The sequence below is a fragment of the Oncorhynchus mykiss genome, chromosome 19 (assembly GCF_013265735.2).
Source record: "Oncorhynchus mykiss isolate Arlee chromosome 19, USDA_OmykA_1.1, whole genome shotgun sequence".
Classification (NCBI taxonomy): Eukaryota; Metazoa; Chordata; class Actinopteri; order Salmoniformes; family Salmonidae; genus Oncorhynchus; species Oncorhynchus mykiss.
This window is the reverse complement of record NC_048583.1, coordinates 26447169-26577916: the sequence shown is the minus strand read 5'-3', so window position 1 is coordinate 26577916 and position 130748 is coordinate 26447169. Positions and strand designations below refer to the sequence as shown.

Sequence of the window (130748 nt, the reverse complement as noted above, 5' to 3'; positions counted from 1 at the left end):
GTCATACAAGCATAGAGCATTTATGGACAAGCGACTGCCCAGAGAGTGACCCCTTAACAAAACTAGCCCCAAAACACAAGATTAAAATTAACACAAGTGATCTGACCCCATGGACAAAATTTACAGTTGAAGGTCAGAGAATGATGGAATGTTGAAGGTCAGAGAATGATGGAATGCTACCAAACATTGGAAAGATACTTCACTTCAGCTGAATACTTAACCTATTTAAAAGATCCCCAAAAAATAAAAAACCTTGACCAAATGCAGAATTAATGATCATAGCCTGGCAACAAAAAACATGTTTGGCCAGTGAGGATGTCCTCACTGTGGGCTAAGGAGAAATAGAAAGCGAAGGTAACTGCCAAAATAAAGGAAACACCAACATAAAGTGTCTTCATAGGGCGTTGAGCCACCACGAGCCAGAACAGCTTCAATGCACCTTGACATAGATTCTACAAGTGTCTGGAACTCTATGGGAGGGATACGACACCAGTCTTCCACAAGAAATTCCATAATTTTGTGTTTTGTTTGATGGTAGTTGAACACGCTGTCTCAGGCACTGCTCCAGAGTCTCCCATAAGTGTCCAATTGGGTTGAGATCTGGTGACTGAGACAACCATGGCATATGGATTACATCGTTTTCATGTGGGTCAGGGCATTGTCATCCTGGGTCCATAGCATGGTAGCCAAAATAATGGCCAAAATAATGGCCTGCCCAGAATTTTTATACAGTACATGACCTTAAGGATGATGGGATGCAAATAATTGCCTGATTAACTCAGGAACCACACCTGTGTGGAAGCACCTGCTTTCAATAGTCTTTGTATCCCTCATTAACTCAAGTGTTTCCATTATTTTGAATTTATAATTGATTAAATGTACCTTTTTTTATTTTAATTTTATTATTATTAAAAATGAAAAGCTGAAATGACTTGAGACAATAATCACTCAAAATTAAATGTTAGGCAAAAAGGTAAACTCTACTCTATCATTCATTGAATCAGATTGGTCATTCATCACAAAAGTAACTGATATTGCCAACTACTTTAATGATTTTTTCATTGGCAAGATTAGCAAACTTAAACATGACATGCCAGCAACAAACGCTGACATTACACAGCCAAGTATATCTAACCAAATTATGAAAGACAAGCATTGTAATTTTGAATTCTGTAAAGTAAGTGTGGAAGAGGTGAACACAATTGTTATTGTCTATCAACAATGACAAGCCACCGGGGTCTGCCAACTTGGATGGAAAATTACTGAGGATAATAGCAAACGATATTGCCACTCCTTTTTGCCATATCTTCAATTTAAGCCTACTAGAAAGTGTGTGCCCTCAGGCCTGGAGGGAAGCAAACGTTATTCCCCTACCTAAGAATAGTCAAGCCCCTTTACTGGCTCAAATAGTCGACCAATCAACCTGTTACCAGCCCTTAGTAAACTTTTGGAATAAATTGTGTTCAACCAGATACAATGCTATTTTGCAATAAACAAATTGACAACAGACTTTCAGCACGCTTATAGGGAAGGACATTCAACAAGCACAGCACTTACACAAATGACTGATGATTAGCTGAGAGAAATTGATGATAAAAAGATTGTGGGGTCTGTTTTGTTAGACTTCAGGGTGGCTTTTGACATTATTGATCATAGTCTGTTGCTGGAAAAACGTATGTGGCTTTACACCTCCTACTATATTGTGGATTAAGAGTTACCCGTCTAACAGAACACAGAGGGTGTTCTCTAATGGAAGCCTCTAAAACAAAGAATCAGGACTTCCCCAGGGCAGCTGTCTAGGCCCCTTACATTTTCCAATCTTTCAAACAATGTGCTACTGGCTTTGAGTAAAGCACTATACACGCCAGCTACCACAGCTACTGAAGTGACAGCAACACTTAACAAAGAGCTGCAGTTAGTTTCAGAATGGGTGGCAAGGAATAAGTTAGTCCTAAATATTTCAAAAACTAAAAGCATTTTATTTGGGACCAATCATTCTCTAAACACCAAACCTCAACTAAATCTTGTAATGGATAATGTGGAAATTGAGCAAGTTGAGAAAACTAAACTACTTGGAGTAACCCTGGATTGTAACTGTCATGATAAAAACATATTGTTACAACATTAGCTAGGATAGGGAGAAGTCTGTCTATAATAAAGTGCTGATCTGCATTCTTAACAGCACTATCAACAAGGCAGGTCCTACAGGCAATATTTTTGTCAGTCGTGTGGTCATGTGCCACAAAGAGGGACTTACAATTGGCTCAGAACAGGGCAACACGGCTGGCACACAGCTCAGACATCCATGCATACCCCACAAGACATGCCACCAGAGGTCTCTTCACAGTCCCCAAGTCCAGAACAGACGATGGGAGGCGCACAGTACTAAATAGAGCCCTGACTACATGGAACTCTATTCCACATCAAGTAACTCATGCCAGCAGTGAAATTAGATTTAAAAAACAGATCAAAATACAGAGATAGATGTGGTAGTAGAGTAGAGGCCTGAAGGTACACACTCAATATGCTGTGAAATCTGTTATGAATGTATTGTAATGTTTTTAAAATGTATAACTGCCATGTTTTTTTATTTTTTTTTGCCTGAACCCCAGGAAGAGTAGCTGCCTTAGCAGCAGCTAATGGGAATCCATAATAAATCAAATACAAATATTTTGTTATGGCAAATCTAAATAAGTTCACAATTAAACATTTGCTTAACAAGTCACATAATAAGATGCAGGGACACTGTGTGCAATAATAGTGTTTAACATTCTTCTTTAATGACTACCTCATCTCTGTACCCCACACATATAATTATCTGTAAGGTCCCTTAGTCGAGCAGCGCATTTCAAACAGAGATTCAACCACAAAGACCAGAGAGGTTTTCCAATTTCTCTCATAGAAGGGCACCTATTGGTAAAAATAAAGGAGACGATGAAATATCTCTTTGAGCATTAATTACACTTTGGATGGTGTAACTCACTACAAAGATACAGGTGTCCTTCCTAACTCAGTCACCGGAGAGGAAGGAAACCGCTCAGAGATTTAACCTTGAGGCCAAATTAAAACAGAGTTTAATGGCTGTGATAGGATAAAACTGAGAATGGCTCAACAACATTTTTGTTAATCCGCAATCCTAACCTAATTGACAGAGTGAAAAGAAGGAAGCCTGTACAGAAGAAAAAATAATCCAAAACATGCATCCTGTTTGGAACAAGGTACTAAAATAATAACACTAAAAAATGTGGCAAAACAATTAACTTTTTGTTCTGAATACAAGTACAGTGGTGGCTGCATCATGTTATGGGGATGCGTAATCGTTAAGGACTGGGGAGTTTTTCAGGATAAAAAAATAAATGAAATGGAGCTAATCACAGGCAAAATCCTAGAGGAAAATCTGTTTCAGTCTGCTTTACACCAGACACTGGGAGATGAATTCACCTTTCAGCAGGACAATAACCTAAAACACAAGGCCAAATCTACACTGGAGTTGCTTACCAAGAAGACAGTGAATGCTCATAAGTGGCCTAGTTACAGTTCTGACTTAAATCTACTTGAAAATCCATGGCAAGACCTGAAAATGGTTGTCAAGCAGTGATCAACAACCAATTTGACAGAGGCCAGCGAGCATCTGGCCTCCCTTGACAAAAACAGTGTAAAACATTTTCCAATCACCGTTGATCTAAACTGAGCGAGCTCTACTGTGAATGGTCGGGGTTAATGGAAGCCAGCTTGGATTTGGTGTCACTCCTATCAAATCCCATTGAGAGCATACGTCATTGACAGAAACACTTGAATTGTTTCATCTTGTAGTGTTGTTTTCCTCCACTGGCTAGCTAGCTAAAATTAGCCCTTTCCTAAATTAGTCATGGATGGAGATAGCGATTTGGACTTGTGGTTTTACTTAATTCTTCATTATGGGCAATGATTATAACGGCGATTCTGATCCATTCATTAATTTGTACATTGTTGTGCCCCTGGCCTGAGAGGATTGAAGTTCAACATGTAGCTAGATGTAGAAGGGTATTGTTAACTAGCTAACGTTGCCCATGATTGGAAGTTAAGCTAGTGAGCAAGCATTTTAGCCAGGTAGCCTAGGACAACAAAAAAATAAGAGTGTACTGTATGACAGAGTGATATACTGTTTCGTCAAGGAGGAAGGCATTGGCGTTTCTCTACAAGTAGGGAAGGTCAACATGCGAGCGCACACACACACACACACACACACACACACACACACACACACACACACACACACACACACACACACACACACACACACACACACACACACACACACACACAGAAATCAGAACCATAGACAGCCACATCATATTTAACGTACGTTGATTGGACTAAATAGTTTTTGGTATCTTTTAGTTGTCACTGTATTAGACTAAGTATAGGTGATTTGATAATGTTGGGATGTTAAAGTTGAAATGATGCTGGAATAGTGAAGGCAGCTCCTGTTTTCTTTGCCTCATGAGGCACAGCGGTCTACGGCACCACATCTCAGTGCAAGAGGCATCACTACAGTCCCCGGTTCGGATCCAGGTTATATCACATCCGGCCGTGATTGGGAGTCCCATAGGGTGGCGCACAATTGGCCCAGCACCGTCCGGGTTTGGCTGGAGTAGGCGGTCATTGTAAATAAGAATTTGTTCTTACTGTGACTGACTATCCTAGTTCAATAAAGGCTAAATTAAATTATTATTTTTTTTTACAAAAAACTCTCTGTGGTTCTAAATCAATAGTTTAGATATAGGTCCGAAAATGTCAGAAAAATTAACTTGCATGACCATTATGTAGGTCATGCAACTGTTCATTACTGTACATGCAAAAGTCTTAGTGGACTTCACTGGACAGAGGTTGCTATCCGGTTTTGTGATAAAACAAAGATGTGGTTGAATTTATTCTGCCACTGTGTCTTCTTATTGTCTTGGCCTTTTGGCCTATATATATATATATATATATATATATATATATATAGAGGCCATTCCTGAAACATATATATATACATATATATATATATACAGTGCATTGCAAAAGTATTCGGCCCCCTTGAACTTTGCGACCTTTTGCCACATTTCAGGCTTCAAACATAAAGATATAAAACTGTATTTTTTTGTGAAGAATCAACAACAAGTAGGACACAATCATGAAGTGGAACGACATTTATTGGATATTTCAAATTGGGCGTGCAAAATTATTCAGCCCCTTTACTTTCAGTGCAGCAAACTCTCTCCAGAAGTTCAGTGAGGATCTCTGAATGATCCAATGTTGACCTAAATGACTAATGATGATAAATACAATCCACCTGTGTGTAATCAAGTCTCCGTATAAATGCACCTGCACTGTGATAGTCTCAGAGGTCCGTTAAAAGCGCAGAGAGCATCATGAAGAACAAGGAACAACACCAGGCATGGCCGAGATACTGTTGTGAAGAAGTTTAAAGCCGGATTTGGATACAAAAAGATTTCCCAAGCTTTAAACATCCCAAGGAGCACTGTGCAAGCGATAATATTGAAATGGAAGGAGTATCAGACCACTGCAAATCTACCAAGACCTGGCCGTCCCTCTAAACTTTCAGCTCATACAAGGAGAAGACTGATCAGAGATGCAGCCAAGAGGCCCATGATCACTCTGGATGAACTGCAGAGATCTACAGCTGAGGTGGGAGACTCTGTCCATAGGACAACAATCAGTCGTATATTGCACAAATCTGGCCTTTATGGAAGAGTGGCAAGAAGAAAGCCATTTCTTAAAGATATCCATAAAAAGTGTTGTTTAAAGTTTGCCACAAGCCACCTAGGAGACACACCAAACATGTGGAAGAAGGTGCTCAGATGAAACCAAAAACTGAACTTTTTGGCAACAATGCAAGACGTTATGTTTGGCGTAAAAGCAACACAGCTGAACACACCATCCCCACTGTCAAACATGGTGGTGGCAGCATCATGGTTTGGGCCTGCTTTTCTTCAGCAGGGACAGGGAAGATGGTTAAAATTGATGGGAAGATGGATGGAGCCAAATACAGGACCATTCTGGAAGAAAACCTGATGGAGTCTGCAAAAGACCTGAGACTGGGACGGAGATTTGTCTTCCAACAAGACAATGATCCAAAACATAAAGCAACATTTACAATGGAATGGTTCAAAAATAAACATATCCAGGTGTTAGAATGACCAAGTCAAAGTCCAGACCTGAATCCAATCGAGAATATGTGGAAAAAACTGAAAACTGCTGTTCACAAATGCTCTCCATCCAACCTCACTGAGCTCGAGCTGTTTTGCATGGAGGAATGTGAAAAAATTTCAGTCTCTCGATGTGCAAAACTGATAGAGACATACCCCAAGCGACTTACAGCTGTAATCGCAGCAAAAGGTGGCGCTACAAAGTATTAACTTAAGGGGGCTGAATCATTTTGCACGCCCAATTTTTCATTTTTTTTCAAACTTTTAAAAAAAGTTTGAAATATCCAATAAATGTCGTTCCACTTCATGATTGTGTCCCACTTGTTGTTGATTCTTCACAAAAAAATGCAGTTTTATATCTTTATGTTTGAAGCCTGAAATGTGGCAAAAGGTCGCAAAGTTCAAGGGGGCCGAATACTTTCGCAAGGCACTGTATATACAAATAAAATTATGAAAACAACAGTGACAACATAATCTTCATTGTTGTGTGTATCACTTCACTTTGGCAACATTGACCTTGTCATTCATGCCATTAAACCATATTGGATTTGAGAGTGGGGGGGGGGGGGGACACACAGAAAGAGAGAGAGATTTTTATTAAAGTGTAGGCTATTCTTTTTATATATTTATCGGACACATTTTATTTAGCCTAAATGTGTGTATTCTTATTACATATTTGCATATGCATTATTAAAATATTGCTGTTCCTGCAGCAGAAGAGACAGGAGTACTAGGGGAGTACTAGGGGAGACCAGAGAGTATTTTTGGTAGCTAGCAGGGTTGGAGTTGATTCCATTTTGATTCAGTCAATAAACTGAATATTTTCCTCAATGCTTTTCAGTGACAGAAACTGGAATTAGAATCAGAATCAACTGAATTGAAATGGACCTGACCCCAAACCGGGCGAGGTGGTGTGTAATTCACTCAGTAGTGAGTGAAGAGGCCTCTGGAAGAGGGATGGTTTAAAGCCAGGCTGCGTCCCAAATGGCATCCTATGCCTATTCTATATGTAGTGCACTGCTTAAAAAAAAAGCCAAAAGTAGTACACTACAGAGAGAAATAGGGTGTCATAAGGGACACAACCCCAGAGAGAAACATCAAAGTTATAGCCCACAACCTCCACGGAATACAACAAGATAAAGAATTTGTAATCTGATTATCATGTTTTATTATCGGCTCATGGGATCATCTCTGAACCCTGTTTCGGTGTCACTGAGGCTGTTTTAGTTAATGAGCTAGTTTAATAAGCACTGGATTACTAATCCCTCGGATAGAGGACTCTCTCTCAGATATGGCTACTACAATTATACATTGGTATAGTGAGGGTAGGCTAGTGTTTGTGACAGAGGAGGGAGAGGGGAGAAGAGGAGCAGAAACAGTTCCTCCTTCCCAGATATACTACAGGCTTCTGTTTTATTTTCAGAATTATTAGGATACTACAATTATAAATTGGTATGGGGTGGTAGGCTAGTGTTTATGGCAGAGGAGTGAGAGGGGAGACAAGCAGCAGAAACAGACATTCCTGAAACATAAAAAACTCAAATAAGAAGAAGCTTTGACAGAAAAAAAACGCTATCCGAATTCTAAGAGATAATAAGAGGATGTATGATTGAATGGGTCTCCCGATGAAGAGTGTGAGTGTGTGGGCAACAGGCCATGGGGTGGGGTTGGTTTGGTTGGCATCAGGGCGGGGGTAAAGAGGGTTGGGGGATTTCAAATCTGCTTCGTGACCATCTGGCCCCAGCAGCAGCTGTTGTCCAGGGCAGGGGAGAACGGTCCTGCCCTGATGCCCCATGGGATTAATGAGAGGTCAGTCAGCACGGTTGGACTGGAGACACTACTGTCACCTAAACACACAGACATGCACACACACACACACACACACACACACACACACACACACACACACACACACACACACACACACACACACACACACACACACACACACACACACACACACACACACACACACACACACACACACACACACACACACACACACACACACACACACACACACACACACACACGTCTCTAATGATCTGCCAGCAGCCTTTGGGCATAATTTTGGAATCATCCTGCTTCGCGTAATAATATAAAAAGAATATGCATGTTTAGTAAGAATTACATATTATTTGGTGAGACAAAAGACTGAGAAAAGAAGAGAGCGAGAAAGTAATCGAGACATGGGGAGAGAGAGCGAAAGAGAGAGAGAAAAGGAAAGAGGCTGATAAAAATTGATTTCCCTGTCTGTGTTGCCGTGGCGACAGTGGTGGATGGTGGATGACTGATTTCCTGTACAGCTGTGTAGCTGGGGGGGGAAAGGGGGGAGCGAAGGATGAGGAGGGGTGAAGAGAGAGAGGGACACTATTGACGTCATAGGCTGGGGGAGGAGTTTAGATGTCCATGTTTCCTGTAGATTTGAAACCACATCTGATCTCTCTACTCCTCTGTGTTTTTACATGGAAAGATTGGCTTCTTGAATTGACAGTTATTACAATTCACGACAGAATTTGTAGGGTACAATAGTAAATATACAAACAATTGGGAGATGAGGTTGAAGATGATGTTGAATGGAAGGTTATGATGTTCCAACCATCATACTGAGAGAGGGAGAGAGAGAGAGGAGGGGTGTCCCTATTGTGTACAATGTTATTAATGTTCTCTTTAACCTAGCCACCCACACACAGCATCTCTCTCCACGAGAAACACTCATCCAAAGCACAACACAACTCTCCATCCCACTCAAGTACTGTAGTGTAGAGCAAAACTCAACAATTGGGAACACTTACTCATGTACTCTTACGCACAAAGCGTACCGTACACAGTTCCCTCATATACACATGCTTATAGCTATAAGAAACCACTGTAACTTTTTGTCACACTCAAGTAAATAGTATACTGTACAGAAAAGCCAATCACTCTCGTACACTCACATATGTATACATTATTCCCTCTTAGCCAGAGGAGCCAGAGCACATCGGGAGGGAATAGAGAGAGACAGGCATGTTACATTTATGTGCAATGTGTGTGTGTGTGTGTGTGATGATGATGATGTTGCCTCATGATCCCTCATCTCTATTCGACCCTTCTGCAGACCTCACGGCTCTGGCTTGGTGTTGTAGGAACACAGCCAACATTGGCACCTGGAGGCTAACTAGGGTATGACGAGGTAGAAAAACTGCTGAGGAAAGATGTTCTCCGTGGGCAGCAGAGGGCAGCATGTCTTCATGGATACAGCATCCTGGCTTTCTCCAGTGTTCTCAGAATGTCAATCAGAGAGCAGAGGACTCAGTTTGAATCCTTTAAAATTCCCCACTTAAAGTAATTCATGATCTAAACATGATTTGGACAGGTGACTGACTCTACTACAGAGCTTTGCTTTGATAAACCAACTGTTAGATCCGTGAATACTTCACGGAAGGGTTAAAGTATTCACTCGTCTAACAGTTTGTTTACATTTGAGTCATTTGGCAGACACTCTTGTCCAGAGCAACTTACAGTCATTGCACTCAGCCAAGTTAATTAAGTAGCGGAAAACAAACGGAAATCACAGTCACTGCAAGTAGATCCATCTTCGAAATAGCCGCTATCGGAATTGGTTTCAGGAAGAGAATAAGTACAATGTTTTAAAGTATTCGAACAGGGCCAGTGTGTTTGACTGTCGGATGTTTTTATTGCTCTGTCTGTTATATAATAATGGCTTCCACAAGATTGACCAAACATCAGAGAGGACAGGACAGCTCGATTTTGGCAAATAAATGTACCTTTTTATTGAATATTGTTATGGGTATTATTACCAAGGCGGCACGCCCCAGACTTCATATTAACAAAACATTTTCACTACTACAGGGTTTGACCCCAAAAAATGTTTTTCCTGAAGGGAGATCCTTTCACAGAAAGGACTATGGATACTTAGTGCAGACATACAGACACTTACTCGGTGTCAGTATGGCCGTGTATATACAGTGCATATCATAAGCATTCACCCCCACCACCCCCTTGGATTTTTTTTCACATTTTGTTGAGTTAACAAAGTGGGATTGAACTGGATATAATTGTGATTTGTTGGTACATTTTTATCACTACCCCACACACACAATTATGTGTAAGGTCTCTCAGTCGAGTAGTGTATTTCAAGCACAGATTCAAACACAAAGACAAGGGGGCTTTTCCAATGACTCACAAAGAATGACACAGATTGGTAGATGGGTAAAAAGCAGACACAGAATATCCCTTTGAGCATGGTAAAGTTATTAATTAAGCTTTAGATGGTGAACCAATACACCCAAGACACAGGTGTCCTTCCTAATAACGGAGTTGCCAGCAGAGGAAGGAAACAGCTCAGGGATTTCACCATGAGGCCATTTAAAAAAAAGTAACAACGTTTAAAGGCTGTGATGGGAGAAAACTGAAGCTAGATCAACAATATTGTAGTAACTCCACAATACTACCCTAAATGACAGAGTGAAAAGGCTCTAAACAATTCATACTGCAACAAATGTGCCAAAGGACTTTTTGCTCTGAATAAGTTTTATGTTTGGGGCAAATTCAATGCAACACATCGCCAAGTACTATGCTCCATATTTTCAAGCATGGTGGTGGCTGCATCATGTTATGGGTATTCTTGTCATTGGCAAGGATTAGGGAGTTTTTCCAGGATAAAAATAAACAGAATGGAGTTAGCCACAGGCAAAATCCTAGAGAGGAACCTGGTTCAGTCTTCTTTCCACCAGACACTGAGAGACAAATGCATCTTTCAGCAGGAAAATAACCTAAAACACAAGGCCAAATCTACACTGCAGTTACTTACCAAGATGTTCCTGAGTGGCCTAGTTACAGTTTTGACTTAAACCTGCTTGAAAAGCTAATGGCAAGACTTGAAAATGGCTGTCTAGCAATGATCAACAACCAACTTGACAGAGCTTGAAGAAGTTTGAAAGAATAATGTGAAAATATTGCACAATCCAGGTGTGCAAAGGTCTAAGAGACTTACCCAAAAAGTCTCACAGCTGCAATCGCTGCCAAAGGTGTTTCTAACATGTATTGTTAGAAGTTACATATTTATCTAATCAAGACACACTGTCCATGACATAGACTGACCAGTTGAAAGCTATGATCCCTTAGTGATGTTGCCTGGTAAACCCACATCAATCAGTGTAGATGAAGGGGAGGAGACATGTTAAAGAACGATTTGAGACAATTGAGTCATGGATTGTGAACTTGTGCAATTCAGAGGGTGAATGGGCAAGACAAAAGAGCCTTTGAATGGGGCATGGTAGTAGGTGCCAGGCGCACTGGTTTGAGTGTGTCATCATGAACTGCAACGCTGCCGAGTTTTTCACACAACAGTTTCCCATGTGTATCAAGAATGGTCCACAACCCAAAGGACATCCAGCCAACTTGACAGCACTATGGGAAGCATTGGAGTCAACATGGGCCAACATCCCTGTGGAACGCTTTTGACACCTTGTAGAGTCCATGCCCAAAAAATTGAGGCTGTTCTGAAGGGGAAAAAACAGGGTGAAACTCAATTTTAGGAAGGTGCTCTGTTTTGTACACTCAGCGTATATGTGTGTCCTATTTTCCATGAATTCAAATGTACATGAGTATTTTGTGTAGATCATTGACAACAATAAATTTTGAAGAAATCCATGGGGGCTGAATACTTATGATATGCACTGAAGCCTAAGTCACCAGAGTAGAGAGTTTATCCGAATGCAAAAGTTTTCAGGTTGTGATTCTGTTTTTATGGCTATGTACCTGGACACACACTGGGTTAATATATCACCAATAATCTACCAGAAAACGATTCATTTCAACATGTGAACAACCTTCTTTCTGTTTCTCAGATACCCAATATTAATGAGTTGGAATATAAACTGTTACAGCGTTAATTTTTGCTTTGAAATCAGACAATGATATCAAATTCATAAGTGAATTAATTATTACACATTTCTTTCCAACAATTGTTTCTTGCTGCCTTGGCCTGATCTGTGTTTCTAGGCCAAGATGCTTTGCTCTGTGGTTCTAGGCCAAGATGCCATGCTCAGTATTCTAGGCCAACGTGTCCAGCTGATGAGACCAGCTGTGAAGAGAAGTGAAAATGTCAGGTCTCTCCACTGTACCACAGCAGAGCTGCTTCTGAAACATTCTAAAGGTTCCAGAAGTGTTTTAGAGGGCTCTAGAATGTTCTAGAATAAAGATCTCTGGAGCAGCAATGGAAAAGCTCAGCTAGAATGTTGATCCACACTGACAAATTATTGCTTAACTGAGGCACACAGTAGTTTTGAATTCCAAGTACATATTGAAGTAGTAATTTTTTGTTCATTACTCTAGCGATATTAAACCATGTGAATGAGGTTTGGAATTCAACTGTACATGCCTACTGTACTATCACTACACATAAAACGAGGAGGTCACTGAAACGGTCTTCTCAATAAGGTTTACTGACTGGGGTAGAAATGCAAAAGTACTGAATGTAAAACAAATTTGGAAGACAAACGCTAGATTCAATTTACATTGAGTAGGTACGGTTCGGAGATTTAAGAGTAAGAAATCTCTATGACGATAGCGAATAAAAGAGGCAAGAGAGGGCAGTCTTGTCTGTTTCTACACTTTAACAGAAAGTAATGTATAAGAAATCTAACTTTATATTTGTGAAGTGTTGGGTTTCACACCTTGCCTCTTGGCCAATTAAACGGATTGTTATCAATGTTCTTCAGCTACTGTACGTTGAAATCACGACTATACCTGGGTAAAAAAGGGCCCAATATTGAAAATAAGTGAATTTGGTGTCACAGGGTTGTAACACTGTCACATACACTCCTCGGACAGTTCATTAGGTACATCACAGCGTCTAGGGTTTACATCCAGTCAGCGGAGGTCCTGTGGGCGAAAACAGCTCGGTGACGACGGAGGTCAAAGGAGAAAGAAGAATCGTGCAAGCTAACAGGCGGGCCACAAACAGATAAATAACAGTACAACAACAGTGGTGTGCAGACCGGCACAACGGAATGCACAACTCGTCGATCCTTGTCACGGATGAGTTGGAACGGGCTGTTTGCAGCATAAATGTACCACCATCCGATCTGCAGCAACAGGCGTGATGCCATTGCGAGGACCAACATCCCTGTGGAATGTTTCCGACACCCAAAGTATTTGGGCTCTTCTGGAGGCAAAGGGGGGGGTCTGACCCGGTATTAGATGGGTGTACCTAATAAACTCTCCGGTGAGTGTACTTTGCTTATAATACTGACACACACCAACTGCACACAAAGAATACCTTTTCAACATATACAACGAATCTCACTGTTCTAAAACACCCCATACAAAAAATATTACACTTTCTACTTCCAATCAGCTAAAATGATCAAATGAAAGAAACAAATGTAACAAGTTCCAATTTAAAATAGTTATCGAGACAAAACAAACAAAAGACAGTTTTAAGGACTAACAAAGACAGCCGAGTGAAAAAAACAATAAACTACCAACATATAGAAAGAACAAAGTGAAAATGTCAGTTTCATAGCTGGCCTAAAGCCAACCCAGCTCCATTGTGTGTGTGTGTGTGTGTGTGTGTGTGTGTGTGTGTGTGTGTGTGTGTGTGTGTGTGTGTGTGTGTGTGATTACATCTTACAGCTTTCCTCAGCTCTGTACACAGACAGACAGGTGAGGGCATGTAGAAACTCATCCTGCCCCAAGCATCAGACCTGGCACAGCCAATGATGTAGTCAGGAAGTCTTGAACCAGCTCATGACGTCATCTGGGCTACTTTTCACATGACAGGAACCTAACTACCACAGATTTAAATAAGTGCCACGTTTAACATAAAGCTAGGCTAGGGATGGTAGATGACATTAGGGTAATCCCCTTCATTGATTATTGGTTAATCTGCTAAAACTGTTTGAATAATGATGTTTAAACTCTGAAGTCAATGATTAAAAGTCCAATGTATTTTTATCTCAATATCAAATCATTTCTGGGTAACAGTTAAGTAGCTTACTGTTTTCAGTTAAAATGGTGAAAAACAATAACTTTGCTAGGACTGTCTGTGAGTGTTCTGAGTGGGGAGGGGAAAACTAACTGTTATTGGCAGAGGTTTGGTACTCTTTCTTATTGGTCTGTTAACTAATTTACCGCCTGGTGATGTCACCAGGCAGGCTAAAACTCCATCACACCAAAACAGGCTAAAATATCAGGCATTCATTTCAAATAGCTTACACTAAAAGGGCATTTTTACAGTATTTCATCAGTATATCATCAGTATATCATCATAGTGTGGCAATGTATAGAAAAACACAGAACAATCATGTTTTTTTGACTGCACTGGGCCTTTAAATACCAATGTACTGCTGACCAAGAATAAAGTTACAGATGAAGAGCTTAAAATTGACCTTATGACTTAAAACTGATCTCTGTGACTCATGTGGGAGTGTTGCATTGCTTAGTGAGAAGCTGTGATTGATTGTCAAGGCATGGTTGTGGTTCAGGGCCTGCATAGGTGATGAAGGCACGTTGGGTGTATTCATAATATCAGTCTAGTCGCTACACTAGGACACAACTCTACAGGGGAACTGTTGACACATTGCACTTCCTTGTAAAGAGAGGAGCGGAGGCGCGTCACTTCTAATCTCTTGTGACAGACTAGCGCACGCTGGATTTGGTTCTGGGCTCCCAGATTATGTCACATCATACATACTTCATACTAGAGACAGAGGGATGGAAGGGAGAAACGTGAGAACAAGGACATCATTAGCGTTCCTTGTTCTAAAAATACTCTGAGACCAATCCAAATTCCCTCCTCTGGATCAACCTCTAGATTCTGAAACGATACAGAACCTGCGCATGGTGATATCATATCCTGTCATGGATTCAGGAGGCTGTATCATTTCATTGGTTGGTTGGATGCACACTAAAATAATAATCATGTGGACATGAGGGCTTGGAGCCAAGTGGCTTTTCTTTTCGTGCTTAGTGTAACTTGTCTTTGGTTCATTGCACATCTAGCTTGACTATCAATGAGAGTTCCCTTCTTTCTGTAGGGAAAGGAGAGTGGGATCTACTCTCCATGGTAGAATATTTTGATATCTTCGCTGTGTGTGTGTTTGTTTGTTTGCACTGCATTAGTAAAGTCGAAGTAGGCACACGCAAGTGTGTTAACATCAGAACGTTTGTTTTTGTTTTCTGTGCGAATTAAGTATTATTTATCTTCGCAAGCACAAGAATCAGATCCAGAAAACATCTGGAGAGAATACATGCTTTGGAAACGCAGACAGTCAGAGGTTGTTTGAATAAAAAAGTGATGGTGAGATATTTCGACATTCCCTTACTTTTCCTTTTACACTCCATTCCCAACCAGCATCGGTCCAATTAAAAGGCGCAGATAGGTTTTCTTGAAACCCAGCAAATGTTGATCCTTTTTTATTTATTGCCATTTTGGCAACACAAAAAATACCTCAAAGGGCTTTCACTGTCAGTTATTTGTCTCTGTAGTGTGTTACATATGTCATCTCAGGTGGTTACATGGTTATGTTGACTGGTGATGTCAGTCTGGTGGATGTAGGGCTTTTACAGTCCATCTGACTCTTCACAAGTCTGGTGCTGACAGGTTATGGCTGACAGGTTATGGCTGACAGGTTATGGCTGAAAGGTTAGGGCAATAGAAAGACAACCAAGTATCACCTCTCCAAAACTCCAACCCTCTTCTCTCGTCCCATTCAGTTTCCTGAGGCCCCTCCAAATCTGAGATGTGGAGGCAGGGGAGCAGGGGTCTCCTCATCCCCGTCTCCCCCTGATCAGCCATCACACCACGAACTCTGGGACCTCTTCGCTGGTCAGGTCCAGGGAAAAGTACTTGCTGGTCCTCTTGATGGGGAAGCAGTCAAGCTGGTCACCGCGGATACCAGCGCACTGCTCGGCCAGGTTGCCCTGGTAACCGCTGCTGTCGCTCAGCTCCTGGGCGCAGCCGAAGGTGTAGCTGTGGGCGGTGTCCTGGCATAGCTCCGCCCAATGGAGACAGCCCTTCTGGTAGAGACGCACGTCATCAAGGGATTGGCTGTGGCGGTCAGTTGACGTCTGAGGCTTCCTGCACATGGAGGTCTGGGGAATGGAACAGAAGCAGAACAATCAGTAAAATTATTGACTTAAATGACGTAAAAACTGCTGTTCTGTTCTGCTGTACCTTTTCCTTTATTCTTACTAGCAAAGATTATGCAGATTTTCAGTTCTGCCCACTAATTTGCTATAGGATTGAGGTCAGGGCTTTGTGATGGCCACTCCGATACCTTGAATTTGTTGTCCTTAAGCCATTTTGCCACAACTTTGGAAGTGTGCTTGGGGTCATTGTCCATTTGTAAGACCCATTTGCGACCAATCTTTAACTTCCTGACTGATGTCTTGAGATGTTGCTTCAATATATCCACATAATTTTCCTACCTCATGATGCCATCTATTTTGCGAAGTGCACCAGTCCTTCCTGCAGCAACATGATGCTGCCACCCCCGTGCTTGACGGTTGGGATGGTGATCTTCGGCTTGCAAGCCTCCCCCTTTTCCCTCCAAACATAATGGTCATTATGGCCAAACAGTTCTATTTTTGTTTCATCAGACCAGAGGACATTCCTCCCAAAAGTTTGATCTTTGTCCCCATGTGCAGTTGCAAACCGTAGTCTGGCTTTTTTATGGCGGTTTTGGAGCAGTGGCTTCTTCCTTGCTGAGCAGCCTTTCAGGTTATGTCAATATAGGACTCGTTTTTACTGTGGATACAGATACTTTTGTACCTGTTTCCTCCAGCATCTTCACAAGGTTCTTTGCTGTTGTTCTGGGATTGATTTGCACTTTACTACACCAAAGTATGTTAATCTCTAGGAGACAGAACGTGTCTCCTTCCTGAGCGGTATGACAGCTGCGTGGTCCCATGGTGTTTATACTTATGTACTATTTTTTGTACAGGCGTTTGGAAATTGCTCCCAAGGATGAACCAGACTTGTGGAGGTCTACGTTTTCTTTTCTGAGGTCTTGGCTGATTTATTTTGATGTCAAGCAAAGAGGCACTGAGTTTGAAGGTAGGCCTTGGAATACATCTACAGGTACACCTCCAATTGACTCAAATTATGTAAATTAGCCTATCAGAAGCTTCTAAAGCCATGACATCGTTTTCTGGAATTTTCCAAGCTCCAGGCACAGTCAGTTTAGTTTAGTTTATGTAAACTTCTGACCCACTAGAATTGTGATACAGTGAATTACAAGTGAAATAATCTGTCTGTAAACAATTGTTGGAAAAATGACTTGTGTCATTCACAAAGTAGATGTCCTAACCGACTTGCCAAAACTATAGTTTGTTTAACAAGACATTTGTGGAGAGGTTGAAAAACAAGTTTTAATGACTCCAAGCTAAGTGTATGTAAACTTCTGACTTCAACTGTATGTTTTATGAAGGTTTTACTTGATGAATCAATGATCATGATTGTTTTATCTACTTTAGTTGAATGCACTCATTGTAAGTTGTTCTGGATAAGAGTATCTACTAAATAACTAAAACGTAAGTGCCAAACAGGAAATGCCGTCACTGTCACTGACCTGAGGGAGAGACACAATGCTCTGGCCTCTCATCTTGACCACGGTCTCAGAGGAACTGGAGGTGGATGAGCCGACGTCCTTCACTATGAGCCCTACGGTACAGACAGAGAGGATGACATTTAGTACTACTACTTCTTACTACTATTTCTTACTACTACTTTTTCTTATTACTACTACTACTACTACTTCTTACTACTACTACTTACCACTACTACTACTTCTTACTACTACTTCTTCTTACTACTACTACTACTTCTTACTACTACTACTACTACTTCTTACTACTACTACTACTTCTTACTACTACTACTACTACTACTTCTTACTACCACTACTACTTTTTACTACCAGCCAAATTACAATTCAACCAGTCTCAACGCACTGAGATAGGAGGCTAAGACAGGCGGAATGAATACAGTGAGGAAGTGATTGTATACCTGAGTATCCATTGGTCTGGTCAGGGGTCATGGTCAGCATGTCCTCAGTGATGTGGATGCACAGGTCCTGGTTCAACTCTAGGGCCAGCTCATGGAGCTCCTCATAGTCTTTAGGGTCGTCCACTAACATCTCAATCTCTGGAGAGAGAGAGAGAGAGAGAGAGAGAGAGAGAGAGAGAGAGAGAGAGAGAGACAGACAGACAGACAGACAGACAGACAGACAGACAGACAGACAGACAGACAGACAGACAGACACTACTATTATTCTCTGGAGGGACAGACACCTAGAGGGTCAGTGATGACCACTAGTTGAGCAGGCGAGCAGGCATGACCAACAGAAGAACAATGCCATGAACAAGAGCAGAATATACTTTTCTAAAGGGAGGAGATAGATTCAGTCTTGCTCTCAGTGTGTGTCTGCATGTGTTTGTGTTCAATGTGTAATTGTGAAATAGTTTGCCTTACCATCATCGTCCAACATGCGCTCCTTTCCCCCACTCTCCACCCCTGAGGTGTGTGAGCTCCCATGGCTAATCGTTGAGGAGCTGCAAGTCCTTAGGGCTCGGTGTGGGGTCCCTCCGGGGGCCCGGAAACTGTCTGTCTCGATGCCCGAGGTGTGTGAGCTACCGTGGCTGGCGGTAGAGTGGCGAGACAGGTGTTTGAGGTGAGACACAGTGCTGCCGGCACTGCTACCGCTGGCCCGGGAACGCTTGTCCAGCCCGTCCATATCCAGCTCCAACGCATCGCTGATGTACGACTCACGGTACTGCTTCTTCTCTGGAGAGGAGGGATAGACACACACAGAGGGTTAGATACAGCAGTACCAAAGCTGTTGTTGGTCAGAGAGACCCACACATAACACATACACCATTACAATCGGCAAAGTTGAGGTAAGCTGAAAAACACAGAGAAGCAGAGAGACAGGATATAAGAGCCAGTCTGATCTAGTATGGAAGCATGGCCACGTAGGTAGCCAGAATGCTCCAGTATGAAGGATGGCCAGGTAGGTAGGTACTAGGTACAGGTTATGCCCAGGTATGACGAGGCAGGTGAGTACCAGGTGTGTCCAGGTAGTTTACCTTCGTTTTCCTCCAGCCTGCGGACCTGTTTGAGGACAGGCTGCAGGTTCATGTAGAGGCGATGGCTGTTACTGAGCAGCTGCAGGAGGTGGCGGGAACGCAGGGGACAACCGGTGTAGTAGATCAGCTTACGGGCCGACGGAAGACCATCAGGCAGGATCTCAAACTTCTTCCCCTGAAACACAGACAGACAGACAGACAGACAGACAGACAGACAGACAGACAGACATTATAGGATATATTCATGCTATATGTCATCCAGATGACGTTCATCCAGCCGTTTTAACTCTGCAACAAATTGATTGCTTTATTTATTGAAATCATTGATTGATTGATGTTTAACTTTATGATTATAGAATAGTTTTGAGCCTGAGAAACAACCCTGTCTGATTCCAGTGTGAGTGTTGCATCTTTGTTAATTTTCATAGTCTTTGTTCATTTTCTGAATCTTTGTTCAGTAGCAGAGGGGATGCATGAGAAGATTCAGACACTTTGCTAGAGTGCCAGATACATAGCCCACACGCAAACAACACAATAGGAGGGAGAGCAATGAGAGAATGGTCTCTTCTTGAAAACTACTTCTGTTGTACTTCTTTACAACCAAAACACGCTCTGGAGAAGTATTTATAATATAGATAAGAGCGTAGTCTACTGATTGAGGGACACAAACAAAACTGCATTAACATTTCAAAATGTTCTTATTTTATAACCAGAGAGCAAATTCCAAAGGCTATGTCTCAATGGCACCGTATTCCCGAAATAGTGCACTACAACATAGAGCCCTATGGGCCATGGTCAAAAGTAGTGCACTATATAGGGGACTAGGGTGCTATTTTGGCAAAACCAAAGAGTCAGAGCTTTGAGAAACCCTGACTAAAACAGTGGCCAAATAATTTCTCTATGGACCTTGGCAGAAGTTTAACACAATAACAGCAGTCTGTAGTGACAGCAACAGTTGTATTTTCTATACCACCATATAAAATATTTCTGCTGGGGTTTGTACTTTGAAAATACAAGAGGTGGTTTGAAGCAGTGTACGAATGCACAAGAGTTGCAGAATTTTTCAATCTAGAATTGAATTTCCATCTACACTGAGTGTACAAAACATTAGGAACACCTGCTATTTTCATGACATAGACTGAATAGGTGAATCCAGGTGAAAGCTACAATATGATCCCTTATTGATGTCACCTATTAAATCTACTTTAATCAATGTAGATGAAGGGGAGAAGGCAGGTTAAATAAGTATTTTTACTTATGAGACAATTGAGACATGGATTGTGTATGTGTGCCATTCAGAGAGTGAATGGGCAAGACACATGTTTTAAGTGCCTTTGAACGAGGTATGGTAGTAGGTGCCAGGCACACCGCTTTGAGTGTGTCAAGAACTGTCACGCTGCTGGGTTTCTCATGCTCAACAGTTTCCCGTGTGTATCAACAATTGTCCATCACCCAAATGACATCCAGCCAACAGCAGGCCAGTGGTCGAAAACGGGTCATTGATGAAAGAGGATAAAGGAGGCTGACACAATTTGGGCAGCGCAATAAACGGGCTACAGTTAGTCAACTGACAGTCCAGTACAACATTGGTGCCCAAAGACCAATAACAGATTGCACAACTCATCGTACTTTGACACGAATGGGGTATGGCAGCCGATAACCTTACAGAGTTCCACTTCTTTCAGCAAAAAAATAAGAAACTGCGATTGCAGTGGGCTAAGGAACGAAGACACTGGACGCTGGAGAATTGGAAAAACATTGCCTGGTCTGATGAATCCTGGTTCCTGCTGTTTCACTCTGATAGGACGACTAGGGTATGGAGAAAACCACATGAGTACATCCATCCATCATGCCTCATCTCAACATTGCAGGCTAGTGATGATGGTGTGGGGTGTGTTTTCCTTCCATACATTGCGTCTCTTGATAAAAGCGGAGTAACGTTTACCACAGGATATCTGAACATCATTGACAATCAGGTGCATACCTTCATGGCAGTGTACCTATCTGCAAATTGAGTTTTCAGCAGGATAATGTCCCATGGCACAAGGCTAGGATTGTCCAGGGATGGTTCCACGGACATGACAGTGAATTCAGCTTACTGCAGTGGCCTGCCTAGCCACCAGATCTCAATCTGATTGAGCATCTGTGGGATGAGACGGAACGACCTATTTGGAGTAGAGATCCACTACCAGCCAACTTGTCACAACTGTGGGAAGCATTGGAGTCAACATAGGCCAGCATCCTTGTTGAACGCTTTTGACACCTTGTAGAGTCCATGCCATGACGAATTGAGGCTGTCCTGAGGGCAACAGTGGGCGCAACTCAATATTAGGAAGGTGTTCATAATGTTTTGTACACTCAGTGTATTGCGGTCTAGCTACCCATAGAGAGAAAAGGAAAAGCACAGTGGTTGTATAACCAAGCATGGAAAAGCTAAATTAGGACCTTCTGGATAGTAAACGGATGACGACGATCCCACATGAATACACTCTGGGGCTGCAAAGTCGAAGCCGGTATTTTGTGAAGTGCACCAGTCCCTCCTGCAGCAAAGTACACCCACAACATGATGCTGCCACCTCCGTGCTTCATCGTTGGGATGGTGATCTTCGGCTTGCGAGCCTCCCCCCTTTTCCAACAAACATAATGATGGTCATTATGGCTAAACAGTTCTATTTTTGTTTCATCAGACCAGAGGACATTTCTCCAGAAAGTACGATCTTTGTCCCCATGTTCAGTTGCAAACCGTAGTCTGGCTTTTTTATGGCGGTGTTGGAGCAGTGGATTCTTCCTCGCTGAGCGGCCTTTCAGGTTATGTCAATATAGGACTCGTTTTACTGTGGATATAGATACTTTTGTACCTGTTCCCTCCAGCATCTTCACAAGGTCCTTTGCTGTTGTTCTGGGATTGATTCACACTTTTTTGCACCAAAGTACGTTCATCTCTAGAAGACAGAACACGTCTCCTTCCTGAGCGGTATGAAGGCTGCGTAGTCCCATGGTGTTTATACTTGCGTACTATTGTTTGTACAGATGAACGGGGTACCTTCAGGCATTTGGAAATTGCTCCCAAGGCTGAACCAGACTTGTGGAGGTCAATATTTTTTTTTCTGAGGTCTTGATTGATTTCTTTTAATTTTTCCAAGATGTCAAGCAAAGAGGCACTGAGTTTGAAGGTAGGCCTTGAAATACACACACAGGTACACCTCCAATTTACTAAAATTATGTCAATTAGCCTATCAAGAGCTTCTACAGCCATGACATCATTTTCTGGAATTTTCCGAGCTGTTTAACGGCAAAGTCAACTTTGTGTATGTAACCTTCTGACCCACTGGAATTGTGATACAGTGAATTACAAGTGTCTTTAAACAATTGTTGGAAAAAATGACTTGTGTCATTCACAAAGTAGATGTCCTAACCGACTTGCAAAAACTGTAAACTTCCGACTTCAACTGTAGGTAGTTGGATGGGCTATTTACAGATGGGCTATGTACAGCTGCAGCGATCGGTAAGCTGCTCAGATAGCTGATGCATAAAGTTAGTGAGGGAGATATAAGGCTCCAAATTCAGCGATTTTTGCAATTTGTTCCAGTAATTGGCAGCAGAGAACTGTAAGGAAAGGCAGCCAAAGGAGGTGTTGGCTTTGGGGATGACCAGTGCGATATACCTACTGGAGCACGTTGTTATCGTGACCAGTGAGCTGAGATAAGGCAGAGCTTTACCTAGCGTAGACTTATAGATGACATGGAGCCAGTGGGTCTGGCGACGAATATGTAGCAACGGCCAGCCAACGAGAGCATACAGGTCGCAGTGGTGGGTAGTATATGGGGCTTTGGTGACAAAACGGATAGCACTGTGATAGACTGCATCCAGTTTGCTTAGTAGAGTGTTGGAGGCTATTTTGTAAATGGCATCGCCGAAGTCGAGGATCGGTAGGATGGTCAGTTTTACGAGGGTATGTTTGGAAGGAGGCTTTGTTGTGAAATAGGAAGCCGAATCTAGATTTAAATTTGGATTGGAGATGCTTAATATGAGTCTGTAAGGAGAGTTAACAGTCTAGCCAGACACGTAGGTGTTTGTAGTTGTCCACATATTTTAAGTTAGAACCGTCCAGAATAGTGATGCTAGTCGGGCGGGTGCGGGCAGCGATCGGTTGAAGAGCATGCATTTCGTTTTACTAGCGTTTAAGAGAAATTGGAGGCCACGTAAGGAGTGTTGTATGGCATTGAAGCTTGTTTGTAGGTTTGTCAACACAGTGTCCAAAGAAGGGCCAGATGTATACAGAACGGTGTCGTCTGCTTAGAGGTGGATCAAGGAATCACCCGCAGCAAGAGCGACATCATTGATACAGAGAAAAGAGTCGGCCCGAGAATTGAACCCTGTGGTACCCCCATTGATCTATCATTCCGACCAGCTCATTTGAGATAAATAACTATAACAGTTCCCTGGTCCAAACCAAAGCCACACAAAGAGTGGAGCAGTGTCAGATATCAGTTTATTAAAAGGTTAGCCTGGCACTCCTTAAGTGGCTCTCTCTCATGCTGTCCATCTGCACGATCAAGACCATTTGATCTCTCAAGAGTCTGACAGTTGTCAGAAAAAATGTCTTCCTCTCCCCTTTCTGGACCTCCCAGACTGAGCCCACACACAGTGGAGCAGGACATACCCTGCTAATGACTGTAGGGCCATACCCCCGAGGCTCTGCCCTAGCCTGAGCCTGTCCCGTCCTATTCTACTCGGACACCTTGTCCATCCAACCCTGGGATCTCCAGAGACCAGACCTGGGGCCAGGCCCAGAAACCTCCTCTCTGTCCATCAGATTCATACCCCCTGCCAATGGAACAAGCCCTGGCCCCCCTTAACCATCAAAACTCAGACCCTGCCAATAAAACAAAGCTTATCCACCCGCTAACCATGACAACATCTGGTGGTATTTATTGACACGTCCCTCCACCCTTCCCTCCCTCCGCTCCCGCCCACTGCTGCGCTGGGCCGGCTGACGTGCTCAGGGTGGAGCAGCAGTGGAGTGAGAGAGAGAGTCTGTTATTCAGAAGAAGGGTGTGACTGACGGTCCCTGCTGTAAGAGGCCCCTCTAGTCCCTATACAAACCACATCCACCACTACTCCATGCTTTCGTAAGTCTTAATATATGAATAGAAAGGCTATACAGGGACATAGACAGAACAAAACAGGGTCTCTTATCGTAAGTGGCAAAGCATTGCGGTGGCATTGATGACTGTACCACTAGATGAAATGATAGGGTATAATTCATAATTACACAAAGCTTTACTAGAGGAACCAATTCACTGAGACATCCTGACATTTACAGTGTGATAGTTGTAAGAAGGGGGCTGTTACATTTTGGACACACCGCATCAACGAACAGTTCAAATATTATTATAATAACTTGGTGGGTGCGTATATTTGTCCTATTTCACACATGTACAAGTGTGTATTGGGAATGTGTTTTTTTGCATATCCCAACTCCCCCTGAGACACCCTCAGTGGTTGCGATCAAGGCCAGGGTCTGCCATTATCAACGGCGATCCTGGAGCAATTAGGGTTTGATGCCTTGCTCAATTGCACTTTAACAAACTTTTCATCTTGTCGGCTGGGGGATTCAAACTAGCAACCTTTCGATAACAGGCCCTACGCTCTAATCGCTACGCTACTTGTCGCCACGCTAAAAGCCGCGGCTTGGTGGCGGTTTGAGCCGATTCAACATGTAGAATAGCTGAAACATGTTGGCCAATATTCTGATCAGAGGCACTCAGTTGCACTTGGCTAGTTCCTCATTGTGGTGTGTGTTCTGCTTAAGACTGAAAAATGGAGACATGGTAAGCTGCTCTCTCTGATAACAGAGACCCTATGGTAAGAAGACTAACTAGCTTCCGTCAAGGAAAAATACACACATATAAATCTGGTCTGTTAACTTCTTTGGGATAGGGGGCAGCATTTTCACTTTTGGATGAAAAGCATGCCCAGGGTAAACTGACTCCTACTCTGTCCCAGATGCTAATATATGCAGTATATTATTAGTACTGGATAGAAAACACTCTAGTTTCTAAAACTGTTTGAATGATGTCTGTGAGTATAACAGAACTCACATGGCAGGCAAAAACCTGAGAAAAAATCCAAACAGGAAGTGGGAAATCTGAGGTTTGTAGTTTTTGAACTCAGCCCCTATCAAATACACAGTAGGATATGGATCATTTTGCACTTCCTAAGGCTTCCACTAGATGTCAACTGTCTTTAGAAACTTGTTTCAGGCTTCTACTATAAAGGAGGGGGGAATGAGGGCTCTTTGAGTCAGTGGTCTGGCAGCAGCCTTAATCTCAGTCATGCGCATTTCACATGAGAGGTAGCTCTCTCCATTGCTTTTCTACAGACAATGGAATTCTCTGGTTGGAATATTATTGAACGTTTATGATAAAAACATCCTAAAGATTGATTCTATACTTAGTTTGACAAGTTTCTACGACCTGTAATATAACTGTTTGAACTTTTCGTCCGACGTTCGGTTGGACCTGAACGCGTGTTTGGATTTGTTTACCAAACGCCCTAACAAAAGAAGCTATTTGGACATAAATGATGGACTTTATCGAACAAATCAAACATTTTTTGTCAAACTGGGATTCCTGGGAGTGCATTCTGATGAAGATCATTAAAGGTAAGTGAATATTTATAATGCTATTTCTGACTAATGTTGACTGCGCAACTTGGCGGATATTTCTTTTGGCTGTTTTGGGCTCTGAGCGCCGTACTCAGATTATGCTTTTTCCGTAAAGTTTTTAAAAAATCTGACACAGCGGTTGCATTAAGGAGAGGTTTATCTATATTTCCATGTATAACACATGTATTTTCATCAACATTTATAATGTATTTCTGTAAATTGATGTGGCTCTCTGCAAAATCACTGCATGTTTTGGAACTACTGAACATAACACACCAATGTAAAATGAGATTTTTGGATATAAATATGAACTTTACCGAACAAAACATACATGTATTGTGTAACATGAAGTCCTATGAGTGTCATCTGATGAAGATCATTAAAGGTTAGTGATTAATTTTATCTCTATTTGTGCTTTTTGTGTCTCCTCTCTTTGGCTGGAAAAATGGCTGGGTTTTTCTTAACGAGAATTTTATCTTTAAAATGGTGCCTAATACTTGTATGTTTGAGAAATTTGATTTATGAGATTTCTGTTGATTTGTATTTGGCGCCCTGCCATTTCATTGGCTGTTGGTGAGGGATTCCCCGTTCCCAGACAGGTTAAGAATTAAACGGAGAAAAGAGAGAAGACTAAACGAGACAGAAAAAGGAATTGAGATAATGCTACTGATTTTGTGTGTGTGTGTTTCCTGGCCAAGGGGAGTTTTCCTAAAGCCCTAATTAGTTCCAGGGGGCCATGGTAGCATGCCGAATGGCACCCTATACCCTTTGTAGTGCACTACTTTTGACCAGGGCCCATAGGGGACGCATTCCTAGCTGTAGCTGTTGAAGGGGTAAGAAGACCCAACTGTAATACGGACAAGAGGAGATCTGCGTCACTATTTCCACAATTGTAGTCTGCGTAAGAGCTGAACTAACCACTGCCATAAGCCAGAACTGGCTCCAAGCTCCAAAGACGTCACCAACTCTGAAATCACGAGTGAAAAAACAACAGATCTTCCAGAGAGAGGGATTCCCCTGAGCCTTCTAAGTGCCAAATGACATCCAACGTCTGACATTTCTGAACAAGGGACACAGGGAATGAGAAGATGTTCTACTTATAGAAAAGTTATTAAAACACTATATATCAGTGTTGTAGGACTTGAACTCGAATCTGACTCAAGTCACAATTTTCATGACTCATATATTCAATATGTATTATCTCTATGGCTCTACTCACCACAAATACCAGTTTGCCCACGTTGCTCCAGGGAAAATCATACAAGAGCTGTCTCACTGTCCCCATGTTCTAAAAGAAACACAGAAACATACAGTACGTGATATTAATCACCATCTAAACCATATACATGAACTGTGTATTCCAAGACACAAGCCATCACAACCACTTCATTCTTACTCTCGTACCTGGAATATTTGGATTCCACGCAGGGTCAGTCCTAAGGTAAGAGAAGCCTCCACTTCCTTTTTGTCCTGTGGAAGAGATAGAAGTTTACTGGTAAGTTTATCATGTGTGTGTGTGTGTGTGTGTGTGTGTGTGTGTGTGTGTTTGCGTGTGTTCAGGTTGACTGCTGACCTTATAGAGTCTGTAGTAGTGGACTGTGACATCATCCAGAAGGGAACACTCCTTGATGTATTTGAGATAAGCCTCGGAGGCGGTGAGGGCAAACTGGTCTTTGTGCATGTTGGGGATGTGTCTCAGGATGTAGTCCCGGCCTCGCTTGGCTATCACCTGGAAGAGAGCGGCAGAGACAGAGGCTGAAAATAAATTCTCTCTTAAAAGCATCTCGGTGGAGTGTGATTACTGGCTAATGGCTCTAATTTCAGCTCAATGACAGAAGACAGGAAGGAAGGCTTGCCAGCGGGGTTAATGGAGGTAGATGAAGCCCCCCAACCAGGGGAGGAAAGATGTCTCACATACTGAGATTACGTCCCAAAAGGCATCATCCAGCTGGGCACGAAAGGCATCGTCCACCCTATTCCCTATATAGTGCACCACTTTTGACCCAAGCCCTATCGTCAAAATTGTGCACTATATAGAGAATGGGGTGCAATTAGGGAGGGGCCCCCAATCCCACTGGAATCTAGAAAGCGGTCAGTGTCAGGTCTGGATTTGGGGTGCTTCTCCTGAACCAGTCACTCATTCAGATCCAGTTAGAGAACATCCTAAGAGGAGGTATTTATGTACCATTCGTGATCGTACAACTATTTCCGTCCCTGTGGCTTCAAAATGGAGATTGGATGGCAACAGGCTAATCACAGGACGTGGTTGGTAAACAGAGGGGTGGACCACCGTTGTGTCTGGGAGGGGGAGGGGGTCAAGTCGAGCAGGGGAGTAGCCGGATCGCATTCAGATCCTTTCTCAAAAGAGTAAATCGTGCTGCGTGCCACTTCCAGGGACCAACATAAAACTAGTGTTCTAGATCCAGCTATCCCAGCATGCTCCAATGAGGGAGCATGTCAAAGTGTTGGAGCACAGTGATTAATAAAACAGGCTACAGACCTACATTTGGGCTGTGTGTTAGACTACACTCAGTTTGTCCTAATTCGCACCCTACTCCTTCCTCTCGGCCCTAACCCTTCCATGTTTGCAGATCTGTAGCAATATGTTGGATACTTCACCACTACTCTGATTATACCTATCCCGCCAAGGGGCAGGGGAAGGGGGGGAGAGTGAATTGGAACAGTCTGAATACTGCCTGGGAAACCACGTGGTACCAGTTAGGTTAGAACAGTGGTATTCAAACTTTTTCAGCGGGGGCCCCATTGTTTCCAGTATAATTTATTGCGACCCCACCGCACCCCAAATCTAATGACACAACCTTAAATTCGGCACATTTCGATTTTTACATCAACAAATAACCTTCAATTCTTTGCATTTTCATCTCATCAAAATAAAAAGAAACCAATAAACACATTTGATCAATAAAATTGAATTGTTCTAATTATCTTTCATTTTATTTTGGCGACAACACCGCAGTTCCCTAAGGGTCGCGACCCCGACTACGAATACCACTGGGTTAAAAGGTTAGATCTACTCACCCATGGGGGGAAGTAGGCCTCAGGTTCAAAGTACTTCCCAAAGTGCTTGTTGCGTTTGAAGTTGCCCATATCGGCTTGGAGGGCGAAGGCTGCCAGCAGAAAGTAAGCCTCCTCTCTCTGGATACACTGAGACAGCAACACCTGCTTCCTCAGGTGCCAGTAGTAGTAGTACCTGGCCGAGCGGTCACTATGGGGGAGAGAGGAGAATAACCTTTAGACACATATAGCTATGTAGTAGTAGATCTACATAACTAACGTAGTAGTAGTACCAGGTGCCAGTAGTAGTACCTAGTAAACCTGGGACGATAAACCCAAAAATTATCGACACCGACTATACCAATCACTTATCGCAGGCATTTTGCTGATATACTAGAGAAAGGTCAAGTTTGAAACAAGGTAAATGAGCTAATATGGATGAAGGGACAATTGATGGCTACAACCATCTACAGTGCCTTGCGAAAGTATTCGGCCCCCTTGAACTTTGCGACCTTTTGCCACATTTCAGGCTTCAAACATAAAGATATAAAACTGTATTTTTTTGTGAAGAATCAACAACAAGTGGGACACAATCATGAAGTGGAACGACATTTATTGAATATTTCAAACTTTTTTAACAAATCAAAAACTGAAAAATTGGGCGTGCAAAATTCTTCAGCCCCTTTACTTTCAGTGCAGCAAACTATCTCCAGAAGTTCAGTGAGGATCTCTGAATGATCCAATGTTGACCTAAATGACTAATGATGATAAATACAATCCACCTGTGTGTAATCAAGTCTCCGTATAAATGCACCTGCACTGTGATAGTCTCAGAGGTCTGTTAAAAGCGCAAAGAGCATCATGAAGAACAAGGAACACACCAGGCAGGTCCGAGATACTGTTGTGAAGAAGTTTAAAGCCGGATTTGGATACAAAAAGATTTCCCAAGCTTTAAACATCCCAAGGAGCACTGTGCAAGCAATAATATTGAAATGGAAGGAGTATCAGACCACTGCAAATCTACCAAGACCTGGCCGTCCCTCTAAACTTTCAGCTCATACAAGGAGAAGACTGATCAGAGATGCAGCCAATAGGCCCATGATCACTCTGGATGAACTGCAGAGATCTACAGCTGAGGTGGGAGACTCTGTCCATAGGACAACAATCAGTCGTATATTGCACAAATCTGGCCTTTATGGAAGAGTGGCAAGAAAGCCATTTCTTAAAGATATCCATAAAAAGTGTTGTTTAAAGTTTGCCACAAGCCACCTGGGAGACACACCAAACATGTGGAAGAAGGTGCTCTGGTCAGATGAAACCAAAATTGAACGTTTTGGCAACAATGCAAAACATTATGTTTGGCGTAAAAGCAACACAGCTCATCACACTGAACACACCATCCCCACTGTCAAACATGGTGGTGGCAGCATCATGGTTTGGGCCTGCTTTTCTTCAGCAGGGACAGGGAAGATGGTTAAAATTGATGGGAAGATGGATGGAGCCAAATACAGGACCATTCTGGAAGAAAACCTGATGGAGTCTGCAAAAGACCTGAGACTGGGATGGAGATTTGTCTTCCAACAAGACAATGATCCAAAACGTAAAGCAAAATCTACAATGGAATGGTTCAAAAATAAACATATCCAGGTGTTAGAATGGCCAAGTCAAAGTCCAGACCTGAATCCAATCGAGAATCTGTGGAAAGAACTGAAAACTGCTGTTCACAAATGCTCTCCATCCAACCTCACTGAGCTCGAGCTGTTTTGGAAGGAGGAATGGGAAAAAATGTCAGTCTCTCGATGTGCAAAACTGATAGAGACATACCCCAAGCGACTTACAGCTGTAATCGCAGCAAAAGGTGGCGCTACAAAGTATTGACTTAAGGGGGCTGAATAATTTTGCACGCCCAATTTTTCAGTTTTTGATTTGTTAAAAAAGTTTGAAATATCCAATAAATGTTGTTCCACTTCATGATTGTGTCCCACTTGTTGTTGATTCTTCACAAAAAAATACAGTTTTATATCTTTATGTTTGAAGCCTGAAATGTGGCAAAAGGTCGCAAAGTTCAAGGGGGCCGAATACTTTCGCAAGGCACTGTAACTAGTAGTAGTAGTAGTTTAAAGGATCATAAAATAAAACATTTAAAAAAAAAGTAAAGCTGTGGCGCACATTCATGTTATAAACTTATGTTCTATTTATTGTTATTGCATCAACTCAGGAAATGTATTGCAATGTGGATTTTCATCCATATTGCCCAGCTCTAGTACCTAGCAGAGGCTCTAGTACCTAGCAGAGGCTCTAGTACCTAGCAGAGGCTCTAGCACCTAGCAGAGGCTCTAGCACCTAGCAGAGCAGTCACTAAAGGGGAGTAGAGAGAATATTATGCTACTGATCTTTACACTGTATTAAAGTAGTAGTAATACCTGGCAGAACAGTCACTGTGGGGTGCAACATAATGGACATTATATTAGTACTACTATTTATATACTACAGTAGTGGAGGTACTAGTACCTGGCTGAATGGTCACTGATAACAACCTTTAGAGACACAGTCCAGCATACTAGGGCTGGGATTCAATCCGTAGAGAGCTGTTTAAATGAGATGGCATTCACGGTGAACGCTGCAGATGTCGGCTCAATCGGAAATGACCTTTAAATGACAAGCCATGCTACAACAGTCTTGGATTGAATCCCGGCTTAGGTCTTCACTCTATTCGTGTTACAGTCTCAGCATCTATCAGAATCAAATAGTACATTTCTATTGCTAATAGTAATTTCTAGGACCTCTGTCGGATTACTTGCCTTATTAATCTCCCATTCTCAACGTAATACTGAGCCCTGAAGTGGATAATCATGGGAGGCCCAAACTGGTCGATGCCCTGAAAAAATCAAGATACCTTGGTTATTTTCGAGCCAATCAAACCATCAAGACAGTGTATTCATTCTATCAATATAATATCAAAACTACCATCCTGACAGTGAAATCAAAAGCAGATGCTGACATCAAATTTAATTGTACTATGTATGTTGCGTTAATCTTGGAAACCTTGAAACCCTGATGAAGACAGCTTAGCTGTCGACATGTTGGTTAAATAAATTATTGCATCGGAGCCCTTAGTGTGCGGCTTTTCCTTTTCTTTTCTAAAGGGCTAATCTTGCAAGCCATATTCCACGTCTCTAGAGAGATATTACTGTTGTCTTTTACTGTAGACCAGTGCTTTACAACCTTTTTGGTTACTGTACCGCAAACTGATTTTTGCTCTGCCCGGAGTACCCCTGAAGTGTGCATTCTCAAGTACCCCCTGTGGATAGGCCAAGTATCCCCAGGGGTCCTAGTATCCCTGGTTGGGAACCACTGCTGTAGATTGACTCACCTTGCTGGCCTCTCTCTTCCACTCCTTGGGACAGTACTTGGACAGCTTCTGGCCCAGCTCCATGTAGATATGCTCATTGTCTGGAGGGGGAAACAAACAAACCAGAGTTACATACAGAAAGCAGCTGTGTTAGAGAGCATTAAATATGCGATGCATTGGTGCGTAAATTGCGACTGACTAATCAATAAAAAATAATGAGTAGTGAGTATGATGCAAGGTAATTTGTAGATCAGTCTGTTGGCAGTCGACTGTAACGTCTAACAATGGGTGCGTTCCTCTGCCCAGGTGTTGCTGACCCATGCCAGATCTTACAACACCTGGATAGATATTATACGTATCGGCAAACCACATGTGGATCAAGCCCATGGACGTTTAATGATCTACAAATCACTTGGCATCATGAATAACTACTCAATATTATTTGTAGATTAGTCAGTCACAAGCCACCCATAATACATCACGGTTTTGATGTTTTCGATCATGGCCCAAGATTAGTCTAAGTTGCTTTTGATGACACAGAGAAGGGTTAGATGGAGATATCACAGAGATAGATAAATAAGATTTACTTTATATATACAGTGGGGCAAAAAAGTATTTAGTCAGCCACCAATTGTGCAAGTTCTCCCACTTAAAAAGATGAGAGAGGTCTGTAATTTTCATCATAGGTACACTTCAACTATGACAGACAAAATGAGAGAAAAAAAATCAAGAAAATCACATTGTAGGATTTTTTATGAATTTATTTGCAAATTAGGGTGGAAAATAAGTATTTGGTCACCTACAAACAAGCAAGATTTCTGGCTCTCACAGACCTGTAACTTCTTCTTTAAGAGGCTCCTCTGTCCTCCACTCTTTACCTGTATTAATGGCACCTGTTTGAACTTGTTATCAGTATAAAAGACACCTGTCCACAACCTCAAACAGTCACACTCCAAACTCCACTATGGCCAAGACCAAAGAGCTGTCAAAGGACACCAGAAACAAAGACCTGCACCAGGCTGGGAAGACTGAATCTGCAATAGGTAAGCAGCCTGGTTTGAAGAAATCAACTGTGGGAGCAATTATTAGGAAATGGAAGACATACAAGACCACTGATAATCTCCCTCGATCTGGGGCTCCACGCAAGATCTCACCCCGTGGGGTCAAAATGATCACAAGAACGGTGAGCAAAAATCCCAGAACAACACAGGGGGACCTAGTGAATAACCTGCAGAGATCTGGGACCAAAGTAACAAAGCCTACCATCAGTAACACACTGCAGTGCCAGATGTGTCCCCCTGCTAAGCCAGTACATGTCCAGGCCCGTCTGAAGTTAGCTAGAGAGCATTTGGATGATCCAGAAGAAGATTGGGAGAATGTCATATGGTCAGATGAAACCAAAATATAACTTTTTGGTAAAAACTCAACTCGTCGTGTTTGGAGAACAAAGAATGCTGAGTTGCATCCAAAGAACACCATACCTACTGTGAAGTATGGGGGTGGAAACATCATGCTTTGGGGCTGTTTTTCTGCAAAGGGACCAGGACGACTGATCCGTGTAAAGGAAAGAATGAATGGGGCCATGTATATTTTGAGTGAAAACCTCCTTCTATCAGCAAGGGCATTGAAGTTGAAACGTGGCTGGGTCTTTCAGCATGACAATGATCCCAAACACACTGCTCGGGCAACAAAGGAGTGGAGGGAGTTGAAAGTCCGTGTTGCCCAGCAACAGCCCCAAAACATCACTGCTCTAGAGGAGATCTGCATGGAAGAATGGGCCAAAATACCAGCAACAGTGTGTGAAAACCTTGTGAAGACTTACAGAAAACGTTTGACCTCTGTCATTGCCAACAAAGGGTATATAACAAAGTATTGAGATAAACTTTTGTTATTGACTAAATACTTATTTTCCACCATATTTTGCAAATAAATTCATTAAAAATCTTACAATGTGATTTTCTGGATTTATTTTCTAATTTTGTCTGTCATAGTTGAAGTGTACCTATGATGAAAATTACAGGCCTCTCTCATCTTTTTAAGTGGAACAACTTGCGCAATTGGTGGCTGACTAAATACTTTTTTGCCAAACTGTATGTCCCATTAAGGTGTATGTGAGTGCACAGGCAGCGCCACTGAGACAATCTCCATTTTGATGTAGTCAATTTTCTTCTTCTACTACTTTGATGAGTTGGAAAACAAACTGAAAGGGTGCATACTGTCACCTAGTGTTTGCTCACAAATATAATTAATTGGCTGATCCCTCCTGATGACCCAGATGGAATCACGTGATCCTTATTTAACCCATAGGATGTCCCACCGAGTTGACTACTTTAAAATGTTGTAAGCCCTCAATGGCAATGTCCATGCCAAAATGGGTTTACTCCATCTAGAGTCCTCTATATAACTCTATGGGGTTAATGATTTTATGATGACAGAGTGGTCGTATGCATGGAATGAATGATTCCCTGTTCAAAACAACTGTGAACTCGGAACTGGGAAAACTGACATTCCCGAGCGTTCAAGACAACTGAGAACTTGGGGAATATTTTTTTGTTGTTGCTCAAACTGGGAAAATTCATTTTGAATGGTCAACCAAGTCGGAATTCCAAGTCAGGAACTTTCTGACCTGAAGATCTTTCCATTTGTTATTTTTGGCCACCTGTGAGAGTGAATGTCCTTTCAGGTAATGTGTTCTGTTTTCGTGTGATTACATGCTCACTGCCAGCACGGAATCTTACATTATATATGTGTAGGTACTGTGATACTAAACAGCCTGGAAATGTTTTCGTTGATGAGATGGTCACCATTTAGTTACAATATTGTAACCAGTTAATGTGAAAGTCTTACGTAAAGAAGGTGTTTGGAGTCATTATTTCATGTTATGGAACCAACTTCATATCTTGATTAACAGGAAATGTATTTAACTGCTTTTAATACAATTGAACAAATGGGTTGTGTATATATATTTATTTGTTTGTATTTATGTTATTTATTAGGTTTAATCAAAGGGGAAAAGTAAGTTGACTGTTGAAAGAAGTCAGCTGCAACTTGAAATATAGGGTTGTTCATAATAATCAAATATAACAGCTGGCATTGAATCATGTATTTGTTTTCAACAAATGTAGTTTATTTTTTTCAATTAAGAAAACTTAACTTATTTACTTGTAACAATGCAATTGTTTTAGGTTGATCCAAAGAGTAATATTTTTATAGTGTGGAAACAACTACAAAGGAAAGCACATCGCAGCAGTGCCAGTCAGACAGATGGCCACCAGATGAGATGAGCCACCAGATGACATGAGCCAATGTTAAGTCTACAGGACAGGTCTCTGAGCCAATGGCATGCCTGCATGTCTTCAGTATGAGCCAATCACGTGCCCTGCAGGACAAGTCTATTGACCAGTCTAGTGGGGCTGATTTAGGGACATTCCTGAGCTGCTTGTCTGAACAGCATGAAATCACAAGGCAAACAGTGACTATCCATCCCCACTCTAACCCATACCCCGACCCCGACCCCCAGCCCTACCAACCACCCCCAGCCCCAGCTCCAACCCCCTCAGCCTCTGTGTCCCTCGCACTGACCAATCATCACTCCGTCCCCATGCCTCTGTCACCCCACTCCACCTCTCTCCAGCACAACTAGGGAGCAGACCAGTCAGTTAGCTAAGCTCTGATTTACCAGTCATCATCATTCCTTTTTCTCCCTCCCTCTCTCTCTCTCTAGTCAGTCTGCCTGGTGAAATGTGCAGTTAATCATCTGTCATCTGTACTGCGGGGCTTAGAGTCAGTAGAGTCTCTATACTGGCAGACTCGCCTGTCAGACCTTTTCCTCCTTTCTTTTCTGATCCTTGACTTTTCCACTCCAATGGCTTTTAAAGAAGAGCCAAACCTGTTGGTTCAGCAGGGAAATGCTCAGCTCATAACACGTACGACTAACAGAGAAGATTAAGATGACAGAGAGAGAGAGAGAGAGAGAGTGAGAGAGTGATAAAGAGAAAAAGAAAGAGACAGAGAGAGGCGCGCACCAGAGGGACTGGTTCAGCCCAGTCAGTAGAATGTCTGACATAATGATTGCTCAAAGGCTGCCTCAGAGAGTCTAACTCTCTGTTCTAATTATTCATCCTTCTGTCCCAAGTGTGCACTTGTTCACTTGCCTTAATTGATTTATAAGGAAAGGACTGGTATGAGACAGACGGAAACCACAGGAGGCTGCTGGGGGGAGGACGGCTCATAATAATGGCTGGAATGGAGAGAATGGCATCAAACCCCTGGAAACCGTGGGTTTGATGTGATTCGATACCATTCCATTTATTCTGCTCCAGCTATTACTAAGAGCCCGTCTTCCCTAATTAAGGTGCCACCGGCGCCTGTGGTGGAAACTCCCACTAGCCCATGTATACACACCAATCCAATGCTTTTAAATGTGTGGGGTGAAGTACACAAGTGCATAACTCCGGAGAATTGAGGCGTAACTCATTGGGACCTTACTGTACAGAGGAAGGCTCATGCCTTTGATATGACACACACTAAGCTATGCGGCTACTTTAACCACATAGACAAATGGGCTGATCTGGGCGAGATATGTCACATAGCCATGGACGATGGACACGTGAAAACACACACACAGACAGACATGCACACAGCGACAACGGTAAACCATTCTTACTCTGAATGACACTGAGTCCAAACAGGTGACAGTCCTTCAGTCGGAGCAGGTCACACACCTGGATGAGCAGCTCCTGGCACAAAGTCTTCACCTGAGCAGAGAGAGAGAACACATAGCAAGAGGTTTAATGTCAGGATGTGCAGGGGGAGATCAGAGGTATTTAGACTAGGTCTGACCCCGGTTATTCAACTGGTCAATTGTTTGGTCGTTAGGCTGTTGGCCGACCTAAATGGTTTTAGTCCATTTACGTCTTCACTGTTGACGTTGAGACTGGTGTTTTGCGTGTACTATTTAATGAAGCTGCAAGTTGAGGACTTTGTCTGTTTCTCAAACTAGATATTCTATGTCCTCTTGCTCAGTTGTGCACCGGGGCCTCCCACTTCTCTTTCTATTCTGGTTAGGGCCAGTTTGCGCTGTTCTGTGAAGGGAGTAGTACACAGCGTTGTACGAGATCTTCAGTTTCTTGGCAATTTTCCGTATGGAATAGCCTTCATTTCTCAGAACAGGAATAGACTGACGAGTTTCAGAAGAAAGGTATTTGTTTCTGGTCATTTTGAGCCTGTAATCAAACCCACAAATTGCTGATGCTCCAGATACTCAACTAGTCTAAAGAAGGACAGTTTTATTGCTTCTTTAATCAGAACAACAGTTTTCAGCTGTGCAAACATAATTGCAAAATGGTTTTCTAATGATTAATTAGCCTTTTAAAATTATAAACTTGGATTGGCTAACACAAAGTGCCATTGGAACACAAGAGTGATGGTTGCTGATAATGGGCCTCTGTACGCCTATGTAGATATTCCATTCAAAATCAGCCATTTCCAGCTACAATAGTCATTTAAAACATTAACAATGTCTACACTGTATTTCTGATCACCATGCGCCTCCCAAATGTTTTAACAATGCGGAGGGCTCTGTATAGCTGTATAGCTGATCGTTGACGGTAGTTGGGGGCAGTGCATCCTGTATAAACACAAATTCACTTCCTTGACAACAGCTCTACACTGCTCTGTGAAGTATGAATGTCCTGACTTCTGAGGGCATATAAATGTAAATTCTGCATGGCCAATGCAGCGGTCGGATTGACCATTCACCCAGATGCACAATGCACTTTCTCCCGCCAATTCGTGCACATTCATTGTTTCTTAACTTCATTGTGTGAATTGTTTGCGTTTGATTGTTAGTATATCAATCCCAATTACATATATCACCAGTACTACATTTACTGTTAATTCCTATAATGTCTCATCTACAATGTTTGTTCCTTTGGTTATGGTAATTATTTTAATGCATTCAATATTATTATTCCAGTCGTTCCGTTGTCATTGTCTTGTCATGACTTCCGCCGAAGTCGGCTCCTCTCCTTGTTCGGTGGTCGACGTCGCCGGCATTCTAGCCATCGCTGCTCCATTTTTTCATCCCTGCACACCTAGTTCACATTCCCTAATCACACTGCATGCATTTATTCCTCTGTCCCCCCCCCCCCCCCCCCCCCCCATGTTACGCAGCAGGTTTTTCCCCTGTATTCCCCTGTAATTCCGTGGGATGTTTAATTGTTAAACATTTGCTTATTTTTGTGGCTGTTTCGCGCCTTGCACTTTTTACCTTTGGCTGGAGGTTTTGACGCAGTGGCGTCTGTCTGTTTTAATGCCTCTTCATAAATAAAGTGTGCGCCTATTCACAACTCTCTGCTCTCCTGCACCTGACTTCTCCACCAGTAGCGCACAACCCTGACATGTCTGAGTGGACACATTGTTTGCAGAGTGCACAACCTATGCTACACTTGTGACAAACACATTTGGGTTAATTTCAGTCCTTTTACAAGTTGTAAATGTAGTTATTGTCTTTTGTTTGGAGCGCTCCAGTCAATGTTGAGTAAGGATGCACACACACAGAAGTAGGCCTATAGGCTACCTGAAAAAATCTTCCATCTCTCTCCCTTTCTATAACCACTCAGTGTGAAAGCAAAAAATGTCATGCTTTGATCCAGTGGAAACGCCATAAAATAGGCCTGATTACTGCTTATTACTGCTGACTTGGACGGAAATAGGTTCCAGTACTCATTTTTGGGTGGTGGTACTGTTTATATTTAGGTGCAGGAGCTCCACAATACTTTTGAGCTAATATTCTATAAGAAGAACAGGAGCTCAAGCAGTAGAACATTTGAGGTGCAGGTACTTCGCTCCAGTGAGCTCCTGCCCAAGTCATACACTGCTTCTTTTTCCTTTGCGCAAATAGCCCACAGCTGTGTCTGTCCCGAGCTCACTGGCTAAACTCTGAGGGCCTAGAATATTTTCGCTAGCACTAACTTTGGGGCTGGACCCAACTTAATAGTTGATATAATGTTTTAAATTCGTTGCAGACAGGCCATGTGTAGCCAATGGGATTTTTTTTTATCAGGATATTTTCGACTTCCTGGCTGCAATGTTTTTATTTGTTAGCTTTATGTAGGATATTTGTACATAGTTGGCAATGGCAATAGAAGTTCATTTTTAGGTTTGTATAATTTTCATCTAGATTTGGATAGAATATTTTGATTATAACCACATGACAATGATTTTGAGATACGAATACGTTATTATAAATGAAATTAAACTGTTTCACGAAAATATGCAAATGAAACCCATAACTGGCACGCAGATCGGTATAAATGTTAAGATAAATTGGCATTCGACATGAGAAAGGTTGCTGACTCCTCGTGTAGCCTATTGTCAGCAACTTCAGGAGAGTAATGGCAGAATCTGCGAAAGCCAGCGAGAGCGGGAGGAGGATGGCCGGGTCAGGTAAAAAAAAAATGCTCTGGTTATCTTGATCTCTGGCGCTCTCGTGAGGCATTTGTCTTATTTCCTCAAAGCTTTAAGCATCAGACAAGCGCAATGCATACAGTTTATTTTATTAAAACACATAGGGTGTGTCTATATACGGAAAGATACACGCTTAATATTTATGAGCAATCGATTTGTCGAAAGAACAGATGACTTTCGGTCAGCGACAGCCCTAAATAAGATACACTGTGATACAAGGATGAATGGAATTGCCAGTTTGAAAGTAAAATACAACAATTACTGCAATTCCTGACCCTTGCTTTTGGATAATACACTTTGTCTTAATCACAAATATAATCCCAATTTAGTGAGAACAGTTCCACTACACTCTTGATACCAGTAGTCTCACCTTATATACACCTGAATAGTACTGAGATCCTATATACATGTATATTTATATTATAATCAATCATCAGATGCTCTTATCCAGAGCAACTTACAGTTAGAGCATTCATTTTAAGGTAGCTAGGTGAGACGCAGTACTCACATTGACGATGACGTTAAGCGTGTCGTCGTTGGGGAGAAAGACACAGACACAGCGGCGGTCCTGCATAGCTTTGTTATTGTGGAAGCCGGTCAGTTTGTTCATCTTCGTGTGGCTGGGAGGTCGACAGGGCTCCTCCAGGCCCCCGGGTTGGGACACCCACCACCACCAGTACAATTAGCGGTACCAGTACCAGCAGCAGTAGTACCAGCAGCAGCCCTGGTTCAGCTATTGCCCAGGCCCAGTGAGGAGACACGAGGCTTAGCAGGCCAGGACATGGGAGGCACCAGAACACAGTGCGGGGCCACACACTGTAGAGGACAGACAGAGGAAGGGACATCACATTAGCACTGTTGCATGGACACACTGTAGAGGACAGATAGACAGAGGAGGGGACATAATATTAGAGCTGCTGCATGGAAATACTGTAGACAACAGACTGGAGTGATCTTCGTTGGCTATACCCAGCCTTGTCTCAGGGTAGTACATTGGTGGTGTGTTGATATAGTAGTGGTGTGGGGGCTGTGCTTTGGCAAAGTGGGTGGGGTTATATCCTCCCTGTTTGGCCCAGTCCGGGGGCATCGTCGGACGGGGCCACAGTGTCCCCCCGTCTCAGTCTTCAGTATCTATGCTGCAATAGTCTATGTGCCTGGGGGCTAGGGTCAGTTTGTCCTATCTGGTGTAATACTTCTGTCTTCTCTGGTGTCCTGTGTGGTCCCCCCCCTCCCACTGTTCTGCCTGTGGCTATGGAACCCTGACCTGTTCACACGATGTCCTACCTTTTCCCATATCTGCTGTTTGACCTGCTCTCGCTCTCACTCTCATCCGCACCTGCTGTCTCGACCTCTGAATGCTCAGCTATAAAAAGACAACTGACATTTACTCCTGAGGTACTGAGCTGTTGCACCCTCGACCACCACTGTGATTATTTTTTGATCCTGCTGGTCATCTGTGAATGTTTGAACATCTTGAAGAACGATCTGGCCTTAATGGCCATGTACTCTCTACCCGGCACAGCCAGAAGAGGACTAGCCAGCCCTCAGAGCCTGGTTGCTCTCTAGGTTTCTTCCTAGATTCCTGCCTTTCTAGGGAGTTTTTCCTAGCCACTGTGCTTCTACACCTGAATTGCTTGCTGTTTGGGCTTTTAGGCTGGGTTTCTGTATAAGCACTTTGTGACATCTTCTGATGTAAAAGGGCTTTATAAATACATTTGATTGATTGAACTGAAGGCAACTGAAGACAGACTTAAAAATATGTGATCTCACGTCAGGAGAATGTCATCATGTTGCCATAGTAGTCCCTGGATGATTTCTGGGTAACATCTGAACATCTGTTTGCCTGTTTCTGTCTGGAGAGGTACTGAAGGAATGTGGTGGTGTTGATTGTGTGACTGGGAGGGAGTGAGATGGGGATGGGCGTGTAACTAACTAACTGATTCCCCTTCTCAGCGCAACGATGCAGCGATAACACAACTGTGCTTGGTGATCTATTTCATGTGCATGCACGCACACCTAACACCTAACACCACACACCTAACAGCTCTCTGCTGTATCAGGCTCTCATCACAACAAGATGGGAAAGCAAGATTAGAATCACACAAAACAAAGTTGGATGATTGATAACATTTTACAATGAGGGAGGAAACTCCTGAGAGCGAGTGCGCGAGAGAGTGAATAACAACAGTGTTAAAACATAAGATTGATTATCCATCATGTCTTTCCTCTTCTCTTCCTACTCTTATGATTAAGATTATGCCTCTCTCTTGCTACTCTTATGATTAAGATTATGCCTCTATAGCACGACATAATTAAATTAACTCAAATCAATGGCTTATGTAATCAAATTTTTTTTTTGTGCCCAACTGTGTATATAAATGTATCTGTATCATTAGAAATTATCTTAGCTCTTAAGATGTTTCTCTGTTTTGTTCTCTATTGAAATCATATCCCATTACACTTTCAAGCAGGAATATAATCCTCACTCCCAAATTAGTAATAACACTGCTCAGCACACTTGAGCTAAATGGTGAAAGAGGATGCCTGTGTTGGGCGGGGTGAGGAGGGATAGGGGAGGGGAGAGAGGGACAAGGTGAGCCATTTTTTGCATTCAGCATCACCGTGCCAAGGGAAATATAGTATTCTTTCTAACAAAGACATTTACATGTATTTCAGGATGTTTTGTATCCCTGGAAATAATCAGAATTCATGTAAAAATGACAGTTTTGAAAATATAGCTCGTCTCCCAAAAAAGTGGCATCTTGGCACAACTTGGGGTAAGTGAAGCTGCCCACAAATGTTTGTACTGAATTAAATATCACTACCTTTTTAAAACCATATATATCTTTATTTTCCCAAACACAATTCAACACAATGCTGTAGCCTAGCAGTTAAGTGTTGGGCCAGTAACCAAAAGTTTGCTGGTTCGAATCCCCAAGCCCCATGGCCATTGGCTCAACTTACCCAAGGGAAAACATGTTGACTATATTAGCCTACACAGCTACAAGGATGCACTTTCATGCTAGGTTAAGGACTTCATTTTAAAGCTTAAAGAGACCCCAACTGATGGCAATTTGTCTAAATAATCTTAAAATGGTTTACTTTGGTTTAAATACAAGCATCATGAAAACTCTAACACAAATTAATTTGACTTGGTGAAAATCTTTTCTTTTTTTTACTGAACTTCCTTACCTAATTTTCCATGTGGTTTCTTCCTTCACAGACTCCATGAAATAATGACCTCTTCCTAAATATTTGGTCAAAGGATTAATTTGGTGTATGTATGGTGGCTCAACCTACTCCTTTGGTTCACCTTACCCCACCTCTCCCCTACTGTAATTTAGCAGTCAGACTGAGTGAGAGAGTAGTCATCAGATCACTAATGGTTTAGACCCTATAGTGTCATGTCTAGTGAGACATCATGACTACTATACGAGACATCAATGTTCCATAGACTATTCTAGCTCTTGACCCCTCTCTTCTTCCATCTAGCCTGGGATCCACAGTGATATGCTCCTTTTTTCCATGGCTTCAACTTGGCTTCCAGGCTGGGGATCATCCATCCCCGGTATGAAGGCTTTGTGTGAGGGAGAGGCCTGGATAATAACATTACTGCTGCCTTCCATCCCCTATTCATCCACAGCCCAGTAGAATAGTGATGCAACACCAAAGCTGTGTCCACAGCAGTCCAACCGCCAGACAGAGATAGACCCACTTCCTGCCTTCAGCCCGGGATAGCGGCAGGAACGAAGAAATTCTGTCAACGTGGCAAGTTAGCCTCAGAGGCAGGCAGTCTCATGACACAGAAAAACCACCCGAAATACAAACAGAAAGAAAGACAGAAAGTGAGAGAGAGAATTCGAGAATGCCTCTGAGTCTGAACGTCTCTCTGTCTCTCCCTCCCATCTAATGTAACACCACAGGGGTGGGGTGCTCCTATGTGAACCTTTCCAGAACTAAAGACAGAGGCTGCACCAGACCAAAAACTCCCCTGGAACACGTAGAGAGAGAGAGAGATACTGGAACCAGGGGGAGGTGAGAGATGGGGGGTGGGAAAAACATTATGGGAAAGTGGGGTAAGTTGAGCCACCCCTTGTTTTCGAGAAAACCATACACTAAATTAATCATTTGACAAGATATTTACGCTGTCATTTCATGGAGTCTGTGAAGGACTAACCACATGGAAACAGTGGTAAACAAATTACATCCCAAAAACGGATTTTCACCAAGTCAAAATCATTTAATGTGTTAGAGGTTTCATGATGCTTGTATCTATACCAAAGTAAATCATTTAAAGATAGTTCAATACATCAGTTGGGGTCTCTATAAGCTTCAAGATGAGGTCCTAAACCTGGCATGAAAGTGCATCCGTGAAGTTGTGTGGGCTAATATAAACTAAAAAAATAAAAAAATGTCCCTTTTTCAGGACCCTGTCTTTCAAAGATAATTCGTAAAAATCCAAATAACTTCAATTTTCATTGTAAAGGGTTTTAACACTGTTTCCCATACTATAGTTCAATGAACCATAAACAATTAATGAACATGCACATGTGGAACGGTCGTTAAAACACTAACAGCTTACAGATGGTAGGCAATTATGGTCACAGTTATGAAAGCTTAGGACACTAAAGAGACCTTTCTACTGACTCTGAAAAACACCAAAAGAAAGATGCCCAGGGTCCCTGCTCATCTGTGTGAAAGTGCCTTCGGCATAATGCAAGGAGGCATGAGGACTGCAGATGTGGCCAGGGCAATAAATTGCAATGTCCGTACCGTGAAAAGCCTAAGACAGAACAACAGGGAGACAGGACAGACAAGCTGATCATCCTCGCAGTGGCAGACCACATGTAACAACACCTGCACAGGATCGGTACATCTGAACATCACACCTGTCGGACAGGTACAGGATGGCAACAACAACAGCCATCAATAATTCCTCCATCAGTGCTCAGACTGTCCTCAATAGGCTAAGAGATGCTGGACTGAGGGCTTGTAGGCCTGTTGTAAGGCAGGTCCTCACCAGACATCACAGGCAACAACGTCGCCTATGGGCACAAACCCAACGTCGCTGGACCAGACAGGACTGGCAAAAAGTGGTCTTCATTGACGAGTCATGGTTTTGTCTCACCAGAGGTGATGGTCGGATTCACGTTTATCGTCGAAGGAATGAGCGTTACACTGAGGCCTGTACTCTGGAGTGGGATTGATTTGGAGGTGGAGGGTCCGTCATGGTCTGGGGCGGTGTGTCACAGCATCATCGGACTGAGCTTGTTGTCAGGGAAGACATCCTCCTCCCTCATGTGGTACCCTTCCTGCAGGCTCATTCTGACATGACCCTCCAGCATGACAATGCCACCAGCCATACTGCTCGTTCTGTGCGTGATTTCCTGCAAAACAGGAATGTCAGTGTTCTGCCATGACCAGCGAAGAGCCCGTATTTCAATCCCATTGAGCACGTCTGGGACCTGTTGGATCGGAGGGTGAGGGCTAGGGCCACCCGGGAACTTGCAGGTGCCTTGGTGGAAGAGTGGGGTAATATCTCACAGCAAGAACTTGCAAATCGGGTGTAGTCAATGAGGAGGAGATGCACTGCAGTACTTACTGCAGCTGGTGGCCACACCAGATACTGCCTGTTACTTTTGATTTTGACCCCCCCTTTGTTCAGGAACACATTATTACATTTATGTTAGTCACATGTCTGTGGAACTTGTTCAGTTCATGTCTCAGTTGTTGAATCTTCATACAAATATTTACACATGTTAAGTTTGCTAAAAGGTGTTTAAGATGCAAGTGATTGTGTTGAATTGTCTTTGGGAATTAAAAATAGACATGGTTTTAAAAAGGTAGTGGTAATACTTCATTCAGTACACAAATGCGTAGGCTCCTCAACTTGTACCCTGCCCCTATGAATAACTTACCCCATCTACGGGGTAAGTTGTGCCAAAATAGCACTTTTTTTGGACAAGCTATGATTTCAAAACTGTGATGTTTATATGAATTCTGATTATATTCAGGGATACACAACATTCTGAAATATATGTAGATAATAATACTATATTTCCTTTGACGGAGTGATGCTGAATGTAAGAAATGGCCCCATTCAACCCCAATCTCCCCTAAAATATTAGAGAGAGGAAAAGGGAATGACTCACAACAGGCCAGACTGGAGAAATAGAAACATTTCAGATTAAATACATTTATAGAATGAGAATGAGATGGAGAATGAGAGAGAGAGAGTGAGAGAGCAAGAAAGCGAGGGAGCACTCAAAGCACAGCCGTTTAAAAAACTGCTGCAGTCAGGAGAATTCCACACTAACATCTGCTTCTCATTCCAACAATGGAGGCCTTTGATTCCTGGCTCACACACACACACACACACACACACACACACACACACACACACACACACACACGGTTGGAGAGAAACGGACTACCACAAAAAATTAAGTTTAATCTGTTACGTTATCAGCAAAAAATATTGTAGTCAGAACTAGATTACTTCTAGGATTACTTTTTAATTCAGAAAGGATGTTTGTGAAAAAAAATCGGACACCTTTCTGTTTCTCAATGACATTCAGTAATGTCATCGAGGTCGCAAGTTTAAGTTTGCTCCGCCTGAGCGAGTCTGACCACAAGTCAGAGACCCCTATGATGACACATCAAATGTGTTTGATGGATCGCGGGAAAAGAGCAGGAATATGCTTTTGTAGGCTACAGTCCATGCTATGTCTTCCAATGGTGCGACTGCTGTCGGCATCCAAAGATTATCTAACTTGAATAAACGCTTGTTACAATTACCGTAAAAAGATTACAGTGATATTATTGGTACTGTAAAAATGATTACAGTAACATGCTGTATAGGCTTACTGTAAATGTACAGCATTATACTGACAGCGGTTGCCAGCACATTACTGTCGTTATATAACATCTGTATTGCTGTAATGATTACAGTAGGCACATTTACAGTATAATGCTTTATTGCATAATACTGCATAGTTTTACTGTAAACACTTTTACAACATCCCTGCTGTAAAGCAACATTTTTTTTACATACTGTAGCTTGAAACTCTGTTGCCAGTATAATGCTGTAAATGTACAGCGAAAGGTTTTACAGTTCATCATATGAGCCATATTGATGCAACACTTTGTAATAAGGGAACTAGGGTGGGAGAATAATGTCAAGCTTTGTCGTATCGTGATTACGTACCCATAAAACATTGATATACGACGGTATCAGTCCCTATTTGCCAATCCAAATAGGGGGCTATGGCGTGAAAATCGAATGCTACAACTGGACGAATTATAACGAAAGATAATGTTGTTGAAAGCCTGGGCAGAAGCTACAGTAAGTGAAATTTCAGCATGGAACAAGTTACTTTTGAAAAACTTTATGATTACTTCGAGGATTACTTTTAAATGCAGAAAGGATGTTTGTGTTCTCAACGACATTCAAATCAGCATTGAAAAAAGGCGCAAATTGAAGTTTGTTCTGCCTGAGCGAGTCTGACCAAGTCAGAGACCACTATGATGACACACCAAATGCGTTTGATGGATCGCGGGAAGAAAAGCAGGAATATGCTTTTGTAGGCTACAGTCCAAGCTATGTCTTCCAATGGTGTGACTGCTGATTATCCAACATGAATAAACGCTTTGAGGTAAGGAAGACAGCAGTGGTATAGCCTACGAGCGATCCGGATATAACTTATTATTGATATCTACATAGCGCATTGATGTGAATTACACTGCTGCTCTCTCATTTAGCTATTTGCGCCTTACGGATTGTGGTTGTTGTGGATGGCTGTTCACAAATGTATATGAGTATTTTTATCAAATAATGCTTGAATTGAAGTTTAAGCTTCCTAGCAATCATTGTTTATGTGACCAGTGGATAGCCAATGAAAAATGCACTCTTGCAACAGCTGCATAGTAGTGTGGATCCCAGCCTATGGAATACAAAATCTAGACTCGTCTCTGGTATTGTGCTCCACACTGTCAAAAACAAGTTATTTTTTACGAGTTTATTTCTCAATCTAATTTGTACTGCTTCAAAAAAAAATATCCATAGGGCTAACAGACACATGCTCAAACTCGCCCACTTTTGATAGACTTACTGTAAACAGCTGCAAATCATCGAGATATCAGTTATCAGTGACACCAACAACAACTTAAACAATAGGCCTATAAGAAATGCAGCATATGGCATACATTTTTCACATGCAAATAGCATTTTTTGGTAGTTCTCCAAAGCATGCCATTGCATTTATGTTTCAACCGTGTTTTGAAGCAATGAGCCCAATCAGTCCCCCATGACAACTAAATCATCATTCATGAATTCATAAACAGAGTAGGCTAATAAATCCTTAGTTTTGTGGTTATGTTCAGATTTAACAATTTGGCTAATCTATATTTCCATATTTCCGAGTCATATTCTTGCAGATCAAGGGGTATTAAATTAATTGGAATGACGGAATCTGATAGACGTTTTGGTTTTTAATTCAAAGATATATCCTAATCTTGTCATTATCTGTAGTAGATAGCAATGGGATAGAATAAGCCTACATAACCAACCCATAAAGTAAAATGCAACTTCCATTTATGGCCAGCTATGTAAACTCTAACATTGATTTATCTTGTAATAGATGTCGTTCAATTCGTAATATTCATTTTTGTCTTCTTCTAATGTCTCTTAAGGGGAAATTACCCATAAAAGTAACTGAAAGTAATCAGATTACATTACTGAGTTTGGGTAACCCAAAAATGATGTATTGATTACATTTCTGGACAGGTAACCTACACACACACACACACACACACACACACACACACACACACACACACACACACACACACACACACACATACACACACACACACACACACCTCCATCTCCATACCTCCAACTCCAGCACACAAAGGCTACTTGCTAGAATTCCTTACAGCTCCACGCGATAGAGAATGGTATATTAGGACTCAAACAGCAATGTTAGGGATCTAAAGGCAAACGAACACTGGGGGGGAGCTAGCTAGCGGGAAAGGCAGACCAGAATGTGGGCAATGATGGATGCACATCATGTTTCTACTATCCCTCGTCAGTGCATTCAGAAAATATTACATATTTTGTTACATTGCAGCCTTATTCTAAAATTGATTAAATTGTTTTTTTTCCCCTCATCAATCTACACACAATACCTAATTTACTGACAAAGGTTTTTAGAACATTTGGCTAATTTATTAAAAATAAAAAACTTAAATATCACATTTACATAAGTATTCAGACCCTTTACTCAGTACTTTATTGAAGAATTTTGGCAGCGATTACAGCCTCTGCCTCTATTCTTCTTTGGTATGACACTGCAAGCTTGGCACATCTTAAATTTTTGGGAGTTTCTCCCATTCTTCTCTGCAAATCCTTTTAAGCTCTGTCAGGTTAGATGGGGAGCCTCGCTGCACAGCTATTTTCAGGTCTCTCCAGAGATGTTTGATGGGGTTCAAGTCCGGGCTCTGGCTGGGCCACTCGAGGACATTCAGAGACTAGTCCCGAAGCCACTCCTGCATTGTCTTGGCTGTGTGCTTCGGGTCGTTGTCCTGTCGGAAGGTGAACAGTCATCCCAGTCTGAGGTCCTGACCTCTCTGGAGGTGGTTTTCATCAAGGAGCTCTCTGTACTTTTCTCTGTTCATCTTTCCCTTGATCCTGACTAGTATCCCAGTCCCTGCCACGGAAATAAATCCCCACAGCATGATGCTGCCACCACCATGCTATCATAAAGGCCTCCACAGAGGAACTTTGGAGCTCTGTCAGAGTGACCATCGTGTTCTTGGTAACCTCCCTGACGAAGGCCCTTCTCCCCCAATTGCTCAGTTTGGCCAGGCGGCCAGCTCAGGAAGAGTCTTGGTTGTTCCAAACTTTTTCCATCTAAGACTGATGGAGGCCACTGTGCTCTTGGGAACCTTCAATGCTGTAGACATTTTTTGGTACCCTTCCCAGATCTCTGCCTCGACACAATCCAGTCTCGAGTTTCTTTACGGACAATTTCTTCAACCTCATGGCTTGGTTTTTGCTCTGACATCAAATCAAATTTTATTGGTCACATACACATGGTTAGCAGATGTTATTGCGAGTGTAGTGAAATTCTTGTGCTTCTAGTTCAGACAGTGCAGCAACATCTAACAAGTATCATCTAACATCTAACAACATCTAACAATTCCACAACAACTACCTAATACACACAAATCTAAGTAAAGGAATGGAATAAGAATATATACATATAAATATATGGATGAGCAATGACAGAGTGGCATAGGCAAGATGCAATAGATGGTATAAAATATGGTATATACGTATGAAATGAGTAATGCAACATATGTAAACATGATTAAAGTGGCATTATTAAAGTGACTAGTGATCCATTTATTAAAGTGGGCTATAATTTCAAGTCTGTATGTAGGTAGCAGCCTCTCTGTGTTAGTGATTGCTGTTTAACAGTCTGATGGCCTTGCGATATAAAGTGTTTTTCAGTCTCTTGGTCCCAGCTTTGATGCAGGCTGAACAGGGAGTGGCTCGGGTGGTTGTTGTCCTTGATGATCTTTTTGGCCTTCCTGTGACATTGGGTGCTGTAGGTGTCCTGGAGGGCAGGTAGTTTGCCCCCGGTGATGTGTTGTACAGACCGCACCACCCTCTGGAGAGCCTTGCAGTTGTGCATCTGTAAAAGTTTGTTAGGGTTTTAGGTGACAAGCCAAATTTCTTCAGCCTCCTGAGGTTGAAGAGGCGCTGTTGCGCCTTCTTCACCATACTGTCTGTGTGGATGGGCCATTTCAGTTTGTCCGTGATGTGTACGCAGAGGAACTTAAAACTTTCCACCTTCTCCATGCACTGTCAACTGTGGGACCTTATATTGATAGGTGTGTGCCTTTCCAAATCATGTCCAATAAATTGATTTTACCACAGGTGGACTCCAATCAAGTTGTAGAAACGTCTCAAGGATGATCAATGGAAACAGGACGCACCTCAGCTCAATTTCGTGTCTCATAGCAAAGGGTCGGAATACTTATGTAAATAATGTATCTGTTTTTTATTTTTAATACATTTGCAAAAAATTCTACAACCCTGTTTTCGCATAGATTAAAATTCAACAATTTATTTTAGAATAAGGCTGTAACATACCAAAATGTGGATTCTGAATACTTTCCAAATGCACTAAATACTGTAGGTCAATGGTAACAGAGGTTTATAGCAATACAGTACATAATGCTAACTCACAGACATCTCTGACAGGAAAAGTACGGCTGGACAGAAATCTCTAGCCTGGTCCCAGATCTGTTTAGCTTTTGCCAACTCCATTGCTGTCATCAATAGATGTGGCACAAACAGACTGGCACTCAGGTTAGAAATTGCTTCTGGACCCCCAAAACCACTTCCTACTCCTTCCTAGTTTCTATCTTAAAATATATATATATTTTTTAAAACAACTGGCAGAAGTGGAAATGATCTTTGTGTCCCAAATGGCACACTATTCCCTACATAGTGCCCTATGGACCCTGGTCAAAAACAGGGCAGGGTTACCCAACTGGCAGCCTGTAGACCGAGTTTGACCTGCTGGTGGTTGTATTTGGCACCCCATGTTTTCTGAATAAAAATAATAATAATTAACACATTTGTGGGAATTTTCATTGTTAGACATAAAAAAAAAAGCTAAAAACACCATGAAATCAGCTCCAAGTGATTTTAATTAGGGAAATCTGTATTTCCACACATAATACAGAGAGAGACCTGTGATCATATACAAATGTAAGCAAGGTTTGAAAGTATTATGTTTTAGTCAAATATTATATCTGTTTGGGCTTCTTGCGGTCCATTTTCAGTCTACAAATGATTTGCAATTATGCCATTTGAAAAATACTTTATGACTATGCTATTTATTGACTGCTGTCTTCTAGCCCACTCTGGTTAATCAGCTGAATACAGTGTGAAGTAGGTCTGGTTGGCTGGCAGCGCTCCACTGAAACAGGGGGAGAAGGAGAGCGAGAGAGTACTTGAGAATGAGAGACAAATAGATATAACAATGAAATAGATTGTAGTATATGTGATCTGCATCTGTCTATATTAGTTACTATGCTATTAGTTCATTTGAGTTGCTTCTTCATTAATTATCCTAATTATCCTAAAAAAGGAGATTTTCAGCCCAGGCCTAATAGTTGAGAGTTGATTTGGGTTGTGCCGGCACGGGTTTATGGTTTGCGCAACATTGCAACCTATGTTTGAGAACAACCCGTGGCCGTGGCTGTGTAAGAAGCGCGCCAGTATCTCACATAACTACAATGAGATTCACTTTCTAGGATCTCTCTCCCTCTCCGCTCTGATAGACATGAGCCTGCAACTCTCATCTCTCCAGTATTGCACTTCATCATTTATTTCCTTATAGAATCATAGCCGCACGAAGGGTTCTGAAGGAAATGCAGCACCTCTGATACATTTGCCAAAGTTCTAGAATTACTGCTGTCTGTTCAGAAACAAATTAAATCATTCAGGATAGCCTACTACAACATGAGAGGGCCTATAATTTAGTCACAGGGGATCAATAGCTTCTTTTAGCAGTGGATTGTTGCCCAATAACAAGAAAGAGCCAACACTCGGGAACGTGTGGCAAATCTGTCAGTGAAAAAAAACTGCCTGCAGACAAAACAGGCCTTTCGCAATATTTCCAATACAAACCGAGGGGAAACACAGCATTGGAAAGCAAATGGCTCCTACCGAAAAGAGAAGACTATGCTGTAGGCTATCAAAATATTTGATCAACTACCAAATATTGTTTTACAAAAGAGAGAGAGAGAAAGAGATAGGCTTTTGGTACGAGCGCATCGGCCATCACCAGCTGGTGAGTTGTGCATCATTGGGTGAGTCAGTGAAACTGGAGAGGATATTTAGGACCATAATTTCCTCCTCATATTGTAGCCTACACACCTAGGCCCAGGATATTGATGGACTCAAGACAAGGTCGTTTTTATTGATCTCTGATTCTCAGTTTGTCAGTGTCAAAGTATCCTGCCGTTATTAAAAAATATTCTGCCAAAAGTAGAATTGCATGAAATGCATTTATAAAAAGGCCACATTTTCCCGGACCCTAGGCTATTAAAAATGTGCAACTTCTGTAAGTGCCTCTACTCTTATGCTCTATGCCACTACTCAAATGTGATGATATGAATGAATGCTTTATTATAAAAGGGATTTTCAGAACTCTATTTTTCTCCATTTCCGCCTGACTTACGTGCCCAAAGTAAACTGCCTGTTACTTAGGCCCAGAAGCCAGGATATACATATAATTAGTAGCATTGGATAGAAAACACTTTGATGTTTGTAGAAATGTTAAAAAATAATGTATGAGACAAAAACACAATTGATATGGCAGGTGAATATCCAAAGAAAAACCAACAGGATTTTTTGTTGTTGTTGAGCTCCCTGGTTCTTATAATGGAAAGCTATGGGTTATATGTAATTCCAGCTCCCAGATTGCAATTCCTATGGCTTGCACTAGATGTCAACTGTCTTTGTTCATTGTTTCAGGCTTGTTTCTTCAAAAACAAGCAAGAATTTGGAGTCTGTTGTCACGCGAGGAAGAGAATGTGCGCTTACTCATTTTACTTTTTTATTGAACATACTTCTTTCCATATGAAATATTATAGTTTATTTACATTTTAGGATACCTGTGTATTAAATAAAAACGTAGTTTGACTTGTTTGAACAAAGTTTAGCTTTTTGGACTCCTTTGTCTGCATGTTGAACGAGTCGATTATTGAAATTGATGGCGCCAACTAAACTGACTTTTTGGGATCTAAAGAAGGATTTTATTTAAAAAAACGACCATTCCTGTTGTAGCTGGGACCCTTGGGATTGCAAACAGAGGAAGATCTTCATAAGCAAGGGATGTATTTAATTGCTATTTGTGATTTAATGAAGCCTGTGCTGGTTGAAAAATATATTGATGTGGGGTGCTGTCCTCAAACAATCGCATGGTATGCTTTCGCTGTAAAGCCTGTAAATCGGGCAATGCAGTTAGATTAACAAGAATTTGAGCTTTTAAACGATATAAGATACTGTATGTTCATAAATGTTTAATATTACGATTATTTATTTGAATTGCGCGCCCTCCAATTTCACCAGATGTTGTCGACAGGTGTCCCGCTATCGGGACGCTTAGCCGTAAGAAGTAGATTTAAAAGGAATAGTGCCGAGACAGGTGCAAAAAATATGGTAGAAGGAAACTCTCTCGCCCATGTTTACATAAATACAATGCTTTTTAACTTTAGTAGTACATGTAAGATACCCCAGCAGATAGTGATCACATACAGAGATGATAATCATGTCTTTCGCTAACTAAGTACCAATAACTGCAGATTACCCTATGCATGCTGTAATGAATACCAATAGAAAACACAGCCTCATTTGAATGCTCATTGTGGTCTATCGCCCTCCTAAACCAAATTCCTGCTTTTTGAGTGACCTTGCAGAACTACTCACTCAGCTAAGCTCTGTATCTACTTCTATTCTTCTCATGGGGGATTTTAACATGCACATTGATTACTCCCATAGCAAAATTGCAGATTACTTTTTGTCTGTACTGGACTGTTGTGATTTTCCAACATTATCGGGTGCACATTATGGATCTAGTATGCTGTTCTGGAGTGGGAACTGGGCATCAGCAATCTGACCTCAAGGGCAAGGGCTTATCTGATCGCAAGGCCATTATCATGACTGCCTCCATCTCAATACCAGGACCTTGTAAAAACAGACTGATAACCTTCCGGAATCTGAAATCTTTCACCCCCAGAAACATTATCTGATGTGCAATTACTCAATCTCACTTTAAATGGAAGTTGAACAATATAAAACAATATAAACAATATAAAACAATATTGCCCCTTTAAAAACCTGGGAGATCTCATTCAAACACTCTGCACCATGGTTTAACAAGTACAGTATGTACGTTCTATGAAAGCTGCTGGGCGCAAACTGGAGAGAAGATGGAGGAAAACAAACCTAAAGGTGCATGCCCAGGCCCTGGCATATCCTCAGACTGCTTACAAAGAGGCACTGAACACTGCACGTAAGGAACCCAGGATGCTATTTTCTGTTGTATCGAAATTTGTTCAACCCCCAGATAAATCCTCCTTTCCGTTGAGCAATTTAACAATTTTTCCAATCAAAAATCAAGGGCATCTACTGCACTATACAATCTAGACCTTGCTTTGGATCCGCCCCTCTGCTTTATACAGAGCCTCCCAGCTGCAGTTTCACCAAATTTTAAATTGACAACCTCAACATCTGTCAACTACCTGCCCCTTGGACTCTATTCCCTCAGGACTCATAAAATCCAGCCTCATTCTCAGGCCAACCAACTATAACCAAGATCATAAATGACTCTCTTAATTCAGGCACTGTGCCTTATTCCCTGAAAACTGCCTCCATTACACCGACCTTAATTGCCCTAAGCAATTACAGACCCATTTCCAACCTGCCCTTTCTATCAAAGGTCCTTGAACGTGTGGGCTCAACACAGCTACAGAAATTATTTGATTTACCTCTCAAACAACAATCTGCATGAACCCTTCCACTAGAGCTGGGCGATATGACGATATATATCGTGTGACGATAGAAAAACGTCTATCGTTTCATATGATGCTCTATCGTTTATTTCGTTGTGTTGCAAATCACACTCTTTACGGAAATACCTTTTGTCATTTGGACGACACTTTGCGCTCTTCATTGAATTTACAGAAAATGTGCTATATCATGATATGTATCGTTATCGGGATATGAAATTACCTATAATTGGGATATGAAATGACCTATAAATCGGGATATGAGATTTTGGCCATATCACCCAGCCCTACCTTCCACCAGTCTGACTTCTGTGCACGCTACAGAATAGAAACAGCCCTGGGCCCGGTTTCCCAAAAGCATCTTAAGGCTAAGTTCATCATTAGAACCTTCGTATGAGCATCGTTAATTCTCTGAGTCGTTTCCAAAAGCATTGTTATTAATATTGCACTTGAAAACGCTTGTATTCTAACGCCTGCCTCAGACCACTCGTAGAACAGCAAAGTGTGTTGTTAGATACTTTTTTGCCCTCCCGCATCACTTTATACACAGATCTCTGCTAAACATAAGATCACATGGTTTATCGTCTCTCTGTGAACGCTGATAACTTCAGAACAAAGTTGAAAACAAACACAATGTTTCCAATGTCTTGCCAATTGACACTAACAAGCAACGTATAAAATATGCTTCAAATTAAAGCAGAGATAAATTCATTAAAATATAAATACAGTAAGCTATAGGTCTATTTCAATCATATTGAAATACATGTTCAACAAACTGAGTTCTAGTTTGCTACTTGTAGGCGACGGTCTGTAATTTGTCTCAATATATTTTATGATGTGTGCACAATAATGTGCCAAATCTGTGATTTAGGCCATTTTTATTGGGTAAGCGTTAGAATAAGCCGCCTCAATATTTGCAGCCGTACGTGGCGATATCTCTCTAGGAGCTGATCCGTCGTCAGTATTGTAAAATAATTATAATGTAAAGGTAACATTTTATTTGCGAAAGCTGACTCGAGAGCAGCGTTGCCTTTCTTTTGACCGCATCAGGAACTGGTTTAGGGAACAGAACCAAAAATAACAAAATTATTTGAGGAACAGAAGCCGAAACTAAAGTGATCGATACTGTTCCGGAACCGTTATTTTAAAAGCATGGGAACCGGTTAATAATGTTTTATACAACGGGTGGGTTTAATCCTGAATGCTGATTGGTTAAGACCACATTGGTTAAGACCACATTCCAGCCAGTGTCTATTCCACAAGTTACCACTGGCTAAATCTGTTCCATCTGACTGTGCAATTCACAGTCAGCTCAGCCAGGCAATTTATAAACTTGATCTCCACTATAAAAATAATCTAGACATTATTTCACATTTATTTTAGACTAACATTTAGTTTTCAACAGCGGAGATTTGTATAAACCTTCCTGTCTGTCTCTCTGACATTTGCAACATTGTTTCAATGTTCTAATTCGACCTCCAGCTGTCCCATAGTAAGGAACTTGTCGGGAGTCGAGACAGACAGGCAGGCAGCGTTTCTCAGCCAGTCGAAGTCATGAATCAGCTGGCATAATTTTTATGGATATATAAAAGTGCAGCGAGTTTGCAGTCTTTCTAACTTCAATTTGAAGTGATTGTGTTCACTGTATTGTTGACTAGCTCCTCTGACCAACAGTGTCCTGGCGCGTGAGCACATTCTTTATGACAGGCGAAATCACTTCTCATTAGCTCATTGTTAAGGATGTTTCCAAATAAATCACTAGAAAACAGCTTAAACAAATAAAAATGCTTCTGTTTTGCTGTTATTCTGGTTGCACTTTTTGATGTGATTAAGTCAGCCATAGTCGGCTAGCTAGCAAGCAAGGGATAAGAATGTTGCCAGCAACTAAAAGACTGAGTGACTGGGTCACATCTCTAGCAACCGAACCGATAGAACGACCAGCCGGCTTGGATAGCAACCCTAGATATGTGTCCATCTTGTGGATGGATGAAATAGTATGAATAGTATGTTTGGAGGATATACTGGCACGGTTTGTCGCCCCTCGCCTTTGTCCCGGGGATAACAACACCGGTGGCAATATATCCTCCAAACACAGGCTTCTCTGGCATTATCACTTAATTACGTTCCGGCCATTTTTTTCTAGTCCCACAAAAATCGCAACAAAGGGTTGCTTTGCAAAGTTCTCACTGTCATTCATAAACCTATTCCATTGTCTGCATGCCAGCTGGAAATCTTCTCCAGTGGGTGTGCATGTGTGTAAGTTATCTGCACCTTCCCTCTGAAGTATAGGTTATTGTAGCCTACTGTGGTTCATAAATTAGGGAGAGCTGTTTAATTAGAGAAGAATGGATTTGTTTTTCAATGCTTGTTAAGGATACTATAGTTAACACATTTCACATTGGATTTATTCAACTACAAAAAAAGTAAGATGTTTTTAATTCTAGTGCCGCTCTGCACACACAAGCTTGTTAGTTTTCTTGTTTGCTCTGGTCCAACGTTAAACCAACTCGGAAGTTTGAAGATTCACCGTTCCTCCATAGAAGCCGCTCCTCTGTCGGTATAATTTAGATAAAGCATGTCATAAGATGCCCAGAGCTTCAAGGCAAGCTTCCTCCATCCTCTCTCACACTCTCCTCAACCGCAAAATTTCAGTTGCATCTCACGCCCTACACTGTGACTGGCAGCACAGTGTGTGTATTTGTCTTTCATTTCAAAATACAACTTGCTCTTAACGACTTTCCTGTGCAGATTAAATTGCTTACCCGCTCCATAGCAAGCTGCTCTACCCGCACTGATTGGTGAGGTCATTTAATGCTGAGCTAAACTTTTTTTTAAAAATGTGGTTTCAGAGGTTTAAAAACAAACAGTAAGGAACAATATAAACCGCTACTTTTTTGGGGTTCGAACCGGTTCAGAACTTTATTTTGTTGATCGGAACAGTGGAACGGAACAAAATAAATGGTTCTGTTCAGAACAAACGATAGGAAAATGATTTTGTTTCCAACCCCTAGCTAACGCACTCGTAAGCCTAAGTTCCATGGCTACCAGGAAACCAGGTCCAGGTAAGAGTAATAAATGACATGTTGATGGCAGCAGATGAAGGTGACACCAGCATCTTTTCACTATTAGACATGTTAGCAGCGTTTGGCACAGTGAATCATGAGACTCTCATCAGCAGACTGAAGAACTTGCATGGATTCTCTGGCAAAGTATCTCCAGTGGTTTTGCTCCTTTCTGACTGACAGACAAGAATTTGTGAAACTTGGCTATTACAAATCCAACCCTGCCACAGTCACTCAAGGGTTGCCACAGGGCTGTTTTTCCCTGGGACCACTCCTGTTTTCTATATACACGCTGCCACTTAGTATACTAACCCGAAAATTTGGACTGAACTTTCATTTTGATGCTGATGACACAGAAATATATGTGAGGACAAAGGGGAACTCAGACTGTAACAACCAAACTGACAGACTGTCTAGATGCATTCAAGAGACTGATGCAGTTGATCTTCCTTAGACTTCATTGTAACAAAACAGAGCTTGTGCTTAGATGAACACTTTCTCCCTTTCTCTGGACGATGACAGCATCAAAGCTTCCCCCACAGCCAATAACCTTGGTGTCCTTTTTTACTCTAGCTTCTCATTTGAAGCACACATCCGCAACATCAAGAAAGTGTCATTTTTCCAACTGGGTAACGTCACTCAAATCAAGTCGTTCTTGTCCCCTGGATGCTGAGAAGCTTGTGAATGCCCTGGTAACATCTCAACAAACCATCAAACAGGCAAAGCGTCAATACTGGACTGAAACAAGCATGAGAGCATCAGCTGTTCAGGACGACTGCGTGTTCACGCTCTCCGTAGCCGATGTGAGTAAGACCTTTAAACAGGTCAACATTCACAAGGCCGCAGGGCCACACGGATTACCAGGATGTGCACTCCGAGCTGCGCTGACCAACTGGCAAGTGTCTTCACTGACATTTTCAACCTCCCTCTGTCAGAGTCTGTAATACCAACATGTTTCAAGCAGACCACCATAGTCCCTGTGCCCAAGAACACTAAGGTAACCTGCCTAAAAGACGACCGACCCGTAGCACTCACGTCTGTAGCCATGAAGTGCTTTGAAAGGCGGGTCATGGCTCACATCAACACCATTATCCCAGAAACCCTAGACCCACTCCAATTTGCATACCACCCCAACTGATCCACAGATGATGCGATCTCTATTGCACTCCACACTGCCTTTTCACACCTGGACAAAAGGACACCTATGTGAGAATGCTGTTCATTTGACTACAGCTCAGCTTTCAACACCATAGTGCCTTCAAAGCTCATCACTAAGCTAAGGACACTGGGACTAAACACCTCCCTCTGCAACTGGATCCTGAACTTCCTGATGGGCCACCCCCAGGTGGCAGGTGTAGGTAACAACACATCTGCCATGCTGACCCTCAACAAGGCGCCCCTCAGGGGTGCGTACTCAGCCCCATCCTGTACTCCCTGTTCACTCATGACTGCCTGGCCAGGCACGACTCCAACAACATCATCAAGATTGCCGATGACACAACGGTGGTAGGCCTGATCACCGACAACGACGAGACAGCCTATAGGGAGGTCAGAGACCTGGCCGTGTGGTGGCAGGACAACAACCTCTCCCTCAACATGATCAAGGCAAAGGAGATGATTGTGGATTACAGGAAAAAGAGGACCGAGCACGTCTCCATTCTCATCGATGGGACTGTAGTGGAGCAGGATGAGAGCTTCAAGTTCCTTGGTTTCCACATCACCAACAAACTAACATGGTCCAAGCACACCAAGACAGTCGTGAAGAGGGCACGACAAAACCTATTCCCCCTCAGGAGACTAAAAAGATGTCATGGGTCCTCAGATCCTCAAAAGGTTTTACAGCTGCACCATCGAGAGCATCCTGACTGGTTGCATCACTGCCTTGTATGGCAACTGCTCGGCCTCCGACCGCAAGGCGAAGTGCGTACGGCGAAGTGCGTACGGCCCAGTACATCACTGGGGCCAAGCTTCCTGCCATCCAGGACCTCTATACCAGGCGGTGTCAGAGGAAGGCAAGTGGTACCGGAGCGCCAAGTCTAGGTTCAAGAGGCTTCTAAACAGCTTCTACCCCCAAGCCATAAGACTCCTGAACATCTAATCAAATGGCTACCCAGACTATTTGCATTGCCCCCCCCCCCCTCCCCTCTTTTTTACGCTGCTGCTACTCTGTTTATTATCTATGCATAGTCACTCTAATTCTCCCTACATGTACAGTGGGGCAAAAAAAGTATTTAGTCAGCCACCAATTGTGCAAGTTCTCCCACTTAAAAAGATGAGAGAGGCCTGTAATTTTCATCATTGGTACACTTCAACTATGACAGACAAAATGAGAAAAAGAAATCCAGAAAATCACATTGTAGGATTTTGTATGAATTTATTTGCAAATTATGGTGGAAAATAAATATTGACTAAATACTTTTTTACCCCACTGTACATATTACCTCAATTTTCTCGACCAACCGGTGCCCCAGCACATTGACTCTGGACCGGTACACCCTGTATATAGCGTCATTATTGTTATTTTACTGCTGCTATTAAATTATTTGTTACTTTTTTTTCTTACAACTGCATTGTTGGTTACGGGCTTGTAAGTAAACGTTTCACTTTAAGGTCTACCTGCACCTGTTGTATTCGGCGCATGTGACAAATTCAATTAGATTTTGATTTGACTTAACTATTGTAATGCACTGCTGATAAGCATAACAGTAAAGCTCGTCTGAACTTCAACTCTCACAAGATTCACACAAAACCCACATTAACCCTGTTCTATTCAACCTCCATTGGCTTCCTGTTCAATACAGGATAAAATGTAAGGTTCTGCTGCTCACCTTTAAGGCTCTCCAGGGTAATGCACCAATATAAATATTCCAACTTCTAGAGAACTGCTGGCTTGCCTCTAAAGCTAAGCACGGTCAATCCCTGGATGGGAGACCAGATGCTGCTGGAAGTGGTATTGGGGGGGGGGGGGCAGTTGGAGGCATTCTTTCCTCTGGTCTAAAAAATGTTAGTGATTGGGGAAATTGCCCTGTATAGGGTGCCATCTTTTGTTGTTGTAAATGAGAAATGTGTTCTCAGTCAACTTACCTTGTTAAATAAAATAACTACTCCCCAGGATCCACACACATGATTGTCAGACTTAAAACAGCCTGGTCACAACAGTCACAAACCTGTGCCACATGGGCGACATGACCATCTCACATGTGGCCCCTGAGCTCTGGAATACTCTACCTGCACATGTCAAGGAGGCAGCTTCAATTTCCTTGTTTAAAAAAACAAAAACATGTTCAAGCTAGCGTTTGATGGCTTAATCTGCTTACAGTCTATCTTTTGCATTAGTAGGTTGTTTTGTCGACTGTGATAGTTATGTATTGTTGCCGTTTTGTTTTGTTTTGTTTTCTACCTTGTGCGCATTAAGAGTTGGATTCAATATTATTATTATAAGAAGAAATAAGTTAGCTACCTAGATGAAAACTAAAACAGAATTGATGATGGATTTTATTTTTTGTTTATTTTGGAGTCAAAGATAGTTTCAGTATAGTTTTAGTTTTTCAAACTAATTTGTGAATTATTTTATTTCAGTTTACTGAATTGTTTTTTCATGATTAGTTTTCATTTTAGTTTCAGTTTCATTTACTATAATAACTTTCGTAGGCAGGTCATTGGGCAGGCTGTATCATACACTAATACTTTTCTGTACCTTCAACAGTAAAACACTCTAGAATGCACAGTAAACCACCTTAAATGTGTTTAACAGAATCAATGCTGTAGATTTTATGGGTAAATTATTTTATTAACTGTAATTTTGAGACTCCTGTAAAAATAACTAACATACAGTATTTCTTTACAGTAATAGCTTATGCCTACTGTAGATTAAAATGTCCAGTTTCAGGCGCCAACCATGCTGTCGGATGAGACCCGACGCTCAGACTATTTAAGTTTTAAAAAATTGTATCAAAACATCTCCCAAATAATAACTGTTGTAATGATTAGGCTTAGCTGTACCGCAGCCTCTGGGTGCCATAATGAATAAATTGAGTGCCGTTATGTTTGCACCATTACCACAGAGAAAACTAGCCCAAACAGTTCAAAAGATACACTACATGACCAAAAGTATGTGGACACCTGCTTGTCGAACATCTCATTCCAAAATCATGGGTATTAATGAGGAGTTGGTCCCACCTTTGCTGCTATAACAGCCTCCACTCTTCTGGGAAGGCTTTCCACTAGATGTTGGAACATTGTTGCGGGGATTTCCATTCAGCCACAAGAGCATTAGTGAGGTCGGGCACTGATTTTGGGCGTTTTTACTGCCAGATGGTGAAGCTTGATTCATCACTCCAGAGAATGTGTTTCCACTGCTCCAGAGTCCTATGGTGGCGAGCTTTACACCACTGCAGCCGATGTGTCGCATTGCGCATGGTGATTTTAGGCTTGTGTGCAGCTGCTCGGCCATGGAAACCCATTTCATGAACCGTTCTTGTGGAACTCGGTAGTGAGTGTTGCAACCGTAGTCCTGTTCTGTGAGCTTGTGTGGCCTACAACTTCTCATCTGAGTTGTTGTTGCTTCTAGACGGTTCCACTTCACAATAACAGCACTTACAGTTGATCGGGACAGCTCAAGCAGGGCAGAGATGTGACACACTTACGTACTTGTTGAACGGTTGCATCCTATGACGGTGCCATGTTTAAAGTCACTGAGCTATACAATACAGGCCAGTATACTGCCATTGTTTGTCTATGGAGATTGCATGGCTGTGTGCTCGATTTTATACACCTGTCAGTAACAGATCCACTCATTTGAAGGAGTGTCCACATACATTTGGCAATTTTATGACCCATATTATCGGCACAGGTCTACAAAATCTTAAATTGCCATAAATTGCTATGCACTCTGGGTGATTGTAGGTATAACTGGTGAATTGAACTGTAAATGCCACTGAAAAGTTTATTTTTTTACCTTTTATTTAACTAGGCAAGTCAGTTAAGAACAAATTCTCTAACAGCCTTGTTCAGGGTCAGAATGAAAGATTTGTACCTTGTCAGCTCAGGGATTTGATCTTGCGCAACCTTTCAGTTCAACGCTCTAACCACTAGGCTACCTGCCGCCCCAGAAGTACTCTATTTCAAATGTTAATGTAATGCCACTCCACAATAGAGTACCCCCACCATAATTTGAGTGCAAGGTATTGTTTTCTCTGGTTCATTAACATAAACCTTTTTCAGGACCCTGTCTTTCATAGATAATTCGTAAAAATCCAAATAACTTCACAGATCTTCATTGTAAAGGGTTTAAACACTGTTTCCCATGCTTGTTCAATGAACCATAAACAATTAATGAACATGCACATGTGGAACGGTCGTTAAGACACGAACAGCTTACAGACGGTAGGCAATTAAGGTCACAGTTATGAAAACTTAGGACATTAAAGAGGCCTTTCTACTGACTCTGAAAAACACCAAAAGAAAGACGACCAGGGTCCCTGCTCATCTGCGTGAACGTGCCTTAGGCATGCTGCAAGGAGGCATGAGGACTGCAGATATGGCCAGGGCAATAAGTTGCCATGTTCGTGCTGTGAGACGCCTAAGACAGCGCTACAGGGAGGACAAGACGGACAGCTGATTGTCCTCGCAGTGGCAGTCCACGTGTAACAACACCTGCACAGGATCGGTAAATCCGAACATCACACCTGCGGGACAGGTACAGGATGGCAACAACTACCCGAGTTACACCAGGAACACATAATCCCTACATCAGTGCTCAGACTGTCCGCAATAGGCTGAGAGAGGCTGAACTGAGAGCTTGTAGGCCTGTTGTAAGGCAGGTCCTCACCAGACATCACCGGCAGCAACGTTGGACCAGACAGGACTGGCAAAAAGTGCTCTTCACTGATGAGCCGCAGTTTTGTCTCACCAGGGGTGATGGTCGGATTCGCGTCTATCCTCGAAGGAATGAGCGTTACACTTAGGCCTGTACTCTGGAGCGGGATCGATTTGGAGGTGGAGGGTCCGTCATGGTCTGGGGCGGTGTGTCACAGCATCATCGGACTGAGCTTGTTGTCATTGCAGGCAATCTCAATGCGGTGTGTTACATGGAAGACATCCTCCTCCCTCATGTGGTACCCTTCCTGCAGACACATTGACAATGCCACCAGCCATACTGCTCGTTCTGGGAGTGATTTCCTGCAAGACAGGAATGTAAGTGTTCTGCCATGGCCAGCGAAGAGCCCGGATCTCAATCCCATTGAGCACGTCTGGGACCTGTTGGATCGAAGGGTGAGGGCTAGGGCCATCCCCCCCAGAAATGTCTGGGAACTTGCAGGTGCCTTGAGTGGGGTAACATCTCACAGCAAGAACTGGCAAATCTGGTGCAGTCCATGAGGAGGAGATGCACTGCAGTACTTAATGCAGCTGGTGGCCACACCAGATTCTGACTGTTAGTTTTGATTTTGACCCCCCCCCCCTTTGTTCAGGGACACACTATTCCATTTCTGTTAGTCACATGTCTGTGGAACTTGTTCAGTTTATGTCTCAGTTGTTGAATCTTGTTATGTTCATACAAATATTTATACATGTTAAGTTTGCTGAAAACAAACACAGCTGACAGTGAGAGGACCTTTCTTTTTTTGCTGAGTTTATTTTGAGATGTGCCTTGTAAGAGGCTACATTTGTTTCACCCGTGAATGAAAGTGTTGTACCAATTTAACTGGTATGTGGTAATAGTGCCCCAAGCATTTGTTTAGGCTTCTATATACAAATACATACTATATACACACACACTCACACTCACACTCACACACGGCATGCACTAATCCCATGCAATTACAGTACCATACAAATTCTGCCTCCCCTTAATACATGTAATAAATTAATTCATTAATTTATTACAATTACTGTAAAAAGATTACAGTAAAAGTATTAGTACCATAAAACTGATTACGTTAACATGCTGTAGGCCTACAGTAAATTTACAGCATTATCCTAGCAGCAGAGATGTCAGCAAATTACTGTAATTATATAATACTCCCGAGTGGGTCAGCGGTCTAAGGCACTGCATCTCAGTGGTAGAGGCGTCACTACAGACCTTGGCTCAATTCCAGGCTGTATCACAACCAACAATTGGCCCAGCGTCATCCGGGTTAGGGTTTGGCCGTAACTGTAAATAAGAATTTGTTCTTAACTGACTTGCCTAGTTAAATAAAAGGTTAAATAAATAAATAAAATACAGCTGTGTTGCTGTAATGATTACAGTAGGCTCATTTAGAGTATAATACTGTATTGCAGTGGTTCCCAAACCACTGCAAACATGTACCCCTTCAAACATTCAACCTCCAGCTGCGTACTCTCAAATTTTGTTTTTTGCCATTATTGTAAGCCTGCCACACACCATATGATACATTTATTAAACATAAGAATGAGTGTGAGTTACCACAACCCGGCTCGTGGGAAGTGACAAAGAGCCCTAATCAATAATTTTGCTCTTTATTTAGCCATCTTACATATAGAATCTTATTTGTTAATCGAAAGATGTGAATAACTCACCACAGGATAATGAGAAGGATGTGCTTGAAAGGATGCACATAACTCTGCAATGTTTGGTTGTATTGGAGAGAGTCTCAGTCTTAAATCATTTTCCACACACAGTCTGAGCCTGTATTTAGTTGTCATGCTAGTGAGGGCCGAGAATCCACTCTCACATAGGTACGTGGTTGCAAAGGGCACCAGTGTCTTAACAGCGAGTTTTGCCAAGGCAGGATACTCTGAGCGCATCTCAATCCAGAAATTTGGCATTGGCTTCTGATTAAATTCAATTTTCACAGAACCGCTTGTTGCAATTTTGATGAGGTTCTCTTCAGATATCGGTAAGTGGACTGGAGGCAGGGCATGAAAGGGATACCGAATCCAGCTGTTTGCGTCATCCATTTCGGGAAAGTACCTGCATAATTGCGCACCCAACTCACTCAGGTGCTTCGCTATATCATATTTGACATTGTCCGTAAGATTGAGTTCAATTGCACCCAAAAAAAATCATACAATGATGTGTTGTCCTTCTTAATGCAGACAGAGAGGAGCTCCAACCTTTTAATCAAAGCCTCAATTTTATCCCGCACATTGATATATAGTTAGGGAGAGTCTCTGTAATCCTAGATTCTGATTATTCAGGCGAGAAAAAACATCACCTAGATCGACCAGTTGTGTGAGAAACTGAAAAATGATGGTCAGTAAAGAGAACTTTAAGCTCGTCTCTCAATTTAAAAAAACGTGTCAATACTTGTCAAAGCCCCTTGATAACCAGCACACTTCTTTCTGTATGTTGTAAAAGCGTTACATGGTCGCTGCCCACGCGCATTACCACTCCCCTATGTCTCCCTGTCATGGCTTTTGCACGATCAGTACAGATACCAACACATCTTGACCACCAAAGTCCATTTGATGTCACAAAGCTGTCCAAAACTTTAAAAATATCATTTCCTGTTGTCCTGGTTTCCAGTGGTTTGCAAAAGAGGGTGTCTTCCTTAATTGACCCCCCATAAACATAACGGACATATACCAGGAGCTGTGCCAGACCCGCCACATTTGTTGACTCATCCAGCTGTAGCACATAGAATTCACTGGCTTGTATGCAAAGCAGCAATTGTTTCAAAACATCTCCTGCCATGTCACTGATGCGTCATGAAACAGTGTTGTTTGATGGAGGCATTGTCTGTATAGTTTTTTGGGCCTTTTCCCCCAGCATTGTCCCAGCCATATCCGCGGCAGACTCTTCTAGCCTCTTCTTATTAATGGTATCTGTTGCTTTGGTACGTCTTACTACTCGAAAGTAGTCTTAATCCTCGCTCAAAAAACTGCCGTGGCTTATTTTTCAAAATGGCATGTTTTGTTTCTAAATTGATCCATTTTCAAGCAAACGGAATGAGCAGCAGCTTTGTTTGGCTACATACGGACCGTTAGTGGAATTCCCGCGAGAGAGTAACGGTTAATGTTAATTATTTGACTAGGCTACCTGTATTTGACATTGTGTTGTTATTTCGCTAACCACTACATGGTTTCATTTTATTTTTGGCAGTGAAACGAGGCTACTCAGTCAAGAAAAAAGCCTCACCCAAATGTATAGCCCCGTTGGAAAATATAAATGGACTGTTTGAAAATGTGAGGAATTAAAATGTTTATTTCTTAAGATAAAATAAATGTTAAAAAAATGTGAATCACATTTTTATTTGGCGTACCCCCGACGGCATTGCACGTACCCCAGTTTGGGAATACCTGCTGTATTGTATAATACCGCACAGTTTTTCTTACCATAAAACCTCTTACAGCATCCCTGCTGTAAAGCAAAAAATAGTTTTTAGCTCTGAAACCCTGCTGCCAGTATAATGCTGTAAATGCACAGGGGAAAGTTTTTGCATGCATCAATTGATCCAACGTGATGCCACACTTTGTAACAAGGGAACTAGGGTGGGACAATTTTAACCTTTGTCCTATCGTGATTACGTATCCATAGAACATTGTGATATATGACGTTATCAGTCCCAATTGGCCAACCCAAATAGGGGGCTATGGCGCAAAATCGAATGCTACAACTGGACGAATTATGAGGAAAGATAACGTTGTTGAAAGCCTGGGTGGAGGTTAAGTGCAGGCAAATCCTTTCTAATATCCATTTCTGTTGGAAGAGCTTTAGCATGGAACAGGTTTGTGTGTGTGTGTGTGCATGATGAAGCAGTGACAGAGTTTGGTTATAGAGCATGGTCTGGATTGAAGCACTCTACCATCTTGAGAACTGGATAATAATTACTTTATTTGCGACATAAAACACTAGTAAATAAATCATTTTGTTTGTTACTTCTCTAATACAGTTGTGATTGAGAATAGCTTAGGCTATAGCTTAGGCTATAGACGTTCATTCTTATTTTTGATAGTGGCAACTTTAGGACAACCCTTTCTTAGACTAGAATTTTTGGGAAATAAGCTACTCTTCATAACTTTAACTTGTCTTAAAACATTTATGATAGGCCTAGTACGGTGATAGGTTATTGGCCATTTGGCATTCAACTTTGCATGGAGAGATTTTCCAGGCCCACAAGGATTATTTTTCTTAATAAGCTTAAACTTGATTAAACTTGTCATTTGATTTTTCTATAGGCTATTTTGTTCTCTTATTATTAGTCCTCTGGCTACTTTTTAGGCAACTTTTTGAGATGGAACTCAGTTACATTCATTGTTTGATCAGGAGAAAGCCATGCATAAAACAATGAAAGGGTAGCTTATAGCCCAAAGTCATATTCATAGCCTATTGAATGGAGAGAAATGTGCATTCCTCTCTTGCTGTAGCGAATAGGAATAGGCAAATTATTCAGAATATCACTTGTGTGCCGTCCTGCTGTGCGCTGCGAGACTCCGTCCTGTACTGCGCGGGGCCAGTCAAGTTCAAATAAGCTAAACCATCGTCTGTCACATCACAATGTCATCACCATTTGACGATGGATGTCAATCATTGTCGATAAGACTACGCCATTGTAATATCACCCAACCCTAAAGGGAACACTACATTACTCATTCCCTATGCCAGCCTGCAGGCATGGTCATGAGAGTATGCACTTCAGGTTGTCCTCTCCTCTTCTTGTCTTACTGATATTGATCTTCTACACCTCAGACAATCAAGATAGACACTGTATCTTATAAGCCTCAGACAAATAATTGTAGACATGAAAATAGTTGTTATAGGGCTCCCGAGTGGTGCAGAGGTCTATGGTACTGCATCGCAGTGCTAGAGGCGTTACTACAGACCCGGGTTCATTCCCGGGCTGTGCCACAACCAGCTGTGGCCGGGAGTCCCATAGGTCAGTGCACAATTGGCTCAGCGTTGTCCGGGGTAGGGGAGGGTTTGGCTGGTGGGGCTTTACTTGGCTCATCATGCTCTAGCGACTTCTTGTGGTGGGCCAGGTGCCTGCAGGCTGACACCGGTCGCCAGTTGAACGGTGTTTCCTCCTACACATTGGTGCGGCTGGCTTCCGGGTAAAGCTGTTAAGGAGCATGGTTTGGCGGGTAATGTTCCGGAGGAAGCATGACTCCACCTTCGCCTCTCCCGAGCCCGATGGGGAGTTGCAGCGATGAGACAAGATAAAAAATTTGAGAAAACGGAGGTAAAATACAAAAAAAAAAAAAAAAAAAAAGTGTTAAAAATGTTGATAGAAAGTTAGTTGGTAATCAAATAGGGCTGACCCCAATTAGTCGACTCGTCGATAGGCTGTCGGTTGACCAAGATTTTTTTTTATATATACACACACACACACACACGAGACACCTGTCTGATCCATTGCAGAGGCCAAGACTAATCCATTGCGGATGCCTAGACTAATCCATTGCGGAGGCCGAGACTAATCCATTGCGGAGGCCGAGGCTAATCCATTGCGGAGGCCGAGACTAATCCATTGCGGAGGCCGAGACTAATCCATTGCGGAGGCCTAGACTAATCCATTGCGGAGGCCTAGACTAATCCATTGCGGAGGCCGAGACGAATCCATTGCGGAGGCCGAGACTAATCCATTGCGGAGGCCGAGACTAATCCATTGCAGAGGCCGTGGGGATGGCACAGTCCAAGAAGAAGGGGAGTGTGGATAAGATGCACATCTCTCTCCAGAATACGCTCTCTCCCAACAATTTGTGCACATTCATTGTTTCATAACTGCATTGTGTGAATTGTTTCCAGTTGATTGTTAGTGTATATCAATTCCCCAGTACATATATCACCAGTAATACATTTACCGTTAATTCCTATAATTTCTAATCTACAATGTTTGTGTGGTTATAGTCATTTCTTACCGTTTTCATTGTCGGAATGGACAAGTTGTTTGCAGAGTGCACAACATATGCTACACTTGTGAGAAAAAGTTTTGGTTTGCAATTTTGTCATTGTCTTTTGTTTGGAGCGCTCCTATCAATGTTGAGTAAGGACGTGCACCTGATTACGCCTAGAAGTAGGCCTATAGGCTATCTGGCCTGTGCACAAATGTAGGCATGTAAATGTGCTCATTTGGGGATCTGATAGCATTTCTGATTGGCTAAGCACACCACCACTAATGAGCTGAAGAGCTTCTCAAAGTAATGTCTTCTTCACCTCAAACTGCAAGCAAATGAAGTCTGTTTTTCATCCATTGGGAATGACAATGGTTCCTCAATGTATTTCAAAAATCTTTCAAACTCGATAACCACTCAGGGTGAAAGGAAAAAATGTCATGCTCTGATCCAGCAGAAACATCATAAAGTAGGCCTACCTGTATAGAGCTCTTATCCCTTGTGCAAAATAGCCTACAGCTGTGTCTGTCCCGAGTTCACTGGTGCTGGAAACTCTGAGGGCCCAGAATATTTTATACAAAGTTGCAAGTTCAGACTCAAGATGATAATTGATAAAAATGATTCAAGTTCATTGCAGACAGGCCATGCGTAGCCAATGTGATTTCTAGGATATTTATTTTTAGCAGGATATTTTCTACCTGCAGGCTGCAATGTTCTTATTTGTTGACTTTATGTAGGCAATTTTTGTACATAGTTGGCAATGGCAATAAAGTTATTTTTTAGGTTTGTATCGTTTAGATTTGGATAGAAATTTGATTAAGCACAGGACAATGATGTTGAGATACGAAGACATTTTTAGAAATTAAATTAAACTGTCCCACAAAAATGAACAAATAAAAACCATAACTGGCACGCAGATTGGTAGAAATGTTAAGATAAATTGGCATTTAACATGAGAAAGGTTACCGACTCCTCGTGTAGCCTATTACCAGCAACTTCAGGAGAGTAATGGCAGAATCTGCGAAAGCCAGCGAGAGCGGGAGGAGGATGGCCGGGTCAGGTTAAGTTTTTCTTCTTCTGGTTGTCTTGATCTCTGGTCATTTGTGTATTATTTCATCAAACAGTGCACTCAAAGCATCAGACTGCATATTGCTAATTTATTAAAACACATAGGGTGTGTCTATATATGGAAAAATACACGTTTTAACATTTTAACCAATCAATTGGTCAAAAGAACAGCCGAATTTCAGTCGGTCAAGATTCTTTATCTTCAACACCTAACAATCTGCTCAATCTTCCATGATTCAGAGTGGAGGTGGAGGGGCATCTCTGCCTTTGCAAAGCATGTTTTGAATGATGTTCAATATAAAACTTTGTAACTGTACTATTACCATGTTATTACCACTTTATTTTGTGCTGTAATATAAAGTGCTAGCCTGCTGGTATAAAGACATTCAGGTCAACATAAGAGTAAAATGCCATTACATTCCACATCCCACTCCATAATATCAGCCTCCAGAAATATCCATGTTGACTGTTACATATCCTCCTCCACTTAAACTATGCTCAGACAGGAGCGAGTCAACAGTCTGTTCTGCACTGATTCAGACTGGAGAATAAAAGCCTCAGGCTGTATCCCAAATAGTCCCTATAATAGTGCACTACTTTTGACCAAGTTGCAGTCTGTTTTGGAATGGGTGGCCAACAATAAACTGGTCCTGAACATCTTTAAAACTAAGAGCTAAGAGTTGAGGAGAGACTGACTGCATCACTTTTTTTTATAAGAAACATTAATGTGATGAAAATCCCAAATTGTTTGCAAAGTCAACTTACACACAGCTCTGACACACACACACTTACCCCATCAGACATGCCACCAGGGGTCTTTTCACAGTCCCCAAATACAGAACAATTTCAATAAAGCATACAGTATTTTATATAGTCGTGGCCAAACGTTTTGAGTTCAAATAACAGACTGGAAGCTTCAAAAGGAGGGTGGTGCTTAGAATCATTGTTCTTCCTCTGTCAAACATGGTTACCTGCAAGGAAACATGTGCCGTCATCATTGCTTTGCACAAAAAGGGCTTCACAGGCAAGGATACTGCCGCCAGTAAGATTGCACCTCAATCAACCATTTATCGGATCATCAAGAACTCAAGGAGAGCGGTTCAAATGTTGTGAAGAAAGCTTCAGGGCGCCCAAGAAAGTCCAGCAAGCGCCAGGACCGTCTCCTAAAGTTGATTCAGCTGTGGGACCGGGGCACCACCAGTACAGAGCTTGCTCTGGCGGCAGGCAGGTGTGAGTGCAGCAGGCAGGTGTGAGTGCATCTGCACGCACAGTGAGGCGAATGCTTTTTTTGAGGATGGCCTGGTGTCAAGAAGGGCAGCAAAGAAGCCACTTCTCTCCAGGAAAAACATCAGGGACAGACTGATATTCTGCAAAAGGTACAGGGACTGGACTGCTGAGGACATGCCAACAGTAAAGCATCCTGAGACCATTCATGTGTGGGGTTGCTTCTCAGCCAAGGGAGTGGGCTCACTCACAATTTTGCCTAAGAACACATCCATGAATAAAGAATGGTACCAACACATCCTCTGAGAGCAACTTCGAACAGTTTGGTGAGGAACAATGCCTTTTCCAGCACGATGGAGCACCTTGCCATAAGGCAAAAGTGATAACTAAATGGCTCGGGGAACAAAACATCAATATTTTGGGTCCATGGCCAGGAAACTCCCCAGACCTTAATCCAATTGAGAACTTGTGGTCAATCCTCAAGAGGCGGGTGGACAAACAAAAACCCACAAATTCTGACAAACTCCAAGCATTGATTATGCAAGAATGGGCTGCCATCAGTCAGGATGTGGCCCAGAAGTTAATTGACAGCATGCCAGGGCGGATTGCACAGGTCTTGAAAAAGAAGGGTCAACACTGCAAATATTGACTTTTTGCATCAACTTCATGTAATTGTCAATAAAAAGCCTTTGACACTTATTAAATGCTTGTAATTATACTTCAGTATTCCATAGTAACATCTGACAAAAATATATAAAGACACTGAAGCAGCAAACTTTGTGGAAATTAATATTTGTGTCATTCTCAAAACTTTTGGCCACGACTGTACAGCCATTGCATGCAACTCCGTTGCTTAAACCTAAAGCAAAGCTCTGTGGTTCAGTCCCTATGAACGTTCTCTCCAAGCTGCGCAGTTCCTCCAGGACTGCCACGCAGAAGAAATGCCATGCCGCGCAGAGACGCAAGAGATTGAGACTTCACGGAGTTCGCCCCATTAGTTTGCAGTATATAGATCAACGTTTTTTCTGTGATAGAATCAAATTTATCAGCCCCTTTCCAATGCAACAAACCAAAACAAATCTAACTTTGCAAGATCGAGTCTGTGATTTTGTTGTAAGCAGAGCCAGAGCGCAATGGAGTAGAATTCTATTGGCGGTGTAGCCCAGGTGGGGTCTTTCAATGACACGCAAGTGAATATGCTTTTCAGATCTGACGATCAGAGCGCAGAGAAACACACGTGTGCATATTTGTTGATATTATTTGCTAGTTAGCGAGTTATTAGCCCAGTTATAGATAAGCATAGGTCATCAATGTGAAGTTACTGCTTTCTACAACAGCACAAAATGTGTAGGATACATTTCACACTGTCTTTGAAAAGCCAGGCAGCTGAAAAGCTTAGGTCTTAATTAAAGGGGCATTTTGTATTTTGAGACAGGCATGAATATGCAAATAAGCCAATAAGGAGAGGGGTAGTCTACATAGTCTAATTCTCTATGATAATAATAATTCATTTTATGTTGTAAAGTGGTTTCTTGTATCATACAACCCAATACAATGCAATTTACAGTCATCGATTTGGCTCATGGTGTTACAGACCAAGTAAAAAATCCTTAATTCATGTTAAGCCCTTCATAATGTAAAATCTTTGTTTTTTTTAAGTCTCATGCAATGTAGGCCTGCACTGAACACCACATATAGGCTACCGTAAGATATATCATATAAACCAAAATGTTATGGGATTCGGTGCATTGGTTTTGTTGGTAGGCCTACATTATGCTCAAATAGCTACGATAGCCTATTGGCTACAGTCTAAAACTGTAACGTTACGGCTTCCGTGTTTACTGTAAACATTCGCACAATGTTCAAGTGTCCGCTTACAAGGCCAGTGCCCCCGCGAAAATGTGAGGGAACACTGGTCCCTATGCAGCATAAGCGACAGTGGGGCTCAGACAGAGCTGCTTTGTCTCCACAATACTGATCTGAGAAGATTGAAAGCGTAAACGCTTAGCTACGAGTCTTATTGGATCAAATGTCATGTCCCATTACAAAAGCTCAAGTCTGTACACGACAAAGCCACAACATCATTGCTTTAGTACGACCACATCTGCGACAACATGCACATCTGCGATAAGCAGTTGGCGGAATGGTTAAAAACAACCACTAACACTTATATTAAATGATAGGCCTAAACTAATCCAGCATAGCGTTAGCCTATAGGCAACACAAAGTTTCAAGTGTCTGACAACATCATAAGCCAACAGGTATTTTAATCTCATCTGGATATTCATGGTGGTGTCACTATGCTTGATATACTTGATAATGATGTGTGTTATTCAAATACATAGCCAGTTAAACAGGTTAAGGAAACCGGCCAGGGAATCGACAGTCAAACGTCTGTGGCAGCACCTGGGCTGTGTCCCATATGACACCCTATCCCCTATATAAATGCACAGCAAGGTTTACTTTCAGATTTTTTTTGTAAAGTACTGACTAGCGCGCACACACACAAATTACTATACACACACACCTCAAAGTACTATACACACACACCTCAAAAAACTATACACACACACCTCAAAACACACCTCAAACCGCCAGTCGCCAGACATGTTTGAACCGTCAGCAGCAGTCTCTCTCTCTCTCCTCTCGCTCCCTCCCCTTCCCCCTCTCTCCTCCCTTACTCCAGGCCCAAGGAGCTCTGCACTCAGCCCTGTGACACGCATGAGTAATCCGCTCAACTATCACTGGTAGCTCTGAGAAAAAAAACCCACAGCCACCCTGACCATTATATATGCTCAAAACAGAAGAGGATGTGGCTGCAAAGAAAATGGCTGGGAAAAACAGACTAGTGTTATTCATACACACCCAATGCCTGACGTTTTACATTTTAAATTTTAGAACACAACAGAATATGCAGAGGCATATCAATAGCAACACTAAACTGGGATACTCCCCTGGTTATAAAGATCATGTTCACAGCTACAGCGAGTTGCACGTGTGCTGGATAAAGAATAGACTAGTTACTGTTACTGTTGGTGAAAGGGGAGCCAGCCAGCAGCATCTTTCTGCAATACAACTTTACCGTGAGAGGGAGGTTGGAGTGTGTGAGTGAGCGTGTGTTGGAACCCAACACAGACAGGCGGAAGGGGAAAGATATTATTTCTACATGTCAATAACAGTAACCCCATCCTTTCTCATGGTTGCTGTGCAATATTGTCCTCAGACACTAATATGATTCCCTCAGACACTTTATACTCCAATAACACAGTTCACTGATATGATTTGTACATAAAGGGTAAAGTAGACTCATGGGGCTGTGTTCCAAATGATACCCTATTCCCTATATAGTGCAGTGGGCCCTGATCAAAATGTGTGCACTACATAGGGAATGTACTGGCATTTGGCATGCAACTATGGTCATGGAACTGGTCCCAGATCAAAATACCTTTACATACAGTTGAAGTTGGAAGTTTACATATACTTAGGTCATTAAAGTCATTAAAACTTGTTTTTCAACCACTCCACAAATGTCTTGTTAACAAACTATAGTTTTGGCAAGTCGGTTAGAACATCTACTTTGTGCATGACACAAGTCATTTTTCCAACAATTATTAACAGACAGATCAGGGGGTCAGAAGTTTACATACACTAAGTTGACTGGGCAGTTAAACAGCTTGGAAAATTCCAGAAAATGGCTTTAGAAGCTTCTGATAGGCTAATTGACATCATTTAAGTCAATTGGAGGTGTACCTGTGGATGTATTTCAAGGCCCACCTTAAAATTCAGTGCCTCTTTGCATGACATCATGGTAAAAACAAAAGAAGTCAGCCAAGACATCAGAAAAAAAATTGTAGACCTCCACAAGTCTGTTTCATCCTTGGGAGCAATTTCCAAACACCTGAAGGTAACACGTTCATCTGTACAAACAATAGTACGCAGGTATAATCATCATGGGACCACGCAGCCATCATACCGCTTAGGAAGGAGACGCGTTCTGTCTCCTAGAGATGAACGTACTTTGGTGCGAAATATGCAAATCAATCCTAGAACAACAGCAAAGGACCTTGTGAAGATGCTGGAGGAAACAGGTACAAAAGTATCTATATCCACAGTAAAACGAGTCCTATAGTGCCTTGCGAAAGTATTCGGCCCCCTTGAACTTTGTGACCTTTTGCCACATTTCAGGCTTCAAACATAAAGATATAAAACTGAATTTTTTTGTGAAGAATCAACAACAAGTGGGACACAATCATGAAGTGGAACGACATTTATTGGATATTTCAAACTTTTTTAACAAATCAAAAACTGACAAATTGGGCGTGCAAAATTATTCAGCCCCCTTAAGTTAATACTTTGTAGCGCCACCTTTTGCTGCGATTACAGCTGTAAGTCGCTTGGGGTATGTCTCTATCAGTTTTGCACATCGAGAGACTGACATTTTTTCCCATTCCTCCTTGCAAAACAGCTCGAGCTCAGTGAGGTTGGATGGAGAGCATTTGTGAACAGCAGTTTTCAGTTCTTTCCACAGATTCTCGATTGGATTCAGGTCTGGACTTTGACTTGGCCATTCTAACACCTGGATATGTTTATTTTTGAACCATTCCATTGTAGATTTTGCTTTATGTTTTGGATCATTGTCTTGTTGGAAGACAAATCTCCGTCCCAGTCTCAGGTCTTTTGCAGACTCCATCAGGTTTTCTTCCAGAATGGTCCTGTATTTGGCTCCATCCATCTTCCCATCAATTTTAACCATCTTCCCTGTCCCTGCTGAAGAAAAGCAGGCCCAAACCATGATGCTGCCACCACCATGTTTGACAGTGGGGATGGTGTGTTCAGCTGTGTTGCTTTTACGCCAAACATAACGTTTTGCATTGTTGCCAAAAAGTTCAATTTTGGTTTCATCTGACCAGAGCACCTTCTTCCACATGTTTGGTGTGTCTCCCAGGTGACTTGTGGCAAACTTTAAACAACACTTTTTTATGGATATCTTTAAGAAATGGCTTTCTTCTTGCCACTCTTCCATAAAGGCCAGATTTGTGCAATATACGACTGATTGTTGTCCTATGGACAGAGTCTCCCACCTCAGCTGTAGATCTCTGCAGTTCATCCAGAGTGATCATGGGCCTCTTGGCTGCATCTCTGATCAGTCTTCTCCTTGTATGAGCTGAAAGTTTAGAGGGACGGCCAGGTCTTGGTAGATTTTCAGTGGTCTGATACTCCTTCCATTTCAATATTATCGCTTGCACAGTGCTCCTTGGGATGTTTAAAGCTTGGGAAATATTTTTGTATCCAAATCCGGCTTTAAACTTCTTCACAACAGTATCTCGGACCTGCCTGGTGTGTTCCTTGTTCTTCATGATGCTCTCTGCGCTTTTAACGGACCTCTGAGACTATCACAGTGCAGGTGCATTTATACGGAGACTTGATTACACACAGGTGGATTGTATTTATCATCATTAGTCATTTAGGTCAACATTGGATCATTCAGAGATCCTCACTGAACTTCTGGAGAGAGTTTGCTGCACTGAAAGTAAAGGGGCTGAATAATTTTGCACGCCCAATTTTTCAGTTTTTGATTTGTTAAAAAAGTTTGAAATATCCAATTAATGTCGTTCCACTTCATGATTGTGTCCCACTTGTTGTTGATTCTTTACAAAAAAATACAGTTTTATATCTTTATGTTTGAAGCCTGAAATGCGGCAAAAGGTCGCAAAGTTCAAGGGGGCTGAATACTTTCGCAAGGCACTGTATATTGACATAACCTGAAAGGCTGCTCAGCAAGGAAGAAGCCACTACTTCAAAACCGCCATTAAAAAGCCAGACTACGGTTTGCAACAGCACATGGGGATGAAGATCATACTTTTTGGAGAAATGTCATCTGATCTGATGAAACAAAAATAGAACTGTCTGGCCATAATGACCATCGTTATGTTTGGAGGAAAAAGGGGGAAGCTTGCAAGCCAATGCACTTCACAAAATAGATGGCATAATGAGGATGGAAAATTATGTGGATATATTGACATTATGTGGATAAGACATCAGTCAGGAAGTTAAAGCTTGGTCGCAAATGGGTCTTCCAAATGGACAATGACCCCAAGCATACTTCCAAAGTTGTGTCAAAATGGCTTAAGGACAACAAAGTCAAGGTATTGGAGAGGCCATTACAAGGCCCTAACCTAAATCCTATAGAAAATGAGTGGGCAGAACTTAAAAAGCCTGTGCGAGCAAGGAGGCCTACAAACCTGACTCAGTTACACCAGCTCTGTTAGGAGGAATGGGCCAAATTCACCCAACTTATTGTGGGAAGCTTGTGGAAGGCTACCCGACACGTTTGACCCAGGTTAAACAATTTAAAGGCAATGCCACCAAATATTAATTGAGTGTATGTAAACTTCTGACCCACTGGGAATGTAATGAAAGAAATAAAAGCTGAAATAAACCATTCTCTCTACTATTATTCTGACATTTCACATTCTTAAAATAAAGTGGTGATCCTAACTGACCTAAGACAGGGAATTTTTACTAGGATTAAATGTCAGGAAATGTGAAAAACTGAGTTTAAATGTATTTGGCTAAGGTGTATGTAAACCTCCGACTTCAACTGTGAATATGAGATGGCAGTAATTGATAATAAGACAGTTCTGGGCCTATCTGTCGTTAAATTGTGCATCATTCAAAACCAGCTGATGCTTCGAGTCAGTCTAAATGATGACATTGTTTTATCTGAGATTACATGATTAATAAACCATTTTAAAACAGGTTATTCCTCAAGGGGGGACACTACTTGTCATTGTATAAACAAAGTGTATGAAAATGCAGTGAGTCTCTCCGCATCTATGCACTGTCTGTGTCACATGGATGGAACTAAAGATAACACCGAGTTAGAGAGATGAGGGAGAGGTACAAAACAAAAACAAAAAGACTTGAGGGGGAGGTCGAGAGATGAATGAGATGTCGAGAGTGAAATAGAGAGAGGGGGACAGCGAGAAAGGAGAGAGAATAAAGAAGAGATAAGAGAAGACAGAGAGTGACATAGTGTGAAAGAGGAGATAAAGAGAGAGTCGACAGAGGTGTGAGGGAGAGAGAGAGAGACACTCCATAACACATTGCAAGAGTCTGTCGGTCAGGCAGCTTAGCTAGCTACAGAAGCAGCATACAGAACTATTTGTCTACGGTAATCACTGCAGAATGGATTATGACAACAGTAGTGGAAGAGAGAGGGCCCTGAGGCTATGGTCTTTGGGTGAGGCAGTAGAGGTGAGGAGGGGATCAGCGAATCAGTCAGGTTTTACACACAAAACCAAACAACAAGAGTAAGTCTGGACTGAAGATCCTCAAGAGGACATTAGAGAGAAAGCCAGAGACAAGACTTAGGAGAAGAACAAATAGAATAAAATCACAAGGCAGGTAGGTTGCTTCCTCCCACAGATCGTCACCAAACTAGGTAGGATGACATGGGCATGGGAAAAAACAAATTGTTTCTCAAGCGAAACAGCACAAACAGCTGCTCAGAGGAAAAAAAGGTCTGTCCCAGAAAGACCTACTTAATAGTTTTACCAGCTTGACTGACAGTGATGTTTTGTTTTGTTTCCTGCTCAGGCAGGGGACACTTCCTTCCTGTCCAGACAGAGACAGCACCTGCACCATTTACTTTGCTGTGTGTTTCCTGTGTGTCTGAGTCTCTACACACACTGTCTACTCCCTACACTAACTCTACTGTGCCTCTATATGTCTACTTTCTATACTCTTAGAAAAAAGGGTTCCAAAAGGGTTCTTCAGCTGTCCACATAGGATAACCCTTTTTGGTTCCATGTAGAGCTCTCTGTGGAAAGGGTTCTACATGGAACACAAATGGGTTCTTCAAAGGGTTCTCCTATGGGGACAACCGAAGAACCCTTTTAGGTTCTAGATTGCATCTTTTTTCTACGAGAGTGTGTCTCTACCGTATCTCTAGTCTTACCAGAAGACATCAGTATGGAGCACGGAAGCTGCTCTATTTCCTCAATCAACTGGACAAATAAGCACAAAAACAGGCCTTGTTTTTATTCCGCTTTCTTCCGACAGCTGGAGAAGCTAGAGAGGAAAACAAGCATGTACAGTGGCTTGGAAAGTATTCACCCCCTAGGCATTTTCCTATTTTGTTGCCTTTTGGGGGGTTTGTATCATTTGATTTACACAACATGCCTACCACTTTGAAGATGCAAAATATTTTGTATTGTGAAGAAAACAAGAAATAAGACACACAAAAAACAGAACTTGAGCATGCATAACTATTCACACTTTTTCTGGCCACTTTTCCGTAAAGCCCAGCTCTGTGGAGTGTACGGCTTAAAGTGGTCCTATGGACAGATACTCCAATCTCCGCTGTGGAGCTTTGAGGCTCCTTCAATTGGTCTCTTTGTTGCCTCTCTGATTAATGCCCTCCTTTCCTGGTCCGTGAGTTTTGGTTGGCGGTCCCCCTGGTGCCATATTGTTTCCATTATTTAATAATGGATTTAATGGTGCTCCGTGGGATGTTCAAAGTTTCTGATATTTTTTTATAACCTAACCCTGATCTGTACTTCTCCCCAACTTTGTCCCTGACCTGTTTGGAGAGTTCCTTGGTCTTTATGGTTCTGCTTGCTTGGTGGTGCCCCTTGCTTAGTGGTGTTACAGACTCTGGGGCCTTTCAGTACAGATCAGATCATGTGACAGATCATGTGACACTTAGATTGCACACAGGTGGACTTTATTTAACGAATTATGTGACTTCTGAAGGTAATGGGTTGCACCAGATCTTATTTAGGGGCTTCATAGCAACGGGGCGAATACATATGCACGCACCACTTTTCCGTTTTTTGGGGGGGGGAATCTGGACTATTTTGTGTATGTCCATTACATGAAATCTAAATAAAAATCTATTTAAATTACAGGTTGTAATGCAACAAAATAGGAAAAACGCCAAGGGAGATTAATAGTTTTGCAAGGCACTGTGGAACATCCGTTAGCAGAGGTAGCTGATTGGATGGCCATGTATTAGGAGGGAGACTGCCTAACCACCAAGCTGCCAGATCCTTGTTATTCTGTAGCATTGCTGTTAAACAAAATAGAGCAACCAATGCAAAATAGAGAAACCAATGCAAAATCTATAGTACTCCTCAATCTGTTAGGAATAATTGTGTGGAGAAAAACAAACATTCTGTTATTGGATTAGCCTACAAAGGAAAACTTCCCATGTAATTCAACGACACATTTATTATACAGTAAGTAAGAAATATGGAAATTAGTTATGTTAAATTGAGTTATATAACATAATGACAATATATCAGAGCGGGTAACAGGAGCATTCTCGCTTTACTTGCTGGGTGCCCTGCCAGATATGAAAATGACTTGAAATGAAATCCCACGTTCAAGAACATTGGGAAACAGCGGCACTCCAAAATGTTTTTAAAGACATCCCCTCATTTCATCTTTTTACTTTCAGCCGGGCAGGCTAACGCGTTTCAGCAATTATGCCTTCATCAGAGCATCAGGACATGTGCTAAAGCCATTGTTTTTATGCAAGGGTAGCCTAGTGGTTAGAGCGTTGGACTAGTAACCGGAAGGTTGCAAGTTCAAACCCCCAAGCTGACAAGGTACAAATCTGTCGTTCTGCCCCTGAACAGGCAGTTAACCCACTGTTCCTAGGCCGTCATTGAAAATAAGAATTTGTTCTTAACTGACTTGCCTAGTTAAATAAAAAAAAGTGCTTAGGTGCACAGGGCAGTGCATAGTGGTATTCAAAACATTAGTCAACCAACAATTGTTACAATATACAGTAACAGTCAAAGGTTTCGACACACCTACTCATTCAAGGGTTTTTCTTTATTTTTTACTATTTTCTACATTGTTGAATAAAAATGAAGATTATCAAAACTATGAAATAACACATATGGAATCATGAAGTAACCAAAAATAGTGTTAAACAAATCAAAATATACCCTCTGCTTTGATGACAGCTTTGCACACTCTTGCCATTCTCTCAACCAGCTTCATGAGGTAGCCACCTCGAATGCATTTCAATTAACAGGTGTGCCTTGTTATTAAAAGTTCATTTGTGGAATTTCTTTCCATCTTAATGTGTTTGAGCCAATCAGTTGTGTTGTGACAAGGTGGTGGTACATCCGTTCTGCCAGTCACATTCTGTTAAAGTTCCCCAAAGCACACACATCCCTGGGTCGCTTTCTGTGATGTATTGTTGTCTCTACCTTCTTGCCCTTTGTGCTGTTGTCTGTGCCCAATAATGTTTTTACCCTGTTTTGTGCTGCTGTCATGTTGGGTTGCTACCATGTTGCTGTCGTCATGTGTTGCCGCCATGCTGTTGTTGTCTTAGGTCTCTCTTTATGTAGTGTTGTGTTGTCTCTCTTGTCGTGATGTGTGTTATGTCCTATATTTTTATTTCATTTTTTAAAATTATTATTTAAAAAATTTAATCCCCATGTCCCCGCAGGGGGCCTTTTGCCTTCTTTTTTTTTTGCTCTCATGAGAACCGCCACAGGAAAGGAAGACCCAGAGTTAGAATTGCAGCCCAAATAAATGCTTCACAGAGTTCAAGTAACAGACATCTCAACATCAAAGAAACCACTACTAAAGGACACAAATAATAAGAAGAGACATGCTTGGGCCAAGAAACACGAGCAATGAACATTAGACTGGTGGAAATCTGTCCATTGGTCTGATGAGTCCAAATTTGAGATTTTTGGGTCCAGCCACTGTGTCTTTGTGAGACGCAGAGTAGGTGAACAGATGATCTCTGCATGTGTGGTTCCCAATGTGAAGCATGGAGGAGGAGGTGTTATGGTGTGGGGGTGCTTTGCTAGTGACACTTGTCAGGGATTTATTTAGAATTCAAGGCACACTTAACCAGCCTGGCTACAACAGCATTCTGATGCGATATACCATCCCATCTGGTTTGCGCTAAGTGGGACTATAATTTGTTTTTCAACAGGACAATGACCCAAAACACACCTCCAGGCTGTGTAAGGGCTATTTGGCCAAGAAGAAGAGTGATGTAGTACTGCATCAGATGACCTGGCCTCCACAGTCACCTGACCTCAACCCAATTGAGATGGTTTAGGATGAGTTGGACCAAAGAGTGAAAGAAAAGCAGCCAACAAGTGCTCAGTATATGTGGGAACTCCTTCAAGAATGTTGGAAAAGCATTCCAGGTGAAGCTGGTTGAGAGAATGTCAAGAGTGTGCAAAGCTGTCATCAAGGCAAAGGGTGGCTACTTTGAAGAATCTCAAATATATTTTGATTAGTTTAAAAACTTTTTTGGTTACTACATGATTGTATATGTGTTATTTCATAGTTTTGATGTCTTCACTATTATTCTACAATGTAGAAAATAGTAAAAAATAAAGAAAAACCCTTGAATGAGTAGGTGTGTCCAAACTTTTGACTGGTACTGTATATGTGACCAACTGCCTTGATTCAGTCTTATGTATCATGTATCGACATTTTAAATTGTGTGTTTTACATTGGATAAAACCAGAGACACAGAGCTACAAAATGGTATATCATAAACTGCATTTGAGGAACAATAGGAAAGTTATTCTGCTTTGAAATTTGAACAACTTGTAACCTGCTGTAGAGCTCTTCTTTGTCTACACCCATTCAGCATCATTCACACCCTCTTAAGCTTTAGCCACACCCAAACTCTGACCATTTTACTCGCCCTAGCAAAGCTGGTTAGGCTGTTTTCATGTTATCCAGAGTGTTGGTGACTACCTGTGCTGCTGGCAACAAGTTAATTGCGCTTTTTTGCCGACGTTTTACTGACACCGACCATATTCAATAACTGTTGAGCGTTCGTAAATTCATCAGTTATTTTGCACTCTGGCACACTCAGATGAGAGTGCTCTGAAATCAGAGTAGATGGCCAGACTGAATTTACGAATGCACCCGAAATGGTTACTTGTAGTCTTTTGTAAAAACATATAGCTAATTATCTAAACAATTAACCATATTCCCAACTCATGACGTTACTACCCTGCATGAATCTGCAGGTAGCTAACCAACCAGGTTCAATGTTAGCTAGCCAAGCAAATGGCTTTGAGATACGAATAATAAGACCATACGCGTAATGTTAGCTAGCGATCGAGCCAGCTAATGTTAGCTAGCAAGCTAACAGTACACTTTAACTTGAAATGAAAAGACTGTCAAAATTAGAAGCGTGTAATATCTGAAAATGTAGCTAGCTAGACTATCTTACCCGTGGCCTGAAACCTGAGTAGATAGCCAGAGCGAATTTACCAGCTACATCTATCAACAGTTGTTGCAGTGACATTCTATTGAAACGGACACTTGCATAGTGGAGTCTTTTGTTAAGACATGTAGCTAGCTAGCTAGCTAAACAATTAACCATAAACCAACTCATGATGTTCCTACCCTGCATGAATCTGCAGGTAGCTAACCAACCAGGTTTAATGTTAGCTAGCTAATATTAAGCTATAACTAGCCAAGCAAAAGCCTCTGAGATACGAATAATAAGATCATACATGTAACGTTAGTGAACCAGCCAGCTAACTAACAATACACTTTAACATAAAAAAACATTAAAAAAACAACACTTTCTGGCAAAATTAGATATGTGTAATATCTGAAAATGTAGCTAACTAGCTATCTTACCCATATACATCATGGATGGATGCGTCTTCTGTCACAGATGCCATGGTTGCCCTTAGTTTGAAGATGTAATCTGGAGATATGTGTTTTCTCCATCTCCTTAACTATCATCCTTGAAATCCACTGATTTCAAAACTCGGTCCTCCAGAAAGTGGAGAACAGCACGTATATATATTTTTTAAAAGCTGCATTAGACATGATTACCTACACATACTGACCAGCTCAAATTGATAGAAGCGTGCTCTATGGCACACTAATCCATCATCTCTCGGCATGTCCAACCCACTCATTATCTCAGCCAATCACGGCTAGCGGAAAGGTTGCTGGCTTTTTTTGTGGCTAAACCAACTAGGCTCGTATTTTTATTTATTTATTCGTATCTACAGATGGCATACAAGTTTGTTATCAAGGCACATGAAAGATCACATGTTCCAGAAGGCATTTCTGCCAAAAAACACATTTTGATTTAAAAAAAGTTTACGTTAAAATGTAGTGGCCCACAACATACGCCTAGTTTCCTGAAACGGGTCACATATACAAATACCCAGATCAGCAGAATAAACTCAAATAACATATCAATTTAATATCAATTTTTTGAACGGGCCTGAACAAGAAATCATAATTTAGACCTCGAGGGTGCATGGTATTTAATCCATCAGTCCAAAGCATTTTAGAGCGGTTGCCACTTCTGATGGATGTGACCTGTTCCAGAAAGGGATTTTCCGCCAGAGGCTGGAGCATCAGCTCTGTTTGTAGAATTGGCCAGTGTTTTAGGATTTCACTTTTGATTTTGTTTGAACAATGATTGTTACAAAGCACAGTTATGACGTGCTGTCCTTTTAGGGCTTCTGAGCTAGGAGGTGGGAGCGCTGAATGACAGGTCTATAACATCCTCTGTTAGCAAACTTGTGTGTAATTTCCTTTGCCAGAGCGTCAGACTCATTCAGTGTAGAGCAGTTGCGTCTCAGGTGTAGAAACTGGCCAGTCGGGATAGTGGTTTTGAGATATCTCGGATGATAACTATTGAAGTGGAGGACAGTATTCCTCTGTTGGTTTCCAATAGATCGTAGTTTGGATTTTGTTAGCATCATCCTTGAATATTTTGAGATCTAGGAAGTTGATACTGTTGGGGCCACTTTCAACAGTGAATTGAAGGAAAGTCGTTGTGTTGATCAGATAACGGACAAAGTAATTAAGATTCTCTTTAGATGAACCCCAAAATAAAATTGTAGTCAATGTAGCGCTTGGGGAAGAAAAGGTTTAGTCTTTATTTTTAACATAAACTGCCTCCCAATTTCAAGAGCTCCAACAGAAAGTAATCAGGGGGATTTACAGTCGTCACGTGACTTTAGGAATTTGGCAATCGATTGTAGGCCTTCAGCATGGGGAATAAAAGTGTACAGACTGGCCACATCTAATGTCACAAGTAGTACATCGTAATCAATTTGACAGTCATTTAAGCAGTTGAGTAGATCTTTTGTGTCTTTTAAAAATGATGGCAACTTGAAAACCATAACTTTCAGGGAAAAAAAAATCTATGAATTTTGAAAGGGGCTCTGTGACTGATCCTGTCGCTGATAATAGGTATGGGTGAAGGCTGAGTCAGGTTCTTATGTACTTTCAGAAGGGAATAGATAACTGGGGTGACTGGATAGGTGACATTTAGGAACTCGTATTCACGCTTGGTGATCCAGCTTTGGTGAGACGCATGTTGTAACATGCCATCAATTTCGGATTTTAAAGAAGCAATAGGGTCACTTCGCAAAGGTTGATAGGAACCAGACAGTTTCAGATGCTTTCTATTTTCAGAATTATAATAGCTCATGTCCATAACAACTATTGCTCAACCTTTGTCCTCTGGTTTTATGACCATGTCCTTATTCTCCTGGAGATGTTTTAGTGCTTGTCTTTTGGCTGGAGGAAGATCGTGATATTGGGGTCCCTGGTCATTTTTTTTATTTACAGTTTCCCATTCATTTTCAACCAGTCTGCCAAACAAGGTGACAAGTGGGCTTGTATGGGTAGGGAATACAAACGATGAGGGTTTTGAGAAAGAGCGAGGAATAGGGGAGGGACCGCTGTGTTGGGGTTCCCCTTTCTTTGTAGGGTCTTTCGATATGTTGCTTGTACTGGATCTGTTCAGACGGGAAAATAAATATTTCAGGTGCAGTTGTTGCATGAATTTGTAGGTATCCACCTTCAATTTGAAGGCTTTCATGTTTTGATTAGTGGATAAAGACTGTCCCTTACTTAGCATAGACTCCTGCGTCAGTGTCAAGGATGTTTTGTAGAGGTTCAGGACAGGAACTTGCCTGTCCTGGGTGACCACCTTAGTGGACCCCATGCCCCATCTGCCCCTCCTGGTCTTCTTCTTCTTGGTGGTTGGTGTCTGGCTGGGTGGATAGCTCGGTCTTCCGCAAAAGGGGGTGCATGGTCTCATTGTCTGTGTCACTTGGAGTGCTCATCTGGTGATCGGTTGAGAAGAGATTGCCACCTGTCTGTCTGCATGTGTATCTTGTGTTTGTTCCCTGGCGGTTGTTGTTATTCCAGTCATAGACTTTGTTGTCTTTGTAGGCCTTTAAGTCCCTCATTTTATCCCCCAATACTGCTGTAATTGTTTTTTTAGCATCTCAATGGAGGTGGTCATTTCTCAAGCAAATTCAGCTGTGTCATCTGATTTAGGGAGTTCTTTGATTTTGCATTCTGCCTTTTACATACAGTTTTCAGTAAGATGCACTTACTGCAGCAGTTTTGCATAGATCCATATAGCTATGGGTGCCTCCGTCCGACAAAACTACACTTCCCAAGTTATGCATTCACACAGGTGTTCAGAGCATGCTAGATACACTACATAACCAAAAGTGTGTGGACACCTGCTCGTCAAACATTTAATTCCAAATTCATGCGCATTAATATGGGGTTGGTCGCCCCTTTGCTGATATAACAGCCTCCACTCTTCTGGAAAGGCTTGCCAATACAACATTTCTGCAGGGACTTGCTTCCGTTCAGCCACAAAAACATTTGTGAGGTCGAGCACTATTAGGCATGGCTCGCAGTCGGCGTTCCAATTCATCCCAAAGGTGCTCGATGGAGTTGAGGTCAGGGCTCTGTGCAGGCCAGTCAAGATCTTCTACACCAATCTCGACAAACCATTTCTGTATGGACCTCGCATTGTCATGCTGAAACAGGAAAGGGCCTTCCCTAAACTGTTGCCAGGAAGTTGGAAGTACAGAATCATCTAGAATGTCATTGTATGCTGTAGCGTTAAGATTTCCCTTCACTGGAACTAAGCGGCCTAACCTGAACCATGAAAAATAGCCCCAGCCTTATTACTCCTCCACCAAACTTTACAGTTGGCACTATGCAGTTAGGCAGGTAGCGTTCTCCTGGCATCTGCCAAACCGAGATTTGTCCATCGGACTGCCAGATGATGAATCATGACTCATCACTCCAGAAAACGCATTTCCACTGCTCCAGAGTCCAATTGCTTTACACCACTCCAGCTGATGCTTGGCATTGCGCATGGTGATCTTAGACTTTTGTGTGGCTGCTTGGCCATGGAAACCCATTTCAGGAATCTCCCGACGAACAGTTATTGTGCTGATGTTGCTTCCAGAGGCAGTTTGGAACTCGGTAGTGAGTGTTGCAACCGAGGATATGCGTTTTTTTACGCACTACGCGCTTCAGCCCACACCTGTCCCGTTCTGTGAGCTTGCGTGGCCTACCACTTCGCGGCTGACACGTTGTTGGCCCAAGACATTTCCACTTCACAATAACAGTACTTACAGTTAACCAGGCCACTTTTGCAGGGAAGAAATTTTACGAATGGAATTATTGGAAAGGTGGCATCCTATGACCATGGCACCTTGAGAATCACTGAGCTCTTCAGTAAGGCCATTCTACTGCCAATGTTTGTCTATGGATATTGCATGGCTGCGTGCTCGATTTTATACACCTGTCACCAACGGGTTTGGCTGAAATAGCCGAATCCACTAATTTGAAGGGGTGTCCACATACTTTTGTATATATAGTGTAGCTAATTAGCGCAGGTGGACGACTCGTCTTCCGTCTGTTTTCTTTAAACAAGCACTGTAACATGGAGATAAGGCTGTGTGGGAACACTAGCCCAAACAAGGTGTGTATCAATTTAACCTTCTGTTTTTGAAAATTATTTGTTGTTGATATGAAAGATAAGGTCCTTATGCTTCCAAAACAGTATCGCAAGTGACGGGCGTTGATGTTCAGATTGAGCGTCGGGGCTCTTAACAAAAACCCCCCTGTACAGAAGAAGCCTTCATCCAATGACTCTTATGTGTAATTGCTTTAATCAATAATGAGAACCTCAAGGTTAAAAGTGCACTTGTTTAGTATCTGCTCCCATCTGGTATGCCAATAATACCATCAGCATATTTTCAATGTCATCTTATGTTTCTATAGTTCAGTTTCTATAGTTCAGAATAGAACGTGCACAGATTTCACCTGTCTCTTGTCCATGATAGAATGCTGGCCAGTCTAATAGTAAAAATACTTTTGAGCTATCTGTTCTTCACTATAAATTTTTTTTGATAACTTTTACTTCACTACATTTCTAAAGAAAATAATGTACTTTTTACTCCATACATTTTCCTGACACCCAAAAGTACATTGTGAATACTTAGAAAGACAGGAAATTGTCAAATTCACACACATCAAGAGAACATCCCTGGTCATCCCTACTGCCTCTGACCTGGAGGACTGACTAAACACATGCTTCATTTGTAAATGATATCTGAGTTTTGGAGTGTGCCCCTGGCTATCTGTAAATTTAAAACAAAAACAAGAAAATGGTGCCATCTGGTTTGCTTAATATGAAGAATTTGAAATTATTTTGATACTTAAGTATATTAAAAACGAAATACGTTTACTGGTGTCCTAGTATTTTAATGGGTGACTTTTACTTGAGTCATTTTCTATTAAGGTATCTTTACTTTTTCTCAAGTATGACAATTGGTTACTTTTTCCACCACTGACCATAGGGAGGAAATTGTTGGCATTCCTCAATACTGAAGCAAACATAGCAGTTTGTCCATAGTGACACAAGAGGGGGGAAAGTCCCCAACAAGCAAACACATATCCCCCCCCCCCCCCCCCCACACACACACACACACACACACACGATTCACGGGCTATCCTCTTCCACCGCCTAGTTATACTATGCTAGTTCTATCTCTCTATATTACTTCTATACAGTCTACCATCCAATAGCCTACTCCGTGCAGAGTCGTTTCATTACAGAGCAGTAATAATAGTATGCCAGATTCCATTCAATAGGAGAAGAAGACTAAAATAATTAGTCCAAAGTAAAGGAGTAAGTGACCCGTTTCAAAATGGAACAGCGATAATGTTATAGGGAAGACATTTAGTAATGCGCAACTTCATCCAAAGTTTTGCATGCCGGCTGATGTTCTTACGTTGATTTGCAAGACATCCACATACATGGCTACTTCCAGATGCCATTTGATTTGACACGACCATACTATACCACAGGCAGACAGTGACAACATCCTACAGGACACTTGGTGTCAATCTTTTTTTTAACGAAGAGAGCACGACTATAGCCAACTATAACAACAATACAGTAGGTACTAGAAGGCGTATGTCATTGCTTAGAACCAAACTGGAAGGGGAGAGACGTAAAACAAAAACCATACGTCGATGTTAATAGATGAGCATTAAATAACATACGAACATATGGTTAAAGGGGTGGTCACAATGTGCAGAATAAACATCACCCACAGTGAGAAAGGAAGATCGATATATTGTCGCAACAAAATGCATCCCGCCTCAAGTATCAGGTCTATAACGCAGCCTAAAGGATAGCAGCAACATTCTGACAGCATCGCTACATTGTAGACACGATACTTATTCGGGTCCGTGTTGTTATGAACAATCAACCAACCGTTGACCAAACATTGAAATGTTTCAATAACTGTTTGAAAACATATTATAACCGTGGAACAAGTGAATACATGTTATAACACTCATGTAAAATACTTTATCAATGACAAATAACTTCGTACGTACGCGCAGAGGAGGTGGATCAATTAAAGGAATCATTAAAGGAATTAGCAGCGAGGGAAATTACAAAGAAGAGAAGATGTGAAATGTACACTTTTTTAATATAACGTACCTTTCATGTGAAAAACAAATCCTAATTCCTTTTCAAAAACAATGAATCCGATCAAGTTGCATCAAAACGCTATAGTACATCCAATTTTGTCGTCAGCAAATGCAGACTAAAGTTTTAAATTTAAACGGGGATTACACGCGTGTGTCGAGCGCCAGACTTCTATCCCTTTGGAACAGTAATAAGTAGGAATACATGTGGAAGGTGGAAGGGTGGCTTCAAACCATGGATAGGGGGGTTAGTACAGATTTGATATACTTTAGTAGTTGTTTTAATACCGATTGTTATTCCGTGAAAATATCCGTAAATGCATGTCTATTTTAATAGTCCAAGTATTCTCCTAGAGATATTTCGTTGCTCTTTTGATATCTCTTAAGACTATGTAGATCGCAGGCAACTGCTCCCCCCTCAACGACTACCAGTTGGTATCGCCCACGGCTGCCTGTCATTCCATTCCTCCGGTCCCATGATTCCATACTGTAGCAGTGCAGTAGTATTTTGGAAGCCTGGTGGCACGGAGTGGGTAATACTGTATTTAGTAATCTATTCTTGAAGGGAATGTCCACTCAAAAACTATATTTTGATATTTTTTTCATTAGTACACTGTTGATAGTCCCTAAATGTTTTGTATGTCAGCAGTCAAGTTTTCAAGATGTTTGACTTTCAAGAAGCAAAGTGTCATGGGCCACATCATCACGATGATACAAAATGACATGTATAGGTATAGAGTTTGAAACAGTCAACGTTTCTGCTTGATTTTAGATGTATAAGTCATAGGCTACTGGAATCATAATATGGATGGGGAGAAGATAATAAATACACCAGATTTTTTAAGTAAGGATCATCCAAGAATGTCATCAGAAATGTAGACTACTACAGTAGACAATAGGATAGTAGATTATAGGCTGCACATTGCAGAACTGGTTTGGTTTTAGAGAGAAGCTGCTTGTCTGTATTTTCCCATTGTGAAGAAATTACATGTGGTGTGACCCTAAAAAGCTCCTGTTACAATGGACTCTGGAGGACCATAAGATTTTATCCTGCTAGTCCAGAGCACCTCCCCTTACAACAGGTCAGGAAATGCTCCGGAAAAGAGACAGTCTGCGTCCTTAACGGAACCCTATTCTCTTTATAGCTAGTCCATTATTCTTGACCAGAGCCCTATGGGCCCTGGTTACCCTATGTGTCCAGGTTAAAGTTAGTGCAGTAAATAGGGAATATTGGGTGCCATTTGGGACACAGCCAGAGTTTTGGAAACGTATAGTGGGGACAACAAGGACCTAGTTTGAGAAAAGTGCTCCAAAATCCTGCTAATGCACACAGTATATGCTGTAAATAAGACAGCATTTTCTATGTGTCCTAGACTAAGTTTAGTCTTGCGGACCAGACTTTCTCCCCAAGCTCTATGCAACAGCCTCTGGACGGGGTTAGACTGAATTATATGAAAAGGAACCCTCAAGGAATACATTCAGTTTATTAGGTACATCACCCCATTCACAAAAATGGTTCGCTCCTCCAGACAGTGGGTCACGTTGCAGTAGCTTGCTATATAAAGCAGGCAGACAGGCATCGAGGCATTCAGTTGCTGTTCGATTTAATGTTATAATGGGCAAAATGAGTGACCTATGCGACTTTGAGCATTGTATCATCGTCAGTGCCAGGTGCGCTGGTTCCAGTATCTCAGAAACGGCCGGCCTCCTAGGCTTTTCACGCATGACAGTGTCTAGGGTTTACCGAGAATGATATGACAAACAAAAAACATTGTCAGTGGCAGTCCTGTGGGCGAAAACAGCTCATTGATGAGAGGTTGAAGGAGAATGGCAAGAATCATGCAAGCTAACAGGCGGGCCACAAACAGGCAAATAACGAAGCAGTACAAACAGCAGTGAGCAGAACGGCATCTCAGAACGCACAACTTGTCGGTCCTTGTCACGGATGGGCTATTGCAGCAGATGACCACACAGGTTCCACTCCTGTCAGCTAAAAACAAGAAGATGCAGCTCCAGTGGGCACGCCATCAACACTGGGAAATTGAGTAGTGGAAAAACATCGCCTGGTCCGACGAATCCCGGGTCCTGTTGCGATATGCTGATGACAGTCAGGATTTGGCGAAAGCAGTATGAGTCCATGACCCCATCCTGCCTCGTGTCAACGGTACAGGCTGGTGGCTGTGGTGAAGTGGTGTGTTTTCCTGGCACACATTAGGTCCCTTGATACCAATTGAGAAACATTTGCATGCCCCAAGGAATTCAGGCTGTTCTGGAGGGTGGTCTGACCTGGCACTAGATGTGTGAACCTAATAAATTGGCCACTGGGTGTATGTCAATGTATGTTTAATACTTCCATCAAAATATGTTTTATTATTTTATGAATCATCTCACAGCCCTGCAACTAGGGCTGTTGCGGTGACCATATTACCGCCACACCAGGAGTCATGAGTCATGACCGCGGTAAAATTCCACCTGACTCTGACTCTGGACATGTGTTGGTAAAATCCAACTTGCTAAATACCTGAGCTAATGGCCTGGTATTTAGTGCTCTGTTGTCCCTCTAACAACTCTGACATCAATGCAAATGCAATCAAAATTCACATCATAAAAACAGCATCAATTTTTTAAAACTCACCTCACTGTGATGATCAATTTGAAGAGATACTTAACATGTGAGACTGGCAGTTTTGACCAGCTGACAAAATGTCATGACCGCCACAGCCCTACCTGCAACACTTTCGTAAGAGAGAGAATGTCTAGTTTACAACCCTCAACCAATCACAAGGCTGGAATACTTTCCTTTGAAGTTTCCTTCCTCGTCTTGCCTTTTCCTGTATAATGTCATCATCAGTAATGGCAACATGGTCAACTTGGAGTAGGCTGCATCCCAAATGGCACCCTATTCCCTATATAGTGTACTACTTTTGACCAGGGCCCATAGTGCAGTAAATAGTGCACTACAGAGGATAGGGTGCCATTTGGAATGTACAGGTGATCTCTGATCTGCCCCTCTTTGTTGCTCTGTTGACATGTAATTAGGGCAACCATAGAAATATAATTACTAGAGAAGAAAAAGCCCCTCAGACAACAATTAATTTATACTTGAATGGGAGTGCTCATTCTAGTAATTTTATTTATATGGACCCAACCCAGTGCAGACTGCCTGCCTGTCAGTGTAGAGAAATGGAGTGGCCAACATGAAAAGGGGCATGGTCGGAAGTGTGCCTACTCAGGCCATGCTAAACCCCCTTGGCCCTGCTCCTAGTGCTTTGATGTGACTGTAGAAAAATATGGGCCCTGTGAACTACAAAGCCACCGAGACCATTCACCCCAGGACCCATAGACCACAAATCCCCATTCCCTGTCCTGTCTGTCTCCACCGCAGAGCTACTCAGGTTACCAGGCCTACTCTGAGACATAGAAGTAGGGATCGTAGCAATCGAGGAAACACAAGCTAATTTATTAGGACAGGATCCAGTGGAAAGCTGAGTCACCTGTCATTACGGTTGTTTATACCATATTCAACAGACTATTACAACAGGTAGCCTGGCTTATTGTACACACACACACACACACACACACACACACACTAATATACCTGGGCATCACTTATCTTGTGACCTTGTGAGTGATTAAACTCTGTTACTAAACCCATTCTATCCCTGAGCCCCCACTAATGTGATAGTCCTAATGTGTTACAGTCATCACACATCTCCCCCTAAACCACCCTACTCCAACCCACCCCTCCTGTCCGCCTCCCCCACCCTCCTGCCCGTGTCTGAAAGATTTGTCTTGATTTGATTAGTTGTTCCAAGCCGGAGGGAGAGGAGAGAGAGGTGGGCTTTTTGTTGGGGCATAATCACACTAATTGAAATGACTCCCCCCTGCGTCTCTCTCCGGTCCCTTCCCCTTGCCCCCCCCCCCCCCCCCCCCCCCCCCCCACCTGTCTGCTTTCCCCTTCTCTACTTTTCCTCCCGCTTTACTCCTTTGTCTCTCCCAGTCTCAGGTTAGGTTGAGTAGACCAGAGGTTCCGTCATTATGGAAAGCCCTTGAAGAGAGCTCTGCCTTTCGCCTTAATGAGCAACATGCTGCTTCACATTGAAATGTGTCCCTAGCCAGTAATGAAACGTCTGTACACATGTATCATTTAGTATTTTGGAAATTATGCGGCATAAGTGTGTACGTGTCTGTTTGTTTGTTTGTGAGAGAGAGAGAGAGAGAGAGAGAGAGAGAGAGAGAGAGCGAGAGAGAGAGAGAGAGAGAGAGCGCTCATGGTTGGGTGATATGATCTGAATAATTTCACTTGTGGGAAGGCGTTGGTTATACGTCTTTTATTATCTTCCCTTGTTTTAGCTCTTCTCCAAAGATCTAAATACAAGTGCTGTCCATCGCAACACATTCAAAATTCTCAGTACCACAGTTATCATGTGTTCAATATCACATCCTATTCAGTCTTTCCTTTAGAATAACACCATTGTCACCAAGCTACCTGCTTGAAGTCATTCTTCTTTACGTAACACTTTGTGTCATTGCCTTGAGTGGGATGCTTTAGAGAATTCTTCTTTCCTACTTCGACAACAACGGGCATCTGTTTTTCCAAACCCTTGGAGCCTGCTTTGAAATCAGAGAAGGCAAGCAGTATAAAAATGAAAGCCGAGAGCAGATGTTCTCTAATTGCTGGTCTTTGGGGCTGAGTCTTATGTAAGAACGATGTGGATGCTACCATGATTACGGATAATCCACTATAAATTAATGTTAAATCATGTTTTGTGTCATGTTGGAGTCACTTTTATTGTTAATAAGAATAAAAAATGTTTCTAAACACTTATACATTAATGTGGATGCAAACATGATTACGGATCATTCTGAAAGAATCGTGAATAATGATGAGTGAGAAAGTTACAGAGGGTCAAAGATCATAACCCCAAGACATGTTAACCTCTCACCTTTACCAATAACAGGGGAGGTTAGCATGTCTTGGGGGTATGATATTATTGAAGATTCAATCAAGATTATCCATAATCATGGTAGCATCCACATTAATGTATAAGTGTTTAGAAACATATTCTATTCCTCTTCCTAATATTGAGTTGCACCCCCTTTTGCCCTCGAAACAGCCTCAATTCATCGGGGAATGGACTCCACAAGGTTCGAAAGCGTTCCACAAGGATGCTGGTCCATGTTGACTCAAATGCTTCCCACAGTTGTGTCAAGTTGGCTGGATGTCCTTTGGGTGGTGGACCATTCTTGATACACACTGGAAACTGCTGAGAGTGAAAAACCCAGCAGCGTTGCAGTTCTTGACACATTCAAACCGGGGCACCCGGCACCTACTACCAAACCTCGTTCTTTCGTCTTGATCATTCACCATCTGATTGGCACACATACACAATCCAATAAAGGCTTAAAAATCCTTATTTGACCTGTCTCCTCCCCTTCATCTACACTGATTGAAGTGGATTTAACAGGTGACATCAATAAGGATTATAGCTTTCACCTGGACTCACCTGGTCAATCTGTCATGGAAAGAGCAGGTGTTCCTAAGGTGTTTCTAACATTTTGTACACATTCTGTAATATATGTTGGAATGTATTTAAAATGTATTAAATATAAATATTTTTAAATGCATTATTTTGCCAATCCTAAAATGTTTTATCAAAAAATATATTTTACATTTTAAAAAATCCATATGGGTACCACCAGAACTTTTATGGGCCTCTTGATCTAGATCTTAAAGTAGTCTCTGAGCTCCAAAAACAAGCCCAATAAAAATTGTCCTTGTTTTGGTTGGGGTTTGCTAATAGATTTGAAAGCTATTTTTTTCTGTGTGTTCCACGACAAGGTCCCCCTGTACTCCAGCCTGCTTTCAAATGGAATGGTTTCATTTCACTTCACAATATTGTGAATGTAAACAGAACAATTATGTCTCAAATCTAAGCTACTTGTACTCACCAAGTAAGTAACGGTCCAACCATTCCAAGTATCTTCTAAAATGGCATCCCTGCATGACCCCAATATAGGATATAATATTGGGATATAATAGGATATAATACAATATAATATTGTGGCAGCAGTACCCATCTATACTCATCTCATCAGGCAAACAAGGGGCAGATGGTCGGTCAGCTGAGAATTCAATCTACCCCATCATCTTACCCCTCTGGGGAGTGATAGGAAGGGTTGAGGGGGAGATGGGGGAGAGGAGGGAGGGTGGAGGCAGAGAGGATGGAGGAAGGTAGGAGAGGTAAGAGGGGGAGGCAGGTAAGAGGGTTGAGGGGGAGGGGGAGGCAAGGAGGGGAGGGGGGAGGTGGGAGGTTAGGCAGGAGAAAGGGAGGAGGGGGAGGTTAAAGAAGGAAGAGAGGGAGACAGCAAACTAAGGGAGGAGGGAGGGGAGGAGGGAGGGGAGGATAGAAGGAGAGGATAAACAGTGTTCAGGGGTGAAAAAAGGGTCATTCAGCTGATTGAATACAACTCCACACTAACTGATCTGCTGTTATTGGGTTTCTTACATGATTATGACATGGTAATGGATTTAGCCATCTGACTGAATTGATCAAAAATGTGTTGAATGGTGGCCATAAGGTGCTTAGAGAGATATGCACTCATGGAGAAGCAGTGTCACTAAGTGATCGAAAGCAGTAGTAGGAGCAACGTAGCGACTTCAAATCTACTCACAATAGTATCTTGTTAAGTTAGCCTTTAGTTGTGTATAAAAATCCTCATCTGATGGAGATAAGAAAAGATGGTGATGATATCTGTGTGCGCAGAGGCCCCGGCGCATTGTAACAGTCTGTCTTACAGAGACACACAGAAGTGGATCCCTGCAGAAAGAAAGAAAGAATGCAGGGATGAGGAGACATTGATTTTAGTCATTGTGCCAAAGCCTTTTTCCTTCCACTGCTGTCGGCAGAATCCATATGTCATTAGTCTTCCTCCACAGCACTGATGCCATAATAATGCTGTAAGTCATTAGGCATACGTTATCTAGCCTAATGATATCTAGCCTCACAAATACAGCCTGTTTTTACTGTGGTTATATTAAATGTATATACCGGTATTTATATTATTATTTGTAAATGTGTGTGCTATTAACATTATGTATATAATACTACACTCTTTTTTGAGTAAGCCCTTTGCCTTAAAAACTGCATCATCACTGGTACAGAGTACTGAGTACAGTACTGTACAGTGCCAGGGACATTGGGCAGAAAAACCATTACATTAGTTAAGTGTAGAATAAAACATTTGAGCTGAAAGACCGATTGTTCACCAATAAAAGACTAATTCAGAAAAACAATAACTACCTTGATGGTGTTATTGTTAGGTTCAGACAATTCCCTCTGTATCGCCAAGACAAAGAGGTCAGGCATCGCTAGTGGAAGCCATGCCATACACACACACACACACACACACACACACACACACACACACACACACACACACACACACACACACACACACACACACACACACACACACACACACGCGCACACACACACACACACACGCACACGCACACGCACACGCACACACACAGACTGTCCTCAACATCATTCTATCTCTCCTCTCTGGAGAATGGCACCACAAAGAGCCAGAAAGCCCAGCACCAGACGGTACAGCAACACTGAAGAGAGAATGGACAATGGGCACCTCTGAACCAGTCCTTTCACCACCATCAGAGCCCATGTACGAAGGCCTGAGGCTGTGTCCCAAATGGCACCATATGCCCTATAGTGTACTGCTTTTGACCAGGACCCATAGGGCACGATATAGGGGTATAGGGTGCCATTTGGAATGCACACTGAGTCAGCTCAAACCCTCTACAGTACAGAATGTAGCGTTTTATTGCATCATGAACCAGTCCTTTCTCTTCTCATCAAGCCTAGGAGCAGAGGAAGAAGGCCTGGATAGAGATGATGCCACTGTCTTGTCCTTCTTTATGTCATCCTTGCCTGTGACCATGCACGAATAGGCCTGAGTCAGCCCAGACCCACTAACAAAGAATATAGTGCTAGGCTCCTTGTCATTGCACTGTTATCTGTGGCAGTGACGTCATACCTTTCATCACTTAGTCACAATTAGTCAAACAAAACATTTAGTTCATCTGTGTGTGAGACAGAGTGGCAGGACCAGGAAGGCGACCTTAAGGATAGGAACAGTCACGAATCGGACGCATTCCAGCTAGAATAAAATATAACATCCTCATAACCCGGAAACCCCAACCTCCTTTCTCCTTGAATCGTTGATATATACTTTCTAAGGCTGTCAGAGGTATGATGTGAAACACATTCTCCAAAGATTTGTCATCTACACGGAACAATAATATTAACACAACATGTAAAGTGTTGGTCCCATGTTTCAGGAGCTGAAACCAAAGATCCCAGACGTACTCGCAAAAATCTCTCAAATGTTGTGCACAAATGTATTTACATCCCTGTTAGTGAGCATTTCTCTTTTGCAAAGATAATACATTCACTTGACAGGAGTGGCATATCAAGACGCTGATTAAACAGCATTGTCATTACACAGGTGCACCTTGTGCTGGGGAAAATAAAAGGCCACTCTAAAATGTGCCGTTTTGTCACACAACACAATGCCACAGATGTCTCAAGTTTTGAAGGAGCGTGCAACTGGCATGCTGACTGCAGGAATGTCCACCAAAGCTGTTGCCAGAGAATTTAATATTCATTACTCTACCATAAGCCACCTATAACATCATTTTAGAGAATTTGGCAGTACATCCAACAGACCTCACAACCGCAGACCAGGTGTTTGGCGTTGTATGGGCAAGTGGCTTGCTGATGTCAACGTTGTGAACAGATCATGGTGGTGGTGGGGTTATGGTATGGGCAGGCATAAGCTACGGACAATGAACACAATTGCATTTTATCGATGGTAATTAGAATGCACAGAGTACTGTGACGAGATCCTGAGGCCCATTGTGAGGCCCATTTTTTTTAAAGGTATCTGTGACCAACAGATGCATATCTGTATTTCCAGTCATGTGAAATCCATAGATTAGGGCCTAATTCATTTCTTTCAGTTGACTGATTTCCTCATGTGATTTTGTTTATATTTTTGTTCTGTATATAAAGGAATGGCGAGATGGAAACAGAGTCACACTTTTGAAGACCTGAGTGAATAGGTCATCAGATACTGTAAGTCCTCCACATGAAGGTGTTCTAATGCTACTAGCCTAAAATGTGCATTTTATCAGTATTTATGTTGACTTTGTGTTCTAAAACTGGATAAAGAATCAAGTGTCAAATATGCCCCTCAAGACTCGGTTCCAGGACCTTGAATGTTCTTAACATTTTATGTTACCTTGTGTATAAAAACCCCTACAACCCTTACCCTCCAACTCTACTAGTATTACCCTCTCATGTTAATCACGCTCCCCGCCCCGTCTCCTTCCTCTCCCAGGCACAGGTCCTATCTCAGCCTGTGGAGACACAACACAAGTTGTGAGGAAGCAGGGGGGAAGCTGGGAAACACAGGGGGGTGAAGACCGTGGGAGGAACGTGAGCTTGTTTCTCTCTATGATGACACTGAGAAGACAGGAGAGATTTCCCAGCCATCCCAGCCATTGCCACACATGCCAACGTGACTATTAAGCCTAAGCACAGAGAGACAGAAAGGGGGGAGAAAAAGAGAGAGGGAGGGAAGGAGAGAATCATAGAGCCAGAGATGGAGAGAAAAAGTAAGAGAGAGAGCATCCTATCTGTCATCATCTTATCCCATCAGTAGAGATGACATCACACCTGTGGGAATCCAGGTCACAACAACACCTGCAAGAACACTTTTGTCTTGGGAATACTGACCTTGACACACACACACACACGTGCATGCACACATGCGCACAAGCACAGACGCACAAATTCACAATCACGTGTGTGCGCAGCCACTCACACACAAACACACACGTGAAGTCAAGCAGGGAGTGAAATGCAGTGCATGTTTTCGTTTGTGGTCACTGACATCGTCTATGAAATGTCTGATATAGGGAGGCCAGGCAGTGTAGTGGCAGGACAACAAACTCTCCCTCAAGCTGATCGTGGACTACAGGAAAAGGAGTTCAGAACAGGCCCCCATTAACATCAACAGGGCTGTAGTGGAGAGGGTCGAGAGTTTCAAGTTCCTTGGTGTCCACATCACCAACAAACTATCATGGTCCAAACACACCAAGACAGTCATGACGAGGGCACGACAACACCTTTTCACCCTCAGGAGACTGAAAAGATTTGGCATGGGTCCCCAGATCCTCAAAAAGTTTTACAGCTGCACCAGCGAGAGCATCACCACCTGGTATGGCAACTGCTCGGCATCGGACCGTAAGGTGTTACAGAGGGTAGTGCATACGGCCCAGTCCATCACTGTGGCCAAGCTTCCTGACATCCAGGACCTACAAACTAGGCATTGTCAGAGGAAGGCCCAAAAAATGGTCATACACTCCAGTCACCTAAGTCATATACTGTTCTCTCTGCTACCGCACAGAAAGCAGTACCGGAGCGCCAAGTCTAGGTCCAAAAGGCTCCATAATAGCTTCTACCCCATGCTATAAAACTGCTTACATTGACCCCCCCACCCCTTTGTCTTTACACTGCTGCTTCTCGCTGTTTATTGTCTATGCATAGTCGTTTTACCCCTACCTACATGTACAAATTACCTCGACTAACCTGTACCCCCGCACATTGACTCGATACCGGTACCCCCGTATATCGCCTCGTTATTGTATTGTTTTTATTTTATTTTATATTTTACTTTAGTTTATTTTGTAAATATTTTCTTAACTCTATTTCTTGAACTGCATTGTTGGTTAATGGCTTAAAAGTAAGCTATCCAAGGTAAGGTCTACTACACCTGTTGTATTCGGCTCGTGTGACAAATACAATTTGATTTGATTTGATATATCTTAGAAGAGATCAGAGAAGGGTTCGACCAGTTTCAAACCTGCTCTTTTCATTCTCGTGAGTCCCGTTTGGGCTTCATCGAACTTTGGACTACAGATGCAGCCGAAACCCAAACACTTGTACAGCAAAAAGGCAAATATTTACTTTAACCTTCTTTTCTATTTCCTTTCTCTACATATAACAGTCACCTCTATAGCCTAAATCTATTTCAGATATAACCTTCCCTTCCCCCTGTATCCTGTCTCCTCTACTGTTAAGGTCATGTGTGTGAATTGTGTTGGTTATGTTTTTAGATTTAGTTGACAGAATCAGTGCAGTAAGCCTGTGTGTGTGTGTGTGTGTGTGTGTGTGTGTGTGTGTGTGTGTGTGTGTGTGTGTGTGTGTGTGTGTGTGTGTGTGTGTGTGTGTGTGTGTGTGTGTGTGTGTATTACTATCCTTGTGGGTACCGGAAATCCCCATTTACATGTAGTCGCCACATGGATAGTAAAACAAGGAACGTTTTCCCTCGCGGCGTCATGTCCAAGGTCCCCACGAGGACAAAGATTATTTTAGGGTGACATTAAGGGTTACAATTAGGGTTAGGGGCTAGGGTTAGGGTTAGGTTAAAGGGTTAAGGTTAGAGTTAGAGTTAGGGTAGGGGATGGGTTCGCTAACATGCTAAGTAGTATGCAAAGTATCTAAGAAGTAGTAAGTAGTTATCCACCCATCCATTTCAACCAACTACCCTCCTTGGTTGGTTGAGTAATGTTCTGTCTTATATAACCACACCAATCATAACATATCATACTGATCTGAGTGTCCCGGATTTGAATTTACTATGTTACATCTAGTCTATAAGAGCAGACTGGAGTGTGTGTGTGTGTCCGTGTGTCTGTCTGTGTGTGTCTAACAGTGTGTGCGTGTGCCTTGTGCTGCACACTACGTTCCCCGAGTGAAGCCCTTTCATAGTGATCACACAGCAGGACCAATGGTGCCCCTCTCTTTCAACCTTGAAGGGCTGAAAACTTTTCATCCATGCTGCTATATTTGGCATCTCCTTTGTTAGTGTGAAACGCATTAGAGGAATGCATAAGATGATGAGATTCGGGCTCTCTTTGTAGAGAGACCTAATGGGCTTTACAGAGCAAGCGGAACAGAACAGAACAGGACATACCCGGTATTACCCACAATGCCCTGCAGTGACCAGAGTTCTGACCTCCACTACTACACCAAAAGTTGCTTTCATCCATTTGAAGCAAAGACTTACAGTACAGTGAGTGAATACGTTTTTAGTATGTGTATGTGATCCCTGTGGGAACTGAAACCATGGCCTTAGAGTTGCAATCCCACACTAACAACTGAGCAACTAAGCAACACACAAAAGTCCAACTAGTACCAGTCCCCCGTGCCCTACCTTAGGGAACCGAAAACTCACACTATCTGTGTATAGTGTATAGTGAAATATGCCATGTGAGGCTTCGTTCCTTCACATCCACAGAAACCATATGCTGTGTGTATGTGAAGTGGGCAACAGAGAGTAGAGTGTTTGTGTGCGTATGTGTGTGCGTGTGCGTGTGTGTGTGTGTGTGTGTGTGTGTGTGTGTGTGTGTGTGTGTGTGTGTGTGTGTGCATGTGTGTTTCATGGAAATTGAAAGGAAGTGTAAATGAACCATCTGTTTTGGCAACAGACAGTTGAGATGTGTTGTTTTGATAACGTGTTAGCGTACAGGCTAATGTAACAACCTGGGGTCACACCATGCTGGTCTGGTGACAGCCTGACTCAGAAATGGACTGGACGATTCTGTGTGTGTGTGTGTGTGTGTGTGTGTGTGTGTGTCTGTGTCTGTGTGTCTGTGTGTCTGTGTGTCTGTGTGTGTGTGTGTGTGTGTGTGTGTGTGTGTGTGTGTGTGTGTGTGTGTGTGTGTGTGTGTTTATCATACCAAGTGAGATCAGACAAGATTGACTTCAGTATTCAACGTTTGTCCAAGACCCCAGGACGTCGGGAGATGCCTTCAGTACTTTCCACTAGGGGCAACTTAAGCACGTATTACCATGTAATACGCTCACGGCTTGCTATGGTGTTGTGAATGGAGTTAGAGGATGAGCTTAAACCGTACGCTTTGGCTCTGGGAATTGTGGGTTCAGTCCAAGTGTTTTAACATTATCCCAAACCTTAACCAGTCGGAGTGAATGCCTAAACTTAACCGTCAAGTTTGACCTGTTTTGTCAACCTTAACTTCACCCATAGACATGTATCCCCCCTGGACAAAGGTTGAATACTGAAGTGAGACCATGAGGTCATACTTTACCTGGCTTTGTCCCCATTCCTAAGATCTAATATTAGTAATAATTTGGTGGGTGCTTATATTTGTCCTTCACATACAGTCCCAGTCAAAGGTTTGGACACACGTACTCATTCCAGGGTTTTTCATTACTTTGACTATTTTCTACAATGTAGAATAATAGTGAAGACATTAAAACTATTAAATAGCACATATGGAATCATGTAGTAACTGAAAAAGTGTTCAAGGAATCAAAATATATTTTCTATTTGAGATTCTTGAAAGTAGAATCTCAAAAAAGTTTTCCTTGAAGATAGCTTTGCACTCTCTTGGCATTCAACCAGCTTCATGAGGTAGTCACCTGGAATGCACTTCAATTGACAGGTGTGCCTTGTTAAAAGTTCATTTGTGGAATTTATTTCCTTCTTAATGTGTTTGAGCCAATCAGTTGTGTTGTGACAAGGTAGGGGTGGTATACAGAAGATAGCCCTATATGGTAAAATACCAAATAGAGCTTGCTTGGGCCATGAAACTTGAGCAATGGACAAATTTGAGATGTTTGGTTCCAACCTCTGTATCATGACCTCTGCATGTATGGTTCTCCCCGTGAAGCATGGAGGAGGAGGTGTGATGGTGTGGGGTTGCTTTGTTGGTGACACTGACAGTGATTTATTTAGAATTCAAGGCACACTTAACCTATCACAGCATTCTGATGCGATACGCCATCCCATCTAGTTTGCACTTAGTGGGACTATCATTTGATTTCAAAAGGACAAAACACACCTCCAGGATGTTTAAGGGCTATTTGACCAAGACGTAGAGTGATGGAGTGCTGAATCAGATGACCTGGCCTCCACAATCACCGAACCTCAACCCAATTGAGATTATGTGGGTTGAGTTGGACCGCAGAGTGAAGGAAAAGCAGCCAACAAGTGCTCAGCATATGTGGGAACTCCTTAAGACTGTTGGAAAATCATTCCTCATGAAGCTGGTTGAGAGAATGCCAAGAGTGTGCAAAGCTGTCATCAAAGCAAAGGGTGGCTACTTTGAGGAATATAAAATATAAAATATACTTTTTTGGTCACTACATGATTCCATATGTGTTATTTCATAGTTTTGATGTATGCACTATTATTCTACAATGTCGAAAATAGTGATAATAATGAAAAACTTAGCTCTAAAACTTTTGACCGGTCGTGTGACTTTGCTCTGTGCTTCTACAAGCATGCACTTCATAGCCTATAGACTATAGACTATGGGTCATTTGATTGAGACCACATTAAATGGTCTATAGGAGCACTTGATATTGCGTGCCCAGCGGAGAATCAGAGATGAGAGGCGGCATCCAGCACACATTGATATATAACATAATGAGCAATTGAAATTGAAATATTGAAATGTCATCAATTTCATGACCCTCCCCTGGACTAGATGAACAAATAAACTCAGCAAAAAAAGAAATGCCCCATTTGTGCCGGCTCAGCGGTCCTGGTCTCCAGTACGCCTCCTCGGCCTAGGATACCCTGCGCCGGATCTACGCACTGTGTTTCCAGTGCGCCTTCACAGCCCAGTGCGTCCTGTACCAGCGCCCCGCACTTGTCGGGCTAAAGTGAGCATCCAGCCAGGACGGGTTGTGCCATCTCCACGCTCCAGACCTCCAGTGCGCCTCCACGGCCCAGTATATCCTGTGCCAGCTCCACGCACCCGGCCTCCAGTACGTCTCCCCAGCCTGGTACGCCCTGTGCCGGCTCCACGCACCAGGCCTCCAGTGCGCCTCCGCAGTCCGGAGCCTCCTGTGAGGGTTCCCAGTCTGAAGCCTCCAGTGATGATCCATGGCCCGAAGCCTCCAGTGATGATCCATGGCCCGAAGCATCCAGTGATGATCCATGGCCCGAAGCCTCCAGTGATGATCCATGGCAAGAAGCCTGCAGTGATGATCCAGGGACTCCGGACCGTAGATCGTCGCCGGGGACTCCGGACCGTAGATTGTCGCCGGGGACTGGGAACCCCCACTGGAGGCTCCGGAATGGGGACTGTCGCCAGACTGGAAACCGATGCTGGAGGCTCCGGACCAGAGTGATGCCTCCAACGAGGGTTCCCAGTCCGGAGCCTCCAGCGTCGGTTTCCAGTCCGGAGTCCCCGGCGACGATCCATAGTTCGATTCTTCCAGTGATAAGTCACGGTCCGGAGCTTCCGGCGACGATCTCCACACCAGAGGCGCCACCGAAGTTGGCGGAGCCATGAGCGGAGCGGCGTCTGCGCCGCGCACCGGAGCCGCTACCGAGGGTAGATGCCCACCCGGACCTCCCCTATAGGTTCAAGTTTGCGGCCGGAGTCCGCACCTTTGTCCTTTTAATTTTCTATTTTGGTTAGGTCAGGGTGAGACTAGGGTGGGCAATCTAGTTTTCCTATTTTTTTGTTTGGCCTGGTATGGTTCCCAATCAGAGGCAGCTGTCTATCGTTGTCTCTGATTGGGGATCATACTTAGTCAGCCTTTTTCCCACCTTAGTTTGTGGGATCTTGATTTTGTATAGTTGCTGTGTAGCCTGCAGAACTTTACGTTCGTTTTGCATTTTGTTGTTTTTCGGTGTTCATTTTAATAAAAGTAAGATGTTCGCCTACCACACTGCACCTTGGTCTCCTCATTCAAATGGCGAGCGTAACACTTGCTCAATGAACCATAAACAATTAATGAACATGCACCTGTGGAACGGTCGTTAAGACACTAACAGCTTACAGACGGTAGGCAATTAAGGTCACAGTTATGAAAACTTAGGACACTAAAGAGGCCTTTCTACTGACTCTGAAAAACACCAAAAGAAAGATGCCCAGGGTCCCTGCTCATCTGCGTAAACGTGCCTTCGGCATGCTGCAAGGAGGCATGAGAACTGCAGATGTGGCCAGGTCAATAAATTGCAATGTCTGTACTGTGAGACGCCAAAGACAGCGCTACAGGGAGACAGGACGGACAACTGATCGTCCTGGGCAGTGGCAGACCCCGTGTAACAACACCTGCACAGGATCGGTACATTCGCACCTGCGGGACAGCTACAGGATGGCAACAACTGCCCGAGTTACACCAGGAACGCACAATCTCTCCATCAGTGCTCAGACTGTCTGCAATAGGCTGAGAGAGGCTGGACTGAGGGCTTGTAGGCCTGTTGTAAGGCAGGTCCTCACCAGACATCACCGGCAACAACGTCGCCTATGAGTACAAACCCACCGACAGGACTGGCAAAAAGTGCTCTTCACTGACTAGTCGCGTTTTTGTCTCACCAGGGGTGATGGTCGGATTCGCGTTTATCGTCGAAGGAATGAGTGTTACAACGAGGCCTGTACTCTGGAGCGGGATCGATTTGGAGGTGGAGGGTCCATCATGGTCTTGGGCAGTGTGTCACAGCATCATCGGACTGAGCTTGTTGTCATTGCAGGCAATCTCAACGCGGTGTGTTACAGGGAAGACATCCTCCTCCCTTCCTGCAGGCTCATCCTGACATGACCCTCCAGCATGACAATGCCACCAGCCATACTGCTCGTTCTGTGAGTGATTTCCTGCAAGACAGAAATATCAGTGTTCTGCCTTGGCCATCGAAGAGCCCGGATCTCAGACCCATTGAGCACGTCTGGGACCTGTTGGATCGGAGGGTGAGGACTAGGGCCATTCCCCCCAGAAATGTCCGGGAACTTTCAGGTGCCTTGGTGGAAGAGTGGGGTAACGTCTCACAGCAAGAACTGGCAAATCTGGTGCAGTCGATGAGGAGGAGATGCACTGCAGTACTTAATGCAGCTGGTGGCCACACCAGATACTGACTGTTACTTTGGATTTTGACCCCCCCTTTGTTCAGGGACACATTATCCAATTTCTTATAGTCACATGTCTGTGGAACTTGTTCAGTTTATGTCTCAGTTGTTGAATCTTGTTATGTTCATACAAATATTTACGCATGTTAAGTGTGCTGAAAATAAATGCAGTTGACAGTGACAGGACGTTTCTTTTTTTGCTAAGTTTACTAAGCCCTCCCCTTGACTGAAATTGAAAAAGCATGACCCTCCCCCATTTCCCTCCCGGTAACCATTCTGTAACATTTCAATCCATCCCTTATAGTGTCTTGTCTACCCATGTGAGCTGGGCACTTAATAAATGAAATAAAACAATCAATCAAATGTAACCACAAAACAACCCAAACCTGGTTCACTGGGGTGGTGCCAGCAGCATGAGTCAGAGCCAGGGTTTAAAAGGTCACACAGAGGTCAAATTGGTCCTGGCAGCTGCCTGGTGCCTGCCCTACTGTGCCTGTTGGCAGCAAGGCTGATGAGAAGGAACGGATGACAGTACAGTTGCCTGGTTAACCATTAAACGCTACATTTAATGATTATTCTCAATAGCTCCAGGCTAGGATAACAGAACAGGCGTCATTGTACCAAATTCAACCCACAACCTCACAACCCCACTATCCAATATATTCACTACTAGATAACAGTATGTCCTTTCTCTGATGAATGTACAGGCATTATAAGAGAGATTGAAAACACATAGAGACGTGTATTGATATCAGTATAACAGTTCTTTGCCAAGAAGAACAGGAACTCCTACCTCAGGTAACCTGAAGTTAACCTCACTGTCCACTAGTAATGGTCTCATTATGGGTAATGTACCTCCCTCTGAATGGCCAGGGTTGAAGGGTTGATTGTCACTCACTTCCCAGTAGCAGGTTCAGGAGCACCACAACATTCGTAAGTCCATCAGCAGGACTAAAGTGAATGGGTTTACTCTGGGTGAGACCTATGTAGCACCTATATAACTCAGTCACCAGGTTATTGTGTGTCCTGATAACATGTCACCACTAGTACAACACAGTTACTAGGTTATTGTATGTCCTGATACAGGTCACTGCTAGTTTCTCACTGAGTCATAAATCAAGAGCATTATGGAACTCTCAAAAGGGACTGTTGATGCACAAGCTCTCTGTAACTTTCATAGGAAACTGAAAACAATGTCAATGTAGCCAGATGCCACGAAGAGAAAGGCTACAGGCTGTCTGCCTTAAAACAACAAACACAAACACCCCCGTACATTTTCTCAAGTCCCCAAACAAGCACACGCACATGCACATCCATACACACACATATACACACACGCACACGCAAGCATACATTTCCTCCAGCCCCCACCCGCAACCATGGAATGTGCCTGTTTGTTTCTTCTAGCCTGCATTGTTAGCCATCAACATGTGTCCATGGCTGCCTGTCCCCTGCCACCAATACCACAAAGACCAACATGCTTCTGCAAGGCTTCAAACTCTCTCAAACTCACTCCTGTACATGCATCTTTATATACTCTGAATAGTTGCTCAGTATACTGTATTCATGGAACACTGAGAAGTGAATACTAAGTAATTTGGTAGAGAAGAGGTAGAGCAGGAAGGTAGAGAAGTGGGTCTACCATTGCTCCCTCCCCCATCCCTCCTGCAGTAAAACACATTCCCAGCAGTAATGTAAGGGGGGTGAAGGAGGGAGGAAAGGAGAAGGGGATTTTAAAGAAGGCAAATCCTGATAGATAGAAGTAGGTTTCAGAGTAAATTCGAGCTTTACTTTTCCAGTAAATGGCTCAGTGAATTTTCTCTCTGCTGTGAAAAGTAAGGTAGTATTATACATCAATTCCCCGGGTTTGATCACCGGAATCCCACCCCATATGTAAACTTTCCAACCTCCAGGGAGAATGTGTGGCGACGACACACCCATTTCTAGGTAATAACCTACTCTATATCATGTATTATACTCTATATCATGAGTTACAGAGAGGTGTATCTGAATTTCAGAACAGACTTGCTTGCATAAGTTGTGCTCAATGTTATTCTAGTTTTATGTTTTATATTAGTCTGCTTAGTTTCAGTTACTGGTCAGATCAGATTTACTAGTTTTTACTTAGTTTAAGTTTTTATATTATTTAATTCAGTGGAGGCTCCTCAACATCCATCCTCCTCAAGTGAATTTAATTTTAAAAATAAAAACAGACAAACATACAAAAAGTAATCATTTTTAGATTAAACTATACTAAAAATATTCACGTCACCAAATAATTGATGAAAACACATTATTTTACAATGAAGGTCTACATTAGCCTCAAAAGCACTCTTTAGGGTAGCACCATAGTGTAGCCGGAGGACAGCTAGCTACCATCCTCCTGACTTTAAAAAAAAACCTTGGAGGAGCATGGTTCTCAACCCCTTCCTTATACTTGCACAGTAATTATGACAACTTCCGGAGGACGTCCTCCAACCTATCAGAGCTCTTGCAGCATAAACTGACATGCTGCCCACTGAATCAAAGGATCAGAGAATTAATATAGTACTGAAATAATAAACTACAGTTAGCTAGCACCCCAACTGATGTAAAGCACAATCTTAACATTATTATTGTGTTAGAGGTTTCAAGCATCATGAAACATCATGAAACCTCTAACAAATTAATTTGACATGGGGAGAAAGCAAGTGGTAACTTGCTTACCACTTTTTCCATGCGGTTTCTTCCTTCACAGACTCCATGAAATGATGACCCCATCCTAAATATTGCTAGATATTTGGTGGCATAGCTGGCTGAGGTGTTGCCAAACGTGTTGTTACGCGTGTTTGCAAAACAGAGGAGGTGAGATCAAGCCCAAGATATAGGGGAGACTGGGATTGATTTGGGAAACCATACACAAAATGAATCATTTGAACAGTTCAAATGATTAATTTTGTGTATGGTTTCCTATAAACAATCCCACTCTCCACTATGTCTTGGGCTTGATCTCACCTCCTCTGTTTTGCCAACAGAGGAGGTGCTGATTGAAAAAACAATTATTTGTAATTTGTCTCTGGTAATTACAGCTAATGGCAGTTTAAAATAATTGCATGTGTCCCAAATGGCACGCTATTTACTATATTTTTCACGACTTTCGACCAGAGCCCTGTCGACCCTGATAAAAGGTAGTGCAGTAAATGACGAATAGTGTGCCATTTCAGTCATGCGGGAGGGACACTGCATTCAACTGAACATTTCAGACTTTCAATGGTCAAAATACCTAAAGCAGTGTCAAAGTAAAAAATCTTCACTTTCTTAATGACTAAGTGTTTCGTTCACTTAAGTGTTTCTTTCACTAATGTCACGGCCGTCTTCCTGGAAGGAATAAGTGGACCAAAGCGCAGCGTGGTGAGCGTACATTACTTTATTTTATATAAAGTGTCGCCAACAAAACAAAGGCACAACCGTGAAGCTTAACAGGGCTATAGTGCCACTAACAAAGATAACTTCCCCCAATTACAACAGGGAAAAAGGCTGCCTAAGTATGATTCCCAATCAGAGACAACGATAGACTGCTGTCCCTGATTGAGAACCATACCCGGCCAAACACAAAGAAATAGAAAACAGAGAAATCAGAACATAGAATGCCCACCCAAATCACACCCTGGCCAAACCAAATAGAGACATAAAAAGGCTCTCTCAGGTCAGGGTGTGACAACTAAAGTGTTTATTCTCTTTGTTTGCTTGTTTGTTTTAATCCAAAAAAGGACTGGACTAACTTGAACAATCAAATACACAGTATATTGTTTAAAACTCTTCTTAATGGCCAATCGAGACAGATAATGGTCCTTGTACCTCTAATCTATGATTTTTGATTAACCATGTGCATGAATGGAATCATCATCTTTTTTCAATGGAACCTTTGGCGAGTCTTCTAACATCACCAGGAACTGCTCCTAATTATTCAGATTGTCATGCATTGTCGTGTTGCCAGGAAGAGTATGTGGTTAGGATTTTCCAATATTTTGGAAAAATCCAAGTTACAAATTCTAGATGACTGGATGGAAAACATTCCAAACACATGAATTAACAACATTCTGATTGACTAGGAGTATGAAATAGTTTCAGACTTGAATGTGCTTGTGAGGCATTTATTAGTCAGCTGGATTTCTAGGCACACGCACACACACCACACACACACACACACACACACACACACACACACACACACACACACACACACACACACACACACACACACACACACACACACACACACACACACACACACACACACACACACACACACACACACACACACACACACACACACACACACACACACACAGCCTACAGTATGTGCCAGTCAGACATCCTAAAGGAGCATCACTCTGTTCGACCTCTCTGAACAGGACAGGACATGACACGACAGGGAGAGACAACGTTCTCCGTCATCCTGTAATTTCCCCAGAATAATGTGTGTGATTTAGAAATTAAGTTATGATTTTCTTTCTGTAAATCTTGCCCTTGAATCGGTTTCACCTGTACCATTTGGATGGTATTTTGAATCTTCTGGAAAGTGCAATACAACTAACGTTACAGTACAGTACAAAACATGTGTGTTATTCCTACTGGTCTCTGAAATCCCAACACACCATATCATAAACCTAGACTCGGGTTACAATATTTTTGTTTATGGCACCCTGTGCCATAGTTGACAGATTTATGACATGTCACCAGCTGATAAGCATTCACCATTCATCATTTAAAACATTTCCAAAAGTAGAACTTCACTTTAACCATTCACAATCAGTGACAGGGCATAATTAGGGGCATGGTTACTATTTACCGTTTTTATTTTTTATTTTACAGAGCGACTCCTCTCATTGCCACTTTATGGCACCTGGCTGGGTAGTCAATGGTGGAGGGAAAGTGCTCCTAGAGGTTGGACTGCTTCTGTCATCTCTTTATAATGGGCTAATTAAGGAGAACAGTAGCCTGTGGGAACACCACCCACCTTGTGCTGCTTAAAGGCCTACTCCCTAATTCGTAAAATAACAAAATAGCAACCCCGCCCCTTAGTTTGCTATAAAGCTGAAGGATGGGACTGGAGAAGTAACCCGTAGGAACACCACCCGTCTTGTACTCCGTAGTGTTGTAAAATAAGACCAGAAACAGATACAATTCTCCTCTACCAAACCTCACAGCACACTCCATTCATAACACTGAACTAGGGAAAGGAATCATGACACTGCATTCACCAATGAAGACACACTGGGTAATTGGAATATTACAAAGCAGTATTACAAAATGTTTGGGGATGATGACACATTTTAGATTTTTGGGTCATTCGTTATCCTCTTATTTTTGGAAACGTCAAACGAAACCAAAGACCTGTTGAAGTTACTCCTGTTAAAGCACATTGGGGAATGATTAACCAGAGTAGCCTATAACTGGCTCCTCTCTGTGAACAACTAGACCCTCAGCTCTGCATTGTCTGGTCTCCCACTGTGCTGCTCTGTTCAGACCCCAGCCAGCTTAATTACAAATTGACCCCTAGCCCTAAAGGCACTCCTGTTGACTAAAATCCCCCAGCCAGCCCCAGCCCCCAGCCCCTGGCCTCTGTCCCAAACCCTAGCCCCAGCCAAATTCTATCCCTAACCCCATCCTGCTAGTCAGACCTCAGCCCCAACCTTATCCGGCCCCCAACCCCAGCCAGTCAGACCCTAGCCCCAGCCAGCTCAAGCCCCCATCCCCAGCCAGCCCCATTCAAGTTAGCGCCAGAACTAATCAGGAAGTCTGCTTTAAAGTACCTGTGGCACAACTACCTTCCCTGCTCAGTCCTCACGTCCATGCTACAGTAGGTGCGCTCTCTTCCTTTCAAAACACTTACCCTTTGTGGTTGCCATATTTGTTCCAGCACGCTGATGATGTTCATCTGTTAATGATATCCTTTGATGTTGAATGAAACACACTATGGTGCAGAGCCACCTGGGGTTTGAGGCTAGACTAGCTACTGTACCTAGAGGGCTAAGTGTTAACGCACCTCCTTGAAATGAAAATCTGGGAGGTGTTCCTCTTTTTTCCCCCCACAACGATAGGACAGAGAGTGCTCAACATTTAGTCTGATGAAATACATGCTTTGCTGTTGATGACAGGTATAAGAAACTAAAGCCATAATCTGTCACTTCGAAGTACTGAAATGCTGTGTCATATGAGCCTTACTGTATGTTTGGTTTACTGTCACAAAATCTATGCTTCAATTAGAGTTTCCACTTTCACTTTTCAGTTTCAGTTTCAGATGGAGATTAACATGGCAAGTCTGAATTTAGTTGCTTGCTGTAGGTACCGCTGTATACCTACATGCAAATGCTCATAATCTGACATAAAAAGGTTTAGAATTTCTTCTTTCTACCTAAAAAATGTGATGCATAAAGTTGAGCTCTGATAATCTAACTGTCAGCGTGAATCGGACTCCTTCTCACAGAACTGAATTAAAATCAATATGTCAGCTATAGGACTGCACCTTGGTGCCAGTACACTATAATATTATAAAGATTACTTTTGTTCTGGGTGAAGGTTTAACACTATTCCTGACAGTGATGTAACTGCCATTTATCTTGTGTTTACCAAGGCTTAGCCTCAATTCCTGTCTATGACTTTCCCGTTCAGTATGGGAAGTGGAGCATTGTTTTTCCCTCTGTTTTTTTTTTACTTTGCCATTGAAGACCACTAGTCTGGGTGCCAGTGCGTCTCTGCATCAACTAACTTATCAAACTAATACAGAAGCAGACAGGCACCCAGGCCAGATGACCTAAGACTTCCACAAACAATCATTTCAGTCTGTGCAGCTAAAGATATCTGATATGTTTACATGCTTTTCCTGTAAAACATGGGTGATTGTGTCCCTGCAGCTCCTGATACCACAAGCAGCAGGTCACAGTGTCTGGTAAACAACATGAGGTCAGGAGCCAGGGACCCACAGCATGCCAAGGCTGGCTGAAGACACTTCCTGCTACTGATAGTCAGGAGGACTGGTGAGAAAATCCTGATAAAAGAGGATCAGGAACTGGGTGAGAGTGGACTCCACTGGAGTTGACGCTGGTACTGAAGCTAGGGCGTGGACCAGGGTTGACGCTGGGGTTGGTGTTGGAGTTGTTAGTTTGGGCTATGGAAGGTAAGTCAGAATTTACCTCAGGACAATGTGGTGAGCAACAGAGAGTAGAAGTGTGTGTCTTCCCACTTTCTAATTCAGAAGTCAACCTGTGTAATTTCCCCCCCACATAAAACAAATGCCTGTGTTTAAATGACTGCGGATGCTCGTAGCCTGTGCCAGTCAGTTTCTGTTCTCTTGCCAACCCCTGATGGTATTGCCATGCAATGTTTGGCTTGCCAATGACAATAGAGTAGGCAAAATCTGATCTGGAACCAGGCTAGTATGCTTGGGTGAAAGCAACAGATTTCTGTAAATACAGTCAGGGTTTTTTTCTAGGCAAATCAGGGACCCGAGACATTGGAGGATTTGAGCAGAAAGATCCAGTTTTATGGTTAGGGATAAAAAACACGAGCAGTTTTTTTTTAATTCAGAGGATGAGAAGAGCTTTAGACTGACTCAAGGATGGACTCCTGGCCCTGTGATAATAAAAAACTATCATAGCAGGAGTGCTGATCTAGGATCATTTCTGCCTTTTAGATCATAAGGAATAACATAACATGGACAGGGTGGACCTGATCCTAGATCAGCACTCCTACTTTGAGAAGCTTTTTGAGTACAGCCCCTGGCCTGTAATTTTCTTGTCTCTGCAGAGGCAGGGGGAACAAAACGTATTATAGCTAGTCCCTGGAAAAGAGTGGAATAAACACACTGGGACTAACTAGAACCACATGTTCCTCGAACTCCAGCCATGAACTGGGCTCCGTCCCGAATGACACCCTATTCCTTATATAGTGCAAATTCAAAAGTAGTGCACTATATAGGGAATAGAATAGGGTACCATTTTTGGACACAAACCTTGGAGTGCTGAGTGCACTGTGATCCGTCCCTCTCAGGGTTGGGCTTGCTAATCACCATGAACCGTCTCCAAGGCCTACAACAACCCTTGCTTTAAGGCCTTGGCTAAACAACAGTCTTCCTGAAATGATCGGAAATGATCAATGAACAGTGCCTCTTCCTCTGTGGTGTGGTGTTACAACGCCCACTGTGTATTCATACAGCTACATTTCTTTCGCAAGGAACTTTAACATATAAAATGATCCAACTGCTCGGCATGAGCAGTTTACTCTGATGTTGTTCTGGAGTAGTATAATGAGGCCTGTTTCCTGGAGGAAGGGTTCTTAGTAGTGTAATTCAGTCTGACTCAAACCCTCATGGGGTGTACTCATCCAGGGTGTGAACTCAGTCCATGTGGCATCGCCAGGGTTGTGGGTTCGATTCCCATGGTCATTTCTGCCTTTTAGATCATAAGGAATAACATAACATGGACAGGGTGGACCTGATCCTAGATGAGCACTCCTACTTTGAGAAGCTTTTTGAGTACAGTTGTTCTGGGGCAGAATAATGAGGCCTGTTTCCTGGAGGGACCAGTATGAAAATGTCACTACTCACTACTGTAAGTCTCTCTTTTTATAAGTGATGTAAATGTAAACTCTCCATTCAGAGAGTTGGACTCGCTGACACACCCACACACACATATTCCAACCGCTGTCCAGGGAGAGTGGGGTAACCATAGAAACAGAAAACCAAAACAGAAAGGTGGAGACGGCAGTATTTTTTCTCTCATTATATAGGGGCCCAGCCCCCCTCACTTACCTTTGTTGGTTTTAATTGAAAGTGTTGGTGCCAGAGGACGTGGATGTTGCTCTTGGGCATAAGCTCCCATTCTGGAAAAGAATCTAGTGGAAACACTGGAAGACAATAGATACAATAGGTGAGAGAGTCAGGCAGGAAGAGATTAAGAAAGAGAAAGGGATAGATTAGTTGAGTTTATTAGGATCCCCATTAGCTATTGCACATTGGCTATTGCTATATGCAGCAGCTAATCTTCCTGGGGTCCACATAAAATGTACACATACATGACAAAGTACAGTACAATGATAGACAAGAACAACAAGACGTTACATTAAATTTTACATTTTAAATAAAATAAGAGTTATATATTGGAAAGACACCAAGAGACAACAAAAAAACGATTTAAACATTATTCAAATATTCATATTCATATATACAGTACAGTTAAATTAGATCTTTAGAAAGAGGAAAGGTGCTGTGATACAGTATGTTTTTTATCATCTGTTTTTAAGGGTAAACTTGCTTTTTGCCTGAGTAACCTCTGGTGGCAGAGCATTCCATGATGACATTGGTCTATACAAAACTGAGCAATGCATTAAATCTGTTTTTGGTTTGGGTACAGTGAAGAAACGCATAGTGGTGTTTCTGGTGGGGCATGTATATCTGTTTTGAAGTGTATGCAAATAAATCATACAAGTGGTTAGACATTTTCAACACACAACTGTTTCTTAAAAAGACTAGAACAGAAGTAGTCCATTTCTCCTCAACCTTCAACCTTGTTGTTGTTAGTTCTGTGTGTGCAGTTAAGGGCCAGATGTGATGCTTTGTTTTGAGCCAGCTGCAGCTTTACTAGGTCTTCCTTTGCTACACCTGACAATATTACCAGACAGTAATCAAGATGGGGCAATATCAAAGCCTGAACAACTAGTACAGTTGATCTTTGTGTCAAAAATGCAGAACATCTTTTTATAACAGACATACCTCTCCCCATCTTCACAACAACTTAGTCAATACGACATGACCATGATAACTGACCATCCAATGTTACTCCTAGGATTTAAACTTCTTCAAATTGTTTAATGGTCACACGCTTTATGCACAAGGTGCTGAACTCCAGTTAAGGTTTTGGTGTAAAAGAATGCTTTTACAAAATGTAATGCTTTTGGTTTTAGATTTATTTAAGACCAGTGTATTGTTAATTACCCATTCTGACACTGACTATAACTCCTTGCTAAGAGTCTCAGTTAGATCACTGGCTGTAGGTGCTAATGTGTAGAGTGTGCAATCATAAGCATACATAGTTATTTTAACTTCTTGTAAGACATGTGGCAAATCATTTGTAGAAATAGAGAAGAGTATCGGCCCAAGGCAACTGCCCTGAGGGATATCGCACTGACCATATCTGATGTTAGAGAAGCTTCCACTGATGAACATTCTCTGGGTTCTATTGTATAAGTAACTCTCCAACCATGTAATGGCAGGTGATATAAAGCCACAACAAGTTCGTTTTTTCAATAACAAATTATGGTAAATAACATCAAAGGCTGCACTGAAATCGAACAATACAGCTCTAACTATTATCTTATTGTCCATTTATTTTAGCCAATAATCAATCATCTGAGCCAGTGCAGTACAAGTTGAGTGCCCTTCTGTAACGGTTTTCTTCTGGGGAAAGAGAGGCGGACCAAAACGCAGCATGGTTAGTTGTAAACATCTTTAATAAAGATGAACAATGAACACTCTACAAAACAAGAAATGTGAAAAAACCAAAACAGCCCTATCTGGTGCAACAAACACAGAGACAGGAACAATCACCCACAAAACCCAACACAAAACAGGCTACCTAAATGTGGTTCCCAATCAGAGACAATGACTAACACCTGCCTCTGATTGAGAACCATATCAGGCCAAACATAGAAATAGACAAACCACGATGGAGATTAAATTCGTTTTCTGCCCAGAATATCATTTAAGGTGCTCCAAAGTCTTTCACCATTGTTTTTTATGTCATTTATACTTGTTATGGTAATATAATTCCTAATTGTTTTGTTAAGTTCAGTCACAAAATGTCTCAATTGACAGTACATCAACCAATCAGCTGAGCAGCCTGACTTGTTTGCCACCTTTTTTGCATCATTTATTTGAAACATAATATTTCAATTCATCGATCCAGGGGGCGCTAACAATTCTCACTTTCTTAACATGTGCATGTTTTATAATAATTTTACAAATCCTCCAAGTACTGCATCTGAAATCTCTTATAAATATCAGGCCAACACGCATGTTTTACATCTTCAACAAAAGAGTCCTGAGAAAGCATTTTGTATGATCTCTTATTGTCACACCCTGATCTGTTTCACATGTCTTTGTGCTTGTCTCGACCCCTTCCCAAGTGTCACCCATCTTCCCCATTATCCCCAGTGTACTTATACCTGTGCACTCTGTTTGTCTGTTGCCAGTTCGTTTTGTTCATCAAGCCTACAAGCGTTGTTTCTTCCCGTGCTTCTGTCTTTCTCTAGTTCTTGTTTTCTAGTTTTCCCTGTTGTGACCATTCTGCCTGCCCTGACCCTGAGCCTGCTTGCCGTTCCTTGCCGTACCTTGTCACACCAGGGTTCTTCTTTGTGGGTTCTGCTTTGTGGAGAAGAAGGACAAAACCCTCCGCCCGTGCATAGACTACCGAGGCCTCAATAAACATCACGGTGAAGAACCGCTACCTGCTACCACTCACCACCTTGGCCTTCGAGCCACTCCAGGGGTCCACCGTTTTCTCCAAGTTGGACCTGCGGAACGCCTACCACCTGGTGCGGATACGGGAAGAGGATGAGTGGAAGACTGCCTTCAACATGGCCAGCGGTCGCTATGAATACCTGGTCATGCCATTTGGTCTTACCAATGCCCCAGTTGTGTTCCAAACCCTGGTCAATGGCGTTCTCCATAACATGTTGAAGCGGTTCGTCTTCGTCTACCTCGATGACATCCTCGCTTTCTCCCACTCAGCCCAAGAGTGTGTGTGTGGGGGGAGGGGGGGGGGGGGGGGGGGGGTTCGCATGTCTTTGTGCATGTCTCGACCCCTTTCCAAGTGTCACCCATCTTCCCCATTATCCCCAGTGTACTTATACCTGTGTTCTTTGTTTGTCTGTTGACAGTTTGTTTTGTTTCGTCAAGCCTACAAGCGTTGTTTCTTCCCATGCTCCTGTCTTTCTCTAGTACCTGTTTTCTAGGTTTCCTGGTTGTGACCATTCTGCAAGCCCTGACTCTGAGCCTGCCTGCCGTTCTGTACCTTGTCACACTACTCTGGATTACTGACCTCTGCCTGCCCTGACCCTGAGCCTGCCTGCTATTCTGTACCTTTCGGACTCTGCTCTGGATTACTGACCTCTGCTGCCCTTGACCAGGCATTTGCCTGCCCCACTGTTTTTGTAATAAACTTTTGTTACTTCAAAACTGTCTGCATCTGGGTCTTCTGCTGAGCCTTGACACTTATAAACCACTTTAGGCCCTGCCTTTGGTACTTTGGCTTTCCTTGTTATTGCCACAATGTTATGATCACTACATGCAATTGGAATTTATATTTCTTTGGAGCAAAGCTCTGCAGCGTTAGTGAAGATATGATCAATACAAGTGGATTTCACAAATCAAACACTATTGGTATACACTCTACCTGGTTGATAACCTGGGTCATGTTACAGGCATTAGTCACAGTATGAAGCTTCCTCTCGAGAGGAAAACTATACTGAACAAAAATATAAAGGCAACATGCAACAATTTCTAAGTTACAGATCATTTAAGGAAATCAGTCAATTGAAATTGAATTAGGCCCTAATCTATGGATTCCACATGACTGGGCAGGGGCGCTGCCCACTGGGGATCCAAGCCCAGCCAATCAGAATTAGTTTTTCCCCACAAAAGGGCTTTATTACAGACAGAAATACTCCTCAACACCCCCCTCCCCCTCAGACAATCCCGCAGGTGAAGAAGCCAGATGTCGAGGTCCTGGGCTGGCGTGGTTACACGTGATCTGCAGTTGTGAGGCCGGTCGGATGTACTGCCAAATTCTCTAAAACGATGTTGGACATGGCTTATGGTAGAGAAATTAACATTAAATTCTCTGACAACAGCTCTGTTGGATATTCCTGCAGTCAGCATGCCATTGCACGCTCCCTCAAAGATTGGGACATCTGTCGCATTGTGCTGTATGACAAAACTGCACATTTTAGAGTGGCCTTATATTGTCCCAGCACAAGGGGCATTGTGTAATGATCATACTGTTTACAGTTTTTTACGATTGCTTACACACTAAAATTGAACTTTTCCCACAATTAGCAAAACCTTACACTCAAGGAGCAAAACACAAGGCTAGATTTGCACAACTGTAACCACATTGTCAGCTTCACACTATTTGCAAAACATTACACATAGTGATTTGCAAAACACTAAACACACTTGTATACATCAGACACAGAATTATATCATATCCTTGCAATTCCAAAGCACTGACTGTCAAATTACCACACCTATGAGCCAATCTGTTAAACACAGCCATCAGGTGCACAAACACATGATTGCTAAATTGTAGACACACCAATCAGGTTTAAGCACTATAAAAATGCAGCAGGTAGGTTCACCTGCCTTCAACCAAAATGGAAGGAGTCAGAAGAAGAGTGAGGGTGAGACGAGGAGTACACAGAGGAGGAGGAGGATGAGGAGGAGGAGGAGGAGGAGGTAAAGGAAGTAAAGGAAGTAGAGGAAGTAGAGGAGGTAGAGGAGGTAGAGGAGGTAGAGGAAGAGGCAGAGGCCAAGCCAGAGGTCGAGGAAGACCTGAAGCACGAGGAGAACGTGTACAAAGAAGAAGAGGACCAAACTTATCAAATGACATTTGTGCAACACGAGTGGACCATGTTGTGAACCACGGATTGACGCTGAGGGAGGCTGGACTGAGAGTTCAGTCAAATCTGAGCAGATATACAGTGGCATCTGTCATAAGGACTTTTCGACAGGAAAACAGGTAAAAGAAGATCTGTCTACAGTTTCGGTAATCAGCTGCTTATTGTCAGCACCATATCAGCACTTGTGATACCCCTTCCTGTGACATTGTACATTAAGTTACATGTATTATTCTCTACATAGGATTGAGGGTCGGGAACGACAAGGAGGAAGGGGGCCCATATTCACGCAAGAACAAGAGAGGGAGATAATAAACATGGTTTTGGCCAATAATGCTATCAGGCTCAGGGAACTACAAGCCAACATTATCGGTGACCATGCCATTTTCAATAATGTCCATCGGGTCTCTCAGTCAACACTGGCACGCATCCTGAAAAGACATCAGGTTCAAATGAAACAACTTTATCGAGTGCCTTTTGAGCGGAATTCAGAGAGGGTCAAACAGCTGCGGCATGAGTATGTGGAGGTTTGTATTGTTCACTTTAGCACTGTGATGTTGCATACTGCACACATTACTTTTTACATTGACTGTATACTAGTTCTATCCTGAACTACACAATCTTGTCTTTCACTGTATTTCAGGGTGTTTTGCAGATGGATGCTGAGGAAATCCTGCATGAATTCATATATATTGATGAGGCAGAGTTCAACCTCACAAAAGCAAGAAGGAGAGTCAGAAGTATCATTGGCCACAGGGCTATAATCAATGTCCCAGGGCAACGTGGGGGTAACATCCCCCTTTGCGCTGCCATTTCACAGCATGGGGTTGTCCTCCGTCATGCCAACATGGGCCCTTACAACACACCTCACATTCTCGCATTTTTGGACCGATTGCACCACATCGTCACAGCAGGTAATGAAATGCACCAGATGCTATACACGGTCATCTGGGACAATGTGTCATTCCACCGCTCTGCTTTGGTCCAGAACTGGTTTCAACACCATCCACAGTTGACAGTACTATACCTTCCACCATACTCTCCGTTTCTAAACCCTATCGAAGAGTTGTTCTCTGCATGGCGGTGGAAGGTTTACGATCTCCAGGCTCAGCTACCCCTCATTCAGGCCATGAAGAACGCCTGTGACCAAGTCGACACCGCAGCTGTGCAAGGATGGATTCGTCATTCAAGACGGTTCTTCCCGCGTTGTCTCGCGAATGACGATATTACTTGTGATGTTGATGAAATTCTCTGGCCAGATCCAGCTAGGCGATGAGATAATGTGTAGTATGTTTACTGTAGTATTTTCTGTACAATATTGTCCGTTTTTTTTCAGATTCTTTTTTATGTTGTTATTTACTGTGATTGTAACCTGTACTGGATACAGTATTTTACGTTTGTCTGTTTGCTGAGCTAAGTGTTATGCACACTACTGTAGTAGCATGAAAACTGGGACATGTTTTGTTGTGATTCTCCATGTTGACTGATTTGGGTACATGGAGAGAAATAAATGATAATTTCCTCCGTCTGCAGCATTGGTCTTGTACAGTGTTTGTATAGTTGCACTTTCTCTGTGTACTTCATTTACAGCACTCTAATCACTGACAATTAGACTTGCTAAAAGTGTTTTAGGTTAGCAACAGCAGTGTGTCACTGGTTCAAAAAGATTGAAGTCATATGAAATGTGTGTGTTTCGTATGGTAACAAAATATGATTTTTATGAAGTCGTGTATAGTTTTGACTAGTGTTCCATTTTGCAAATGATCTGAAGTGGTGTGCTACTTTGGTGTAGGGTTGTGCTAATTGTGTGTAGTGTTTTGACAAACCGGGCCCTGTTTTCAAAATTGAAACAATTGAAAAACGAATCAGCTTCTTGATATGCCACACCTGTCAGGTGGACGGATTATCTTGGCAAAGGAGAAATGCTCACTAACAGGGATGTAAACAAATTTGTGCACAAAATTTGAGAGAAATAATGGAAAACATTTTCAATCTTTTATTTCAGCTCATGAAACACAGGACCAACACTTTACATGTTGCATTCATATTTTTATTCAGTATAGATAACAATGTTCAGTTCACCAATAAAATAATCTGTCAGCATCAGAGATCTTATCTAACATCACACACATATTCTCCAGAAACTAAGAGGTTGGTTGGCTGTGGAAACATACTTATGTTGTAACTGAACCCTAAGTTTGGAAGTTTGGAGGAGCAGCAGTGCTGTGGGAGCAATCTCTATGGTCCGTGTGTACTTACACAGAAAAACAACATATTTAGTCTCCCTCCCAAATTGCACCATATTCGCTATATAGTGCACAGCTTTTAACCAGAGACCTACGGACCCTGGTCAAAGTAGTGCACTAAATAGGGAATGTGGAGTCATTTTGGACATATTTCTCACATTCCGCTGCAGCACTTATTCATCTGACTAGCGTTATGGTTAAAATGACTTGCATTGTTGGATGAGGAAACGGACGCCATGTCCCTCTCTCTCATTGGGTGGAATGTGTTGTGTTCCTGTCGTGTGTGTGTATGTTTTCCTGTGTGTGTGTGTGTGTGTGTGCCTGTGGTGTGTATGGAAATAAAAAGAACATTCATATCATGAGGACTTAGACTCAACCCTTCCTCTCTCCCCTCAGAGGAACCACATCCATTTCATCCCAGCAGAGACTCTGGACCACAACTCTGGTCTGGCCTGGGCCAACAACGTTGTTGCATAACTCAGTGGGTTGGAGATAGAGCACTAGCTAGCCTGGATTTAAATGGTATTGTGAAGTGAAACGTAACAATTCACTTTAGATCAAGGCTATTGTGATGCAGCCTTCTCCTGCTGCCGTACAGAGCACATTTAACCTGGTCCCAGATCTGTCAAGGAGTTGGCTATACAGCAAAACAGATCTGCTCCACAGCCACAGACAACCTTTGACAGTCACTCTCTGGTCTCTAGGTCTGCGACCCAAATGGCACCCTATTCCCTACACAGCACTACGTTTGACCAGAGCCCTATGAGCCACGGTCAACAGTAGTGGGCTATATAGGGAATGGGATGCTATTTGGGACACAGACTACCATTCTTACAGCACAGGCAGGATGGTGCTGGGTGGTGCTTATTACAAAGAAGTGGGCACCGTGCTATGCTGGGCTGAACCACTCTGCCTTGCCATCATGGTGGCCCCAGTCACAGGGAATGGACTATATGTACTTTTCTGACGCGCAAACCAATAAATAATTACAGAATTTGTTATAATTAGGTTAGGGTTAAGGTTAGTAGTCAGTTTGCAAGTCAGAAAAGCCTGTATAGCCCTTCCCCATTTACAGAGCCAGCCCTCTCACCTTAGAATTAAAGCGACAATCTGGGATTCAAACAACAACAAAGAAGACACCCAACACTTGTTGGATGTACCAATCCCAGATTGCCCCTTTAACTGCTTTTGTGATGTTTGTTTAATACATACTGTTGTGTACTGATGTATATTTTGATTGGGAAGGAAAACAATTCAATGACTTTCTAAATGTCCTGTGTACCAAACAATCTTTGAAAAAGAAAAAAGGAGAGTGAGTAAGAGAGAGTTGGAGAGACATATTGAAGAGCGAGAGTGTGTTTTGTAGCATAAACATGAAAGGGAAAATGTCATCTGTGTAGGCCCAAAAAAAGATCTCCCTTTACAGTTCAGCCAATTGATGAGTGCCATGCTCTCTCTCTCTCTCTCTCTCTCACTTTCGCTCTCTCTGTCAAACACAACTGTGAAGTTAATGCCGAGTAATTAGGCCACATGTAGGCCTTTACAGCCCAGCATTATACTCAATGCATTGTCAATTGGCATTCATCAAAAGTGCATTACAGTGGTTTGGAAATACAGTTCCATTTCTAAAGGAGGCAGATAATTAGTAGGAAAACCTTTTGTCATCATTGTGATGTCGTCCAACTGAATTTAGATGGAGTATAACGTTAGCTAGATTGATGGGAGACAGGTTTTAGCTAGCTTACGTTAGCATTGCTAAAAAAAAGGCACTTTTCTAGTTAATGACAACATTACCATATGTCTAAAGTACATTTGATGGAAAAGTTGTTTCCTGCGAAATCTTTGCCTACATTAGCAATGTGATCTTATTTCCAGGCCACTATAGTGTAATTTAGATGAAACAGTCATTATCCCCCGTTCAGAATGACTGGGCATTAGTCAACTTTTGGCCTGACGCGACAGAGTGACGGACGTGCAACCCATGAATAGAGCAAGCCAAAACCCCATGACTGGACTGGCAGACACGCAAGCTTGGGCTACATCCCAAATGAAACCCTATTCCCTTTATAGTGCACTACTTTATAGGCAATTGGGTGCCATTTGGGACGTACACTTGGAATAATACACCGTTCATCCTTCCACAGTGTTGGCATGTACCACAACGCAACAAAAATAACAAACAAAAACAATTAGGCTGAGACGTCTCATGCATCGTTCCAAGCATGCTGTGACTCTAATAGCGTTTGGACCTCTCACAGAGAAAACACACAATCCATTTGTTTAAATAGCTGGATGTAAAAATATATGATCTGTTTAAAAGCCTTGTTTTTAAACTCTTTTGTGGATTGAAAAGTGGGACTTTCCCCAACTGTGTGAAACTAGACCACATTGGAACAAACGGTAACAATCAAACTAATGTAACGGAACACATAGAGAATATTAACCCCTCACAACACCGCTCAACCAATGCTCTGGAGCGCATCAGATCACTAGGCCACATTTTTTCAGGAGTTAATAGATCAGCAATTGAATCCTAAACAGATGACCTCATCGAGGCCCAGCAGCATGGAGTAAACACTTATTTTCTTATTGTGGTGTAGAGTTAGGATATATGTATTTCTCATACATGCTGTATGTTGTACTGTAATAGATTGTTAAGTCTGTTTCACATCTTGTTTTATTATTACTGAGCTCAGATGTGCAAGTCAAATCCCCTTCAGCCCAGTAAAGGTTTCAACACACACACACACACATACACACACACACACACACACACACACACACACACACACACACACACACACACACACACACACACACACACACACACACACACACACACACACACACACACACACAATTTCCTTTCCTTGAGCCCTAAACCCTTTTTTTTTAGTCTGGTATTGTTATTGTTTTTGTTTTATACAATGGTAAAGCGCTTTTGGGTCCTTGAAAAGTGCTTTATAATACCATGTATTATTAATTCATTCAGGATTAAGGTACGGGGATTGACAAGACCATGACAATGCAGTGCTGCTGAGTTCATCTCTCTCCACCCCTCTCCCTTCTATGTGTGCTGGCTCTGCATGTCTACACCTGCCCTGGACGCTTCCCAAAGACATAAACACTATGGTCCCATCCCAAATGGTACTCTATTCCCTATATAATGCACTACTTTTGACCAGATCCCATAGGTAGTACACTAAATAGGAAATAGGGTGCCATTTGGGATGCAAGCGACACCTCCTCTAGCGCCCTCCACAGACAGTTAGTTTAGCCACTTTCAAGTACATTCTTAAAAGTGAAAACAGGGAGAAAAAAGGAAATGGTACCAGGGTGTCAAAATAAAGGACTTCTTGTATACTGTACATGCCCGGCTGTGGCTTTTTGTGGAACAAAGCAACGTTAATGTGTGTCAAAGAAAAAAAGAAAAAATCATAGCTGCGTGGTTGGATGGGAGGGAGGGAGGGAGGGAGGGAGGGAGGGAGGGAGGGAGGGAGGGAGGGAGGGAGGGAGGGAGGGAGGGAGGGAGGGAGGGAAAAAGTGGGAGAGCAGGCGGAGACCTGTCCTCTCCTGTTGTAATCTGATGGGTAGGAATGTGGCCATATATAGTACATGAATTCTCTGCCTCATCTGCCTCATCAGAAACACTGTGCACTCAAAAAGCATGGTCAATATTCAAAGCAGAGTGCATGTGTTGTACTGAAACATATTCAAATGTTTTTTTCATTTTCAATGTAATTTACCTTAACATAACATTTATCTTAAAAGGAAAAAACGATTGATTTTATTAATAAATGTGTCCTGTGTCCAAGTTGCAATAGGCAGTAGTCAATGACTGGCTGCACAGTGCACAAGCCTAGCTCAGTCTACAGAGAAGTGCAAGGGTAAGGGGAGAAAAACGGTGGTATTCCTTAAGCCTTTGGACTGACCCAGGGAGTCCCTGAGTGGCTGTGGTACATAACCTCTGACCTCTCTCTACCCTGTTGCCTTTTACTGCTCAGTTCTCTGGTCCGGAACTGGTCGGGTCCTGGGCTGCTCGTATACTAAATCATCTGGTCGTCTGGGGTCCACGGGAGCAAAAGTGGGTTTTTCAGAGCTGCCTGTTCTCCATTTCAGACGTAATGTCCTCCTCCTCCTCTACCGCCAGTGTCGCTCCTGAGTTGGTCCATACACGTGATCTCCGGCCTGCCTCTTCTGCAGGTAACGTGCTGTAGTTGCCAGAAGATCCGTTCAGTAGCAGGGGTGTCCTTCTGCCTATAGACATGACCAGGGTTGGTGTGGAATTCATTGCAAGATCAGAGGGGTGATCAGTGGGGTGAAAGTTGAGGGGTGAGCCCCTTTAGTCCCGGGACATGAATCTTCCATATGCGGCCGAGGAGGAATCTTAGAATCCCTGCAGCAGACACTCCGGAGTTCCATTCTGGGAGTTCTGGAATGCCAGAATCCCCTCTGATTTTCCTCTTCTTTTTAGTGGGAGCTGTAATCCTTGAACAGCACTGAGTCTGAGGTGCGTCGAAGGAAGAAGGAAATGGGTGAACATATTGTATGCTAACAACACTCCAGTCATGTATTCCTAAACACAATCCTCATTCCACACTGCCTGACTAACTGCTGTTGAGAGCAAAGCTTGATGTTTGTAGGCTTTGCGTTTATGGCCACATTGGTTTGTCCTCCATGCTCTGCCTGCTCGAAAGCAGGATGAATCTCATTTGGGATTGTAGGAGTTATGTGAATAAGATCTGTCTTCGTGGACTGCAGCCTTGAGTGTCTGCTTGGTGAGCCGTGTTGCCACCACAAATAAGTCATGTTAGCATGTTAGCACACATAAAGCTTTAGATTGGAGTTGGAATTCAGTGGTATGCACCTCTGAAACACTGAAAAGAGTTTCATGCATGTAGATGAAGAGAATTGCATGTGTTCCATATGAGAGAAGATGAAAGGAGCGGATCCCATAAAGCTGGTCCTGAATTGTAAAGCACACAATGGATCTTCCCAGACATAACCCTCACCGGGGAGGGATAACACCGCTGTTCTACCCCCTGAACACCAGGGCTGCGTCCAAAATGGCACCCTATTCCCTTTATAATGCACTACTTTTGACCAGGGCCCATTTGGGCTCTAGTCAAAAGTAGTACACAATATATTGTGAATAGGGTGCCATTTGGAACGCATACCAGGCTTTAACTGAAACCAGAGGCTAGGAAACCTTGGAGAGTCTGAGGACTACAGAGACAGAGAGGACTCCTGCTTTTCATATAGCGCACACAGACACGCCAATGTCAACAGTCAGAGCCTGCAGCCCAGACTCTGCAGCATCAGGTTCACATGTAATTGTATGTTCTCTCTGTAGGTTGAACCTTTGAATGAGCGGGAATGTGGTTTACGAATGTCAACAGGGAAGAAAAGGTTGAGGTTCTGTCGGGGATGGAGACCAGAAGTCACTATGACAGTCAGTCTGGTGAGTCAGTTCTACAGCATGACTGCATCATGACTACCCTTTCTTCACACTGAATGACGACATTAAAAAGTCAAGGGCTGAAGCATGCATGTTTTTGCCCTTCACAAGAATATCATGCATTAATGATTTTCTGGTTCACACCTTATTAATAGTGGAGATGTGATATTGAACCATTAGGTGACAGCATGCCTGAGATAAGTGACATCTGTGTGAACGTGCCTATGTGACATAAGCAGAATAAGTCTCAATTAAATTACAAATTCAATTCAAATTAGCTTTGATGGCATGAATGGGAGTACAGATTTTGCCAAAGCAATGCAATTATAGCAGTATAACAATTCAATGATTAAATTAGGTTCATACATTCAATTCAATGATTAAATTGGGTTCATACATTCAATTCAATGATTAAATTGGGTTCACACATTCAATTCAATGACTAAATTAGGTTCATACATTCAATTCAATGATTAAATTAGGTTCATACATTCAATTAAATGATTAAATTAGGTTCATACATTCAATTCAATGATTAAATTAGGTTTATTCATACATTCAATTCCCTCTACCTCTGACTATCTATCTATTCTGTACACACTGATTTGATGTATCAAGTTTGTGCTGCCTGCCGGGGAGGGAGTTTTGCACCTCCCAAAATGGCACCCTATTCCCTTGTTAAATGTAATGCACCATGTAATGAATAGGGTTCCATTTGGGACGTATTCACATTGACTTCACCTCAGTCTGCAGAGAGGGAAATGCATGTGAGAGCAACGAGAGCATAGATCATGTAAGGTAGTCACCTTACATGATCTATGCTCTCGTTGCTCTCACATGCATTTCCCTCTCTGCAGACTGAGGTGAAGTCAATGTGAATACGTCCCAAATGGAATCCTATTCATTACATGGTGCATTACATTTAACAAGGGAATAGGGTGCCATTTTGGGAGGTGCAATTGTGACTGCACAGGACAGGCCAAAAGGCATAACAACCTGTCACTACCGGTATCACACAATTCATTCTTGTATGGAGAGAAATAATGAGCGTGTTAAAAGTAGTACAACGTATGCAGCA

General features: G+C 42.4%; 1 protein-coding gene across 1 annotated transcript; it reads right to left on the bottom strand.

Moving 5' to 3' along the window:
• Positions 1 to 9945: 9945 nt before the first annotated feature.
• LOC110497566 (FERM domain-containing protein 6) lies at positions 9946 to 91511 on the bottom strand. The gene is made up of 14 exons (XM_021573728.2): positions 91355 to 91511; positions 40308 to 40615; positions 36996 to 37086; positions 32351 to 32430; positions 31779 to 31855; positions 29002 to 29188; positions 27536 to 27691; positions 27367 to 27432; positions 27182 to 27250; positions 19293 to 19467; positions 18679 to 18990; positions 18214 to 18351; positions 17777 to 17868; positions 9946 to 16298 (listed from the first exon to the last, which is right to left on the bottom strand). The coding sequence occupies exons 2-14, from the start codon at positions 40407 to 40409 to the stop codon at positions 16002 to 16004; spliced, it is 1842 nt and encodes a 613-aa protein (XP_021429403.1). The 5' UTR covers positions 40410 to 40615; positions 91355 to 91511; the 3' UTR covers positions 9946 to 16001.
• Positions 91512 to 130748: the final 39237 nt, after the last annotated feature.

Coding starts and splice junctions, on each gene's coding strand:
- LOC110497566 (XM_021573728.2), bottom strand. CDS start 40,409: ATGAACAAACTGACCGGCTTCCACAATAACAAAGCTATGCAGGACCGC. Junction 29,189..31,778: donor GAGAATGGGAGATTAATAAG/GCAAGTAATCCG, acceptor TCTCCCCCATAG/TGACCGCTCGGCCAGGTACT. Junction 27,433..27,535: donor ACTACTACAGACTCTATAAG/GTCAGCAGTCAA, acceptor TCTCTTCCACAG/GACAAAAAGGAAGTGGAGGC.